Source organism: Taudactylus pleione, unplaced genomic scaffold (assembly GCF_031769625.1).
Source record: "Taudactylus pleione unplaced genomic scaffold, aTauple2 ptg000711l, whole genome shotgun sequence".
Taxonomy (NCBI): Eukaryota; Metazoa; Chordata; class Amphibia; order Anura; family Myobatrachidae; genus Taudactylus; species Taudactylus pleione.
In genome coordinates, this window is record NW_028285113.1 from 9,930,282 (window position 1) to 10,074,460 (window position 144,179).

Sequence of the window (144,179 nt, forward strand, 5' to 3'; positions counted from 1 at the left end):
CCGCTCGCAAGCGGGTCGATGGTCCCCCACTGAGCATGCGCCGCCTCTGGCATGTGCGAGACCCGTCCAGCGATGGCAGCTCCGTCACTACGGGTCTTGCTACAAGACGGGGCAGCTGTCAATGGTGAGTGACAGCTCGCCCCGGTTTGTAGGCAGGGAGGGGGGGGTGGCTGCACAAATGCAGCAGTTCCCTTAGGAACGCCTGGCGTTAGTGGGCGGCTCTACTGACGTCACTAGTGATGTCAGTAGTGGACTTCCTGCTCTATTAGAGCAGGAAGTCCACTCGGGCTTGCGGGAGCCGAGACACTACCAAAGGGTCTCGTCGCAAGCCTGATGGTCGTGACAATTGCGAGAGACTCCAGCCCGCTCACTTTGCGAGTGGGCTGGATAAAAAAAACACGCCCTGATTCAGAGCGAGCTCTCACCAGCAGCGAGCGGGTCTGAATCAGGCCCCCTGTCAATTAGGCTGTGGCTTGGGGGAACTGCAAGATATCTCACAGAGGGATACCTGCACGTGCGCAGTACAGATCCTTCGCATGCGCAGGTCTCTTACAATTGGAGAAACCCGATAGTTTGTGTACTTCTCTGAATCAGGCCCGGTGTGGGGTGCAGTCTATGGAATGTCTTAGCATTGTATTAGTGCTCATTTTTGTGAGGTTACATAATTGCCCTCTTCTCATTCAATAGTAAAGTGCACTGTTTGGTTGGAGAATAGCTGTTGCTATTTTACTTATCAACTATAGAATCAATAAGTTACATTCTTCTGCATGCCCAGAGTGCCTCATTTATGTAAGTGGTCCCTACTACTGATACACCCAGGGGCGTATCAAGAGAGGAGAAGAACCGTGTGCATACCCCGTCCGGGCTCCATCCTCTCTCCCTGGCATCCGCCAGTGCACTATAAACAATTAAAAGAAGGTAATGGCGCCAAGGAAGCCCAAAGGATGATGCAAAAGTGAATTTAAAAACAAATTTAATCACACAAATAAATACATAAAAATGAATCTTCCGTTCAAAGAGTGGAGGCCAATGGTGCCAATAAATAAATAAATAATATAGCTGCCAATGAAGTCTCTTACCCTCCTTAGGAGATTGCGGTGGGCTGGTGTAGCACTTAGGTCCCGGGTATCAAACCACGGCACCACCGCAAAAACGTTCAGGTGTTGGGTGAATAGTAGTCAAAATGGCAGTCAAATCCCAATGGCATCAAACAGTAGGGCCGTCCATGCAATGCGTTTCGGAGTTCTTTCTCCTTCCTCAGGCTTGGATGGCTTACTGCTGTGTATTACCGGTATTTATACCTCTTTTTCCCGCCTTTCTTGTGTTTGCCGCGAACCGGAAGTGAGGCGTGCCTTTCATCCGTCACTTCCGGATTGCGTTCCATTGCCTCTGAATTCATCCGCACCGGAAGTGGCGTTTTTCTCTTCATCCTGTTTACTTTCTATTCGCCAGGAAATGAGGTTGTTCCTTAAAAAAGTTACTGGTTAAGAGTGCGTTGGAGAATGAAAGAATGCCAGGTGAAAGGAATTTGGGGTTCCATAGGTGTGGTTCATGCCTTATGTGCAGAACTACGTGTAAAAAAGATGTAGAAAGAAACACCACAGAGTTTCAAGAGAAAGGAAAGAAATATAAAATCAAGAACTTTATGACTTGTCATTCAAAAATCATTATTTATTTGATTGAATGTCAGTGTAATAAGATTTACATTGGGAAAACTTCAAGGAGTCTTAAAACAAGGACCTCTGAGCACATTGATAACATCAGGAAGGGGTTAAAAACTCACCCTTTTTCAGAACATTTCTCAGAGGTACATGGGAAATAGAGACGTAGAAAAAAGATTAGCGCAAAACGAAATGAGGTGGATTTTTAATTTAGATACCCTCCATCCGAATGGACATAATTCTGATTTTGAAATCAAGTGGTTTTTAGAATAGCTTTCAATATTTGAAAAGTTTTGTAAATCCTTGTTTTTTAAAATATAATTTTTCTTTATTATCCTAGTAATATTTTCCTTTTCTTTGTCTTTCTCTCATTTTATCCATATGAGTGTATGGAGTTCCATTCCAAGGCCCGGTTTTCCAACTTCCAGGATAGGGATGGACAGTGCTTTAATACAAAGTACGGCATAGAAGGACTTATGGAAGTTTGGATAAACGTAGAAAACGTGGTCATGGCTTCATTTAGGATTACAATTGTTTTTTTCCCTTAAACAAAATGGCCGCGAGTGACTAAGGATGAGACAGCCTCATTTCAAGGCGAATAGAAAGTAAACAGGATGAAGAGAAAAACGCCACTTCCGGTGCGGACGAATTCAGAGGCAATGGAACGCAATCCGGAAGTGACGGATGAAACGCACGCCTCACTTCCGGTTCGCGGCAAACACAAGAAAGGCGGGAAAAAGAGGTATAAATACCAGTAATACACAGCAGTAAGCCATCCAAGCCTGAGGAAGGAGAAAGAACTCCGAAACGCGTTGCATGGACGGCCCTACTGTTTGATGCCATTGGGATTTGACTGCCATTTCGACTACTATTCACCCAACACCTGAACGTTTTTGCGGTGGTGCCGTGGTTTGATACTCGGGACCTAAGTGCTACACCAGCCCACCGCAATCTCCTAAGGAGTGTGAGAGACTTCATTGGCAGCTATATTATTTATTTATTTATTGGCACCATTGGCCTCCACTCATTGAACGGAAGATAAATTTTTATGTATTTGTGATTAAATTTGTTTTTAAATTCACTTTTGAATCATCTTTTGGGCTTCCTTGGCGCCATTACCTTCTTTTAATTGCTTATGCTGTATTCCTGAAGGGATGTGGTGTCCCTTATAAGAAAGGAGGGCTGCCTTGGAAACCCAAGAAAACTGCGCACCTGTTTAAGGATTGATTTGCTTTCTTATATCCGCCAGTGCACTTACAGCAGCAGTAGACTACAGTCCACTGCGCATGCACAGGTCACCGGGAAAATGGCGTGGAAGTCACTTTACAAGCAATTTCCCTACTGTGCATGCGCAAAACACTGGGAAATGGCTTTGGCTGACATTTTCCAGGTGTTTTGTATACCGCTGCTCCAGCCCACGTGAGGGAAGTATTAAAAAGTATGGGTGCAGGGTGGGCCCAACCTGTATGCAGGGGCCCGTGTGCACCGCACATCCTGCACCCATTATAGATACTCCCCTGGATACACCACTCTCATGATCACCCAGCAGGGGAAATGCATCAAGCCTTGGCTGAGATATAAAATGGAGAAATTGCCCAAAGCAACCAAAGCTGATTGGTTGCTATGGGCAACTTCTCCATTTCATCTCTCTCAAAGGTCTGACACATCTCCTCCAGTATGCCTCATTGAGCTCAGTGTCTTCTAGTGAATTGATAGGTTATGTTTACATTAAGAGTGGTCATGTCTAGAAGAAATGGCTGTCTCCGCTCTGTACGTGAGTGAGCAAAACAACAAAGATGGCATCGACAATGAAATCGTACACACGGGCTTTGCAGTCGGTCTTAGTGGAAACGGAACATGAAACAGGGATCACTGTGGCGAATGGAGAGTCCTCACATATGGATAGAAAAACACGTGATGGACCCAGAACATATCATAAGCTAGTTCTCCTTTAGTTCGTACTCTGTCATATACTCTTATATGTCAATAACGTGTATCACCTTCCATTCGCTGTATGATGAATGGAAAGCAGCTCAAACTTATTTAACACACCCAGGTGTACATAAACTTAATGTTAAAATATGATCTGAAAAGATTACAAGTGGCTTATGCTCCATGGATCCCTAAACTTATTAAACTGAATGACTTCACAGTAGAATTCAGTCAAAGGGTGCGGCATTGGTGAGACCTCCTCCCACTCCGACCTGTTGCTGTGGTAGACTTGTACTTCATCCGTAATTTCATCAGGGGCGTAGTCGCCGCCCAATATATAAATTTTATCTTCAATGCCCACTGCCCCGGCATTAAAGCCAGCACACTCAAAAGACCCCTCCCCCTTCCATACACATGTCTCCGGGCAGAAGCTGTAAACTTTGTAGGTTGAAAGGTCACAGATATACAGAGTGTTGTTGACGGGCACGGCTTTGATTAAGGTAGCATGGAAAAATTGGCCAAACTCTGCTACGAGCTCACACCATTGATCTGTCTCTGCGTTATACTTAAAAAAACAGTCAAGGGAAGGGTTAAAAGCGTCTGTGATCTCAACTTCAGATCCAAGTACGTAAATGGTGGACTTGCATGCACTGGCTTCTGGGTAGTATATTCCTCTTGGTAACCGACTAACTGACTTCCAGTCCCTGGTCAGAGGGTTATAAGCTTCGACATCTAGAAGACTCAGAATGTCTTGTGTTCCTTTGGTTTTACCACCAATCACATACAAGTGATTGAGGGCCACTACGGATGCATGCATGGTTCTAGGCTTTGTCATGGCTGGTACTACAAAAAAATTATTGCTTACAGGACAATAGCACCACATTTGATCAGTGGCCTGATGGTGGGACTCGGCAATATGAAGTCTCACTGCTCGGCAGCAGCCACCTGTACATCCTCCCGTTATAAATATCTTTTCTCCGTAGCTAGAGAAGCTAGAACCTGGGAAGTCTACAATATGGACTTGTGGAAGCTCTAACCATTTATCAGTCTTGATACTGTAGCAAAACGTGAACTGGCTTTCTCCATCCTCTGCGGTTTTGTGGACAATGATGTATTTTTCCGTTGTGGAAATTCGAGCATCTGGAAATAGCCCACTGGAGTGTTCAACGCACTTCATGGCAGAATTGATTTTTGATAAGCAGTTTGTGCTTTTCAATAATTGCTCCTCGGAGACCAGCAGATTTTGCAGTGTGGGCTGCGATAACTGGTGTAATCTAACTTGACTTATTAATTGATTAAAAAACCTCTCTCGCTCGTCCATACAGTGCTTAGTCCAGGCAAGAACGGCCATCAGCACAAATTCTTCCTCGGGGACATTTAAGTTGTCATCTTGCAGACATTTTTCGAGTACTCCAACATTCAATTCCAAGAAGTCAGTAGATTGTGTTAGCAGCGGAAAGTGCTGCAGCGCAAACTGTAAGGCACGGTCAAACAGACGGGTCGAACCATAGCTGTCCGATATTGATAACAGTTGTAAACAATTATTTGTATCGATGGTTTTTATTAAGAAATCGCTGCATGCCTTGGCAAGGAGTGGCACCTGGAGAAATGAGGACATCTGGAAAAGCATATCGACGTTCCCATCTGTGATCTCCGCTCTGCCGCTGTAGGCATAATCGAGGAACGCTTTCACGGCTTTCGCTGATAAATTGCTAATGGTGACGCTCCCACCACCTCTTTCTTTCATGTTTACTTCAAACATAGCCCTGTAAATGCAAAAATATTCTGTTTATTCGGATCACTGATCATGGCAGAGATAAGTATTAACACACGGCAGAGGGATAGAACAGAACGAAGGCGGGGGCGCTCCCATGGCGCAAGACTTTTGACTTTTTTGTTGGAATAAAATGTTTTCAAATTAAAATGTACCAGACACAGATGGACACATTTAAGATCGACATATTAACCTACGGCCTGCTTCAGAGTTGTTCGCTGTTAGCATCAGTGCTGAAGGTCACTCAGGGCGGCTGGTGTTTTCACGCAGCTGAAACCAGTAAAGCTGCGTACAATGTTTTAATAAAAAATGTGAACAAGGTTACCATGCTTTTATTTGCTAGATACACACAGATTGCAGTAACCTATTGTTAGCTCATTGAGCACGCCCAGAAATCGGGGCCGGCATGCCCCCATTTTCTGGGATGCTGCCAGACGCCATCCCCGCTACACACCCAAATGGCCACAGCCTGTCCATCAGGCTGCGACATCTGGGCACAGCGAGCTAGTTCGCAGACACTGATCGTCACATAAGCAGTACAAATTCGGCACATGCACCCATAGGTAAAGATAAAATCATACACTTCAGCTCTTATCACTTCATTACATTTATAACAAATGACATTAAGAGCCGTATTCAATTTGAGCGGACCCGCGATACTTTTCCGCCTCCCGGACTTTGCCTACTTCGCCTGTTTTGCAGGCGGAAAAGTATTGCGCGCATGCCCGTGTATCCCCGTATTCAATTTGAAGGTACGCGAAAACGGGACCCGGCGAAACTTAAACAAGTGGAAAGTCATGTCAGATTTGGGGAAATCAGCCTGACACCCCCCAAAAGATGCTCTGACATGGGGGTTAGCTATGGTTACCCCCGATTTGGCTTGCTGAAGGTATTTGGTTTTTTTAAACTAGCTCAATAGCTGCTAAATAGCGTTTTTGTGTAAGTGGTGCAGAATAGTATTCAGAAGGGTTTTTTTTGTTGAAAATAACTTATCCCAGCAAATTTGGGGTACGTGAAAATGGGGGTCAGCATATTTTAAAGTTGGTAAAGTTAAGTTTAAAAAATCTTTAAAAATCTACCTGCCGCAAGCCCCTGCAATGAAAAAAACACCTGGGGCATACATGGGGACCCCCTTAGAGTCTAGTTCGCTAGTTTTTAACTTTGTCCCCCAACATTTATTTTTTTTCGCCCCCAAAATGAAATTTATTTTTTGGGGTGTTCTTAACTATTTTAAAACATTTTTTTGATGCAGTTTACCTTTGGGGGACTGTCTGAAGGCTGCACGGGGGTTCCCGTAACGTTGCACCCCAAAACCCCAATTCTGCACTTTTTTCCGCCTGCTATTCATAGGCAAAACTATTTCGCCAATTACATTGCATTGACTTTCCACCTAGGCAGAAAGTCTTTCAAATTGAATACGGCGATACTTCGCCGCCTGGCGAAATGACGTCATTGGCGAAACTTTTTCGCCGATTCCGGCTTTTCGCTCCAAATTGAATACGGGCCTAAGTTAGAGATCTTTATAAAATAATTATAGAGGTGGACTAAATCATTTATAAAGAAGAGGGGTATAGGTCTTATGCGAGAACCTACATTTCCTCAATAAGCTCCACAACAACTAACAATAGTTATATGTAAATTAGACAAAATCCCCCAACACATGTACTGCAGATATAATCATCAAAAATGGAATTAAATATGACAAATCAATAAACCCTGACTCGTTTCTACTCATCATGGGAAGATGTATCAAGCTTTGGGGAGAGATAAAGCATAGAAGTTGCCCAGAGTAACCAATCAGCTTCTATCCTTTCATAGACTGTGCTAGATAAATGACAGTTAGAAGCCGATTGGTTACTATAGGCAACTTCTGCACTTTTATCTCTTTCCAAGGCTTGATACATCTGCCCCCATAACTCAGGTCTATGGGCCAGTCTAACTGATTATACAAAACCTTTACAAAGAAATAATCCAATGGCAAATGTGTAATGCCATGAACGAGAAAATTGAATTGTGAATAAATATTTGATGAGATACCAAGTGACATAAAACATTTGATGTGCTTATAGGCATTTTTTTTTTAAACTATTCAATAATAATAACAGTATACTTTGGACCAATATAAATACTGATAATTACTCAATTATGGGCAAAATAAACAAAGTGGTCCTTAATAAGGTTACCTAATTTATTTGAATAATCAACTACAGTGTTTCCCCGATAATAAGCCCTACCCTTACTTTTGTAACCCGGGCCAAAATAAGCCCTACCCCGAAAATAAGACCTATCAAAATCCCCATTTTGAGCTGGGAACGCTTCAGAGGCCAGCGTTCCCAGTCATGCAGCGCGCGGGTGACGTCATGACGTCACCCGTGCGCTGAGGATCCTGTGCGGCCGCGCCTGCTGGATCATGTTAGATCCAGTCAGCGCGCAAGTGAGAGGGACATCCCGGACGGTGGCGAGTCAGGTAAGTACCGTACTGTACTAGTTGGTGGGGGATCAATTACAGGGGGCCTTGCACTGCAATAAGGGAGGCTGCATAAGGGACACTGCTACAGGGGGGGGCCTGCTTAAACGGCAATGCTACCGTACAAGGGAGGCTGCATAAGGGACACTGCTACAGGGGGGGACTGCATAAGGGGTACTTCTACAAGGGGGGCCTGCATAAGGGGCACTGCTACAGGGGGGGGCTGCATAAGGGGCACTTCTACAAGGGGGCCTGCATAAGGGGCACTGCTGTCAATGTTAATTAAAATAAGACCTACCCCGAAAATAAGTCCTATGGTGTTTTTTTGAACAACAAAAAAAATAAGACAGTGTCTTATTATCGGGGAAACATGGTAGTTACCGTACCATTTCTCACATTGCATAAATCTGTAAAAAATAGAGAAGAAAAATAGACTTAAAGGACAATGATATATCTATACACATACACGCCTACTCTCCTGGGAGTCGTGGGAGGATCCCGATTCTTCGGGTAACCCCCCCCCCGCACCCCTGGAACAGTAGGCAGATCTCCCGCAACCCACCCACTTCCTAGTGAAGTAGGCAGGATGCGGAGGTTCTCAGAGAAATCTGCGGGTCCGTAGGGAGGGGGTGGGACTAAATGATGTGAATTTGCATCATTTAGCCCCGCCCCTTCCGCACAGACCCGTGATCCCCGCCCCCTGAAGCTGGGAGCACCAGGTCCTCTCTGGCTGCTCCCGGGAAAGGATTACAATAAAGTAGGTAAGTATGTCTATACATAGTATTACATTAAGTTCCTGGTAGGTGTCTGCCTGTTTATTCGGGATAATCTAGAGAACCACTGGACAGATTTTGATGCAGTTTTCACTGTTCTGTAGAGCATTTGTCACGGAAGGTTTAGGTGTATTAAATATTAATGTATGACAAAAGGAAGCCGTGTAATGACTATTTTAAGTGAAGTCAATGAAAAAATAGTCCCTTGTAGCAGTGGCATCCCTCTTCGCGGTGACACCCGATGTGGTGAGGGATGGAGCAGACAAAAAAAGGGCATGACTGGAAAGGGGGCGCGGCCACCGTTGGAAGGGAGCGTGGCCTTGTGGGAAGGGGGCATGGCCTCGCTTCCTGAATCCCACCAGCTATCACTCGAGGGGGTTGCCGGAGGTGCGGACTGCCCTGTGGCAGTGCCGGCTCCCTCACTGTGTCAGGAGCAGAGTGCTACACTTAATGTTACAGTGCAGCACCCGGCTCCCGTCACTGAGGGGGAGTCGGCACCTTGGTGTCACCCCTCGGCGGGTGACACCCGGGTGCATCCCGCACCCCGCGCATTTCCCTTGTGACGCCATTGCCTTGTAGGCGTCTGTCTGTTTGTTCAGGCTAATCTCGAGAAGTCAATGAAAAAATAGACGCCGAGCACTTTCTTGGCTTACGCTGCCTAAACCATTGAAGATGCATCACAACAATGGACTTTGGGCCTGATTCAGAGCCAGACGCTATTTGCGCTCGCTCGTTCAGAAAAAGGGGCCGGATATTTAAATAGGGCGCTCGCTCTATGCGGTCTGTTGACGCCTCTATGTCTGAGCGAGCAAACGAAACATGCGATCGCTATTTTGTAAAGACGCCCCCTGGCCGCTCGCATCATACGTCATCTCCGCTATTTATTTGAATTAATCGAGTACATCGAAAGGCGTATGAACTGCTCGCTATTCTTGTGGTAGCATTTTCCTAACGCAATCATGCGAGCAGTTCAGGCTAAAAGACAACCAAGTGACGTGGTCGATGACGCAAGCTTTGTTAATTATGCACACCCTTAAAACGCCCGTTTTGACCGTTTGGCACGCCTGCGTTCGGATCTCCACTCCCCGTTTTCAAGCACCTTCCCCTGTTACCACCCACAAACGCCTCATCATGTCACTCAAATTAGCAGGCATTCGCTATTTTGCAAGCACACGATTTCCGACCACATTGACTGGTTGGCGCATGCGCATTACAACCCATACGCATGCGCAGATGTGCGAACATCGCTCGGAGCGAACGAGCGGCCGCTTACGAGCGGCTCTGAATAAGGCCCTCAGGCCGCTGATAGAAGTAGGTTATTTTTGCGAATGAACACAAAAACAAAATAGTAGCGCTATAACCAATACAATGCAATGAGTTACTGAATAGTTAAAATATATTAATCACTTTAAAATATATAAAATAGAAAACATGAGCAAAGTGCCTCACCCCTGTAATTTTGCACAGTGTAGAAAGCCTCTTCCTATATACACTTCCTATATACACTTCCTATATACACTTCCTGTTTAAATCAAGAAATTGCAGCAATATTTCAATCTGAGTCATTAGAAAATGTGACTGTGCTTTAGGTATAATTACCAAACTTTTCACCGGTAGAGGAATAATCCTTTTGACATGTGAGTCTCATGCACAGGTCTTGGAGTCCTCAGATATTCATGGTGTATACATTATGTATTACCAATACATTAAGATTTTTTTTATAAAAAGGAGATAAAAGGATAATTAATGAAAAAATATATATATTTTATCTTGTCAGGGATAGATTTTTTTTTTCTGCCTAATGCTGCCCATCCATTTAACGATGCGGGGAACGACGGTATTATTACGACGCCGTCGTCTCCCGCGGGGTGAACTGCATACACTGAACGTTCAGACGTTCAGTGTATGCAGATCAATCATCCCCGAACATGGCAACCTAACGGCGGTCGTCAGGTTGACCGTCATGTTTGGGCGATGATTGATGGTAAAAACGACCAGCGGGCGCGCGCATCGCTTGTCATTTTTAACCTTTTACTGCCCGATTTGCGGACGATTACTAAACGATGGAGAGATAACGACCGTCGTTCTCTCTCCATCGCTAGGTATAATCGCCTAGTGGATGGGCAGCATAAGTGTAAATGTGATAAATTGGGCATACTCTACCTGAAAAAGTCGCTGCTGGCCGCTAGCGCACAGCGATGGCAGGGAATTAACTCATCTTTTACAATGATGTTGAAGTCAAAGAATATGTTTTGCTCTCTGAAATTCTGGAGGACGTTTAGGATTCGCTGCCCGTGACCTTCTGCCACCAGGGAGATAGTCTTCTTTTCAGCCGAAGGGAATCCATTGCACACCACTCTGCCAAACGAGTCCCGCGGGACGTCCATATTGAGTAAAAAAAAAAATTTAAGCAACCTGGGACAAAAAGAAAAAGAAATCACCAGTTATAAATTATTTAATTGTTAAGAAAGTCATAAAACAGGTTTTAAATGGCAAATAAACAGAAGAATGAATATAAAGCCTAAAGATAGAGCAAATTGCTGAGTTCTACTCTGATTTCTAACTTCAGCTTACAATATAATGTGTAACATCGTATTATATTAGTTCTACACCCTACAGAACAAACATCACAAGACAAATCTCACAGCTCGCAGCTAATGAATGTGGAAATCCAGGTACACCGTGGCTCTAAATTTGCTTTTGTGCTGTATAACGTTTTTTTTACGCTGTGTAAATGACATCTAGAGGCTGATTCTGAGATGGATGCCGCAGCGCCCCTGCGACGTGCAACAGCGTAAACATCAGGAACATCGAGAGACCGGGCAGCTTCTGAGTGAAGTCTGACCTGTCTCAAACACCCAGCCTGATTCAGACCCGCTCGCAAGCGATTGAGCGCTCACGAGCAGGTCGATGGTGTGCTCTGCACACGCGCAGTGGCCGCAGCAGAATGAGACAGAAATTCTCTTGCTCCGTGGCTCACTACAAAAGGGGCGACTGTCGATGTTGATCAACAGCTCACCCCGTTTTATTGGCGTGGCTTCACAAACGGAGGCGTTCCCATGCGAACGCCTGCCGTTTGTGGGCGGCCCCACTGACATCACCAGTGATGTCAGTGGGAGAGCTTCCGGCTCTATAAGAGCCGGAAGCTCTCTGGTGTTTGCGGCCATGAGGCCCTACCTCGATGGTCACGATGGTCTTGACCATCGCGACCATCATCCTGGCTGCTCGCAATAGCTGTGGGTAGTCACTCACAGCTATGCGAGCGGTCAGGAGGCCGCACGAAAAAAAAAGGCCTTATTTAGAGCGAGCGCTATTTCAGAGCGTCCGTCTCTAAATCAGGCCCAGTCTTTTGCCGGTATTGCTAGGTGCAGCTTATCCGTCAGAGTACAGCCTTCAATAGGAGCGATTGCGCCTCTGAGATTGCAACCAGTTCAGTACCACACTCCCATAACACGCCCATTTGACGCTGTTTCTCCATGTGTCAGAATAGTCACCGCCTAGGAACATCCCAATACATATCTGAGACCGCGTGTCTCAATCGGTCCTGCGAACGTGTACACTAATACCATGGGCCGAAAGCACTGTGCGGCTTTTTAGCAAATTAGAAGCTTGTGCAGATGAAAAACATCGACCACTGGCGTGAATAGCGGCACTGCATGTGACCCAGAATCAGACCAATAGAGAGTGTCATCTGGCCAGGAGAAGGGACATTCTTTTCTTCTCTCTTGATTGTGTAGAGCTAACGTCCGTAGTTTCCCACTGCACAAGCTCTAGAACAGTGATTCCCAACCTCGGTCCTCAAGGCACACTAACAGTCCTGGTTTTAGTGATATCCATGCTTAAGCACAGATGGTTTAATCAAAATAACTAAGGTACTAATTAAGTCACCTGTGCTCAACTATGGCTATCCTTAAAACCTGGACTGTTAGTGTGCCTTGAGGACCGTTGTTGGGAACCCCTACTCTAGAACCAAGCATAGCAACTACAGGTGATGCGGAGTCGTACACATTTCAGTTGCATCTCTGCTTGAGACTGAAGAGGGCAGCTGGGCTGTAACGGAGCATTCTCACATACACTAAGCTCAGGGACGGCATGTGGACAGAATTGTGACCTATGTAAAGATGGCACATATACGCCTGTTTTCAGATGTACCTTTTGCACAATTGAGAAGGCAGGTTCAAGTGCGTAATGACGATGATAATGGGCATCGAACCAACCATAAGGTGCTTATAACCCTACTTACGGAAAAATACACATTTAGCTCCATGTACGCAACACAGCAGTGATGACATCAGACTTGTGTTTCTCAGTGATTACATAGAGAGCACAGGACATTATGGCTGATCGGTACTTGTGAGGGAGAATCAGCAAGCGAGGTGCCAGGAGGTGAGAACACTGTCCCTGCCACGTCATTGAGTGCGACATCTTAAACAAGGCTACCACCTACCTCTGGAGAAGTGTCCCTGGAGATATACAGTATGACATCAAGCTTTAGATTCATACACACTGGTTATTTTCCTATGCCCATCCAATGGTAAATGCAGCACCATGGCACTGCGTGCAGAGTTACCGGTGCTCTATGTAGAAAATGGCAATAGTAAAGTGTTTAGGGACCTATTTATCACCACATATAGGCACATTACACACCCGAAAACGCCAGCATCTGCAATAATTCAGTAACCGGCCCATTCATTATCAGTGGCATGATATGGCCGTCCCGTATTCAGCAAACCCTGAAAACTGAAGGAGTTCCGGAGTCCGGAGGTAGATCCATCTGAATCTCTTTAGCCTACAGTGGCCACCACTGTGCACATACGTGATCTCAGTTTATGCATGCGCTCACTTACAGTGCCCGGCAGCGTAAACTTCCACTCTAGTGATGACTAGTGAACATGTAGGGCAGGGCAGGATTAAGGCTTTGGGGGACCCGGGGCACTTCTATACAGTTGGGGCCCTAGTATCTACACCTAAAAATATAATGTCATTATTCATGAGATAGAGTTAATAGTATGTAGAGTTGTGGAATATTTATTTTACACATATTCATACTAAGCCAATCACTATACCATATATGCCTACTCTGCCGGACGTCGCGGGAGGCTCCTGATCTCTCGGGTAACCTCCGCACCCCCGGTAGAGTAGGCAGTTATCCAGCATTCCTGCCCACTTCCTTGCTAAGTGGGCAGGATGAGGAGAATTTCCACAGTGACTGGAGGTCTCCGAGTCGGGGATTAATTACGCGATTCCATAAGAATCGCATCATTTGGCAATGCCCCTATGAGAGACTGGATACAGGTCTCTCCTGCACGGCCCTGGGCCCACATTCTGCACCTGCTTCAGAGAGAGTTCAGCATTTTTTTTTAGTCCTACATATGAGTCGCACTGCAAATACAGTTAGAATCTAGACACAGAGTAAGTGACAGTCAGTGAGCATTTAAGTGATATTTTTAACCTTTGTTTCCTAATTACAGTGATATGCAACAAAAGGGAATTCCAGACCGAATGTATTAAAAAAAAAAAAAAAACACATAAAAATCTAATGACTTAATACTTCCTAACCCCGGTTTGTAGGCTGTGGAAGGATCGGGGTTATATACTAAAAGTGGGTGTTTCTGGGGTACTTGGGGTAGGATTTGTGCGGATCAGGGGTATGGGATAATTTGGCATGTGTAAGTGCTGGAGGTAGGCTTAATGGATAATAGGAAACAGTTTATAACATTTCTTCTGCCTTCTTAGTGCAATCCATTTGCAGACAAGTCTATTGTGCCAAGATAACTCCCATACTACAGCTAACCATTTGTTAGATACACTCTTCTAGAGAGTATATCTAGCACATCACTTCCCTGCAGTGCCTCCATAGTAAGGCGGTCAGGTGTTAGCAGTCTTCTGAATAGGCTCAAAACCACTAAACCCCAACATTTCCATTGAAGGTAAAAAGCCGTGAATAAAAACGATTTGCCAGAGCTATAGTACAAACAAATATACACCAAGTAAATGTGAGCGACGTGGCTTCATGGGGTAAATTTACTAAAGTGACAGTTTTTAGAAATGGAGATGTTGAACCATAGCAACCAGATTCTTGCTATTATTTTGTTGAAGGTGCTAGTTGAATATTAAATGTTAAGGTGAATCTGATTGGTTGCTATGGGCAAACATCTCTTCTAAAAACTCTCACTTTAGTAAATATACCCGTATGTACTAAGATGCCGGCTTTTTCATGAATATTAATAACACAGCCCTTTCTTATGTAAGTGTCCAGTAGTGGATGTACTTCCCCTTATCCATTCAATTCCTTCCATCCCTATTTACTACAACAAAACTCACCAAATAGCTGCTACAACAGCTGTCAGTTGGTCTGTTTTGTCACATTGTTGCAATGAGGGAAAAGAAAAACTGATGACTTTAAAAAGTTCCTGTACAGGACACCTCCACCTGTGGGGCTGTACATATATAGGTAGCAAAGGAAAAATGCCAGTATGGACATCACTCCTTTGAGGCATAAGATATGCACTAATGGTCATGTTTTTCCAATTATACTGTTGAAATAAAAATCAGATTTACTTATTGACATCCAGAGAACTTTCGATATTTTTTTTTGTACCTTTACAATATACAGGGAATGGGATTTAAATACACGCCGGTTCAAATCCCGATTGCACAAGCCCGAAAGGAAGATATCCCGACTGGGGCTGATAAGTATTCTGATTCAGAGCCGGACGCTCTGACCATAGCGCTCGCTCTGAATCAGGGCCGGGCTAGCTTAAAATGGAGCGGCCTCCTGGCCGCTCGCATAAGCTGTGGGTGACCACCCACAGCTTATGCGAGCGGCCAAAAAGATGGTCGCGATGGTCAAGACCATCGCGACCATCGGGCTTGCGACGAGACCCTTGCGGTAGGGTCTCGTCTGCTGCAAACCCGGAGTGCTTTTGGCTCTATCAGAGCCAAAAGCACTCCCACTGACATCACTAGTGAGGTCAGTGGGGCCGGACCCAGACGGTAGGTATTCCCATGACAGCGCGCCCCCTCTGTCTGGGCAGGCACGCCCACCAAATGGAGGGCGCTGTCACTCACCATCGACAGCACGCCCCTTTTGGTGCGAGATCCCGAGCGACAGCTTCCCAGTCGCTCGCCGTGTCTCGCGCATGCGCACGACGGAGGCGCCTCCGTCGTGTGCATGCGCATTTGGGTAACATCGACCCGCTTGCGAGTGTACAGCACTCGCGAGCGGGTCTGAATGAGATCCTCTATTTCCCTCTGCTGAACCCAGTGAAGCTGCGTCGGAAAATGCAGCCACTGGCCTTTGCACCCTTGAAAACGGGGCAGACATGCCCAGGCTTTCAAGAACGCTCTGGCTCTGCCCCCTTCCCTATACAGCCACACCATGTCACAGTCAATAATCGGCACATGCACAGAACAGATCCTGCGCATGCGCCAATCATTAAACATCGGTCTGAAACAGATCAGTGGTCTTAAAAAAAAAAAAAAAAAAAAATTTATTAAATTAAGTTGTATATATTTGCACCTGGCTTGCGTAACAATTCAGATGCTCAAAGCCACTTGGGTACTTACAAACTGCACTATAAGGCCATTAAATTAAATGTGCATGCATTGTGTACTGTCATTTTTAGGAGCCCATTTATCATTGTATATTTGCGGCTAAATCCCCAAAAACACCCGTTTGAGGGTCAACAGCAAATATTATGTTTCACCTGAATGTATGACAGTGGGATCGCAGCAGATATTTCTGATACCTGCTACGATCCCTCCATTCCCGCCGGTAGCCGCATCCCCCATTGGTTTCTATGGGGGATGCAATGCTGCCATATTTACCAATTTCCAGAATGCAAAGCGTTCCAGGGATTAGACCCCGTAACTAGCCCATGGGCTACACATCGCGGATTCAGCCGGCAGAGGGTTCCTCCAGAACCCTCCCTGGAAATGGGCCCTGTACATGTGCTATCAGCAGGGCCGGGCGTGCTCAGAAGCCTCGGCAGCACTAGGAGCACATCACAGGGACAGGCTCTTTTCGGAGCCCCTGTCCCTGCGAGTGCTCTGTAGTACATCCCGGGGATGTAATCGCATTCTGCAATGTGATCATGGGCACTAATATTGCGCCAAGACTGCATTGTAAATGCGATTAATGATAAATGGGGCCCTTCCTTCGTACTCTGTAAAACCAAACCTCGAGAGCCATACACTCTTTTCAGAAGAGTCTGATGTTATGAGATCGTTTTCAGTGGCTTAAGAAGAAAAAAAAAAAAAGCCACAATGCGGACATGGTACTTCATACCAGTAGCACAGTTACTTCCATTTATGATCACATACAATTGAAAACATTTGAAAACATTCACAAATGTTAAACAACAACTTCCTATATATTGTAAAGTAAAATGACTCCTCGTTGGACGGTAATTACACTCATAAATCCACTAACAGATTTATTAAACATGCACAGCAATACAGCAATAAATTGCAGCCTTGTGTCAATATTAACATACCAAATATTTTCACACAATACCTTTTATAATTCTACAAAGTCAGAGTAGGCGGACCATGCATAGCGTAGTTCTACAACCAAAAGGGAAAAAAAAAAAAAAAAAGAATCCCTCTTTGCACATAACCTAGAAATGTTATTAAACAAGCAGAATACTGAAACGTTCAAAATAATTAATTTGCCCAGGATAACTTTCCAGCATCATTCAATTTACTACTGTATCATTTGTATCAGGCAGGAATCCTGGATCCGATAAGCACACCAAAGACGAAGAGCTTATGCAGAAGGAATGGTGCACTTCCCTGGACTGACGAGCTGATGCGGCTGTAGCAGTCGTCACAGAAGAACTCCTCAGTGAGGACGCTTGTTGCTTCCATCTAGGTCTCTGCAGTCCTTGACAGTCACTCAGTAGAATGCGCTCAGCTTGCTGCTGGTTAACCAGCAACTGTATGCTTTCAGCAACGGCACCGATGGTGTCATTCATCTGGCGCAGTATGTGGTTCCTTTGGCTAGCTGCTTTTAACATCTTCTTAGCTACAAGATGATTTTTTGTGATGCCTTCAGTGAGCTGGTTAATGTCCAAGTGCAGGACATTTAAACTGTGTATTATGCCCTTGCGAAAAAGCCATTGCGTAGCTTTCAGGCTCTTCAGCTGTTTAGAAGGCGGCTGGACAGAAAGAGTGGGAGCAGGCTTTGGCAAATGATTTGGTAAGCGTTGTCCTCTAGATCTTCTTGAATTCTCAAATCCAGACTTTGGGTCGATGGGCCCAGGGGATGAGGTCCTAGACTCAACAGTGTACCTAGGGCAGAGATCTGGCAGCATGTGCCATTGCTCTTCTAGGAGGTCTCCAAGATTTAATGGTGCTTGTACTGGTCCAGACCCGGAGTTATACTGCAGCTCAGACTCAGATGAGGGATTCCTAGTAGACAGCGACTCTTTGTTATTATGTCGTGAACACAAAGGACCTGTAAAAGGAGATGCAAGAAAATAAACCCCATGTAGCAAAGTTGTTCTAAACAAATATTCATGAGAATGTATCCTATGAATTTACTACAAACCAGTGACTCCACTGAGGCAATTTGTGCTTAAATTATGTAGTTGATCAAGAGGTGGCTCAAGAGGTGGGGCTGCAGCACAGTAAAAAATTCATATATAGGGGAGCCACACCAACTGCCACCCAAACATCAGGGTTCCGGTCTATAGATCGGCAGTAAAAAAAGTCGACAATGTCTAGATAGACACCAGATTTTAGGCAATCAATAAGTCAACAGGAACAAAAAATCAACACGCTAAAGGTCGACACTGTCAAATATGGTTGCCACAAACATGGTCGCCGCGTTTTTTCTTTTTTGTTTCTTAGGTTTTGGGTTAGACACTTCCCCCGATGGTTAGGGTCAGGCTCTTACCCGGACGGTTAGGTTTAGGCACTAGAAGGGACAGTTAGGGTCAGGCACCTACCACTATGGTTAGGGTCAGGCAACAGGAGGGAGGATTAGGAACCAAAGGGAGGATTAGGGTGAAGATTAGGGCTAGAAAAAAAAAAAAAAAAAACACGTGTCAACTATTAAGTCCATTATTTTTGTACCTTTCGACCTTTCAACTGTTTAACATCTGGTGTCTTTCTAGACATTGTCTACTTTTTACTATCTTTCAATCCACACCCCAAACATCGCCAGCCAGTTGGTGTGGTTCCCCTATTTGAATTCTGGATCGTCCTGCAGCCCTACCTCTGGAGCCTCCACCGATTGGTACAGCTACAGGGTATGAGCACCAGAAGTCTCCTCTTCACAAAGACAGTCACGATTTGAGAGTTCTGTTATCAATGACGTTAGAACTCCAGCAAATTCCATTGTGTGCTCTACTGAGCTGGTGGTGGTTGTATCAAGAAATGCAACCAGCACAGTTGCAAGGCATAATATGGGAGATGTATCAAATCTTCTAAATCTAAACAGTGGAGAAGTTGCCCAATGCCCGGCAATAATAGGCTATTAATTAGCAGGAATGAGTGAATAAAGTGGTAGGGACAAAATCACATTTACCAGAATTGTGGCCTTAGGGGTGGCCTTTGCTATTGGGGGATCTTGTTCCTTTAACCACTTGCCTTGCGTGTTTACACCAGATGCAGCCATGCATGGATGGGAGTTCCCTGACATGGTTGCATTTTATGCGACCAGCCATGCACGCCCAATAGATAATCCTCCAGCATCCGCCAATCTCAGATGGAACTCCCGACCCCTCTGCATCCATGTGTCCTCCCCCAATGTCTCCCAAGCAGCCAATCACTGCTGATAGGGCAGCCCAGTGGCAACTCCCACCCGGCACCTACTCCTCTCTGGGAACTGTAAATCACGCAGTTCTAAGCCCCCCAGTGTGTACCCGGCATTTATATAGAGAGGAACAGCTGCCGGGAAATGTAAAGTCACTTTGTTCAGATTATCGATGTTCTGATATATCAGCAGTCAGTGTTTAAAAAATTATATTAATGTTGTGTTTCAAAAAATACATATTTTTTTTGTTTATAAAAATCATGTTGGATAGATTTAAATAGCTGTTCAATCATAAAAATGTCAGGTTTTTTAACTTTCTTTTAGCCAGTTAAGGGTTAAAAACACAGCTGTAAGTAGGGAATTTAAAAACAACAACCCCCCCACCACCACTATTTTGTTTGCAGTTTTAGAAATGTCACAGCATGCATATGGGCACAACAAATATACGAGTCCACATATAGTTACTTCCTTGCGCGTTAAACAGCCTTTCTAGTGAGACCATGCTGTGGCATGACTTGGTAGCGCCAAACATCTTCTCGTGTGACTTTTTAAATTCAAATGCGTCTTACTCGCCGACACTGTAATGCAACATTTCGCATGCAGATACACCTGCAGTTGCTCACAGGACATAGGCATGCTGCATATCATTTTAATCAGCAAAAGCCGCTGGTGTGTCCTATTCGCATCACTATGTGAATAATACACATTTGAAAGTAAAACGTTGCATGAAAAGGCGCTCAGCACTATCAAGTCACACGCTCTCAGGGGTGCCGAGAGGGGGAGGGGCGGGTACTAATTACCCAGGCCTGCTACAGGGGCCCGGCAGGGGCCTAGGTTTGGTGCCGCTCCCCCCTCCCTCATATCACACAGCAGCCCAGCACACAGCAGCTGAGCAGTAGTGGCAGCAGTCTCCTATGCCTGGGGGGGGGGGGAGGTCGATCACACCCCCCACTGGCTTTGCGCCGTGCTGAGGGGCTACTATTTTTTTATGCCGCCCAAGATTAGGCTACATCCCTTCCTCCCCCGGGGCCGGTGCGACTCTTGGTGCCCCTGACGGCGCTCACACGTGTGCTTAACGCGACTTGTAGCGCATGGAGGTAAGATGCATGTGGACACATCTGTTCATGCTGGCACTTGTAAAACAAGCAAAAAACCTCTACATTTTGATAATTTCCCCTGCTGCTTCCATTCCTCTCCTCACTACAGGACACTGCCCTTGTAGTATATAGCCCTATTTATTACTAACATGATTACACAGGTATACAGATAATGGAATCGGTATGTCATACCGCCGGATGAAATACAGACGCTGGAAGGCCATCAGCAGGAGATCCCGACGGAGGTAAGTAAACTACCTAGGCCTCCCCTCCCTAACTCTCCTGTAGGGGTGCCTAACCTCCACCCCTAGTGCCTAACCCTAACCCCCCCCTCCCTGCACCTGAAACCTAACCCTCCCGGGGGGTGCCTAACCCTAAGTCCCCCTGGGAGCCCCTAAACCTAATCCATCTGAGGATGGCGTAAACCAATGGGACCATACACCCTAAAGCTTCGCTTTTCAGAGTTTAGTACTTAGGGGATCAAACCATAGTCCCCATTAATAGTAATGGGGACTGTGATCTGCAGCACTAATGGGCCTTTTGCAAGAGGTTTCTCTGAATCTCCTGCATTAGGCTATTAGTACACAGTGGGAACATTGCATCATTTTTATTAAAAATGGGCTTATAAATAGGCCCCTATATGATATCTGGCAAGTGCATGCATCACCGAAGGACATGCAACCAATGTATAGTATGAACCAATATTCATGATAATGCAGCATAAATATATATTCTCTAGGAACTGGTGATAGTGGCCAGTGTATTACTCTGGATAATTGTAGGCAAAAATAAACAGCAGGGTTTATCACAATACATACAATAACTAGCACACTATACACCACGCCACAGGGTACTGTGAATGCCACTGATCACCAAGGTAATAGAATGACAGGAGAGATCAGTGAAGGCTACATTTTCAGGAGTATTGCTCAGCCCCCCATAGCTGCATAGGGCAGGAGCACTTTGATTAAATAGATTATTACACCAAAAGCATAAAACATATTTGAAACACTTACCAGCATCTCCATCCATTAACGGATCTTGGGGCTGGTCGGAATCAAAAAATTCTATGCCATCGATGACTTCAGCCGGCAGAACTTTTTTCAACTTCTCCTCGTACTGGGTGTAGAAAACATTTACGGCAAAGAGTCCATTCCTGTTACAGACATTCCGTTTCTCCTGTTTTAGTTTATTTCTCAGCTGTCGCTTTATGTCGCTGAACCTCTTCTTGCAGTGGTGGACAAAACGCTGCCGCTTTCCCACCCGGTTTACAGCATCGCAAATTTCCTCCCACATCTGGTTCCTCCGGAATAATGGTAACCTGGGTTTCCGTTTGCCTAGCAACTGCTCATAAACTGCCACTAGCTTGGAGATAAGGACCATGTTCTCCGCATTGGAGAATCGGAAGTTTCGCAGGCGAATTTTACCGAGTGTATTTAACGCTGGGAGAGGCTTAAGCTCTGTTTCGACATCTTGTTCGGTCTTTTGGGGTCTCTGCAGTCTTCCACTTTGGCTTACCCCTTTCTCCTCCCATCCATAAACCCTGATCTGTCCATTATCTTTCCTCATTTTCCTAGCATGCCTCTTGTATCTCTGTCCTCTTCTCTCACTCTGCGAGTATGGCCGTGTTATACACTCAAAACTCGCACTGTCTGAGTTCTGAGTGTTCACAGCCATACTAGAACTCAAAGATCTTCCAGTGCCCCTTCTCCTTCTTTGTCCTCTCATCTTTTCCCAAACACCAGGACTGAAGCATCAGACACTGACAGTATTTAAAAGTTCTCCTTGTCTGAGCCCAGCTGGGCTAATGACACTGATTATATGAGTCACATGTGTGGGGATAAACTGCATGAAATCAGCTCTGTTCTCAGAATAAAGTAACTGTGCTCATCATATAGTACAAGCAGTGATATAACCATCCTCTTGTAACTTAAGTAGTAGGAAAAAAAAACAAAACATAAAAATAAATAATAATAATAATAAAACTCTAGACCTGTGGCTCTCGATCATTTCCCCTGGCAGCCCATATGCTGTGTTTGTACCCCCAACATTTGCAAAGCAAAACATTTTTAATGACTATAATTGCTATTAGATCAAATGTTCAGGTGCCGCTTTTATAAAAAAGCAATAGATGTGCTATAAATAAAAATGAATGATACAATATAATAGAATGCATTGTACATACATAATTCCCACTGTAGCCCATTAAAAGTTAAGAAAACCAAAATGACATTGATAATAAAACTATAGTCGCACATACGCTTTCTTAATACTTTTTTTGAGAGCTCTTTATGTCCTAGTAATTACAGGGAGATAGGGATACACCTTCATTTTTTAACTTTACCAATTTATGTACAATTTTATTCTTCTGAATCAAATAGAAACTGGTAAAACAGGCAATTAGGAGCAAGTTAGTTTCATGAAACTCGCATACATCGCACAAATGCGCGGACCTGAGAAATGCGAGATCCAATGAGAAATGCCAATTCGTGGCGAGTTTGGTATCGGATTGCAAATGTAATTCACAGTGTGAGTTCGCCTTGAGAACGGCTCGCAGAACCCAACTCGCTCCTAATTGGATTGACCCCATATCAACATGCAATGTAATAGGCCAGAGGTTCCCAAACGCTGTCCTCAAGGCTCCCCAACAGTTCAGGTATTAGAGAGATCCATGGTTGAGCACAGGTGGTTAAATCAAATTGACTGAGGTACTAATAAGTCACCTGTGGTCAACCATGGATATCTCTAATACCTGAACTGTTGGGGAGCCTTGAGGACCGCATTTGGGCACCTCTGTCATAGGCTGATATCAGTCACAAGGCCTGACCCGGACATTAGGGGGCGCTGTGTCAGAAATTATCTGCATTTTTCTAAATACAGATATTCTTTTTGGAGGAAGCACCAATGATCATGTCATTGTATTTTCCTGCCTGAAATCAGGGCCCTACTGCAGGGGTTCCCAACCACACTCCTCAAGGCACTCTAACAGTCCAGGATTTAAGGATAGCCATACTTGAGCACAGGTGACTTAATTAGTACCTCACTTATTTTGATTTAATCATCTGCGCTTTAGCATGGATATCACTAAAACCAGGACTGTTGTACCTCTTTTCCACCAAAAACCCAGGTCCGACCTGGGTTTTTGGACATGGTTCCAACCCTGGTCAGACCCATTTACACTGCACCTTCGATCTGGGTTACTCCCAGGTCAGCCCTGTTCACACTGAACTCAGGTCTGCCCTGCTAAACCTGTGAGGTCATAAAAAGTGGGAGGTGAATGCTCCACAACCACCAATCAGCTCATTTTAGACATGACCCAGGTCAGATAACCCGGGTTGCACCGTTTACACTGCACCATTACCTGGGTCCAACCCTGGTAGGTACCTTGGTTGGATTGCTGGGTCACTTGACCTGGGTTATTTTTCAGGGACCCTTTTACACTGAGCTGCGACCCAGGTAGACCCAGCAAAAACCCAGGTTTTTGCTCTGGTGTAAAAGGGGTATTGGTCTGCCTTGAGGACTGAGGTTGGGAATCACTTCCCTACTGTTATGCATTATCACCTGGATGTGCCCCGCCCCACCATTACAGAAAATGTCCTGCGTACTCTGAACATCACAGTGAGTACCCCCGGGGATAATAGTGCCCAGATAACTGCTGCTCTAGACAAAAGTATTTGTTTATTTTTTTTGCACATTGTTCTCTTTCTGCAGATCTAATTGAACAGACAATCTGCTAGTGAAATGGGAACAATGCTCTTGTATCCAGGCCCTTGGGCTTCTTTTACGAAAGCTGTCACTGTCTAATTGCATGTACACCTGTGACCTATTCACTGCAGGCTGGTTTGTGTGAATGTGGGAAAGTGGAAAACGTGGACAGGGATTGCACACTGATGCATTCCTTGTTGCGTACAGAACAATGACACAAACATTTTCCCTGAACACAGGAGTACAGAATCCATGTTCGGGTGCCTCATAACCTTGTACCTTGGGCTTTTCTGAGTTTTACACTAGCGAACATCAGCTGCGCCTTTATACGGCATGGCTGTGCATTAATAGGCTAATGCTGCACGAGGTGTCTTGTGTAAATAGATACCTACTGGTGGATTTCGTGATCCACTGCACTGTCCAAGGACGCAGCCATCGGATCACCTGCGTAAATATCGGCCATCTGAATGACCCTCATGTTACTCAGGACGGCTGTGAAATTCACACTGCCGGGCCGACGTCCTCGTTTTTTTGGGACGCTGGCTGTCGCAGCCCTTCCCCGCACACAAACAGCCACAGCATGTCAACCATGCTGCGGCTTAGGGGGGGCTGCGACCGTCGAGGCAGACACTGATCGGCACATGCGCAGTACAGAGCCCTCACCCACCTCCTCCGTCCGGCTCCAAAAACCGACACTACGCGCATGCAAAGTAACCGATTCTCAGGAGGAGTCTTTCACACATCATCATGAATTAAATCAACACGTAAAAGTGCTTCTCTGTATGCTCTTTAATACTATATTAAGGCAGGTGTTACCTTTTATTAAAGAAAACCATGAGGTCTAGAATTCAGACTAATCACTTTTAAGCACATTCTGGAGACTTACAAACTGGCATTTACAACAGCACAAGCATTCTGCACCGGACGGTGCTTGCACAGCGATTGAACTGTGATTCTGCTCACACAGAGGATTCACTCTCAAAGTGAGTGACATGTAATCAGCATTTGGGGGAGGTAACGGGGGGGGGGTGGCCAGACAAACGCAGGTAGCATTTACACACTGTTTTCAGGGTGTACATAAATTAGGGTTAGCTTAGGCACTAGAGGGCCGGTTAGGGTTAGGCTGCAGGGGGGGAGGTTAGGGTTCAGGTTGCGGAAAGTGGGAGGGTTTTGTTTAGACACTAGGGTTAGAGGTAGGGAGAGAGGGAGGGTTAGGATATCTTCCGTAAGGTGTCGGTATCCTAACCCTGTCGGGATGCCAGTGTCAGAATTTTGACAGCCGGGGTCCCGAGCGTTGGCATTCCGCACCCAACCCGGATTAAAGCATCGGAACGACAAATCCTCAATATAGTGTGCACTCCCGTGGCGTCATCAGCCGCTTCACCAGATTTTTTGTACATGCAGGAAGATCAGGCAATGCGGCTGATGATCCCATGCAGCGATATGCGACGGGGGCCGGCACGTCAGACGGGCGGGGACCAGATCGCCCAGTGTGTATGTACCGCCCGATATGTCAGCCCATCGCCCTGGGGTAGTGGGTCACATCACTGGGACAACAGTCTTTTAGCATGTACCCAGCTGTAGACTACACAACTTTTATGTTGCCACAGGGCAGGAGCCAGGGGAAATGTGACATGTAAAGCTGTTGTGTGATGTTCTCATAAGTTTTAATACAGTTTGCACAGAATAAAGAACTCTTCAATAACTCATTGACATACACTACACAACTGAACATCAAAAAACTCTGCTACTGCTAATAATTTATTACTCCTGTATCTCACTATTGACCATAATTATTGAGATATTGACCGACGCCAATTTTTAAGTCACAAGGGTTCTTGTGTACTTTACGGACTCATTGCAGAGTGAACCCAATGAATGTTTTAAATGGTACCTGTGTACTTTATGTACACAAGTACCGAAAGTTGTCCCCTCGCGGGTTCACTGTGCTCGCCACGCTTCGGGCTCGGTGGCTCGCTACAAGGTTGTGTACCCCCTCTATGCCCACTTGGATGGTAGGGAATGACTCTGGACACTGGCTGATGACGTCAGGGTCCTCTCCGTGAAGGGGATTTAGACAGTACCATGATTGATAATAATAATGAGTGAGGACCCTGACGTCATCAGCCAGTGTCCACCGTCATTCCCTACCATCCAAGTGGGCATAGAGGGGGAATATAACGAGCCGGAAGCGTGGCGAGCAGACAACTTTCTTCTTTAGGTGGGGACAACTTTCAGTACTTGTGTACGTAAAGTGCACAAGTACCATTTAAAACATTCATTGGGTTCTCTCTGCAATGAGTCCGTAAAATACACAAGTACCGTCACAAGTTATGGGCCCCATACATCTGCGACGGATTGCCACGATCCTGCGATGCTGAAACCCGGCATTGCAGGATCGCAATCGTCAACTCGGGGACATTTAACATGTCAAATGTCAGAGATCTGGCGACTGATCACTGAACATCGATGGTGGGCGATCAGAAATTTCCGATGGGCGATCAGAAATTTCCGATCGCATCCTTGCATCGCGACGATCTGTCGCAGATGTATGGACACCTTTAGGCAAGGGCTTGTTACTCTTTCTGCGTAAATAACTGAGGAGATTCCATACAGAAATATTCACAGGTATGTACAGTAAATACAGGTAACATGTACATGTTACACGTAAACGTCACAATTACAATGAGAAACTACACATACTGTAGCCATAGCTGGCAGCCAGTGCAACCAAAACTTCTATTTTAAAGATTGCAAGCACTTTTCCCTGAAATCACATTACATATTATATATATATATTTTTTTTTTATTTTTTTTTTGTGTATATATGAACACTGTGTTGATGTATAGATAGTGAAAGATAATATATGACCTGATGGGCACTCGCATACATTTTAGTAGAGTGCATTATGGTACTGAGGACAGAAGCTATGCGCAGCAGAGTACAGGGATTAGTGCTATATGGTGTAAGTGCAGATCTGACTCCCCAGCCTGGCTCCTCATTATCACAGAGCCGCCGCAGTAACACAGGGCTATAGTTACCTGTCTCGGTGCCGGCGGTGGATAAAGCCTCAGTATTGCTGCGCTACTTCTTCTATCACAGCACGCAGATAACTACTGCTACATTGTATCACTCGTCTCACACCCAATCAGGATGCGCGTTACAGCTGACGGCGATGAGGTGCGCAGTGTTATCCTAACTCCTATTGGTTGTACATTCCATCTCCTGCGATTGGCTGACAATTTATTGGAAACTAAAGTATTAGTGTACAGAGGGAGCACAGCAGCAGCCAATGTAACAAGCACAAGCAGCAGTATTACCATGGCAGGTCCGACTCCTAATTGACTGCAGCAAAGAGTGAAACAACTCATTGTTATTATAATGGCAATAAGGGGACATTATTGAGGAATGGAAGTAAAGCTTTGTGCTACAGCAATTATACCCTGTTCATAACAGTTTTATATAAAGCCACATACACAGAGTGTAAAATACTCCTGAAATAGGTGAATACTTAAATCCTGTTCATACTTTTTTATTATTATTATTCTTTATTTATAATAGGGTGAGCGGGTTCGGTTTTACTCGGTTCTTATCGCCACTTTACCGCAATTTCGGCTCGATTTCATTAGCTAACCAAAACACGTGTTCGGCGATAGCCAATAAAAAGATCCGAGTAAAACCGAACCCGCTCACCCCTAGCCCCGGCACGATAAAGATTCCGTATTATTTCTTAACAGTTCTTATATAGCGCAGCATATTGCGTTGCGCTTTACAGTTGGAATAATAGAACAAAACTGGGTAATAACAGACGGATATATAGGTCGGAAGGCCCTGCTCGCAAGCTTACAATCTATAGGGAAATAGGCCAGAATGCAGAGTTTGTTGGTGGGCTGCATGATCCAGTCACACAGGAATGTCCGCAAATGTCAAGAGGATGTAAAAGAAAGAATGTGTGAGGTTATATGGGGACTGTAAAAAGGGGATGTAATTAGATATGGAAGCTATGAAGGTTATGTGCATGGTTCTGGAATCTGATAAGCTTGCCTGAAGAGGTGAGTTTTCAGGGAACGCTTGAAGGATTGGAGACTAGAGGAAAGTCTTATTGTGTGAGGTAGGGCATTCCATATAGTGGGTGCAGCCCCCCCAAAAGTCCTGTAGTCATGAATGAGAGCAAGTAATGCATTGGGATGAGAGACGCAGATCTTGTGCTGAGTGGAGAGGTTGGGTTGGGAGATATTTTGAGATACTGTAAGTGAAGAGATGTATGTTGGTGTAGTTTGGTTAATGGCCTTATGTGTAAGTAAAAGTATTTTGTATAGAATATGGTAGAAAACCGGCAACCAATGGAGGGACTGACAGAGCGGAGCAGCAGACTATGAACTTACATGGTTAGTAAGGCTCAGACATTTTGGTAATAAAGGAGCCTTTTTCTCCAGATCATTCAACCAACTCACAGAAAAATAAAATAGATTTATAAATAAATAATTTGTTTAAAACAAATACCAAGCAACACGGGACAGTGAAGCTAATACCTGTATGTAGAATAGACAGATATACAGTACATGCTATAGACTTGCTCCCACTAAGGTTTTCTCAAGTGCTGATGCCAGATATTGTTAAAAAAAATAAAAATAACACCCAAACACTGCATTAATTTTTTTTCCAACACTGGAAGCTCAGAGCTAATGCAACGCCCAAAAATACATAGGAAAACATTTTAAACAAATTTGGTCAGAGGGAAATCTAGAGAAACTACAGCGAGATGTGGAGCAGCCAGGCTTCCCAGTGGCATCATAACTTCTGTGTCCACTGGCAAATTTCCATGAAGCCAATCCAATACATCCACCAGCTATTTTCTGCATGAGCAATAACTGCCAAGTGAAGCTTATAGGGCTGTCCTAGGGATGTAATGCTGCTATATAAGGACACATGAAGATGCTTTTTGCGCAATTAATCTCATACTGTAGCAAAAAAAGTTTGTAATATTGTAATAAAACATTTGTCATTATTGTTATAAGTAGAGATGTACGCAGACCGTGTTTTGGTTTTGCTACTAAATCATCGTTGTGTTTTGGTTTTATCAAAACCACCATCAATTGTTTTGGTTTTGACCAACTCACAGCTCGTAATATTGTTTTCATCAATATTGGCCAAAGGCTGCAGCGAGCTGGCTGGCTAAACTAAGCAACAGCGCAGCAGCACAAACACATGGCAGTTTAAAAGAATATAGCATATCAAACATAATGGCAGTGGTAGACAGGATGGCAGTTTAATAAACTATAATACCTTAGAGGATATTTTAATTAATCAAGAACTAATAGCCTAAAAGTAAAAGTCTGGGAGACAATATAATATATTGCCAACACATTTCTCCAAACAGCAAATCACAGGCCTCAGGTCAGTTCAGGTGATTGCTGCCGGAATACAGTGTAATAGAAAACTAGATCAGCATCATACTCCAAACAGCAAATCACAGTCCTGAGGCCAGTATAGGTGATTCAAGCTAGAGTAGCAGCCTAGTAGAAAAGATAATAAATGAAATGGATAATAACAAACTTCTCCAACCAGCAAATGACAGGCCGTACGCCAAAACAGGCGATTAAAGCCATAGCAACAGCCTAGTAGTAAACATATAATAATTTAATAACTTAAAAATAGAAGAAATTGTTAATTTAAAAAAAAAGTGTTTGGTCCCTCCCCACCCAAATCAGTAACCAGCCCTGGACCCCTGAGCCAGAGCTCGAATTGGAAAATATATGAGTGGAGGAGGGGGGGTGGCACTGATTGGCTGAGAATGGACATTGCAATAGTTACCATTCCCATGCTTTCAGCCAGTCATTACTTCCCCATTCTTTTCTATTGAGTGATCGGGAGTAACCTGTCACTCTGCGATAGGACGGATGGCAGTCCGGCATTTTTTTGTTTTTTAAAGATCCCATGGATGCCCTCATGAATCAAAGAGGACGTGATTCCTGCATTTTGTAAGTCATAAATTGGTGAAAGAGGGAGGTGTGGGGGAGTGATTTTTTTATTAAATGTATACAATATTTGGTCTGTGTTTTGTTTTTTTACAGGAGGACTACAAGGGCTAGCAGACCCTTAATGTCTAGTCATGCTAGCACTTGTTGTTACACTAGTGCCATCATGCGGGTACAGCTGGGATTTGTAGGCCGCCTGTAAAAAAACAAAATGATTAACTTTTTATTTATCTTTACCTCCACACCCACTGTCCAGGGATACGGGGAAAGAGCCCAGGGCTGGTTGTCCCTCACGAGAGGGGACCCAACTTTCTGAGGGATTCCAGACCTGGGCTGACCAGCTAACCATTTTTTTGGCTGGTTAACCTCATGGCAGGGGGGCCCCATGCTCTCTGCTTACCTGCTAAAGAGTTTCCGGTTAAGGTCGGTGCTGGTTATTGGAAAATAGGGGGAACCCAACGCTATTATTTTCCCCCTATCTTCTAATACCAAACCTGGCTCGGAGGTCCAAGGCTGGTTATTGATTTGGGGGAAACCCTACACATTTTTTTTTTGCAATTAACCATTTCTTCTATTTTTAACACTTAATGAAGCCTGCACATATTATACTGATCTGTGCAGTGCTTTCAGCCTGCCCACAGCCTGCGGAGCTGCTTCAGGGAGGAATAGGAAGTAGAAACACATGAGATGCGACATTTCCGGGATTATTATGCGCAAAATGCCGGGAAAATGCCCACGGCAGCCATTTTCTAGGCGATTTACAGAGCGATGGTACCGCCGATGCGGGACTCCGGAGAGGTAAGTATTTAATAAATGAGTGCAAGGTATGTGGTGTGGACTCCCTGCACCAAATATAGAAACGCCCTGGTTTGCCGGTACTTGATTGTCACCAGGACTTGAACTCAAAGTGACAATTTATCACTTCAGGTAAGCATCTCAAGATGGTGCTTTGTTTTTAACAAAAGATTAAAATAGCTAAATTTGTTCTCATCTTTCTAAATTGCTTAATTGGTCTGTCCCCATTGAAAACTATGGGGTTGACCAATAATTTCAAGTGAATACAAAATGTGGAGTAATCTGTGATATTTTTTGCTCTTTTACTTCTGTTGAATATTGCAAAACAAAAAATAGGGCCTATATCAGATTTGGAAATAGAGTAAGATAGAGCAATTCATCTGGACAAACCAAGTAGCAATGCAAGGGGTACCAAGGCATCCATATTTGTGATGGCTGCTGTCGCATGTAGCCCACAAAATGCCGGACAGCTTTATTATTACACTGCAATTTAGATTTCAGTTTGAATCCGCCTCTCTCAAATCTAAATCTCTGTGCACATTTTACATCTGTCCCACCTGCATTGCAGCATGGTTTTACCAAGATGCACAGTTACTTGCTCTTTCTTGCTTTGTTCTAAACTCTGAATCAGGCACATAATGCTTTCTCCAGCTAAAAGCTGGTATTTTACTTGTTGGTGGGGTCTGGGCCAGCTGGTCAGGGGATCAAATATCCCCCTTTGCAGTGCGGGGTGCCGTGCATAGTTTTTGTGTTTTGTGGGTGTTTTTTTCTGGAAGGGACGTAGCTACGCCTCCCGGATTTGGTCATGCCCCTGTACCCGGGCCCTGCTGAGCTCTCATCAGCCCTGTCCTCAGCAGGTCCCATAGCACATCAGTTTATGCGTAGGAATAAGTAGGGAGCCCCGGGGCCATGTGCCGCGATCCTCCCTCTCCCAAAGCCCCCACCCTGGAGGCAGATCTCTAGGGTTAGATCTCCAGTAAGGAACCACACCAATATACATTAAATGGGCATGACAGAGGCTAGAGTTAATGGTCCCTCCCTCCTTTGATGGTTCTTCCCTCTTACAAATAAGGGACCTGCTCTCTCTGCTGTTGCTGTGGGAGCAGCAAATAGCAAGAACGGAAAGTTCTGATTAACAGATAGTATTTGTGTGTGCTGAGTTGTTGGTAGTTAATTGGGGGAGGAGTGTTTGGTTTCTGCTGCTGCGGTGTTGGCACAGCAGTGAATGCAGGGAGGGAGAGTGTGTGGGTTCTGCTGGTGTGTGTGAAGTGAATGCAGGGGGGAGATGAGTGTGCAACTGGGTGCTGCTGGAGTATTAGTAGTGAATGCAGGAGGAGAGTGTAGACTTTGGGCACTAGTTTGTGCCCAGAGTCTATTGAGCATGCGCAGGTCACCAGGGAAATGGCTCGGCAGCCATTTTCCCAGCAATTTCCCAACTGCGCATGTTCAAAATGGTGGGAAAATGGCTGCAGCAGCCATTTTCCAGGCAATTTGTTCAGCGCTGATACCGCCGACACGGGACTCCGGAGAGGTAAGATTTAAAATTATTGGTGCACATCTGTATTTCAGATGGGAAAGTGGCCATATATACAGAAATTTGTGGGCAGTTTTATTCAAAATAAGAAGCCACTGGAATTAATGTGTGTAGGCAGCCTGAAGAAGCATAGGTAGCTATGGGATGTAGTCAATTTACCTATGATCAGGATGTTGGCAGTCGAAATCCCAACCCGCAGGCAGAACATCGGCAATGGAATCCCAACATCAGTTCAGATGCTGACACCGGAATCCTGACAGCCGGCATCCCGATCATAAAAATAGTGGGCTGGGTTAGCTGTTAGCCGCGCCGGCGGATGTAATGCCGACGCCGGAAGGCAGAACACTGAAGATCCCAACCCGGTAAGTATTTTAACTATCGAACAAAAAAAAAAAAAAATCTGGTTCCTAGGCGCTACCAAATTGTCAGCAAAAGAGAATACCTTATACAAGTCATCTAATCTTGCAACAATATAACACAAACAAATGAAGGTAAAATTTTTCTGCGCCAATCTCATCCAATGGTGTGATTGTATGTCGTTAGACGTCTTCTTTCATGTAAGGGATTTTCTCAAGGATGTAACACAAGAAAAATAAACAAAAAAGGTTGTATAAGTATGAGGACCACATTAAAACCCAAAATAACTCGGCTTCATATGTGCCACCAGTGTCTGTAAATGGGAACACCATATCCCACAACCAGTGTTCTCATGCACTATAAAAGAAATAATGCTTACATAAACATATGTGATAGTCCTCATATAAAGGTATCTTTATCTCAAAGTGAATGATGTGACGAAACTTTTGAATAGGTGACCAAACGTGAACCACAACGCTTACAGTGTCTTACATCAAAAAGTGCAGTAATCCTCACATAAAGGTATCTTTAAATTCTTAATAGATGGAGAAAATGATTCCATACATAATGGATGTAATAAATAGCAGAATGGATGCTCACACTGATCCTTACATCAATATAGCTAATGGCACTTTCATCAAGGTATCTTTGAGACCTGGGTAATTTTCCAGCTCACAGGTAAATCATGAAATTAAACATAAAAAAACCTCCTCATGGTGCAGTAAATCACAAAAGCAGTTTATTAAACAATAAAATATATAAAAAATTAAAAAGGGTTGGCCTTGTACCAGATGATATATGCAGATCAACAGAAACAAGCAGCTACAGAGCCCGGGTACTTCCGAAGCCGCAGAGGTTCTGGATCAGCTGGTCATAGGATGGAATAGGCGTCCCCTTAGCACTTCTCCAACATTTTTTCGATACAAGTGATAATCTTCATATCAGCCAGCTCAAAGGTTTTTATATATTCCCTACTCACATAGGGCATTCATAGTGCAATTATCCTTTAGGGTAGTGCTCGAATAAGGTTTCAATTATATTATCTTTCTCGCACAAAATTGTTCGCTACACCATAGGGTAGTGAGCACTTTTGTGCAAATTGGGCATTCGGCCAGCCAGGCGGCCATTTGCCCACTTCACCAACAATTGAGTAACCCCTTTTGTGTAGTGGGTCCATGATGAAGCAATCACAGCGCCTCGCACCTCCCACCTGGCTGCTCCTTCCTGGAGGGGACAGCCCGCAAGTACGGCAAGTATGGATCTAGGGCCTGATTCAGAGCCGGACGCTCTGACCAGAGCGCTCGCTCTGAATCAGGGCCCTCCTCCATTAAAATGGAGCGTCCTACTGGACGCTCGTATAGCTGTGGGTGACCACCCACAGCATATACAAGCGTCCAAAAGATGGTCGCGATGGTCTTGACCATCGCACTTGCGACGGAGACCCTGCGGTAGGGTCTCCCTGCCACAAGCCCTGGAGTGATTTTGGCTCTATCAGAGCCAAAATCACTCCCACTGACATCACTAGTGATGTCAGTGGGGCCGGCTTCAGACGGTAGGCGTTCCCATGGGAACGCCTCCGTCTGGCAGGCACGCCCACCAAAGGGGGCGTGCTGTCAGTCACCATCGACAGCACGCCCCCTTTGGTGCGAGACCCGGCGGAGCGACAGCTTGGCTGTCGCAGTCCGGGTCTCACGCATGCGCAGTGGGGAACATCGACCCACTTGCGAGCGTACTGCCGCTTGCGAGTGGGTCTGAATGACCCCCCTAGTCCCGGAAAATACAGCTTTTCAGAGCTTGGTACATTTTACAATCATTTTACATCTCCACTATCTGCTGCCTTAACCACTTTATGCATAGGGGAATCAGGGTAATTTTTGCAGGACTCATCCTGAAAACTGATGTTTTCGGGAAAGCTTTCCTGCAAAAAGCTATTAAAAAATATGCCATTTTGCTACATAATTGAAGTTAAAAAATCTGAATAAGGTCCTGTTCAATAGTGCTGTAAATGATGCAGCATTAGAAGCACCAATTCTCTTTCAGCATTAGCCAGCAGTGAGTAATCTCTGGGGCAGCAGAGATAAATGTATTAAAAGTGTGGTAAAATGAGTATGTACAGCTTTCCACACTTTTAATACATTTATCTCTGCTGCCCCAGAGATCAAAGAGATTGAAACATCATGAAACAGCAGGGTTACTCATATTTGATAATTAAACTTGTATAATTCTTTATTAATGCACTTCTCATGCTACTGCTATACTAGACAAACGTTTAAATAAAGTTGCGTGAATGAAAAAAAAATCTGAAACTGACACACCTCTGTCGTATAGTGGATTTTTTTTTTATTTTTTAGAACTGTTAGCTCCGATAAAATGGCCGCCGGCTGTATATATGTTATAAACTGAAGCCTCCGTACTAAAACAAAGCCACGACAGTTTCTTTCCCTGACTATTTACAAATGCTCCATGTGGACAGATTGGTCGGTGTTTGTCGCAATTATACCAAAGCAGACAGTGCTTTGGTATAATCGCGGCCGCCATGATTGGTGTGATTGGAGATGGAGGAATGGCGGCCGCTTTGCTGTGTCTATAAACTATAAATGCCGACTCTCTGGGGACGACGTCTGACTATGGAGAGGGTCAGGTGGGCATTTCCCTGCGGCCGCTGGTGCCCGGCCCGGGCTGAGTGGCTGCTGTGTGCCCGGTGTGTGCAGCCCGAGGAGAAGCAGCGCATTGGCCAATTCATGTTCACCCGTGATGCCAAAGCTGCCATGGTACAAACTGTTATTATATATGTACATATAACACATATATATTCCACCTGATAATATATATGCCATAATAGTAAATATTGTTTAATTTCGGATCCATCCCATTGTCCTTGTTTTGGGACCCAAAATGATCCCCTTGTCCAGGATCCTTATATGATGATTGTATGCGTTCCCCCATATCTATGCAAATAAACTTAAGGCTTAAAAGTTTTTTTGTTAGTGTTAACTGTTTTTGCATATTGACTATAAAATGGGCTTGCGGCAGGGGTGTAGCTATAATGGGTGCAGGCTGCGCGGTGCCTGGCAGGCTTGCCTACCTTCCTGACCCCCCCCCCCCCACTGCTCCCGACCCCCAGAAAGCCAGGCAAGCCTCCCAGCTGCCGCCTGCCCTCCCCCCCCAACTACAACTAGAAGCCCCCCCCTGCAGCGGGGGGCCCGATGATGCGATTCGCGCTCATTCGGGTCATCGTGACTCTGGCCCCCCACTTCACAAAGCCTTTATTTTTGGCCCCCATGCAGAGTCAGTGCCTGGCCACGCCCCCTTGCTGTGTTCAGGCATTCAGCTCCCTCCCGGAAGGAGGGAACTGAATTTCGGCAACTATGGCCTTGGGTCCAGAGGGGCCCCGCACTGCACACCCTTCACCCATATTATCTAAAACTCACCTGTCCTTGGTCCATCATTTTTCCGGTGTTCTGCACATGCGCAGTACACTCTGGGCACACTCTAGTGCCCAGTCTACTGACTGCAGTGGCCGGCCAGCCGCGTCAGTTGGCTGCCAGCCGCCGGGGAGAGAGGAGGGGGCAGGGCACGGGGAACGCACACGGCCCCCCTCTCTTTAAGACGCCCCTGGCTTGCGGATTTTACACTGGTAGTCTAGTATACTTGTAGTACTGGTGATCCATACGGGCAATACAATTACATCTTTTCAGTGCATAGATCAGAGGTTCCCAAACTTTACTGAATCACGGCGCCCTAGAGTAACAGCATTGTTTTCACGGCACCCCTAAGCCAAAAGTTTGTTATTGAGAGATTCAGAAAAAAATGCAGCAATGTAGTAAAGTGAAGTAAATTGTGCTGACCTGTCATCCTTAAGCTGCCCATCCACTAGAAGACCGGCAAAAGACTGCACGATTACGACATTATAATCGTGCAGTCGTTTGTCAGTCTGTGATGTGCCTACACTGAACGAGCAGTCAGTCAGTGTAGGAACATCAATCATCTGCTAACATGCTCAACCTGAGGTTATCGTCAGGTTGTCCAGCATGTTTGCCCGATAATACATGTCTAAACGACCAGCGGGAGCGCGCCGCTATTCGTTTTAGACATTTTAGTGAACGATTTGCAAACGATTAATGAATGATTGAACGATAGCGATATTGTTCGATTGCTCAATATAATTGCCTAGTGCAGTGTTGGCTAACCTTGACACTCCAGCTGTTGTGGAACTATATATCCCAGCATGCCCTGCCACAGTTTTAGCATGCCCTAATAGCAAAACTGTAGCAGTGCATGCTGGGTTATGTAGTTCTATAACAGCTGGAGTGTCAAGGTTAGCCAACACTGGCCTAGTGGATGGGCAGCATTAGGTTCAGTTATGTGGTTGTGGACAGGTTTCAGCTTCTGTTTGTCAACATATTTCCATTACATTGACCATAAATAATTTGATTTGGTGCTGGACAACCAACCTGAGGCACCCCTGCAAGTGTCCTGAGGCACCCAGTTTGGGAACCACTGCCATAAATGCACATTACATAAGTACTGTATGTGCTGCACATTTCCTTAGAGTAGTTTTAAGATTTTTTTTTTTAAATGAGGACATTTATCCATCAGGGATTAACCCCCTCTCATCGTAATCACTTTTCATTAGTCTCTCAAACATCATCACAAACCCACTAACATTATCATCATCATTACACACCATGAACCACCCCTCTATCTTGATAACCACCCTACTCCAGAGAGAAACGTCATACACCAATATCCGTCTCCTTCTGCGCAAGGTTGAAACTTTCATTTAAGTTGCCGGTGTTGATGATCAGAGCAGAAGTGTTTGGAGGCCAATACCAATCTTAGGGCAGTGGGTTATGTAATAGGTTCCGTATTAAAGGAATCGGCGTGTTTTCGGCGAGTTCGCTGCTAAATTTAAAATGACAGTTATAAAGCTGGTTTTACAACTTATTACATCCCCCCCCCCTAGTGCATAACGCTGTAAGCACTTCCTATCTTCTTGACCACTTTGCATAAAGGCATGGAAATGATTAAGGGTTGCCTCATTTTCTACACTTGTATCACACTCATGCATGCAATGGATAATGCAGCACAGAGGTTTCCTGACTGGTGATTACTGATGAAGAATAATATAATTGAAATAAGTCATTTACAAACCTGAAATGCTTAGAATAGAATTTCCCTTTGTTCTACAAACTAGTTATGCGAAATAGTAAAGTACATCACTACTGTCATGATTTATCAAACAGAATTTATCGTTCCCGCTAGGCTGTTCTAGCGGGGCGCGGCGCCCTGCCCTCCTTCTGGAAGGCAAAAAGCGCCCTGCCCTCCAGAAGGAGGGCAAAAAGCGCCCTGCCCTAACAGCCTGCGGGAGCCGTCTTCACCCGCGGGTCGCAGTGTCCCGCGGGTGAAGAAATGTGCGGTGACCCGGTCACCGCCGGAGAATAGACCCCGGGCGCATGCGCCCGGCATCTATTCTCCCTGTCTGCAGGGCTTGGGGCTGCCCGGCGTGTCTGTAAGTGCCGGGCACGCCCCCAAGAGTGACGAAGAGGGGACGCGTCTTCTAGACATGCCCCCTTTTCGGTGACCACGCCCCCTTCTCGGTCGCGTTCCCTCTAGCTCCGGCGGGAGGCAGGGCGCCGGAGCTAGAGAGGGCATGCCCGCGCGCGCACGCGACCGAGAAGGGGGCGGGGTCATCGGAAAAGGGGGCGTGTCTATAAGACGCGTCCCCTTTTCGTCACTCTTGGGGGCGTGCCCGGCACTTACGGACACGCCGGGCAGCTCCCAAGCCCTGCAGACAAGGAGAATAGATGGCGGGCGTATGCGCCCGGCGTCTATTCTCCGGCGGTGACAGGGTCACCGCATGTTTCTCCACCCGTGGGACACTGCGTCCCGCGGGTGAGAACGGCTTCCGCAGGCTGTGAGGGCAGGGCGCTTTTTGCCCTCCTCCTGGAGGGCAGGGTGCTTTTTGCCCTCCAGAAGGAGGGCAGGGCGCCGCACCCCGCTAAAACAGCCTAGCGGGAACGCTACATTTGTGTGCTCCATTGCATCTAAAGAATAATGTTTCAACTAGGAAAGGAATGCTACTTAAAAATTGTTTTAACATGTTTTACACACTGGCAGGAAGTTACATTCTGTTGCTAAATTTGAATGTTCTTGGAGGCCGAATTGTCCTGAAATCGCCATGTACTGAACCCAATATAGCCAGGTTTTCATAAATGGGTTTTCACATCATGGGGCATATGTATCAAAGCTTTATGTGAGATAAAATTGTGAAATATATACAGTATCACCAACCAATTAGCTCCAAACTATCATTTCTTAAACACAGCCTGCAAAATGTAAATTACAAGCTGATTGGTTGGTGATATATATCTCACAATTTTATCTCACATGAAGCTTTGATACATATTCCCCCATGTCTATAAATCTGGTCTCTGGTGATGCTATTAGGATTTATGTATGGTCATTTGCTGCACAAACTGAGACCCTCTGTTAATTCGGTCATCTGGCCTGCCCTCAGAACAACTGGATCTATGCATTTTAGTATTCCATTGAGCATATTTGGTCATTAATTCGTTGGGTTGAATGACAGATTGCGGCTTAGTTAAGGTAATAGCATAATAGGTGGGCTGCTTACCAGCACATGTGACAAAATTATATATTACAAGACTAATATACTCTAAATTACATGTCTTTCTGGTTCAAAGACAACTTTTAATTTTAACTATTTTATTTGCCTAGATTTTGTTTAACCAAAGGGGCTTTGGTGTTGATAAGATTTTTGGACTTTGGAAATTTCTTACTATCCTTTTATTTTACAGGCTGGTCGTCTTCTGATAAGAAAGTTAATATCAGAAAAGCTTAAAATACCATGGAACAAGATATTGCTGGAAAGAACAGCGAAGGGGAAACCATTCCTGGCCAATGACATTGCTGCTGCTCAGTACCCAAATTTTAATTTCAATGTCTCTCACCAAGGGGATTACGCAGTTCTTGCTGCCGAGCCGGCGCTCCAGGTCGGAGTTGACATTATGAAAACAGACCGGCCAGGTATACTGCCGTGGTATTTTGTTTTATTATATGATGCTATAATACTGCTATGATATATATTATATGGTAGATTTTGGGCTTGTATACTAAATAACATAATTAGTACTATCTCTGGCTTTCGGCTCCTTTCTATATTGTTTATCAGTGCTCCTCACAGTGACTAAGCAGTAGGCTTAGTGTGGTCATATACTTGTGATGACAGCAACGCCAAGCAGCAGCAGAAATTAATTTTTTAATCTTTCTGGACTTTGTGGGCAACGGATTTCTAGCCTGGAGGTCCCATACCTTTTATATTATATTGCAGCCAATATCTACTAATCTTAGTAACTTCATCTAATCTCAAGCACTTTATTTTACATTTCAATAATTGGATTTGGACTGGCTAAGGTTGTGTGTCCTGAAATGCAAGGGTTAGATAAGTAGTCTGTGGTCCTTTTGGGGATTCATGAAGTAGATACGGAATCTTCTCCAAAGTCTCACGTTACAACCTCACCATTTGTAAGGCTGGGTACACACCTGAATGATATCGGCCCGATTTGTCCAAATCTGAACGACAAATTGGGCATATTGTGCAATGTCTACACCCGATTTGCGTGCCCCCGCGGTCGCATGCGGTATCGTGTGATTGGCCGTGTTGCACGGCCAATCACACGATATCGCATGTGAGGCTGTATAAGGACGGAACAGTGATCGTTCCGTCATTTGTTAAATCTTTTAAGTGTATACCGGCAATCATGCATGTCCAGGGTGAAGGCAAATCGCCCTGAACATCGGCATGATTGCTGGTCGTTTAGGTGTGTACCAACCCTAACACCTCCCAGGCTTTTACGATCAGCTGAGCCAGAGATGGCGGAGATGAATCCTTGCACTAACTAGCAGTGGGTTGTTTTAGATCAGGGATGGGGAACCTCAGGCCCGGGGGGGCCGTATAAGTCCCTCAGAATAATTTGGTCTGGCCCTCTGAGCTTTTTTTCTGCTAGCCCAGTGTTCTCCCCAGAAATTTTTTCCAGCCGGATGGCATCAAAAAGTAGCCGGGTGGGGGCCTTCGCAATTATGCGCGCGCCGGGAAAAGGGGTACCTCTCTTACCAATCTAGCCCGACAGGTCTCAGGCTGCTCGCCCACTGGCTCTCAAAAATGCCCATTATGCAGTGCCCCCTGTATTTGTGCCCTTTATACAGTGCCCACTGTAGTTTAGGATTGCCTTTATGCAGTGTCCCCAGGCTGAAGTAGTGTCCTTATGTAGTGCTCCCAGACTGGTCCCTTATGTAGTGCCCCCAGACTGGCCCCTTATGCAGTATCCCCAGGCTTAAATAGTGTCCCTTATGCAGTGCCCCCAGGCTGGCCCCTTATGCAGTGCCCCCAGGTTTAAATAGTGTCCCTTATGCAGTGCCCCCAGGCTTAAATAGTGCCCCTTAGGCAGTGCCCACAGACTGGTCCTGCCCCTGGTCACGGTCCCAGCCTCAGCCCCAGCCCAGAACTTACCTTTACTTGCTCGCGCTCCCACTCCCATTGCCTCGCTCTGACTGGATCTAACTAGATCCAACAGGCGTGCGAGGAAGGCTCCTCACCTCGCAGGTGACGTCACCCGCGCAGTGCATCACTGGGAAAGCTTGCCTCTGAAGCTATCAGAGGCTTCTTTAGCCTCCGGTCACTTCAGAGGCCAGCCTTCCACAGCAGGGGTCAGCGGGGCAAAGTGCCGGCCGGTAGGCTGTTTCTGCCGGGCGGTGCGCCCGCAGAAAACAGCCTGGGGATAACACTGTAGCCTCAGCTGGCTAGCAGGGTGCCTAGAATGGCACCCTGCAGCCAGAATCTATGTAGTAGTGCCGCCTGGAGTGTCCTTAGGATGTTTTAAACGGTCACAGCGATGCCCTTACAGCTCCCCAGAGCATCCTCAGGATGCCCCGGGCATTGCTGTAATCACAGGCGATTGTGACCCCGCCCCTGTGTGATGTCACACGGAGGGTTTGTGGCCTGCACCAGGCCCGCAAATTATGTTATATACATCAAAATGGCCCTCGTCAGAAAAAAGGTTCCCCACCCCTATTTTAGATCCTGGGGAAAATTCCAATGATCCAAGGGAATTGGCTATGCCTTGAATCAGGCAGTTCAGAAGGGAAGACTTGATATTAACATATTCTATGAAAGTAGATACTTACTGTATGTAGTGTTATAAGTTGATGCAAGATTGATAGTAACTTCCATATTGCAGAAAAGTATTCAGATTGTTTTATTCATTTCTTAAATTATTCCACTAATCTCCCGTTTATGGAACTAGTTTTGAGAATTATAAATGATACTACAAAAAGGTTCCATTGAGTACCATCTGAATAAAAAGCACTGACTACTAATAAATACATTAAGCAGGGAAATGGGCCTAAAACATCCACACAATTTTGAGTGTTTCCTTTCTTTGGGGCAAACAGTTAAGATAGCCTCCTGCATAGAACGGGGATGAGCTTTAATTAAGTAGTAAAGTTGGGGATTAACATTAAAGCAGCTTTCTTATAAATTAAAGTGGTTAAAACCATCAGACCTACTGGCCTCGGGGAAGTTTTTTCGGTCTGGTTCAGCAGAACTGTTCCATGGTATAGCAGAAAATGGAGCTCTCCCCTCCTAGTCTTTAAATTTGATGGATTTAAACTAGTTTTATATTTCTGTTCTAATTTTAAATTGGGTAATTAGGTGGCCACAGTATGGTCTGAGACCTAATCTATAAAGACCCCTCAGCCTTATGTGCTTACCAAAACATAGACTGGGTAGGTTCAGGTGTGTCATTTAGTGTAATATACAAATCCGGTTCACTTTGGATTCTGGCAAGCATTGTCTGGCTGTGGAGAAGTGAAAGAGATTGAGCAGTAAGTGAGAGTGAGGTTTGCATGCCAAGACCTAGTGGGTGTGCTTATGCCTTGCCGTGCGATCGCCTGCCTTGACGTCGCTTAGCTGAATTTGCATACGCTGGGAGCGAGCGTCCGCATCTAGCGAGCGGGTCTGAATCAGGCCCTTAGTTCAAGAGTTGACACTCTAAAGAAGACTTGATTATTCCTCGATTTATCAGAAATTGTAAGCACAACCTAATTTAATGCAAATAGTTTCATAAAAATAAAACAAAAATAAAGTGATCTGCCATCTTGGAAAAAAGTGGACGTGTTAGTAGCAGACAAAATCCCCAAAACTGACATAGCACTGTTTCATTGCCCTGGTTATGTTATATTGATTCTTTGGAAAGATACATTGTTCCTAATGGAACATGTATGTACCATTGACACATTTTATTGGTTATTTCTATTTGTTAGAAATGTTTACATTGGTATTCTCAAACATAGATGCTCTATATTGACCTATAAGGATTATACAAAAGAACATTGAGTGACTCCAAATATGGTTCTTTTTACCCAAAGACATTTCCCAATAATTTATGATCTGCTTAGCACTTAACTGGATGAATAAAAAATATACGGACGGTACCCAATCTGAGACCTAAAGAGAGAAGGGGTCTTCACACTCCTGGCCTCTTCTCCAGGTGGTGGAGGGTGAAAGATGCAACAAGGAACTGTGAAACTCGTTATGACAATACATTGAGAATTATTGGTGGTGGGCAGAGCTAGTCTGTGGACAGGTGAGGTCATATTTTTATTGTTTTTTTTCTTACAATTTTTTTCCCAATTGTACTAAACTATATCATGAAACGGGAAAAAATAAATTCTATTGATCTTAAAATGTGGTAACAAAGGTTTGGGTAGTGTTTTATGTTTATTTTGAAATTGTGTGTTTATTTTCTACTCAAGGGGTTCAGGAAGAGCACTGGCAGAGTGTTGACCAATTGCATGTGGACCCCATGCTAGTGGTCACCCCATTAGATTAGTAGCAGTCTGTTTAGTACTGGTTGCAGACATCAATAAATATTTTTTTAACAGATCAAGTCCTGGAAATGTGGATGAGGTATAAAGGATAGACAGTAAAAAGGCTGACAGTGTCTAGATAGACACCAGATGTCAGACAGTCAATAGGTCGACACACTAAAGATCGACATGTAAGAAAATTGACACGGACAAAATGGTCAATACATGTTTTTTTTTTTTTTTCTAACCTTAATCTTCACGCATAACTCCCTAATCATCGGGGTAAGTGCCTAACCCTAAAAAAAAAAGTGTCAACGATTTTTGTGTCGACTATTTGTATCTGTCTACCTTCTTACATGTCGACCTTTAATGTGTCAACATTTTGCCCCAGTCGACCTATTGACTGTCTAACATCTGGTGTCTAGACATTGTCTACCTTTTTACCGTCTATCTATAGTCTAGAACCCTGGAAATGTATAGGGTGCGGGAAGAATATGTGAAACCCTGGTATAGTCAATGAAACACATACTATGAAAAATTATATTTCTTCTTCTGGAGCGATAGGGTCCACAGGAACTACCTTGGGGAATATGTGGTTTGGAGGAAACCAGGCACCAACCAGTCAACGATTTTCGGTCCTGGGATGCACTAGATCCTCCCCCATATATACCCTGCATCTGGCCACAGGTCCTTGGTTTTGTGGTTTGGTGCGGCAGGAGACGCACCATTATAACAGACGGGACTGAGGCAGTCCCAAGTTTTGTTCTAAGTTTTTTTTTTTCTCCATGAATTTAGCAGCAGGGCGTCTTATAAGATGCCTGTCCTGCAACGCCATCTACCCCCGACGGCGCAGCAACGCCAGTAACCTGTGTGGAGTGGTGATTTTGGCAGGGTCGCGGCGGAGCTTGCTAGCTGCGTGCCGCGAACAGGACTGCAATCAGAGGACACAGGGAAGTCAGGTAAGAGCGAGGCAGTCCTTGCTTCCAGCGTGGGAGATGCATTGGAAGCTGCTGCAGTGAGGGCCTGGTTCGTCCTCTCCCAAACTAGGCCATCGGGACCATATCGCCTGGTGCTGGGGACGAGCTTCAGACGCATTCTGTTGCTGGGAGGCCAGCGTTCGCGATTGGTTGTGCAGCATAGGGGAGGTAAGCTCTCACCCCGGCAGCCCCTCCGACGCCGGGCTGTGGAAGTTTTGCACGCCTGAGTTGCTCCGCCCACGAGACGCTCACTGACCACGTTTCAGTGCTCTGTGAAAGCGGTTTGGTCTCAGGAGGTGTTGGGATCTCCCTGTTTGCCTCTCCCCCAGGGGCCAGGTATATAACGCTCTATATCCTATCAATCAACTCTGTTAGGGTTTTGAGTAGTTGATTCAGAGCCCATTGCAACTAAAGGTTGTATCTGCATTGTATGTGACTTTGTGCTAGTGCTGCTGTGTTTTACTGTCAGCTGTTTCTATCACTGTTGTTTTTCCTCATCCCTCTGTACATGTGGTGGGGTTGGTTTTCTGTAAAGTGTCACTTTCACTAATATTCGTGAATTCAAAAAGGAAAAAAAAAAAAAGAAGTCGCATTTGCTTTACTTTGTACCTTTGCACCTTATATATCTAAGGCCAAAGGGAACCATGAGGCTGAGGCCCCGGTGCTAGTGTCATGTAAATCCTGTCAGGCAGGCCTGTCTTCTCAGGATTTCATACAGGATGGTTTGTGTGTTTCTTGTTATAAGATTCCATCACACCAACCCAGTGTACCAGCTCCTGCGCAAGAGCTTCCATGGGTGTCCTCTTTTCGCGGTTTCGAACGCATTTAGTAGACCATTTTGCGGCACCTATACTGCTTTTTACTATAGGATTTCCACAGCAGCTACAACCGCCGTGTGTGTAACTCCTATACATCCATCCTGGGTGGATGCTTGTGCTCATTCTTCACAGAGTATGGTTGAACAGTCTGCCGCTCTTAAACCTAGACAAGTGGATAGACTGGTAACCACTAAGATTCTGGAACGGAAGAGGTCATCCCGTCATTCTGTCCAGCCTTTAGACTCCGATGCATCATCAGATGAATCGGATGTTGCACATGGTTCCTCCTTGGAATCTGTATCTGAGGAGGAGGATTGTCATGCCTCTGTGGATGTTCCCTCTCTGGTGAGAGCGGTTAAATCCACATTAAATTTAGCGGCTGAAAAGGCACCTCCTAGGCCTAAAGCTCCGCTCTTTAGATGACAGAAGGTGGTTAACGATGAGTTCCCTCAGTCTAAACAGCTTTTGAAACTCATGGCTGAGGCATGAAGTACTCCGGATAGACTGTTCCATGCTACAAAAAAGTTATCCTTGTTATGTCCATTTCCGGTAAGTGAATGTGATAAGTGGGAGGTCTCTCCTACAGTGGATGCTCACGTGACTCATTTAATTAAGAGTTCCAAGTTGCCCATTCCGTCCGCATCCTTACTTAAGGATGCTACTGATAAAAGATTGGAAACCTGTTTGAAATCAGTTTTCTCTTTATCTGGTGCAATCACGTGGCCAGCTATGGCGACAGCCTGGGTAGCCAAGGCCATGGAAGAGTGAACGGCGGCATTAGAAGAGACTATGCCAGATGCTACGAGAGAACTATCTTATTTCTCTCTTATGCGGGAGGCAGCGTCTTCCGTAGGGGATGCGTCAATGGACGCAGGAATTATGGCGTCTGGGACATCAGCAGCCTCCATTGTGACACGTAGAGCCCTCTGGTTAAGGTCCTGGAAGGCGGATTTGGGTTCCAAGAAAGCTCTCGAATCCCTGCCTTTTTCGGGTCAAAGATTGTTTGGTCCAGAATTGGATAAGATAATGGCTACGGTGGCAACTTCAAAATCTGCTGGGTTGCCATCAACAACCACTTACAAGTTGCAGTTTTCCTTTTGGTCCTTTCAACCTCAGGGAAGGGCAAAGGGACAGTACTTTTCCAGGCAGTCAAATTCCCATAGGACTACCAAGCCACAACAAGGGAAGAAGTCATGGTCAGTCAGACATCCAGCTGCCAAGCTGGACAACAAACCTTCAGCCTGATGGGACGGGCCTTCCCCATCTTCAGTTTTGTGACACCTGGCATCAGACAACAACAGATGCCTGGGTCAGAGAAGCGGTCTCTCAGGGATATGCAATCACCTTCCGGTGACATCCTCCCCAGAAATTTTTTTGCCCAAATCCTCCTTCAAACTCTGTCAAGGCCCTGGCCCTCCAGGAAGCCATTCAGACTTTGCTGGATTCAGGGATTCCCTTGGCTCAACAGGGAAGCAGGTATTATTCAAATCTGTTCTTGGTTCAGAAACTGAATGGGTCTGATCGCCCTATTCTGAATCTAAAGCATCTCAACAAATGTATTCATGTACCCAAGTTCCGTATGGAAACCCTATGGTCAATTGTGCTGGCAATGGAACTTGGGGATTTTATGGTTTCCCTAACATACAGTACGCATACCTACATGTGCCTGTAGCACTATCCCATCAAAGGATTCTACGATTTGCTGTTCGTCAGCAACATTACCAATTTTAGGCTCTACCCTTTGGTCTGTCCACAGCTCCTCAGGTGTTTTCCAAGATAATGGCAGTCATGACTGCTCATCTCACACGATAAGGGCTCAGAATACTGCCATACTTGGATGACCTCCTAATATTGGCACAATCTCAGGATGTTTTACATCATCATCTCCAGCTGACAGTGGCCTGCCTAAAAGAGCACGGCTGGATTGTCAATTGGAAAAGTCGTCACTTTTTCCAACTCAGCAGATGATACATCTGGGAGCGCTCCTGGATTCTCAGGCGCAGAGGATCTTTTTGCCAGTAGAAAAGATTTCAGCTCTACATTTGCGGGTGTGCAAATTGCTCCACAATCAAAGAATATCAGTCCACTCAGCAATGCAGGTCCTGGAATGCATGGTTTCCACCTTCAACATGGTGGAATACGTCCAGTTCTACTCCAGGCCCTTGCAGCTATTGATTCTGTCTCGTTGGAGCGGTTAGTATCATTGGATAAAGTCTCAGATGATCCTTCTCTTCCCTGGCCTGGTGGCTTCAGACTGCTCATCTAAACAAAGGTTGCCCTCTGTGGATCCCAAGGTGGGAGTACTCCTCACCATGGGCGCCAGTCTTCAAGGATGGGGCACGGTAACAAGTTATTGCACTTTCCCTGGAAGGTGGACGTCTCAGGAAAGTCACCTGCCCATAAATATCTTGGAACTCTGGGCAGTATACAGTGCGCTGGTTCTAGCATGGGACCTCCTTCAGGGCAGGCCTGTCGAGTTCCAGTCCGACAATGCGACTGCAGTAGCCTACCTTAACCATCAGGGAGGCACGCAAAGTCGGGCAGCCATGCGGGAAGTGGCAAACATTCTGACTTCAGCAGAATGTCATCTTCTGGCAATTTTGGCAATATTCATCCCAGGAGTCCACAATTGGGAAGCAGACTTCCTCAGTCGTCAGGACATACATGCCAGAGAATGGGCTCTCCACCCGGAGGTCTTTCAGCTCCTAGTGGACAAGTGGGCACTACCAGATGTGGATCTCATGGCCTCACGGCACAATTACAAGATCCCCAGTTACGGGTCCAGGACAAGAGACGCCTCAGTCGCCTTCGTGGATGCGCTGGCAGTGGGGTGGGATTTCAGGTTGGCTTGTCTATTTCCTTCATTATCTCTTCTACCAAGAATTCTCAGAAAATTCAAACAAGGACGGCAGGGTGAGTCTAACATCTCCGGCTTGGCCCAGGCGCAGTTGGTTCACCGACCTGTTGTGTCTCTCCATAGATCCGTTCACACTTCCTCTACGGCCGGATCTGCTAGTGCAGGGTCCCTGCCTACATCCGGACCTACCTTGTCTGTCTTTGATGGCTTGACTCTTGAGTCTTCCATCTTAAGAGCCAAAGGGTTTACCAACTCTGTGATTCATACGATGCTTGCGGCAAGAAAGCCTTCCTCTGCCCGCATCTATTACAGAATTTGGCATTCCTTTTTTCTTTGGTGTTCCCATAGAAAAGTTGATACTAAGGTTTTTAGGGTCTCTCGAGTTCTGGCTTTTCTCCAGGCTAGATTAGACCTTGGTCTCCGCCTGGCCACATTGAGAGTACAGGTTTCTGTGCTGTCAGTTTGGTTTCAGCGTATAATCGCTCCCTTGCCGGATGTTAGAATGTTTTTTGCAAGGTGTTATCCATCTGAAATCACCTTTTGTTCCTCCGGTGGCACTGTGGGATTTGTCTTTGGTTATCAGGGCGGTACAGGCTCCCCCTTTGAGCCTTTGAATACAGTGACCCTCAAGTGGTTGACAGCGAAGACACTTTTTCTCCTCGCTAACTCCTGAGCTCGCAGAGTCTCTGATTTGGCAGCACTTTCGTGTCGCCCCCCCATATTTGATTTTCCACCAGGATAGAGATGTCCTTCGTATGCGGGCAGGCTACCTTCAAAAAGTGGTATTCCGTTTTCATATAAATGAAGAAATCGTACCGGCCTTTCTGCTGGTGAAACTTCATTGGATGTGGTTCGAGCCCTTCGTATCTTTGTGGATCGTACTAACTCCCATCAGGTAATCAGATGCACTTTTTGCTTTGTATGGCTTTCACAAGCATGGTTGGCCAGCTAACAAGCAGACTCTGGCTCGGAGACTGCGTATGACTATTTCTCAAGCTTATACGCAGGCTGATCTCCTTGTTTCCAGCAGGGTGACAGCACATTTAACTCTGTCGGTGGGACCTTCTTGGGCGGTTAAGCATGGCGCCTCGGCTGAACAGCTGTGCAAGGCAGCCACTTGGTCTTCCGTCCATACCTTTATCAAATCTATGCATTTGATACTTTTGCCTCCCAGGATGCTTCCTTTGGGCGGCAGATCCTCCTGTCGGCTCAGGAGCGTACCCACCCTTAGGTGAACTGCTTCAGGACATCACCAAGGTAGTTCCTGTGGACCCTATGGATCCTGAAGAAGAAAATATGGAAGTTATGGTAGACTTACATTTCATAACTCTTTTTCTTCGAGGTCCATGGGGTCCATACGCACACTTCCTGACTCACCTGACTTCAGTGGGATTTGCTCCTTCTTGTCACTTGATTCCCTTTGTATGAGTGTTTCTAGTGCAATGTGTACTTCCTTTTCCTGCCAATGGGCTTGTTTAAAACTGAGGAGCTATGGGCAGAGGCGGGGTATATATGGGGGAGGACCCAGTGCTTTCTGGGACCGGAAAGCGTTGACTGACTGGTGCCTAGTTTCCTCCAAACCACATATTCCCCAAGATAGTTCCTGTGGACCCTATGCACCTCGAAGAAAAAGAGTTATCAAAGGTAAGTCTACCATAACTCTTATTATATATAACTGACCATTACACTTTGTTAAAGTTTTGTAAAGAAATTGCAAATAGTTGTCTGGTTTATTCAGGTGAAAAAAAGTCCCAGTCTCTGGATAATTTCTGCAGATACTGTAACAGTACAGTAGGTAATAAGAAGGGACCAAGCTACTTTCATTGAAGACTGATATTCTCACACACTAAGCCTGCATGGTCTTTGCTGTCTGCATCACTAAAATGTACGGCTAAGAATAAATTGCAGCAATTCATCACAATGACATCCTTTTATTTTGGAAATCATTTTGTTATAAAGTGAAGTGCTCTTCAGTAGCACCATTGCTGAACCGACATGTTCATCTTTATAATGCTACTGGGTGATCTATTATATTATTTATTTATGCTCATAGTAATTATTAGATACCTAACCGACTATTGAAATTTCTGGTGATATTCTAGTAACATTCTGTTTGTTGAATGTGCGGGATTTCTTATAACATATGTGATTCTTAAAAGGGCTGTGTGTATAATGAGACAAACTGAAGCAGTTGTCTCAGGCAGGATAGTTTAGTTCAGGGCTCGACAATTTTTTGTAAAATCTAGGAGCCAGCTTAAAAGTTTAGTAGCCTGACCAACGTCAGTGACCAAAATAAATGAAAACTTGTATAGACCACCACACATGCCCCTCAACCTCCCCACATGCCATCAGACCAACACACATGCTTCTTCACTGGTCATCAACTTCTACCACATGCCTTTACCTGCCACACACTAGGTTCCAAATGCACTTTACGCACCACAGTAGGTTCCAAATGCACATTACGCCACACAGTAGGTCCCAAATGCACATTACGCTTCACAGTAGGTTCCAAATGCACATTACGCCACACAGTAGGTCCCAAATGCACATTATGGCACACAGTAGGTCCCAAATGCACATTATGGCACACAGTAGGTTCCAAATGTACATTACACCACACAGTAGGTCCCAAATGCACATTACGTTTCACAGTAGGTTCCAAATGCACATTACGCTTCACAGTAGGTTCCAAATGCACTTTACGCACCACAGTAGGTTCCAAATGCACATTACGCCACACAGTAGGTTCCAAATGCACATTACGTTTCACAGTAGGTTCCAAATGCACATTACGCCACACAGTAGGTTCCAAATGCACATTACGTTTCACAGTAGGTTCCAAATGCACATTACGCTTCACAGTAGGTTCCAAATGCACATTACGCCACACAGTAGGTCCCAAATGCACATTACGCCACACAGTAGGTTCCAAGTGCACATTATGCCACACATTAGGTCCCAAGTGCACATTATGCCACACAGTAGGTTCCAAGTGCACATTATGCCACACAGTAGGTCCCAAATGCACATTACGCCACACATTAGGTCCCAAGTGCACATTATGCCACACAGTAGGTTCCAAGTGCACATTATGCCACACAGTAGGTCCCAAATGCACATTATGCCACACAGTAGGTCCCAAGTGCACATTACGCCACACAGTAGGTCCCAAATGCACATTATATCACACAGTAGGTCCCAAATGCACATTATGCCACACAGTAGGTCCCAAATGAACATTATGCCACACAGTAGGTCCCAAATGCACATTACGCCACACAGTAGGTCCCAAATGCACATTACGCCACACAGTAGGTCCCAACTACATTTTATGCCACACACAAGGACACAAATTCTCATTATTCCACAGTAGGACCTAAATGCACATTAATATAATAATAAAAAAATAGAATTTGGACAAAAGTATATGACTCACTAGGAGAAAGGTGCCTCCTCACCTAGCCACGCCACTGCTCTGCACAGCTCCACTCCCCCTCCCCCCCATAACATACCATTTTTTTTTTTCATTTACATTAATGTGGTATCAGAAAGTACTACATCTGAACAAACCACCCCCGCGGCTACACCACTGCTCTGCTACCCCCAGACAAACCATCCCCACAGCCACACCACATGCTTATCTACCCCACGCTGTGGGAGCTAGGACGGGTATTGGCCACTTGCTTTAAAATTCGAAGCCCTGTTCTCCTTTGGACTGGGTCAGCATGGACTCCCTGTCAAAGTCGATGCCGCGGGTGTGAGTCTGGGGAGCCGCGGTGGCCCTGGCACCATGCTGCAGCCGGCAAACTACTCCAGTCCTGCAGTAACAGTCAGGCCAGGTGGGCTCCATGCTGCCTTGCAGGAGGGATGAGGTGCAGCTACACTGACTGAATGTGGCGGGCACACACGCCTCCTCCTGTGACAGGCACGCACACGCCTCCTACTGCTGTAACCATCTCCTAGCTTTACTTGTACTGCAAAACCTAGTCGCCAGGACTAAAATCTTGGTCGCCCTGGCGATCGGGATTTGTCGAGCCCTGGTTTAGTGGGCAGCTAAATGTAGGGAAGTAATTAAAAAAATAAAAAAAAAGTTTTCATTCTGCAAATTCCAAAATTGTTGTTTTTACTTTGTACATGGATGTAATATTTGAAACTAGCATGGGGGCAACCTACGCTATGTCACCACAACCCCCTGCATCTCATAACAACCTACGCCATGTCACCACAGCCCCCTGCATCTCATAACAACCTACGCCATGTCACCACAGCCCCCTGCATCTCATAACAACCTACGCCATGTCACCACAGTCCCCTGCATCTCATAACAACCTACGCCATGTCACCACAACCCCCTGCATCTCATAACAACCTACACCATGTCACCACAGCCCCCTGCATCTCATAACAACCTACGCCATGTCACCACAGTCCCCTGCATCTCATAACAACCTATGCCATGTCACCACAACCCCCTGCATCTCATAACAACCTACACCATGTCACCACAGCCCCTTGCATCTCATAACAACCTACACCATGTCACCTCAGCCCCCTGCATCTCATAACAACCTACGCCATGTCACCACAGCCCCCTGCATCTCATAACAACCTATGCCATGTCACCACAGCCCCCTGCATCTCATAACAACCTATGCCATGTCACCACAGCCCCCTGCATCTCATAACAACCTACGCCATGTCACCACAGCCCCCTTCATCTCACTCCTGCCCCCTGCATCTCACCAGTGTCACCACAACCCCTCTGCAGTTGGCTGGGGCCCGGCCACTGGGATGTGCTGGGAAGGGCAGGAGGATCATGGATGATAGATTTGTATTGCAGCTGCCATAAGTATTATCAGCAGCATGTTCCTGGGGCATCTGTGCATATTTACACAGCTTCCATGCGTACCCCTCCCCAGCTACCGAACATGGCGATGAGCAATGTCCTCATTGCATAATGTACCCTGTATTTCCTGGGCTTCCTGTTGAGCATCCTTGCGGTCGTGCCCCTGTCCCTGAACAGCTCTGACTTCCATGGGAGGTGCCACCTGTTCACCAAGGGCGTGTGACTGAGTGGGAACATCACGCAGGAGAGGGAGCACTTCACGGTGGAGGAGTGGTGGCCGGAGTCCGCCTGCTGGTTCAGCGTAGGGATGGACATCAGAATCTGATGGTCACTAACCATCAATGTTTGTGTTCTGATGGTAATGTTTTTACCATTTGATGGTGGCAGTCAGATGTTTGCCACCATCGCACAGAAATCAATCGATGGTAATCTGATGGTTGTCTGTTTTTTATTAAATTCCTGATAGCTATGCCTCCCCTGGCACCTTCCCGGCTACTGTGACTACATCAGTGCATCTACATGGGTTTGTTGGAGGCTCTCTCATTCTTTGGAACTGATTCAGATTTGGGAACAGAGTAAGATAGAGCAAGTAACTCTGGACCTTATTCAGAGTCGGTCGCGAGTGCTGAGCGCTCGCAACCGACTCGATGTTGGTCCACAGGGCATGCGCATGACGGAGAGTGCTCCGTCGTACGCATGCGCGAGCCCCCGCTAACGACGGATCACCCGTCGTAAGCGGGCTCGAAGCAGACGGAGCGAGCTGTCGATGTTGATTGACAGCTCGCTCCGTTTGCTGGGCGGGCAGGGGGCGTGCCCGGCCAAACGGAGGCGTACCATTCGGAACGCTTGCCGTTTTGTGGGCGTCCCCACTGACATCATCAGTGATGTCAGTGGGGAGCTTCCTGCTCAAACAGAGCAGTAAGCTCCCTGGGGCTTAAGGTTGACGAGACTCTACCCTAGGGTCTCGTCGTAAGCCCCGATGGTCATGATGGTCTTGACCATCGCGACCATCTCCCTTAGCAGTCGTTAGAGCTGTGGGTGTTAACCCACAGCCTAACGACCGACATGGAGGCGGCCGTTCAGGATGCAAGTGGCCGCCCTGTTTCTAAGCGACCGCTTGCATCCTACGACCGCCTCTGAATGAGGCCCTCTGTACCTGGACAAACCATGTTACAATGCAAACAGTGCAAATACATACTTTTTTTGCATGTAGGGTAAATACTGGCTGCTCGTGCATGTAGCCTACAAATCCTGGACAGCGTTATTTTTAAACAGGAATTAAGATGTCAGTTTGGGTACACACCTCCCAAATCGAAATTTCTTAGCACATTTTAATCTGCCCCACCTGCAGTGCAGCATGGCTTTACCAAGATGCACAGTTACTTGCTCCATCTTACTCTATTCCCAAATCTGAATCAGGCCCTCTGCCTCAGACGTGATCCTGGTCCAGTCCCTGGCTCCTTCCCCTCTCTAGGCTGCTGGTAAGCAACATTGCTAGCTTTGATTCGCTCTCACTTTGCTGTTTCAGCACTATGGGCAGCTACTGTACATCATCTTGGTGTAAGATTAGATTGTTTTCTGTGACTTGCTTCACTAAAATAGTCACTGCTTGGCTCTGTTTTGTCACAGATGAATGGCTCCTACACCTAAACCTTTCTCGACCAATGCTGCATAGAAGGGTGAAAACCCTATCAAAATCCATACAGTGGTTCAAGAGATTAGCCCGAATGAACGCACAGACCCCAAAACCGGGAACTTTATTTTATATATACAGAGAGAGAGAAAGATGACATCACTCACCATTAGTATACAGAAATGCACACTACAGAAGTCTGTGTAAGGGCTGAGACCTCTTATTCTGGAAGGAAATGTCACCCAATAGTGTAAAGGCCGGTACACACTAGACAACGTCTAGTGTGTACCGACCTCGTTAGCGACGGGACCCGGCGGGGTGCTGGCATCGGCAAGTGTGTACACAATTGCGATGGCGGGAGCGCATGGCCCTCACTAATGATGGCACAGGTCCAACGGGCGATGTCTGATGTTCCAATTTCACATGTCTGAATGTTGGGAGGTCTACTTTGGTACCAAAGTAATTGAAAGCAACTTAAATATACAGACAATATACCATCATAGTAAAAATAGATGCAGGTTCAATGAAACGCAGTAGCCACTGGAACTTGTTCTGGCAGGTATGCGCGTTAATTCACAGTAGCAGATGTCTGCTCACCTCTGTCGCCTGTGGAGATGCGAGAAGAAATCGGTTACCTTAACTGGCTGAAAAATGCGCAGCATGAGTTGCTGAAGCCGCTCACATTGCGCTTTTTCCAGACAGTCACGGTAACTGATTTCTGCTTAACTGAATCTGCAGTCGAGATAGAGGTCATGGTATAAATTTGTAGCAACAGTTAGGCCAAAGCTGGGTCTGTAGCAAAGTAGCAACTGTTTACCGTTTATGTAGGCAGACCACAGCCTTTCCTCATCATGAGTGAGATAGGTTAATGTGGTCAAGTAATTAGGTTCTGAGTACATGAACAAGGAACATGAAAGCTTACTGCAGTGCCTACTTGCTGAGGTGTACTGTGCACTTTTGTGTGCGTGTGTATATATATGTGGGTGTATATATATATATATATATATATGTGTGTGGGTGTTTACTCTAGGTGCAGGGTGCTGATCAGTGAAGAGGGCATATTTTAATTTTGAAGGTAAAAATTTTAGATGTGATGAATTGCTACATATATAGAGGCATTATTACAAATAGTATGCAAAAGTCCTCACCCAAATATTCTCCTATAGTTGTAATTACACATTCATGTCTAGTGTTATTTCTAGCGCCCTGCACCTGTCAACCCGCGCAGTTCCTCTTTCCTGCCTGGGGTGTCGCTCTCTGCTCTGGTGCTTCTAGCACACTCTTGTCCGTATCTCGGCAGTTTGTTGCATTAGCGGAGTGTGCTAGAAGCACCAGAGCAGACAGCGACTCCCCAGGCAGGAAGGAGTAACTGCACGGGCTGTGACAGATGCAAGGTGCTAGAATGATCACTAAATGTCCATACAGTTCTGATTCTGGACTGTAAGTTTTTGCAACACTCATCCTGTAAGACGTCAAAGAAAGTCACACAGGATACCGTCAGCGCTATAGTGATTATGGGCCTGATTCAGAGTTGTACATTGTGCCGATGTTCACGATGTGGAGCGACTATCGGGTAACTACCCATGCGCCACAGCTGCAGTGCGCACGCGCTACGAATGAACTGTGAATACGCTAGCCCAGTGGATTTATCAGCAAGTGATTGACAGGCAGGGGCTGTTTTGTAGGATGTAACGGGAGTGGTGAGAAAAAAAGCGGCATGCCGTGACCGTTTTTAGGGACGTGTACCAGCGTGTTCCGGCGTCTGTTACTGCGCACTCAGGAAGCCGATGTTTGCGTGATCTACGTCTGATGCTGAGCATATGTACACAGTTGCGGACAGCTGAGATGGCTCTGGTGGGCGTCTCAGTACGAGTCGCAGGCGCTGGTGCATTACCATATTTTTGCACGACCACAGCTGCGAAAATCTCCACTATGGCTGCAATAGCGATCAGCTCTGTATCAGGCCCAATGCTTCTGTGTCATTCCAGATGGTGTTTGCACAATAGTTGATGCTGGTGTTGTCCTCGGAGGTGCGTCTGTCCCTCGCCTGGTGGCTAAAGACGGCTCATCTCGAGGGGCGCCCCTTTTGGATCCCGGAGTGGGTTCTGCTCACGACAGATGCCAGTCTCCGGGGTTGGGGGGCGGTGACAGGCTCCTTGTCACTTCAGGGTCGTTGGTCGGCGGAGGAAGCGATTCTCCCCATCAACATCCTGGAACTGCGGGCAGTGTACAGAGCCCTGCAGTCGTCCGGCACCGCTCTTCACGGAAGGGCCGTTCAGGTGCAGTCGGACAACGCCACCACGGTACATCAATCACCAGGGAGGGACTCGCAGTCGAGCTGCGATGTCGGAGGTTTCCCGCGTCCTGGCTTGGGCGGAGCGCTATCTTCCAGAACTCTCGGCATTCTTCATCCTGGGAGTCCTCAATTGGGAGGCGGACTTCCTCAGCCATTACGACGTGTATCCCGGGGAATGGTCGCTTCATCCAGAGGTATTCCAACTACTCGTGGACAAGTGGGGGCTGCCGGAACTGGACCAGATGGCGTCCCGTCACAATCACAAGCTGCCCGTATACGGGTCAAGGACAGGGGACACAGGCGCAAGTCCAATAGACGCGCTGTCGGTGAAATGGTTGTTTCGCCTGGCTTACTTGTTCCCTCCGATATCTCTGCTGCCTCGGGTCCTGCGCAAGTTCAAGCAGGACGGAGGCACACTGATCCTGGTGGCCCCAGCGTAGCCCAGAAGGCCGTGGTACTCCGATCTGCGGAGCCTGTCCATCGACGCTCCGTACCTCCTACCTCAACGACGGGACCTGTTGTCTCAGGGACCCTGTCTTCACCCGGATCTTGGTCGACTATCTTTGACGGCGTGGCTCTTGAGACAGCCGTCCTGAGGTCTCGGGGCTTTTCTAGCTCCGTTATTACTACCATGCTGAGGGCGCGCAAGGCTGCTTCCGTGAGGATCTACCACAGAGTGTGGCGCACTTACTTTCAGTGGTGCGAGGCCAGAAGATATGATCCCCAGGTGTTCCGGGTTTCGCGTATTCTGGCTTTCCTTCAGTCGGGTTTGGATTTAGGATTACGTCTTTCCTCACTGAAGGTGCACGTGTCTGCTCTGTCGGTGTGGTTCCAGCGCAGGATTGCTGCTATGCCGGATGTACACACCTTTTTCCAGGGTGTTTTAAGAATCCAGCCTCCCTTTGTGCCACCTGTGGCCCCGTGGGATTTGGCGGTGGTTCTTCGGGCCTTACAGGGTCCTCCTTTTGAGCCCTTGGAGTCAGTGGAGCTCAAGTGGCTAACTTTTAAGACGGTTTTCCTCTTGGCAATTGCTTCTGCCAGGAGGGTTTCGGAATTGGGGGAGCTTTCCTGTCGTCCCCCTTTTCTGGTTTTTCATCAGGACAGAGCGGTGCTTCGCACTCGTCCTGATTTTCTGCCTAAGGTGGTTTCCAGGTTCCACATTAATCAGGAAATTGTTGTACCAGCCTGATCTTTCGGCTGGGGAGGCTTCCTTAGACGTTGTCCGTGCGCTCCAGGTTTATGTGGACCGGACTAGTTCTGTGAGGAAGTCGGATTCTTTGTTTATCCTCTTTGGTTTTCACAAGAGGGGTTGGCCTGCCAACAAACAGACTCTGGCCCGTTGGCTTCGTTCTGTTATTATTGAGGCTTATATGCAGGAGGGTTTACCTGTTCCAGCCCTCTGTTAAGGCTTGTTCCACTCGGTCTGTGGGCCCTTCTTGGGCTGCTAGCCGTGGCGCCTCTGCTGTTCAGCTGTGTAAGGCGGCCACCTGGTCTTCCATTCAGACCTTTTTGAGGTTCTATGCGTTTGACACCTTTGCCTCTCAGGATGCATCCTTTGGGCGCCAGGTTCTCCTATCAGCACAGGAGCGTCCCCGCCCTTAGTTGGACTGCTTTGGGACATCCCCAAGGTCACCCTGTGGACCCCTATGGACCCTGAAGTAGAAAACGAGATATGGTAAGAACTTACCTTTGTTATCTCTGTTTCTACGAAGTCCATAGGGTCCACAGGGCACCCGCCCTGACGCACCTGGCTTCTGGGCTCTGTGACTGGTCACCGGTTTTCCATCTCCCATTTCTGTGAGTATGGTTCTTGTGTGTTCCAGTCTTCCTTCTCTCTGTTTCGTCTCCTCCTCTGGCCTGGGCTGCTTACCAACTGAGGTGTCTGTGGCTCGGGGGCGGGGTATAGGGGAGGATGGACCCAAGTGCATCCTGGGAGCAGCTGAAAGCTTTAACTCCGTGGTGCCCGAGGATCCAGGATCCAGCTATACCCCAAGGTCACCCTGTGGACCCTATGGACCCTGAAGTAGAAACAGAGATAACAAAGGTAAGTTCTTACCATATCTCTTGTTATTCCACAGTAGGACCTAAATGCACATTAATATACTAATAAAAAAATAGAATTTGGACAAAAGTATATGACTCACTAGGAGAAAGGTGCCTCCTCACCTAGCCACGCCACTGCTCTGCACAGCTCCACTCCCCCTCCCCCCCATAACATACCATTTTTTTTTCATTTACATTAATGTGGTATCAGAAAGTACTACATCCGAACAAACCACCCCCGCGACTACACCACTGCTCTGCTACCCCCAGACAAACCATCCCCACAGCCATACCACATGCTTATCTACCCCACGCTGTGGGAGCTAGGACGGGTATTGGTCACTTGCTTTAAAATTCGAAGCCCTGTTCTCCTTTGGACTGGGTCAGCATGGACTCCCTGTCAAAGTCGATGCCGCGGGTGTGAGTCCGGGGAGCCGCGGTGGCCCTGGCACCATGCTGCAGCCGGCAAACTACTCCAGTCCTGCAGTAACAGTCAGGCCAGGTGGGCTCCATCCACTCTAGTGGGCAGTCACAGCGCGGTGTCTTGGCCCGTTAGGTGTTCTCTCCGTCCGTCCGTCTCCCTCCCCCCCCACTTACATGCTGCGGTGAGGAGGCTCTGGTGACTTCTCTCACCACACACGCTGCCTTGCAGGAGGGATGAGGTGACTGAATGTGGCGGGCACACACGCCTCCTCCTGTGACAGGCACTCACACGCCTCCTCCTGTGACAGGCACTCACACGCCTCCTCCTGTGACAGGCACTCACACGCCTCCTCCTGTGACAGGCACGCACACGCCTCCTCCTGTGACAGGCACGCACACGCCTCCTCCTGTGACAGGCACGCACACGCCTCCTGTGATAGGCACGCACACGCCTCCTACTGCTGTAACCATCTCCGGAGGAGCTATTTAAAAAAAAATTTCATTAGCTTTACTTGTACTGCAAAACCTAGGTGCCAGGACTAAAATCTTGGTCGCCCTGGCGATCGGGATTTGTCGAGCCCTGGTTTAGTGGGCAGCTAAATTTAGGGAAGTAATTAAAAAAAAAATACGTTTTCATTCTGCAAATTCCAAAATTGTTGTTTTTACTTTGTACATGGATGTAATATTTGAAACTAGCATGGGGGCAACCTACGCCATGTCACCACAGCCCCCTGCATCTCATAGCAACCTACGCCATGTCACCACAGCCCCCTGCATCTCATAACAACCTACGCCATGTCACCACAGCCCCCTGCATCTCATAACAACCTACACCATGTCACCACAGCCCCCTGCATCTCAAAACAACCTACGCCATGTCACCACAGCCCCCTGCATCTCATAACAACCTACACCATGTCACCACAGCCCCCTGCATCTCAAAACAACCTACGCCATGTCACCACAGCCCCCTGCATTTTCATAACAACCTACACCATGTCACCACAGCCCCCTGCATCTCACTCCTGCCCCCTGCATCTCACCAGTGTCACCACAACCCCTCTGCAGTTGGCTGGGGCCCGGCCACTGGGATGTGCTGGGAAGGGCAGGAGGATCATGGATGATAGATTTGTATTGCAGCTGCCATAAGTATTATCAGCAGCATGTCCTCATTGCATAATGTACCCTGTATTTCCTGGGCTTCCTGTTGAGCATCCTTGCGGTCGTGCCCCTGTCCCTGAACAGCTCTGACTTCCATGGGAGGTGCCACCTGTTCACCAAGGGCGTGTGACTGAGTGGGAACATCACGCAGGAGAGGGAGCACTTCACGGTGGAGGAGTGGTGGCCGAAGTCCGCCTGCTGGTTCAGCGTAGGGATGGACATCAGAATCTGATGGTCACTAACCATCAATGTTTGTGTTCTGATGGTAATGTTTTTACCATTTGATGGTAGCAGTCAGATGTTTGCCACCATCACACAGAAATCAATCGATGGTAATCTGATGGTTGCCTGTTTTTATTAAATTCATGATAGCTATGCCTCCCCTGGCACCTTCCCGGCTACTGTGACTACATCAGTGCATCTACATGGGTTTGTTGGAGGCTCTCTCATTCTTTGGAACTGATTCAGATTTGTGAACAGAGTAAGATAGAGCAAGTAGCTCTGGACCTTATTCAGAGTCGGTTGTGACCGACTCGATGTTGGTCCACAGGGCATGCGCACGACGGAGACTGCTCCGTCGTACGCATGCGCGAGCCCCCGCTAACGACGGATCACCCGTCGTTAGCGGGCTCGAAGCAGACGGAGCGAGCTGTCGATGTTGATTGACAGCTCGCTCCGTTTGCTGGGCGGGCAGGGACCGTGCCCGGCCAAACAGAGGCGTTCCTTTCGGAACGCTTGCCGTTTTGTGGGCGTCCCCACTGACATCATCAGTGATGTCAGTGGGGAGCTTCCTGCTCAAACAGAGCAGGAAGCTCCCTGGGGCTTAAGGTTGACGAGACCCTACCCTAGGGTCTCGTCGTAAGCCCCGATGGTCGCGATGGTCTTGACCATCGCGACCATCTCCCTTAGCAGTCGTTAGAGCTGTGGGTGTTAACCCACAGCCTAACGACCGACATGGAGGCGGCCGTTCAGGATGCAAGCGGCCGCCCTGTTTCTGAGCGACCGCTTGCATCCTACGACCGCCTCTGAATGAGGCCCTCTGTACCTGGACAAACCATGTTACAATGCAAACAGTGCAAATACATACTTTTTTTGCATGTAGGGTAAATACTGGCTGCTCGTCCATGTAGCCTACAAATCCTGGACAGCGTTATTTTTAAACAGGAATTAAGATGTCAGTTTGGGTACACACCTCCCAAATCGAAATTTCTTAGCACATTTTAATCTGCCCCACCTGCAGTGCAGCATGGTTTTACCAAGATGCATAGTTACTTGCTCCATCTTACTCTATTCCCAAATCTGAATCAGGCCCTCTGCCTCAGACGTGATCCTGGTCCAGTCCCTGGCTCCTTCCCCTCTCTAGGCTGCTGGTAAGCAACATTGCTAGCTTTGATTCGCTCTCACTTTGCTGTTTCAGCACTATGGGCAGCTACTGTACATCAACTTGGTGTAAGATTAGATTGTTTTCTGTGACTTGCTTCACTAAAATAGTCACTGCTTGGCTCCGTTTTGTCACAGATGAATGGCTCCTACACCTAAACCTTTCTCGACCAATGCTGCATAGAAGGGTGAAAACCCTATCAAAATCCATCCAGTGGTTCAAGAGATTAGCCCAAATGAACGCACAGACCCCAAAACCGGGAACTTTATTTTATATATACAGAGAGAGAGAGAAAGATGACATCACTCGCCATTAGTATACAGAAATGCACACTGTGTAAGGGCTGAGACCTCTTATTCTGAAAGGAAATGTCACCCAATAGTGTAAAGGCCGGTACACACTAGACAACGTCTAGTGTGTACCGACCTCATTAGCGACGAGACCCGGTGGGGTGCCGGCATCGGCAAGTGTGTACACAATTGCGATGGCGGGAGCGCATGGCCCTCACTAATGATGGCGCAGGTCCGACGGGCGATGTCTGATGTTCCAATTTGACATGTCTAAATGTTGGGAGGTCTACTTTGGTACCAAAGTAATTGAAAGCAACTTAAAGATACAGACAATATACCATCATAGTAAAAATAGATGCAGGTTCAATGAAACGCAGTAGCCACTGGAACTTGTTCTGGCAGGTATGCGCGTTAATTCACAGTAGGAGATGTCTGCTCACCTCTGTCACCTCTGGAGATGCGAGAAGAAATCGGTTACCTTAACTGGCTAAAAAATGCGCAGCATGAGTTTCTGAAGCCGCTCACATTGCGCTTTTTCCAGACAGTCACGGTAACTGATTTCTGCTTAACTGAATCTGCAATCGAGATAGAGGTCATGGTATAAATTTGTAGCAACAGTTAGGCCAAAGCTGGGTCTGTAGCAAAGTAGCAACTGTTTACCGTTTATGTAGGCAGACCACAGCCTTTCCTCATCATGGGTGAGATAGGTTAATGTGGTCAAGTAATTAGGTTCTGAGTACATGAACAAGGAACATGAAAGCTTACTGCAGTGCCTACTTGCTGAGGTGTACTGTGCACTTTTGTGTGCGTGTGTATATATATGTGGGTGTATATATATATATATATATATATATGTGTGTGGGTGTTTACTCTAGGTGCAGGGTGCTGATCAGTGAAGAGGGCATATTTTAATTTTGAAGGTAAAAATTTTAGATGTGATGAATTGCTACATATATAGAGGCATTATTACAAATAGTATGCAAAAGTCCTCACCCAAATATTCTCCTATAGTTGTAATTACACATTCATGTCTAGTGTTATTTCTAGCGCCCTGCACCTGTCACAACCCGCGCAGTTCCTCTTTCCTGCCTGGGGTGTCGCTCTCTGCTCTGGTGCTTCTAGCACACTCTTGTCCGTATCTCGGCAGTTTGTTGCATTAGCGGAGTGTGCTAGAAGCACCAGAGCAGACAGCGACTCCCCAGGCAGGAAGGAGTAACTGCACGGGCTATGACAGATGCAAGGTGCTAGTATGATCACTAAATGTCCATACAGTTCTGATTCTGGACTGTAAGTTTTTGCAACACTCATCCTGTAAGACGTCAAAGAAAGTCACACAGGATACCGTCAGCGCTATAGTGATTATGGGCCTGATTCAGAGTTGTACATTGTGCCGATGTTCACGATGTGGAGCGACTATCGGGTAACTACCCCTGCGCCACAGCTGCAGTGCGCACGCGCTACGAATGAACTGTGAATACGCTAGCCCAGTGGATTTATCAGCAAGTGATTGACAGGCAGGGGCTGTTTTGTAGGATGTAACGGGAGTGGTGAGAAAAAAAGCGGCATGCCGTGACCGTTTTTAGGGACGTGTACCAGCGTGTTCCGGCGTCTGTTACTGCACACTCAGGAAGCCGATGTTTGCGTGATCTGCGTCTGATGCTGAGTATATGTACACAGTTGCGGACAGCTGCGATGGCTCTGGTGGGCGCCTCAGTACGAGTCGCGGGCGCTGGTGCATTACCATATTTTTGCACGACCACAGCTGCGAAAATCTCCTCTATGGCCGCAATAGCGATCAGCTCTGTATCAGGCCCAACGCTTCTGTGTCATTCCAGATGGTGTTTGCACAATATTAGATTGATTCACTCAGGCCGTGCAGACCTCTATGCCCTAGATCTTCTGCTAAGCTCCATTCTTAGGTGTGAAATAGAAAGATGCTCATACTTGGAAATAATAATGCTGGATTGCTATTTGGGTAGAATGCTGCTTTCTCATTTGTCCCTTAGCCCCATGTACATTTTCTTTGTTTGTGTCCTTTGGAAATTACTTCACCTTAATGTGTCCACTGAAATACAAACAGCAGTATGTAGGCCTGGCAGCCAGGACATGGCACACTCTGCTATCACCAGTGCAGACAGGAAAGGGTGCTGTACAGCAGTATGTAGGCCTGGCAGGCAGGACATGACACACTCTGCTATCACCAGTGCAGACAGGAAAGGGTGTTGTACAGCAGTATGTAGGCCTGGCAGGACATGGCACACTCTGCTATCACCAGTGCAGACAGGAAAGGGTGTTGTACAGCAGTATGTAGGCCTGGCAGGCAGGACATGGCACACTCTGCTATCACCAGTGCAGACAGGAAAGGGTGCTGTACAGCAGTATGTAGGCCTGGCAGGCAGGACATGGCACACTCTGCTATCACCAGTGCAGACAGGAAAGGGTGCTGTACAGCAGTATGTAGGCCTGGCAGGCAGGACATGGCACACTCTACTATCACCAGTGCAGACAGGAAAGGGTGTTGTACAGCAATATGTAGGCCTGGCAGGACATGGCACACTCTACTATCACCAGTGCAGACAGGAAAGGGTGTTGTACAGCAGTATGTAGGCCTGGCAGGACATGGCACACTCTGCTATCACCAGTGCAGACAGGAAAGGGTGCTGTACAGCAGTATGTAGGCCTGGCAGGCAGGACATGGCACACTCTACTATCACCAGTGCAGACAGGAAAGGGTGCTGTACAGCAGTATGTAGGCCTGGCAGGACATGGCACACTCTGCTATCACCAGTGCAGACAGGAAAGGGTGTTGTACAGCAGTATGTAGGCCTGGCAGGCAGGACATGGCACACTCTGCTATCACCAGTGCAGACAGGAAAGGGTGCTGTACAGCAGTATGTAGGCCTGGCAGGCAGGACATGGCACACTCTGCTATCACCAGTGCAGACAGGAAAGGGTGCTGTACAGCAGTATGTAGGCCTGGCAGGCAGGACATGGCACACTCTACTATCACCAGTGCAGACAGGAAAGGGTGTTGTACAGCAGTATGTAGGCCTGGCAGGACATGGCACACTCTACTATCACCAGTGCAGACAGGAAAGGGTGTTGTACAGCAGTATGTAGGCCTGGCAGGACATGGCACACTCTGCTATCACCAGTGCAGACAGGAAAGGGTGCTGTACAGCAGTATGTAGGCCTGGCAGGCAGGACATGGCACACTCTACTATCACCAGTGCAGACAGGAAAGGGTGCTGTACAGCAGTATGTAGGCCTGGCAGGCAGGACATGGCACACTCTACTATCACCAGTGCAGACAGGAAAGGGTGCTGTACAGCAAAGCTCCGTTGTGCAAATGGAATGATCACGACAACAGCAGCCGGTGATGTGTTACTATTACGGGTTCTGGTCATTGGTCGTCCGTTCTATTGCTTTGCATTTATTTTAATCTGCCGTTAAAAGGATGGCACAGTCTAATGGTGCATAGTCATACATACTGACAGATATAGTGCCTGTTCCATTGATATATCCGTAATGCATCGGCAGGCGTGTACACCCAATATGTCTGTCATACAGATTGGTGCATCCTTGCACGCCACCGTCGGTCTCGCCATCATAAATTGCGCCAGCCCCATAGCAGGTTCAGTTTCTCCATCTGACCGTGGCCTCCTATGGCTGCAGTGGCGCATCTGTGAGCGCTGCCGCTTGCACTGACACCTGCAACACTCCCATAATGCGCCCACTGAATGGCCCACTATAGCGTGCACTACTAGCCTCTTCCCAGCCCTTACCCAGGCACCCCCATCACTTTTCCACCACCCGTCTGACACCGTCTGAATTAATCACAACAGCACCTTTGGGCGTACACTCTGTGTAACGCATGCGCCACAGGAGGTTTTAAAAATAATTTTGCTCCTGCGCAGTTGCAAATAGTCGCTGAATTACGCGAACATCGGCATTGTGTGCGGCTCTGAATAAGTCCCTAAGTCACTAGAGCTCACATTAACACAGGACGCACCCATGCTGCCGCCATCTTAATCTCACTTAGATAAATTCTGCTCCCTCAACATTCAACTTTCTTCTCTGCAGCTCTGTTTCTAACCCATGAACCTCCCATGGAGGGAAATATCCAGCCCTCTACAGAGACAAGTAGAGAAGTTGTTCCTTACAGCCAATCAGCTTCTAGCTGCCATTTCATAGTGTTTAGTAGATAAATGATAGCGAGAATCTGGTTGGTTGCTATAGGCATCTTCTTCAGTTGTCCGCTTTATAAGGTTTGATACATCTCCCCCAGCGTCCTCTTTTTTTTTTTTTTCTATGTGCACTTCCCAAACTCTTACAGGTCACACACTTTTCCCCTACACCCCTCCTTCATCGCTCTCGTGCTGAAGAACTAAATGTTCCCTTCCCGAACTCTTAGAGGTCAAACACCTGTCACCTACATCTCTCCTTCATCGCTCTCCTGCAGAACGCTATGTTCCCTTCCCGAACTCTTAGAGGTCACACACCTGTCCCCTACACCTCTCCTTCATCACTCTCCTGCAGAACTCTATGTTCCCTTCCTGAACTCTTAGAGGTCACACACCTGTCCTCTACACCTCTCCTTCATCGCTCTCCTGCAGAACTCTACATGCACTTCCCTAACTCTTAGAGGTCACACACCTGTCCCCTACACCTCTCCTTCATCGCTCTCCTGCAGAACACTATGTGCACTTCCCTAACTCTTAGAGGTCACACATCTGTCCCCTACACCTCTCCTTCATCGCTCTCCTGCAGAACGCTATGTTCCCTTCCTGAACTCTTAGAGGTCACACACCTATCCCCTACACCTCTCCTTCATCGCACTCGTGCAGAACGCTATGTTCCCTTCCCAAACTCTTAGAGGTCACACACCTGTCCCCTACACCTCTCCTTCATCGCTCTCCTGCAGAACTCTACATGCACTTCCCTAACTCTTAGAGGTCACACACCTGTCCCCTACACCTCTCCTTCATCGCTCTCCTGCAGAACGCTATGTTCCCTTCCTGAACTCTTAGAGGTCACACACCTGTCCCCTACACCTCTCCTTCATCACTCTCGTGCTGAAGAACTATATGTTCCCTTCCCGAACTCTTAGAGGTCAAACATCTGTCACCTACATCTCTCCTTCATCGCTCTCCTGCAGAACTCTACATGCACTTCCCTAACTCTTAGAGGTCACACACCTGTCCCCTACACCTCTCCTTCATCGCTCTCCTGCAGAACGCTATGTTCCCTTCCTGAACTCTTAGAGGTCACACACCTGTCCCCTACACCTCTCCTTCATCGTTCTCGTGCTGAAGAACTATATGTTCCCTTCCCGAACTCATAGAGGTCAAACACCTGTCACCTACATCTCTCCTTCATCGCTGTCGTGCAGAACTCTATGTTCCCTTCCTGAACTCTTAGAGGTCACACACCTGTCCCCTACATCTCTCCTTCATCGATCTCGTGCAGAACTCTATGTTCCCTTCCTGAACTCTTAGAAGTCACACACCTGTCCCCTACACCTCTCCTTCATCACTCTCCTGCAGAACTCTGTGCACTTCCTGAACTCTTAGAGGTCACATATCTGTCCCCTACACCTCTCCTTCATCGCTCTCGTGCAGTACGCTATGTGCACTTCCCAAACTCTTGGAGGTCACACACCTGTCCCCTACACCTCTCCATCGCTCTCCTGCAGAACGCTATGTGCACTTCCCAAACTCTTGGAGGTCACACGCCTGTCACCTACATCTCTCCTTCATCGCTCTCCTACGGAACTCTCAGCTTCTCCCACAGTGAGAGTCAGTATATACATTAATTTTTATATTATCTGTACAATATAGCTTGTGTAAAGGACATTAATGAAATAATACTTTAGAAGATATTACCTTTTTGGGCCAGAGATGTAACTTGGCATAATCTGCTAGAATACTGCTCAGTGTTTGTTATGGGAGACAGAGAAAATGATGACGTTTTTTTATATATATAATATATATATATATATATATATATATATTTTTTTTTTTTTTAATTTCTATTCTGCAGTCAGAACACAGAGATGTTAATGATCATTGATTCTTTTCAGCCTGCAAGCATAGCGAGTGGCGTCAGTATGTTAAAAATAGTTTTCTCCTTACTCCTAGCAGAGACATTGTAATATCTTTAATAGATGCAATTTATGTGTTGTGTACATGGGGAGATATAGTTGGTGCTGGAATTACTCTCCATTTTCCTTGTAAAAGCAGATTTTCAGAATCGGAATGCACAGGTCTTGAGCGCAATCAATTTTCTTTGCTGTCATTTCAAACTTGCATCCACATGTAAAATATTATAAGCAATTCATAGCACATCTGAAATAAGTCTGACAATCTATATACAGAAATGGCCCTAGGTGGTCTGAATAATGTATTGCATCAAATTATTCTTCTGCGTTACAGTCAAAACGATGTGTCCTTTGCATTTTATTGTTGATTATGTTTGTGACGTTTAGCCCTCAGGAAGCCACTGGGTGGCGCTGTTGCTCCTTAATTGTAACACGTTAAAGCCCTGTATGATTTATTTTTGCTGCGAAGATTAGAGTTTGTTATGTGGGCCATCGTAGCAAATGGGCAGACATGTTTTGTTTTTAATTCCGTAATCTGAAAGAGTATTATGCGACCTAATAAGATAATGTTGGTGTTCATCTGTTACAATTCCTAGTATATATTGATCTATCCATCAGTATGTACGCATGGCTAGTTAGGCACATTTTTATATATATCTATTTTTAATTTTATGTAATATTTGGTCTAGCAATACATTTTGTTAAATTTTGAATCTAAAGACAACTAGTCGTTAAATAAAAAAATAACATAGCTTTATGACAGGAAAAATAATACACTTCAGTTTGGTTATTTAAAACTTCATACCTGGGTAGATGAAAAAAAATGATCCCATCTAGTGTCACGCACCTCACTGGAGCCCTGAGCCCCGGCTGTGGGGGTGTGGCTGATCCGACCAATGCTAAGTCGCACTCTCGGTGATTGCAGCTTCTTACTGGTCCTTCCACTCACGCCCATCTCAGTGGACACCTTAAAACAATAATCTTTTTCTGGTGCTGCGTAATAGAAACTAAGGAGTCCCGGGAAAATGTATTCCACAACCACCCCCGTAATTTCTGCTGGTGCCATCTGAGTCACAGAATTCTCATTTATTTTTAGGGAAGCGTTTATTTATAGGGAAGATTTATGAAAGTTTTTCTAAACGACAAACAAAATGCGCAAATCATAATGACAAAATCACGATGTTGGCGGAAATACAGAGTTTGAATATAGGTTTATAGATGGTGTTATCTTGGGAAGCATGTGATATGTACAGTCAAAGTGAAATTAGCATAGATAGCGAGTATAGGATCAATCAGCTCTCAGTGGCAGTCTGGTGGCAATTGGGATCCTGCCCCAACCTGTTGAGATTATGACACACCAGTGGAACCCACAGCATAAGGAGATTCTACACACTGGGATCATATGTGGTCAAGTCTAGCGGTAGCATTTCTGCTGGTATAGACAGTTATTTCCTGCCCCACAGTAGCACTGACCAGGGACACCCAGTCTGCAAAGCGAGAGCCCAAGGGTGCCATTCAGGCCTTGACAATGCAGACCTTGACCCAGCATTTTGGCATTATAAAATAGAATTTCATGTATTTATCAAGAAGATCCTCTGACAATATACCAATAATACGTTGGGGTCAACAACTGTGGCAGAAATAGTTTTTTGGTGATTCCAAAATCTGTGCACCTTGGGACACGTCCATCGGAGATGTCAAAATGTTCCTCTAGCATCCAAATGCTTAGAGCAATTATAGCTGGTCCTGCCTCCTAACTTTATTTATCAGGAGTGAGGTAGATTTAATGTAGTACAAAAAATTTATTATTCTGTAATATAACTGAAGTAGTAGAGTCACAAGGGCTACACATTGCTAGCCCCCATTCCTTATCCTGTAGAAGTCCCTCTTCCATTTCCCAACTGCTTTTAAGAAGTGGCAGAACTTCCTTATGAAGGTTACTTGAGCTGGAAGGAGAAGATGAAGGGATCCTGTAATCTAAGTGGCCAATCCCTAAATTGAGTTTGCAGGGCATGTCTGAGCTGCAATTCGCAAAATAAATACTCATTTGGTAATCCTAATTTAGAATTGTCCCAACAAGACTCCCCCATTGACTGTAGGCACGTCTAAAACTGGGCACACACTGAGAAGACCGGCAATCGTTTCCCTTGAGCCCAGAACTAGCGCAATTAAGCTTACACACATTCTAGTCTTGCAAACGACCGAATGTCGATCAACATTGGCTGTCGATGTTGATCGACAGCTCGCCCCGTTTTGTAGGCGGGTTGAGGGGGGTGGCTGCAGAAACGGAGGCGTTCCCTTACGAATGCCTGCCGTTTGTGGGCAGCCCTACTGACATCACACATGATGTCAATAGTGACTGGGGCTTGCGGTGGACGAGACCCTACCACATGGGTCTCGTTGCAAGCCCGATGATAATCACGACCATCGCCAGGCCGCCCGCTAAAGCTGTGGGTGGTCACCCACAGCTTAGCGATCGGCCTGGAGACCGGTGAAAAAGAAAAAACGGCCCGCCCTGATTCAGAGCGCACACTCGCAAATAGTGAGCGCCTCTGAATCAGGGCCATTGAGTGTACACACTGAGCTATGTAGGCGATTTGGGTATGAAGTGCAGGACAGCCACGATGGTTACTGCTTGGATGAATGCTGACTGAATGGGTGCACTCATACACAGGTAGCTAGTGATTCAGTCTGAAATTCTGGGATTCTTGATATTCTCGCACCTAATTGAATATGCCCCTAAGCCTCCAGTGTTCAGGCTTAAGAAGTGCATCTGTTTCTCGGGGTCTGATGTACACTAACCCGATTGGTCTCTTATGTTTGTGGGTCTGTGCAGGCACAGGACCCATTCTGCCTATATGCAGAACGGGTCCTGCGAGTTCGCTTGCAGACCCCCTTAGCTGCACCATGATTGACAAGCTACGGTGTTTGGGGAAAATGTTCTCTAAAATGGGGAAGGGGGGGTTGTCTCCCTCGTTTAGAGGCATGCTGAGTCCAGGGATTGCTTTGTTCGTTCACAAGCACCCATCAGTGATTGCAAAATACGCGCTATAGACCGTGAAGGACTTCTCACTCCCCAACCAATCACCAGTGGGCAGCGTCTCCTTGTCCAATTGCCCCTCCCCTCCCGCCTTCTACCCCTCGGCGACCACCTCTCTCCCCGGTGAGCCGCTCTGTGATGAGATCTCAACCTATGTGACCAGAGGCTGTTTCTAAGCTGACAATCCATCTTCCACCCGACCGTTCTAGTATTTTCTCCCCATATGCTAAGTTTGTCTCCATGTCTCTGCATGAAAGAGTGTCAAAGGATTCACTGAAAGTGAAATAAGCCATATCAATTGCACCTCCTTGATGGACTGTTCTGGTAACTCTGTCACAAAAATCTGACATTCTGTTGACATAATCACCCCTCAGGGAAACTGTATTGCCTTGTTTTATGCAGATTACTGGATACAAGATAGTACAATCTTTTTCTCTCCTGCAGCGTTACCATACAAGACAGTAAAGCTGAGAACACACTGAGACAATGTCGGCGTGATATGTTGTTTCCGGCCCAATCGGAACGACATATTGGCCGAATCGCTCAGTGTGCATGGTCAATATACGTGCTCCCGCAGCCGCTTGCAACATCTTCCAGTCGGCCATGCTGCACCTCCATCCAGACGATCGCGGCACCATTACGGGTAATGAAGGACGATCCATTAACTCGTTCTGATGTGTACCCATGATCCGATATATCGGCTGGGTACACATCGGTCAGTGTGTACCCGGCTTAAGTATGTATTCTGTTTTGCTGCATGATTATACACATTGTAAATGCCGACACAGACAATGTTTGAATGATTTCAGGGTTAGGCTTAGGCTGCAATTACGGTTATGAGAATATCAAGTATTTTCCCCTCCAGAACGGACAGCTACATGCTCGACCTGCCTCCTGCCAACATTCACAACATGTTGACAAATCCTACTAGACTTCTATATGCATATCTGACGAAACTCAACTGTACATAAATATTGATGGTAACAAGGACAGCATGGAGTCACAATAGAAAAAAATAGTCACTATTTCGTCAGGCACAGGACTGAATAATGGAGAATACAGAAAATAGGGACATACAAGTTACAAAATAATAAGTGCACAACTGATAACAAAAGAAATGCTTGTGGCATGATTAATGTCAACATGGTCAACATCAACATTATCACTGAGGTCCTGTTTGCGCTGCAGCAGCCAATAAAACCATCAGCATCTCCCCAACCAATCACCTGCGGGCAGTGTCTCCTTGTCCAATCCCCGCCAGAGCCTGTCTTAACTGTTGTCTGCACTAAACACCTTCCTACCCCTAGCATTGCCTGCCCTTACCCGGTCTTCCCCAACTTCTCCCTACCTCTACCTCCAACTCCACCCCCAACTGCTGTTTGCTCTTAATCCCCTCTACCCCAAATACTACCTACCTCCAGCACTGTCCAAGCTGCCACCTGACCCCAGCACTGTCCCAATTGCTGCCTGCCCTTATCCCGTATAATGTGTGATGGGACCCAGAAACCGTGGAGTAGGACCCCATTTTTTTTTTAAAGTGAAGAGTCCTTGGGACCCACAAATTTTTTTCGCTCAGCACGATCACTGACCCATACATATCAACCTAGCAGTGGTCTATATGAGTAAGAGCTTAATCAAGGCCTCAAGCTCCCACTGCTCTCCCACATACAAAACTAGCTCCAAGGGTCCTCTTCCAAATCTGCAAAACCCCAGGGATCTGACAATTTTATAATGTGTTGTGCTGTACATGTTTTAGTATAGTCCAGATGAAATCTCATTTAACATTTGACTCGCCCCAGACACATTTATGTGCTACACTATGCAACATAACTGGTATAATAAGACTAGACAAATGACTTATGTGTTCATAAGTAGATTATCATTTTTCTTCAAGCTAAGTGTAGAAAACTTGTTTAAGTTAAAACTAAGACTTAAATTACTATTCGGAGATGATTTTCTGGAAAAGCGTTCAACAATCCAGGTGATTAGAAATCTTTATAAGCAAAATCCCTTCCATTTTAGGAGCTGTAAAAGCTTAAGTTTGAGGAAGATTAACACATCCATATGTGTATATTAAGGCATAAGCAGGATATTAAGGTCTTACGGTAATGATTAGTGGTATTGTTCCACTGCAGTAATAATGAACCTTAACGATTTCGCTTCCGGGGGTCTAAAAGTTTGATCTTCAGGTGCCTGGGGCCAGTTTGCAAGATTCTGACATATATTCATTAGTACTACAGATACATTCTAATCTATGCCTCAAGGGGCTCATTCACTGTTGGGCGCTTTTGTGCACTGAACATACATAGCAAAAATACATGCATAGGAGTTTCTTATCCAATCGCAGGATCGCGTAATCCGTCCGTAGATGTATGGGGGCCTTTACACTCCACAATATGATGTGGGCTTGAAAGTGTTAAGATTAAATGCTACAATTGCATTACCCTATTTTTTACATAATATATGTGTTATAAAGTGTTTTATACACAAGAGCGAATAGTGTTTTGTTCAATATGAAATTAATGAAATATAAACCCCCCAGTAACTCTTATTTATCCCTTTAAAAATCAGATGACAATCTTTCCTGTAGTAGTCCAAATGGAAGTGTCAATTGAGAAATACAAATGGACACCAGCATTTATATATTAAACAGCTGCCACACTAATGATTTAAGTAAGTGCCCCTTCAGTGTCCGTACAGCATCTCAAAGAAATCACAAAATGGAATCTCCGGACACTGAAGGGGCACTTGGTAGTGTGTTGAAAATCTATATCCAGGGTGAAAGAGATATGGGTTGAAAATATCCACCACCTGAGAATAATATCAAGGATTCGGGACATTTCTTTTATGTGGAAATTTACTTGCTGAATGCCTTAATTATTGATATCTTCTTCAAAAGGAGATGCATTTCAGCATTTTGTTTATATCAAGTATTCAGGACTTTTCTTCAGAGTTAATTATTGTCATATACCTTAAAAGGAGGTGCGCTCAAGTATTTTGTCTGTATATACATTCTTGGTGACCTGTGTATGTCACATTCTTGAGCTGCACTCCTGTTGCATTGAAACACGGGTGTATTTATAATTTTTTTTTAATGATTTAAGTAGTTGAAGGGGTGGAAAGGCAGTAAGCCATTTAGAAGTGACTAGATAGACTGGTGTAACAGTATGTACTAACATCCGAAAATATATGGGGATACATCCATGGCTATTTGTGTCGTGGTTACTGTACTGAGGGCATCGCAGGACTTGTAGTTCAGGCAATACTGAGATTTGTAGGTATCCACATGTATTCAGATTCCTCCAACACCCGTACGTACGTACGTACGTACATACATACATACATACATACACATACATATATAAACTGACACACTCCCCATCCATTGTTCTGACTGCCTACAGAAAGAGGTTGCACTATGTTTGGGCAGTGGACCATAGGTGGACAGTTCTTAGAATAAATTACGAAGCGCAGTTAATGGTTAGTGAGATCTTCCAGCTAGAAATCTTTGAGAACATCTGATTTGTTTGTTTTTGTTGTAGATAGTTTTCGTTTCGTGTTTTTTTTTTTTTTTCCTTGAGCGTAGAACATTCAGTTTTCCTCTAGCTTTGCGTTGTCTGTAAGTTTCTGGTGAAAGGACCTTTTATTATGGTCTCTGTCCAACTTATGATCTTGTATATTATTGTGCCTTATTGTGGTCATGGGAACTTCTGGGGTTGTTGTTGTTGTTTTGGAAGTAATGTTTCGGCTTCTATACATTTTGGAATCTTTGGAATAATTGTATTGATGGGCAGTTATTGTTACATTCTGCACTGGGGTAGAGAACATACTTCATAGGACTGATAATTGACAACCAGGTCATTGGGAAAAGCATAAATATGCTTTGGAGACCATTATGTCACGTAATGTATGGGTCAATACATTTTCTTAAAATCTAAGAAACTGGCTTAAAATTCCAGAAGCCAGACCATCATCTCCAACCAAAATATATGAAAGGAGAATATGGTGGCACTATATACTTAAACAATGTGATTGATTTGTAATCCTTCATCGTAATAATGGATGCCATATGGTGTCACCAACATGTATCAGTTTGGCAACAGTGAGCTGTACCAGCAATGTAGAATAAAATAAACGGGGGAAAAAAGGGAATATTCGGGACATAAAAAGCAAATATCCTGCAGTATTCCACCATATGGAAATATTCGGCAACTAGAAATACTCTCTTGGTTGTAACCTCAATTTATGGATTCCCTGGACACCATATGCTGGTCATTATGAATTGAGCTCATTGATATCCACAGCATCATACACTGACAGTCCCAGTTCTATAAAGATCAATAGTGCTAGGACTGTTAATCCCCGCTGGGGACAGGCTGCCTGGCTTGACGTGCACGGTCTTGTCTGGCAATCGGGAAACCTATTTCGAAGGCAGGTGGCCGTTATCTGGTTGTGAAGGTTGAACAGGAAGTAATCGTAGTTACACAATGGTTCTTAGTTTGAGTAGTGTCACAGGATGTATATTCGGATAAATTTGGACACATTTTCAGCTATAAGTATGCAAACTGTCTCCGAAATATGGTTTATTATAATGTTGACTTGTGACATCTGTAAAATGACATAGAGTAAGTAGGAATCTGAATTATTTTAATCTGACACCTTAGGCCTGGTGCTTCTCCATCAGAGCCCTGTAGATTGATAAGTATGTGTATACAAACGTGCTGCAAACCAATACATTTTCTCCCTAGGGTGCTGATTTTCAGATCTCCTGTTTTGCAGTGAAAATCCACAGCCAAGTAACCTTTTTGAGTCCGCGTTTCTTTACTGCGGAGGTTTTCCTATATCTGCTGCTTTCATAATTTGCTGTGTCCTCTCTGGGCCCCGGCATAAGGCTGTTTGTTGTGACAGACTTTATAGAAGAAAGATGGTTCGTACAAAAGTTTAGCCTTGCGCGCCTGTAGTAAACACATTGTATCCTGATGTGGCAGAAGGGATCCTTATTCATCCCGCGTATGTTCTATTTCACAGAGAGGCTGGACGGCAGCGCTGTAAAATGTTTTAATGAGGTTCCTCTCTTGGGCACAAATAATAATAAAAAGAAACCCCATAAAGCGTGCAATCTGCGGTGGCAGTTTCTGGCCGTCCCTCGATGCCAGCTGATAGTGAAATTGCAGAGTTTGAAGTGGTTTAGTCTTTCATTCTGGGTTTTGCTTAACAGCTGATGTCCGTCACCAGAAATGAAATACCCCAGGCCTCGGTATATAGCGACGCCGAAGCTCTGTGTTTCTTATGCAGGAAGGTTGGTTGCAGTCATCAACTATTCTTTAAATCAAAGGGCCACTCATGGTATACAGTATATACAAATGAATGCATCTTGTGGTAATAAGAAATACTGTACATATACTAATGGCGTCTTACCAGAAATGAAGATGACAGTGTGGAAGCGATTCAATTGTTAGCGCCAGCGGCTGTCAGTGCCGGGCACCTGACAGAAAGCTGCCGCTCCTGGGATTTCTGAGGAGGTGAGCAGAAATGTGCGATAAGTTTTGGTTATGGGCACCCAAACTGCTGTTTGGACATCCTAACCAGGACTTTAGACAGGTTTAGCGGTTTTACGTGGCTAAACCCAGTCTAATTAGGCGCAACAAGCGCGATAATTAGTGGACGCCCAAAAATAATTGAATTGGAAGTTTGGGCGCCCATTAATTAGCGCACTTTAAAATCCAATTGACTCGCCCCCTGTATGTCACTTTATCTACATCATTGACGGCTGTTTTCAGTCAGGTCCATAAATATTGGGACATTGACAGAATTTTCATATTTTGGCCTCTATTCACCACCACAATGGTTTTGAAATGAAACAAACAAGATGTGCTTTAACTGCAGACTTTCAGATTTAATTTGAGGGTAATTACATCCAAATCGGGTGAACGGTGTAGGAATTACAACAGTTTCAATATGTGCCTCCCATTTTTTAAGGGGCCAAAAGTAATGGGACTATCAACTCAAAAGCTATTTCATGGACAGGTGTGGGCTATTCCCTCGTTATTTTATTATCAATTAAGCAGGTAAAAGGTCTGGAGTTGATTCTAGGTGTGACATTTGCATTTGGAATCAGTTGCTGTCGACTCTCAATATGAGATCCAAAGAGCTGTCACAATCAGTGAAGCAAGCCATCATTAGGCTGAAAAATCAAAACAAACCCATCAGAGAGATAGCAAAAACATTAGGTGTGGCCAAATCATCTGTTTGGAACATTCTTAAAAAGAAAGAACGCATCGGAGAGCTCAGCAACACCAAAAGACCCGGAAGACCATGGAAAACAACTGTGGTGGATAACAAAAGAATTATTTCTCTGGTGAAGAAAAACCCCTTTACGACAGTTGGCCAAATCAAGAACACTCTCCAGGAGGTAGATGTATATGTGTCAAAGTCAACAATGAAGAGAAGAGTTCACAAGAGTGAATATAGAGGGTTCACCACAAGATGCAAACCATTGGTGAGCCACAAAAACAGGAAGACCAGATTAGAATTTGCCAAACAACATCTAAAAAAGCCATTACAGTTCTGAAACAACATCCTATGGACAGATGAGACAAAGATCAACTTGTACCAGAGTGATGGGAAGAGAAGAGAAGGAAAGGAACTGCTCATGATCCAAAACATACCACCTCATCAGTGAAGCATGGTGGTGGTAGTGTCATGGCGTGGGCATGTATGGCTGCCAATGGAACTGGTTCCCTTGTATTTATTGATGATGTGACTGCTGACAAAAGCAGCAGAATGAATTCTGAAGTGTTTCGGGCAATATTATATGCTCATATTCAGTCAAATGCCTCAGAACTCATTGGACGGAGCTTCACAGTGCAGATGGACAATGACCCGAAGCATACTGCAAAAGCAACCAAAGAGTTTTTTAAGGCTAAAAAGTGGAATGTTATGCAATGGCCACGTCAATCCCCTGACCTGAATCCGATTGAGCATGCATTTCACTTGATGAAGACAGAACTGAAGGGAAAATGCCCCAAGAACAAGCAGGAACTGAAGACATTTGCAGTAGAGGCCTGGCAGAGCATCACCAGGGATGAAACCCAGCGTCTGGTGATGTCTATGCGTTCCAGACTTCAGGCTGTAATTGCCTGCAAAGGATTTGCAACAAAGTATTAAAAAGTGAATGTTAGATTTAGGATTGTTTAGTTTGTCCCATTACTTTTGTCCCCTTAAAAAGTGGGAGGCACATATAGAAACCGTTGTAATTCCTACACCGTTCACCTGATTTGGATGTAATTACCCTCAAATTAAATCTGAAAGTCTGGAGTTAAATCACATCTTGTTTGTTTCATTTCAAAGCCATTATGGTGGTGAATAGAGGCCAAAATCTGAAAATTTTGTCATTGTCCCAATATTTATGGACCTGACTGTATATTGCTGCAATGCTCCATAGTTAATCAGTAGACCTACGGTTCACAACTAACATACACAGAAAAAAATCCTACAAAAACAACTTGTCCAAATATCAAATCACAAATAAATGAAAGATTCCTGAAATGTTTTCATTGTTTCTCAGAGTCTCCTCCCTCTAAGTGGGGCCCCGAGAATTGCTCTGTGTAAGAATTGCTTCTTATAGGGGCCCCTCTGTTTCTCTCACAGCCCTGTTTGAAAACGAACTGGGCTGGAGTATGCGAGGACCAATCACAAGCTGAAATCCAGAGCTTATGGCTTGTCATTGGTTCTCCTGCACAAACTGCACCCGCCCTTCTGCACGGTCATTTAAGAATGGCGGACAACATTTCTTTTGAGCCTTGGCTAAATGGGCGAATGCAGCAGTACCTAGGGCTCCCACTAGGGGGAGCAGGTACCTGCTTAGAAGAAATAATGTGGCAGTAAAGTAATTTATGACATTAAAATAAATGAAATCCTGTTTATTAGTGTTCTAAATAAAATGCTGGAACTGATGTTCTCATGCTTTTAATAGATCGGTAAACCCCACATTTAAAATTTTCAGAAAAGAATCATACAGGTGAAAGTAATTGTTCAATGTTAACCTGATATACTACTGAGGCTCTGCAGTGTTTCCATCACTAACTTTACTAGAGAACCCTAAAGCTTCTTCCACATTATTAGTAGTGTTTTATTGAGATACTAATTAGAAGAATTTTTCTACAGGCACTTGAGTTGCTGTGACATCAATCTAATGTAAATGAGTGAGAGAAATATTTCCTAGGGTGAGATTCATCAAAGCTTGGAGAGCAATAAAGTACCAACCAATCAGATCCTAACTGTCATTTTTCAAACACAGATTGTAGAATGACAGAAACTGATTGGTTAGTACTTTGTCTCCCAAGCATCTATCCCAGCAGTGTATCCGGGTCGGTCCTGGGAATAACTTTGGTAATGACCAGGGTCGGGAACCCAGGATACATAACCCATGTTTACCCTTTTACACCAAGACAAGACTTGGGTTTGCCCTGCAATATCCCGGGTCAAAAGCTCGAACACGTTTCCAACCCGGGACAGACCCCCTTTTAAACTGCGGCGTCGACCCGGGCTATGCTAGTGTAAAAGGGTTATTAGTCACTCTTTGAAGTGGGAAATGAGGGGGCAGCAGTGGAATAGCCCACAGTATTTCACATGTAGAGGCAAATATCATTGTAGACATTTAATTCCTCTAATAAAGGAGAATTAAGCGATGATGAGGAAAGTAGAACTGGATGCAAAATAATGTTTATATAACCAATTTGGTGAGTATAAATAATTACTCTCTTACATGTGGACAGTATTGTACTACACTTTAACGCAGATCATGATATAACACAATAGCCCTGCTTATTTTATGCATCATGGTTAATTAAAACAAGATAAAACAGCTATGACTATCACCAGAGAATAAATGCTAATAGGCCACATGATTTTAAAGAGGAAACTCACTTCTATCAAATGTCTGTGCCACCGAATTAATGTAAAGCCTGGGGGAGGGAGATCTCCCACCATCCCTGGGCGTCCTTAGTGTTATGCAGCGTAGGGGTGATCACACTGATCAACAGACAATAACTCTGTGGGGGCACATAGTTTGAAAAAAGGGATTACTCTTTCAAATGAGGGTGCCCCCTGCTTTCTATAAATCCAACATGTAAGTATGTTTTTGTTTTATTTCTAGCGCATCATTGTGTATAATAAATACATCTGCAAATAGTAGTTTTAAAATACACACATATAATATATATATATATATATTGTGACAACTTGGGGTAGTTAGCTTGGTAGACTGGTGTCAGAATCAGACTCCACACGTGGCATTTCAGTAAAATTAATGAACGTGGTGCTTTACTTCCAGCATAATCAGGAAACAAACAGAAAGTAATGCCTAGCCCTTTCTTAGGGCACTAGCTCACTTCTTCGCCCCTAACTAACCTTGGGCAGCTAGTCTGCAAACATAGTTCAAAGTCTCTCTCTGCCTCCTGCAGAGTAACATTGGGTTATTTAGAATGGCCTGTCTTGGCCTCTTGGCTTTTCAATTGTCCGCTGTCCTGACACAGGCTCCGGCCTGGTCTTTAGCTACCACAGCCTCACAGTCTGGCCTGCTTCCTTGCAGTTAACATAGGCTCAATAACAGAGTTTGATGGCCTTCCCTGTATCTCACAAGTCTAGGCTGAGGCCTCCTGGTGCCCCCAATGGCTTCCTGGCACAATGAGCTCTGTCTGACTGTTCTAGCTCAGTCCGCCCTGGACTGAATCCACTGGGCAGCCCTTACACAATCTCCTAGAATGCTTTTGTATTCTGTGTGGGCGGATCTCTCCTGCCACACACAGAATCTGCTGCTCACCAGCACCATCTCTGGTGATACTGCCACAAAAAAAAAAAAAAAAATATATATATATATATATATATATATATATATCTGCAAAGCTCTCCAATGTGAATGTGCATTGGGAGTTGGCCTGACCATTGGCACTCACTGCTAGGTAGACGGGATAGACCTAGCCATAGATAGATACATACATGCATACACCCATATAAATATGTGGCAAATATAATGGTATGTAAAAATTAAATGTTGCTAACAGTATGCTGGTCTTTGAGTATTTTGTGTTGATCATTTATTGGTATAACATGCTGGTCATTATAAAATGTATATGATTGGATATTAGAGGCATATCTTAATACAGCCATGTCAACCACATTCTCCGAGGCGCCATATTAATATTAGAGAGCATAAAAAGTTTAGGGGGCCGGAATCCCAGATGGGGCATGGCCAAGGGAATAACCAAAACCACAATAGTATGAAAGCCAGTTGTTTGTCAGGATTCATGTTATTTTCTTACCCCTGTAATAAAGAGCCCCCTCAGGCCCATATATGCCATTGGAGAACCCTTCCATGTCCCTTTATATGCCTCAAAGCCTCCTTTGCCTCATTATGCGCCAGAGCCTCCTCATGCACTTGTGTGTGCCCAGAGCCTCCTCATCCCCTTATGTCTCCCCAGAGCCTTCTCATCCCCTTATGTCTCCCCAGAGCCCCTCGTGCTCTTATATACCTTCAGCTGTCCAAAGGGAAATTGTCTCCACTGCCAGTGCCCGCAGCCAGTAGGAACACTCAGAGGAGGCAGGCCGTGGGGCCAGCTGGGGGAAGAGACAGCTGGCCTGGCTGGTGACACACTGCAAGTGGCATGACCATTGCCGAGTCATCGGATTTCCTGGGCCTTGCCCGTCTAGGATTAACAAGCCTAGGAATCCCGGGTACATGGTTCGACTGCTCTACAGGACGTGCCGCTAGTTTGACATGCCATGTGTCTACTGTAATCAAAGATGCATTTCTCATACCTGACACAACTACTGTTATGCTATATGTTTGTTTACTACAGCAGAAACTAAAGAACTGAAGGCAGCCGGTCATGAGTTTTATGTTTGCTGTGTTTCAGTTCATTTTCTGAAAGTTTTTAGAAAAGTACTAAAATTTATAGACCCCAAAATATGATTTTAGCGTCTGCTGTAAAATCTTAATTGCCATTTCCCAAATTAACAATTTTTTGTATTTAAGTTATAAAAGTGTGTGTTTTTTTTTTTTTAAATAAATGTAACCTACAGTATTTATTTTATGTTTGCAGTGTTCCTACTTTCACCATAGTCATCATGAACATATTGATTAGCTGCAAAATGAACTATTGATCCCACTAACAGGATAAATCTACAGCAAGAAGAATAAAATGTACATTTCTACAAGCTTCCGAACGATAAAGAGAGATGTACACATCTGGCAAACATGCCTCATACAGTCAGGTGCATAAATATTGGGACATTGACAGAATTTTCATATTTTGGCCTCTATTCACCACCACAATGGCTTTGAAATGAAACAAACAAGATGTGTTATAACTGTAGACTTTCAGATTTAATTTGAGGGTAATTACATCCAAATCAGGTGAATGGTGTAGGAATTACAACAGTTTCTATATGTGCCTCCCACTTTTTAAGGGGCCAAAAGTAATGGGACTATCAACTCAAAAGCTATTTCATGGACAGGTGTGGTCTATTCCCTCATTATTTCATTATCAATTAAGCAGGTAAAAGGTCTGGAGTTGATTCTAGGTGTTACATTTGCATTTGGAATCAGTTGCTGTCAACTCTCAATATGAGATTCAAAGAGCTGTCACTATCAGTGAAGCAAGCCATCATTAGGCTGAAAAATCAAAACAAACCCATCAGAGAGATAGCAAAAACATTAGGTGTGGCCAAATCAACTGTTTGGAACATTCTTAAAAAGAAAGAACGCACCGGAGAGCTCAGCAACACCAAAAGACCCGGAAGACCACGGAAAACAACTGTGGTGGATGACAGGAGAATTATTTCCCTGGTGAAGAAAAACCCCTTCACAACAGTTGGCCAAATCAAGAACACTCTCCAGGAGGTAGGTGTATATGTGTCAAAGTCAACAATCAAGAGAAGACTTCACAAGAGTGATTATAGAGAGTTCACCACAAGATGTAAACCATTGGTGAGCCACAAAAACAGGAAGACCTGATTAGAGTTTGCCAAACAACATCTAAAAAATCCATTACAGTTCTGGAACAGCATCCTATGGACAGATGAGACAAAGATCAACTTGTACCAGAGTGATGAGAAGAGAAGAGTATGGAGAAGGAAAGGAACTGCTCATGATCCAAAACATACCACCTCATCAGTGAAGCATGGTGGTGGTAGTGAATGGCTGCCAATGGAACTGGTTCCCTTGTATTTATTGATGATGTGACTGCTGACAAAAGCAGCAGAATGAATTCTGAAGTGTTTCGGGCAATATTATATGCTCATATTCAGTCAAATACTTCAGAACTCATTGGACGGAGCTTCACAGTGCAGATGGACAATGACCCGAAGCATACTGCAAAAGCAAACAAAGAGTTTTTTAAGGCTAAAAAGTGGAATGTTATGCAATGGCCAAGTCAATCCCCTGACCTGAATCCGATTGAGCATGCATTTCGCTTGATGAAGACAAAACTGAAGGGAAAATGCCCCAAGAACAAGCAGGAACTGAAGACATTTGCAGTAGAGGCCTGGCAGAGCATCACCAGGGATGAAACCCAGCGTCTGGTGATGTCTATGCGTTCCAGACTTCAGGCTGTAATTGCCTGCAAAGGATTTGCAACAAAGTATTAAAAAGTGAAAGTTAGATTTAGGATTGTTTAGTTTGTCCCATTACTTTTGGCCCCTTAAAATGTGGGAGGCACATATAGAAACCATTGTAATTCCTACACCGTTCACCTGATTTGGATGTAATTACCCTCAAATTAAATCTGAAAGTCTGCAGTTAAAACACATCCTGTTTGTTTCATTTCAAAGCCATTGTGGTGGTGAATAGAGGCCAAAATATGAAAATTCTGTCAATGTCCCAATATTTATGCACCTGACTGTATGTTTCTTTCAGTAAAAAGATAGTTTATACAGTATTTTGAATTGTAATATACAGCCATATATTAGGCTAGAATAGGCGGCCATCAGTCAGTATGTGGCCCAGGAGTTGATTGACAGCATGCCAGAGCGAATTGCAGAGGTCTTGAAAAAGAAGGGTCAGCACTGCAAATATTGACTCTGCATAAACTTAATGTGATTGTCAATAAAAGCCTTTGACACTTATGAAATGCTTGTAATTTTACTTCAGTATTCCATAGTAATATCTGACAAATGGTCTAAAAACACTGAAGCCGCAAACTTTGTGAAAACCAATACTTGTGTCATTCTCAAAACTTTTGGCCATGGCTGTAGTGTTCATTCTAGCACCCTGCGCCAGTCACAGCCTGTGCAGTTCCTCTTTCCTGCCTGAGGTGTCGCTCTCTGCTCTGCTATACAGACTGGTGGCAGCAGCGCCTTCACCCACCACTCATACCAATGTCACTGTGTGCCCTGTGCTCAGTCTGGTATGTAGCCTGTCCTATTCATCCACCACTCTCACCAATGTCACTGTGTGCCTTGTGCACAGACTGCTATGTAGCCTATCCTATTCACCCACCACTCACACCAATGTCACTGTGTGCCCTGTGCACAGACTGCTATGTAGCCTATCCTATTCACCCACCACTCACACCAATGTCACTGTGTGCCCTGTGCACAGACTGCTATGTAGCCTATCCTATTCACCCACCACTCCCACCAATGTCACTGTCTGCCCTGTGCACAGACTGCTATGTAACCTATCCTATTCACCCACCACTCTCACCAATGTCACTGTGTGCCCTGTGCACAGACTGCTATGTAACCTATCCTATTCACCCAAAATCACACCAATGTCACTGTGTGTCCTGTGCACAGACTGCTATATAACCTATCCTATTCACACGCAGGCACAAAGCACCTCTCCCCCCACCCCTTACTGGTCGCACTCATGGTGCCTCACCTATCGCTTGTATTGATGATGTCAATACACTTTGTTTTTGTTATTGCTCAGCTTTACCTTGACAAATCGAGATGAAGCAAAGTGCAGGTTAAACTGACAGACACAACGTTCTTATAGTATAAGTGTGTATGTGTGTGTATATATATTTCTACATCAGGGTCCATAGGGTATCCACAGGATACCTTGGGGTATAGGTGATGACGTCAGGCATCGGGCACCATAGAGTTAAAGTTTTCAGCCTCCCAGGATGCACTAGGGTCCCCCTCCTAAACCCCGCCTCCGAGCCAAGGCATCACAGTTTCCTTTGGTGCCCGACCGGAGTCGGATGCACCTGTTAGAGGGGGGCTAAGAAGAGCCCCTGAAGTTTTCTACAATGCAGCTGTGGCTGCACATCTGGGAGTACAGCAGGGACCGTCAGTACTGACAGTTCATGTTGTCTGACAGTTCAGTTCATGCTGTCTTCCCTACACCCCCGCCGGTACCAGAACTTCGGTACCGATCCGGGGATGCTGGTAAGCATCTGGGGTCACAGCTAGCGGTAACCCCAGATGTTTGGGACCATGGCCGGATCTAAGGGGGACAACAAGGTAAGCAGCGGGTCCCGCGGTGGGACCCTGCTGAACATGGTCCAGAGTCCCCAGGCAGGGGGCTCCCTGGGGACTGGCTGCAGCGTGGAGCCAGATACTAACCTGCGCTTCCACTACCCCCCTGGGACAGCGGACCGCGGCAGTGCGGTAGCGCTGCGGCGTCCCAGGGGTTAAATGCATGCCAGGGGAGCGCGCCTTCCCTGTCTCACAGCCCGCGCCTCCCCCGCTGCACACAGCCCTCTCTGCACACGCTGACTGGCCCTGTGGCAGCGCTCCTCCCCCAGGCCAGCCTCCTCTATGCTCCTCGGTGGCCATCTTTCTCAACGCATGGTGAACGCTGCTGGTAGATTGAAACGGAGGCAACGCTGTCTGGGTCCCCTGGCATACCTCTCCTCCGCTTGGTCAGGTCTGTGTATGCAGCGCTGTGTCCTACCAGGCTCCGTGTCTGTGTAGTTGAGTATCAGCGCTGATAGTGCAGGAATTGATTTTCTTTGCATTGTATGTGACTTCTGCTAGCGCTGCTGCCTGTACTTTCAATTTCTTCTGTCAGCCATTTCACTGTCCCTGATCTTTCTGCTAAAGCCCTTGCGGTGCGGTACTTGCAGGGTGGTCTCACACTATACTAACAAGTATCTGTGAGAGGGGTCAAATACTTACCATCATGTCTGAGAGTGACTTTCCTCTCCAGCTTCTGTGTACTACGTGTAAGGTACCAATAGCGGAGGGGGAGGGTAACGCGGAGGGGCTATGTCGGCAGTGTTATTTATTGGCGCAGCCAATTACTGTCACGGCACTGGTACAGGAGCCGCCCTGGACTTGTTTCGCCAAAGCGCTTACAACCCTGGTGGGCCAGTTTGCTCCGCAGCCTGCGTTCTCACAGATGGGATTGTCCCAGCAGTCAGTGGTGTCGTCACCCATGCAGGGTTTCCCAATTGATGGTACCCCACAGTCTCCCTATTTCCCCTCCCCAGGTCTCTCAGGAGCCTGTGTGGGTTAATTCGCTGACAAGTTCTGTACAGCACTTGTCGGACGTGTTACAAGGGGAGTCTGTGTTGCGGCCACATAAGCGGCCGGTGGCGTCTCTGTCTGCTCCTTATGAGGATGACGAAGTGACGTCTGATGATGGGGAGATTCTGGATCTTTCGGACTAGGAACCTCTCCATACTAAGGGCGCTGACGCTAGGTCCAAGGTATATATTCCTGGACTTATTCGGGCAGTCCGCACAGCTTTAGTGATTGAGGACGAAGATCCTCCGGTGTCCAAATCTAAATATGCCTTTTTTAAGGATATTAAGGGTGACGCCACAGTGTTTCCTCTTTCGGGTCAGTTAGTGGACCATTTAGAGGAAGCGTGGAAACAGCCTGGCAAACGGTATCAGCCGCAGAGATGTTTGGCGGTGGCTTATCCGTTTGCGGATAATTAGTTTTTTAAGTGGGAATCCGCTCCACAGGTGGATTCTCATGTGACACACCTAGTCCGTAGTGCCACGTTGCCCATGCACTCCATGTCTTCCCTGAAGGATGCTACGGACCGTAAGGTGGAGATCTGCCTAAAGTCCGTTTATTCTCTTGCGGCGGGGGGGGCAGCTAGGCTATGGCCATTTGTTGGGTAGCCAGAGCTATGGAGCGCTGGGCTGATACATTGGAGGCGTCTCTCGATTCCGACTGTTCGGCTGAGCAGACCGAGTTGATAGGCAATCATCGGGACTCGGCCACTTATATCAATGAAGCGGCCTTGGATATCAGTACCCTGGCGTCTCGGATTTCTTCGGCAGCTGTAGCTGCTCGTCGCACCTTATGGTTGCGATCTTGGAAGGCGGACGCTGATTCCAAAAAGGGATTGGAAGCTTTGCCTTTTAATGGAGAGGTTTTATTTGGACCGGACCTGGACAAAATTGTAGCCACGTTGGCGGCAGCCAAATCTGCATGTCTCCCGTCTGCTGCAGTTCCTTCCAGTTCAGGTACATCGTCCTTTCGGCCTTATAGGGCCCAGGGTAGGCCTAAAGCACAGTCCTTTCCCCGACAGGCTGGCCCTCAAAAATCGGCCAAGCCCCGGAAGCAGGCCTGGAGTACCAGACGTCCGGCCCCTAAGCCAGATGACAAGCCTGCGGCCTGACGGTCCGGGCTTCCCTTTGGGGGATCCCAAAGTGGGAGGCCGCCTGCTGCAGTTCGCCCAGTGTTGGTTGGTTACCACGACAGACACTTGGGTTCTCGAGGTGGTTTCTCACGGGTACGCCCTCTCCTTTCGGCACAGTCCTCCGTCTCGATTCTTCACCACGGGTCTTCCATCAGACCGGAACAAAGCCTTGGAACTGCGGAAAGTGTTGCACACTATGCCCCAGGCTGGAGTTATAGTGCCTGTTCCATTCTCCCAGAAGGGCCAGGGTTTCTATTCAAATCTGTTTTTGGTGCAGAAACCCAATGGGTCGTTTCGTCCGATCCTCAACCTCAAAGCACTCAACAAGTCTTTGCGGGTGCCGAGGTTTCAGATGGAGACCCTACGGTCCATCATTCTGGCGCTGGAACCTGGGGATTACATGGTGTCGTTGGACATACAGGACGCTTACCTGCATGTCCCTATTCTGTTACGCCATCAACAGTTCCTCAGGTTTGCAATCCGCAACGACCACTTTCAGTTCCGGGCGTTACCTTTTGGGCTGGCGACAGCACCACGTGTATTCACCAAGGTGATGGCGGTCATGGCGGCTTCCCTGCGGCTGCAGGGAGTCCGCATGTTACCGTACTTGGATGACCTTCTGTTGGTGGCAGGATCTCCAGAGCTCCTTCTACGCCACTTGGACCTGACCATTGCGGTACTGCAACGGCACGGCTGGTTGATAAACTGGCAGAAGTCCACCCTGATCCCGTCTCAGAGGATTCTGCACCTCGGAGCCTTATAGGACTCCGGACAGCAAAGGATCTTTGTGAAGGGGGAAAAGATCTCTGCCTTGCAGTTGAGGGTGCACAGTTGTCTGCAGAATCGCCGTGTGTCTCTGCACTCGGTGATGAGGTTACTGGGCTCCATGGTGTCGGTATTCGACATGGTGGAATATGCCCAGTTTCACTCCAGACCTCTGCAGCAATTGATCCTGTCCAAATGGAATGGACTGCCTCAGAGTCTAAAATCCCAGACGATGGTGCTCACTCCGGAGGTTCGCCTGTCCCTAGCCTGGTGGTTGCAGACGACCCTCAACAGGGGTCGTCCGTTCTGGGTGGCGAATTGGGTCCTGTTGACAACGGACGCCAGTCTGCGAGGCTGGGGAGCAGTCACGGGTCCACACTTGTTCCAGGGCAGTTGGACTGGGGCGGAAACAGAGCTTCCAATAAACATCTTGGAGCTCCGCGCGGTATTCAATGCTCTCCAGCAGGCACATCGGGTTCTCCAAGGTCACCCAGTGCAGGTCCAGTCGGACAACGCTACCTCCGTGGCCTACATAAATCGGCAAGGAGGAACCCGAAGTCGGGCGGCTCTCGTAGAGGTGGTTTGGGCGGAGCGCAATCTCCCGGCCATATCAGCAGTCTTCATCCCGGGAGTCCTAAACTGGGAGGCGGACTTTCTCAGTCGCCAGGACGTTCATCCGGGGGAATGGTCTCTGCACCAGGACGTCTTTCAACTTCTGGTGGACAGGTGAGGTCTTCCAGAGATCGACCTCATGGCGTCACGGCACAACAACAAGTTGCCGGTGTACGGGTCTCGCACAAGAGACGAAAAGGCGTCTCTGGTGGATGCTCTGTCCGTCCGGTGGACGTTCCGGTTTGCTTATCTGTTTCCTCCGTTTTCCCTTCTTCCACGGGTAATCCGGAAATTCAGCAGGAAGGAGGGACGCTCCTGTTGATAGCTCCCCTGTCCTTCTGGTTCCATCGTAGGATTGCTGCAATCCCTGATGTGCGCACTTTTATGCAAGGTGTTCTCAGAATTCAGCCACCTTTTGTTCCACCGGTGGCGCCTTGGGATTTAGTTGTGATCCTGAGGGCTCTCCAGGGACCGCCGTTTGAACCACTGGGCTCAGTGGACCTCAAATGGCTGACAGCTAAAACAATTTTCGTTATGGCCATTGCTTCGGCCAGACGTGTTTCTGACTTAGGGGCTCTCTCCTGTAGACCCCCTTTTCTGATTTTTCATAGGAACAGGGCGGTGCTGCGCACTCGTCCTGGTTTCCTTCCTAAAGTTGTTTCCAGTTTCCACATCAACGAGGAAATCGTTGTGCTGGCTTTTAACTCTCCTAATCTTTCAGTGGGTGAGGCCACTTTGGATGTTGTGCGGGCCTTAAGGATTTATGTTGACCGCACTTCTTCGTTTAGGAAGTCGGACGCCTTGTTTGTCCTCCATGGCTTCCGTAAAAAGGGTTGGCCTGCTTCAAAGCAGACTTTGGCAGGCTGGATTCGTATGGCCATTTCAGAAGCTTATCTTCATGAAGGCCTTCCGGTTCCTTCCTCTATGAGGGCTCATTCCACTAGGTCTGTGGGTCCTTCGTGGGCTGCTCGACGTGGTGCCTCTGCAGTCCAGATTTGCAAGGCTGCCACATGGTCCTCGGTCCATACCTTTGTGAGGTATTATGCGTTTGACACCTTTGCCTCTCAGGATGCTTTCTTCGGGCGGCGGATTCTCCTTTCAGCACAGGAGCGTCCCCACCCTTAAAGGATACTGCTTTGGGACATCCCCAAGGTATCCTGTGGATACCCTATGGACCCTGATGTAGAAAATAGGAGATATGGTAAGAACTTACCTTTGTTATCTCTATTTCTACGAAGTCCATAGGGTTCCACAGGACTCCCGCCCTGTCACACCTGTGCTGCAGATGGGCTTTGCTCTGGTCACCGGTTTTTCCGTCTCCCTCTGGTGAGAATGTGATTCTTGTGTGTGTCCAGATCTTTTTTCTCTCTCTTCCTTCTCCTCCTCTGGCCTATGGCTTGGTACGTAACTGAGATGCCTTGGCTCGGAGGCGTGGTATAGGAGGGGGACCCTACTGCATCCTGGGAGGCTGAAAACTTTAACTCTATGGTGCCCGATGCCTGACGTCATCACCTATACCCCAAGGTATCCTGTGGAACCCTATGGACTTCGTAGAAATAGAGATAACAAAGGTAAGTTCTTACCATATCTCCTATTATATATGTGTGTGTGTGTATAGATAGATAGATGACTGTTTGACTGATGTGGTCTTTGTAAAAATAAAAACACATCATTCTTTCATTTCAAATTTCATCGCTGAGCCTAGCAAGTATTTCCCGATGCTATTAGTCCCTGGTTACAGAATGAGGCTCCCAGTACTGTACTTTACAGAGTAATTGATATAAATTACAGCTAGCGCTGCAGTAAATCTTCAGCTAGGTTCTCCTGTTTCAGAGCTGAAGCATAATACTGCAAGATCACATTTACTTGTTGAAAGTGAAACATAATACATCTGGGCAGACTGTTAATGTATGCTTGCAATCTCACAGGTAGCGGCTCCACAGAAGAGTTCTTCCGTATCATGCATCGCCAGTTCACGGAGAGAGAGTGGCGCTCTATCAGGAGTATGGGAAGTGACTGGGCGCAGCTAGACATGTTCTACCGCCACTGGGTAAGTCAGAGTGTCAGCTCACCGGCTACAGTATGTTCCCTGATCTGCAGTGATAAGACTGAAGAGTTAGGCAGTCAATATGTAGTATACAGGCTTTTTGCAGACACTATGATTTTACAATGAAACTTATTTGTCTGCAGGCACCAGTCATCAGCAATATGCTGGCACTTTACAAATGAAGGAAAATAATAATGTTCTACTGAAAAGATTGCAGGCCATTGTCACACGCATTGAAAAAAAGCAGGACGCGGCTAGAAACCACCAACATATAGTGTCCCGTCCATGTATCATTTTTGCGTAATGTATCCTCTATAAATACAGTAGACATTACAAATAAGACAGACTGTATGCAGATTAGGCCTCATCCTTATGACCTATTAGCTGAGCACCTCCTTGGCCGCAGGGCAGGAGATCTTTGTGTGTCCCCACAGCCCCCACCATCATCTGTTTGTTGATATTTACCATTTCTCCTTGTTTTGTATTTACAGGCTGCTATTAATGATTAATAATTCTGCAGATTTTCCACAGTGTTATGTGATTACCATGGCAGCCACAGTCACATGGCACATGGTGTAGTGATCAGAGTATTGTTTGAATGCCTCTTTCAGCTCCAGCTACTCTGGGACATTCTCCTTCTCCCCCCTCTGCATTACATCACATGCAGAGAACAGTGTGAACCTGTGTTTGTGTGGTAGACTGACTGTGTCTGACAGCCATTTTTATTTACCCTCCAGATTTTGAAATGAGATAATGATTTGTAGGATAGCTAAGGGTGGGTACACACTAGGTGTTGGGTACGGGTTGCCGGCAGCTCAGGATCCCGACGCTGGCATCCCGACAGGGTCACAATCCCTAAACTTCACTCCCCGCAGCCTAATCTTAACCCTCCCCTCTAGTGCATTAACCTAACCCCCCCCATACTTACTGTTGTGATGCTGCCGGTTGGGATGCCTGCGCCGGGATTCTGACTGGTGTTGGGATTCCAGCACCGGCATTCTGAAAACTGGCATCTCGACTGCCGGGATAATAACTACATTCCCACACTAGAAAGATGGATCGACCAGCAGACCGTTCCGCCCTCCGGTAGGCCGATTGGTAAACTATATACACTTATCAATTGGCTGCTCGATGTGTCTGGGCTGACATCACAACTGGGCGGGCATTTAAGTTTGCCTGCGCAGTTGAGATATGAGTGTCGGCTGGTCCCTGCAGCCGGAGACGGACGGTGTATCGCCCGTACTGTACAATTGTCAGATATATCAGCATCGGCTGTGCTGCAGGGCCGACCGGATACGGTATATCTGTGAGCTACGACATTCACAGATATATCGGTTGTACACAACCGCCGATACACTGGCGATGTGTGCCTCGTTGATAGAATGAGCGATATACCGCCAAGTGTGTACCCTGCATAGCAAATGACCATCGGATGGAAGCTTAAAAAGAGTTCCAAATTATTTCAGATTTTCCACTATTACAAGAACTGATAACTTCAAGCACAAATGTTTACTTATTCTGGAGAAAGGTTAATATAAACCTTTCTATTTATGTGATAGGACATAGACCTTAAACCTGTATACATTAAATAAAAGGCGTCAAGAGTTTTTAATGTTTGTTAATTCTGCCTATTGTTTCAGCATCACCTAAGCCATCTGACACTGGTCCTCATTCAGAGATGGATGCTAATGCTGCCGCCGCAGCAGCTGAGCAAAAATATGCAAATGTCACAGCCGCCGGGACTTTTATTAAGACGCCCACCTGCGGGTTCGCAAATCCAAGCAACTGCGTACAAAGATGAAATCCGTCATAGATTGGTCGATTATCAGACTTCTGAGTTTCCCTATTGTCGCGCAGGATAGCTGCCGGAACGGAGACTCCAGGGGCATATTCACTGCATACGGGATCACAGTCGCAGTATGAGACACGCCCCCGAAAATAGTCGCGACACACCTGCGTTTAAGTCGCCACCTCCCTGGTCCCTGCCTGTCAATCACTTGCGAATAAATCCTCACTGGGAGCGACATCGGTAATGACACTTGAAGTATGCGCACTGCGACTCAGATGCATGTGCGGACCACCGATAACGCTTACCTGTGGCAGCTGCGGCATTGTGTCTATCTTTGATCAGGCCCACTATCCCCTCTAAACAGTGTAATGTTTTAGAAACAAGTATATGTTTCTCTCTATGGGGAAAAGACAGGTTTGTAGCAGCGCTTTTAAAAGTCTGACAAATGCTCTTCTCCTTTTTTTTTTATTTTGCTGACAAATCTTTAATGTATTATTCATGCCGCTCAGTGAAACATTTATAAGGTGGAATGAACCGATATATGAGGACAGAACTATAGTAAATAATGCATTGTATTTCATTATAACTACAGAAATGTATCTCGGCACTGAGTATGTGTTTGTGGTTCCAGGCTCTGAAGGAAAGCTTTATTAAAGCCATAGGGGTCGGCCTAGGTTTTAACCTGCAGCGAATTGAATTTGAGGTGTCGCCCATACACATGGAAGCGGGGAAGGTTTACACGCAGACCAAAATGTGGCTGGATGACGAACAAGAAAATTGGTCCTTTGAGGTAAGGCGATGATTGGTTTTAAATGTGTAGACGCTACACAGTATAGAAAAATCTGACTTTAATAATACAGCCTGGCACCAAAATACACATTAAGCTACACCTTGCTCCCACTAAATGGCACAAAATATGGGCTTCCTGCTGGAGGCTGTCCTGGCGTCAGTGCCACCATGCTGGTATGCATCAAGGTAGACAAGTAGAGCTGTGATTCCGCACAAGACACAAATAATGTAAAGAAGATCGTAGACCATCTATAACGAAAATGTATATTTAAATATAGGAGTCAAAATACAGAGTCGGTGGCACTCCCAAGAGTTTAATCAGTAATTATTCACACGGGGTTGCTAAGACGCAAATTAAACAATACATGTGTACAGTACTACATTATAGAGGGTAAAGGGGCACCCCTCCTCTTCACCCTTCTACCAATCAATACACTGTTCCATTTAACTTGAATGAATCCCCTTCTGGAGATGACAACCCTTAACCTTTGGTTCTGCCAGTATATCAGTATATGTTTATTATGTTACATGATGCAGTCGTTTTCATGCCCAGCCAGAGCGTTGTATTTATGTGTTGTTTGATGTCTCTTTCCCTTTGGCTTATCCTCTGACTTTGATGTTGTTCTGCCTGCCCTGACCTTTGGAGTGTTCCTGACTGTTCTCCTGCCTCAGCCCTTAATATAAGAAAACTTTGCATTTTGTGTTGACCATTTTCTTACCTCTGATATTTCACACTGGGTATTATCTGTATAACCGAATTTTCCACCTCTTTACAGATGTTGGTTACCTTGACCTGCACCAGTAATATTGTTCTCATTTTTATTGTTGTGTGTGTGTGTTGTGCTGCTGAAGAACCTCTTGCCAGAGGAGGTTATATTGTTTCTCAGTTGCTCCATTTGCAGCATTAAAATTGAAGTTTGTCTATGTTGATTTGTTAGACCATATTAATCTGCCATTTATCCTTTAGAATTACACTAACTATTGATAATCCGTTACTACTCAAGATGACGGTATGGCGACACCTAAGTACATGGCTTTGTGAGAAAAGCAGTTGTTATAGGTGAAATACATAGATGTGAACAAATTTGTTGGTACCATTACAGCTCATTGAAACATTGCTTCATTCCTCCTGAAAAGTGATCACAAGCTATTGTCTCATATATACCTGCATGAACCTTTGTATGTCATAAAATAAAGCAAAGACACTGTGATTAGAGCTAAATTAGTGCCTATTGTTCAGATAGATTATAAATGGCCTGGAACGATTTGTTGGTACCCCTTAGAAATTATAATAAATAATTGGAATATAGTGATATTTTAAACTAATTGCTTTCATGAATCAGCATCACATACTGTATGTGTTCAAAGTTCTAATTATCATCATATTTAAATGGAGGAAAGTATTCCCTCTGCTGTTTGGTATCATTGTTTGCACCACACCGAACATGGACTAGTGAATGCAAAGGAGAGTTGGAATCGGTATGAATTGCCGCCGGACGCAAGTTCAATTCCCGACAGCGGCTGCCCAACATGGATGAAAATCCCGATCGTCCCTAGGTAAGTATTTACTAACCTAACCTCCCCCCCTAACCCTAACCCTCCTTAAGGGTGCCTAACCCTTAAGGAGGGTTAGGGTTAAGGGTGCCTAACCTTCCCCCCAGTGCCTAACACTAATCCCCCTCTAAGTGCCTAAACCTAACCCCCCTTCCCCGCCGCCTAAACCTAAGTCCCCCGGGGGGTGCCTAACCCTAAGTCCCCCCCGGGGCTGCCTAACGCTAACCCTTCCTCCCCCTAGACTAACCCTATCCTCCCGGGGAGGTGCCTAACCCTATGTTCCCCCCAGGAGCCCTAAACCTAACCCCCCCCCCTGCGGCTATCCGCAGCGGCGCCCGGCATCACTTCGATCTAGATGTAGACGCCGGTCATTTAACCCTCGCCAGGATAAAGCAGTCGGAAAGCCAGCCATCGGGATTACGTCCGCCGGCTTCCCGACTGCATACCTTCTGAGGAGATCAGAAAGAAAAGTATAGACATATAGTATAGTATGTTACAGGTAAAGGCTAGAAGACCATCTCCAAGCAGCGTGATATTCCTGTGACTACAGTTGCAAATATTGTCAAGAAGTTTAAAGTCCATTGGACTATAGCCAACCTCCATGGACACAGCTGCTAGAGAAAGATCAACCCCAGGTTAAGAGAAAAAGAGCCAAGAAAAATGTCCAAAGAGATACAAGCTGAACTCCAAGTTCAAGGTACTTCAGTGTCTAATCTGACACTCTTTGAGCGACAGTGGGCTCCATGGAAGAAAATCCAGGAGGACTACGCAATTGAAAAAGCAAGATAAAAAAGCCAGACTGGAATTTGCTAAGATGCATATTTACAAGCCACAGTGCTTCTGGGAGATTGTTCTTTGGACAGATGAATCAAAACTGTATCTTTATGGCAAAAAGAAAACACCATACCTACGGTCAAAAATGGAAAAAGTTTAGTTATGTTTTCGGGCTGCTTTTTTGCATCTGGCAATTGTATCTGTGCAAATTCAGGGGTGTATGGGCGACCTACCCAGCGCCGGAGAGTCCACTTGTACTTCAATTTGTATCTGTGCAGGGCACAATTAATCCTTAAGACTATCAAGGCATTCTGGAGTGAAACCATACTGCCCATTGTCACAAATCTCTGCCTCAGTTGTAGGTCATGGGTCCTCCAACAGGACAATACACACAGCTAAAAGCACCCAAGAATGGATAAGAACAAAACATTGGATTATTCTGAAGGGCCTTCAATGAGCCCTGATTAGAATCCTGTAGTTCATGTAAGAGCTGAATCATGCTGTCTGGAGAAGCCACCCAGTTTGTTCAGGAAGAGTGGACCAAACTTCCTGTTGACATGTGCAGAAGTCTCATAGAGAGCTACAGAAATCGCTCGATTGCAGTAATTGCCTCCTAAAAGTTGTGCAACAAATATTAGGCTAAAGGTCCTGTGCCATTTTCATTTGTTTTCTTATTTAAAACTATCAGAAGTACCCGGCGTAGTCCAGGTTTAAATTAGTTTTATTATGTGATGTTGTCCAAATTCATCCAGTGGAAGGTCCAGAATAGGTTCCCTGGGTCAAGTTCTGCCTGGTGCACTCCACCGTGAGGTCCGACCGGGACCCCAACCACTCCATTAGGCATCCGAGACCAATTGTCACCCCTCTGTGAAGTTTTCATCCAAATCCATCCAGTGGAAGGCACAGAACAGGCTCCCCGGTTTAAACTTCTGCCGAGCATACACCAACTGGAGGTTTGACCGGGACCACAACCCCCCTAGTATCTCTTCTGGGATCCAGTGTTACCACTCTGTGAAGTTTTCCTCCAAATCCATCCAGTGAAAGGCGCAGAACATGCCCAGGTCAAAGTTCTGCCCAGCAAACATCAACGGGAGGTCCGACTGGGACCCTAACCCCCCTAAAACCTTGCCAGGATCCAACTGCACCAACTCATTAGTTTCATGCTAATCGGTGCAGGGGTGTCTGAATGCATAACCGGACAGACAGACAAACAAACCGTCCAGGGAATTTTATATATAAGCTTTGTCGCGTTGTCGCTGTGTGGTTTAATAGCTTACTTTTTTATACTAAATACTGTAACTATGTAAGATTTGGCAGCTATATAGTAGATATTCTGTTGAATCAAAAATCAAATGCGAAGTTTGATTTCTATTAAATATGGAATGAACAATGATGAATGCCAATTACTTCTGTCAGAGAAAAATATAGGTTAATATTTCGTGTAAGGGTTCCAAAAACTTTGTCCATGTCTGTATGGTTCTGGTTCTAAAGGCTTATCACTAGGTTAGTATGATCCATTTTAAACATGGCATAGAACAACGATAATGGGCCGTATCCAATTAGAAGTGAAAAGTCCGTTGCCGGACTTTTCGCCGTCATCGTTGGTTTTGGGTGCGAAAAAGCATCGCGGTCGTCCCCGCTTATCCCCGTATTCCATTCCAAATCAGCGAAAACGGGACCCGGCGAAACTGAAATCGGCGAAAGGTTCTGTCAGTTTTGGGGAACTCAGCCTGACACCCCCCAAAAGATGCACTGACATGGGGGATCACTATGGGTCCCCCCGAATAGCCCTGCTAAAGGTATATGGCCACTTTAAATGGTCTCAATAGATGCTATTTTGCGTCTTTTAAAAAGTGGTGAAGAATAGCATTTTGGAGGGGTTTTTTTGTGAAAATAACTAGTCCCATCAAATTTGGGATACATGAAAATGGGTGCTAGCATAATTTGAAGTTGCAAATGTGAAGTTTTACAAAACATGAAAAATCCACCTGCAATCGAAAAAAACACCTGGGGCATACTTGGGGACCCCCCTGGAGTCTATTTCGCTAGTTTATAAGTTTGTCCTCCAACTTTGGATTTTTCGCCCCCAAAACGAAAGTAAGTTTTTGGGGTGTCCAGAAGTGGTTTTTTTGTAGACATTTGTTGACGCAGTTATCCTTAGGGAGGCTGTCCCATAGGTGCTGGGTGTTTTATTTTTTTTTTTACTTTTACCCCCAAACCCCAGTTTTGCACTTTTTTCCGCCAGGTATTCATAGGCAAAACTTTTTCGCCTATTACAGTACATTGCATTGCGTTTTCGCACCAGCGAAAACACGCTACAATTGAATATGGGGATAAGTTGAAATTGTCTAAAAGTATCAACCTAAATGGACTTTTTCGCTTCTAATTGAATACGGCACTATGTCTTGATAACAAGAAGTTATCTAGCAAAGGCATCTCCCAATATGTTTACCTGGAACAGTCCACTGGATAAAGCAGAAGTGATTTCATGAATGGACCATTTCCCTCAATGGTTAACCAAGAATGGACAAACATAGAATTATGGGTAAAAGAGCTTCTGACAGTATTTTTTATTTATTTGTTTTTTGCTCATAAAAAGAGATAAGTGAATCTAAGACGATATTGGTGCTTCCTTTTGCCCATGTAAACAACAGACATGTGTCTTCACCTAATCAGAACACAATTTGATTATCCTCTTCTTTGGAAAGGCTAGCTGACACCTCCATGAGCAGAGCATTTCCCACTTCTGCTGGCCGGGTATTTGATGGAGGCCGGGAGCGTAGGGGAGCTTCTTACCTTTTGTATTTTTGGCAACATCTGAATCCTGCTGGCCATGCATTTGGTGGAGGCCAGGAGTGTAGCGCAGCTTTTGCCTCTTGTGGTTTCTAGCAACATTTGAACCCTGCTGGCTGTGCATTCGGTGGATGCCTGAAGTATAGGGCAGCTTCTTGGGCATAGTGAATGTCTTAGCGAAGTACGGCTTAGGCATACCCCTGCACACGCCCATTTGCAGACCAGTGCAGACACTATATTTGGGCTCACGGGACATGATTACACTGCACAACAATGAAAATGTTTCCGATGTGAAAATAGTTACTTCTAATCGATGTCAGCATGCAAAGAATGAATATGATATTTAAAACTCTGTTAGCTCTGAGTTCCAAGATATAGCCCATTTATGACGATGTTGGGGTATTCCTAGTGAAGTGGGCAGAATGGAGAGACTCTTACCAGCAATCTGCTTTCTGCGCAGAGGGGGCGGGGCCTAATGACCCAATTAAATGAATCAGTTATTTGTCCCCTCCCCTATTCAAATATATGCGATTCACGGGATTACCCACACAAGATAACTGTGGTGCACTGAGTGACAAGCATAGTGAGCGACTCCACCAAGACATTTCAGCAATGGAACAAAGATATCAGAGTAGGTGAATCACTACTGTTAGACAGTGACAAGAGATGCCCCAGAAGAGGAGGACAAGCGACAAGCAAAGAGAAAGCACCCCCATGAATAGGCCATTATATTACATAGTACTTTCTTATGCTGTATGTTTGTTTCGTATGCTGTATGTTTGTTTCGTATGCTGTATGTTTGTTTCGTATGCTGTATGTTTGTTTCGTATGCTGTATGTTTGTTTCGTTTTGTATTCTTATGTGATTGATTGAATTAAAACAACTGTTATGTATTTTCTATCAAGAAAATATCAGATTATTGTAAAATAGCTTTTCACTATGACTATATTACTAATGTTCATACAGTCTATATTACTAATGTACATACAGTCTATATTACTAATGTACATATAGTATAGTGCAAGTATTGTAGCTCAAAAAATAGAGCTAGTAAAAACATTCTGAAATCATTTTAGTTTTTCTTGACCTCAAATTAGTAATGTATGACTATTTTTACAAAGGAAACAAATTAAAAGTATTAATTTGTTGTACAGTGTTATTGAAGTGAGATGAGTTTGGGGAGAAGGTGCGTTTTCAGTGGCGATCATTTCCTCTCCATAGCTCGGAGGTGGCAGAGGTCGGATTTCACTCCTGTTCCCAATGGGTCCTTTTTGCACATGTATGTTGCATATTGGTGAGAGGTAAGGTTTAGCCTAATTTACGGCTTAAGTGAATCACGAGAGTGAGAAGTGATTGGGTGCGTGGGATTGACAGTCACTATGTCAATGTACTCAGTGATCACACAAGGTTAGCAATAATGCTGACTGGTTTCCAGCTTCCATCCCTACACTTTCATGTCCGTATCAGATCCAGATGCCTGCTTTCATAGTAATGGCAGCTGGCACAGCATGCAGCATAAGATAATACGGGGTGCATTAGAGGCACTGGGGCAAGCTGATGGCTGGCCCAGATCCAGAATTGTTTCTTCGCTGACTGGTTCCTATCAGGCCTATAATTTATACAGTTTATTATGAGATATTGCAGTGATCGGAAGCCTGTAAATGACTCAGAGATTATTTCCCGCTGTGAGCACGTTTATCGTGGTCATTAGCTGAGAACTGTGCACATGCCAATAAACACCTGCGAGCCACAGTAATGTGCCAGCACCTCCGTCTGCTGACAGGCTTTGCCAGATATGGGGATTATGTGGAAGTGTGCAGAAAGGATTTGTCTCTACTTTTGAGAATATGCACAAAGTGATACTTAGCTCTAAATGATCACTTTGCTTCTCAGTGATAACATAAGTTAACGCCTTCATGCAAAATAATGTGCCATCGCATGGGTGTGGATTAAAAGATGTACAATAAAAAGGTCAGTGTCTAGGTAGACACCAACTGGTAGACAGGCAATAGGTCGGCAGGTACAAAAGGTCAACATGGTCAAATGGTCGACACACAAAAGGTCGACATGGATGAAGATCGACAAAAGGTTGACACAAAAATGGTCGATACATGTGTTTTTTTTTTCTAACCCTAACCCTCCCTTCTGGTGCCTAACCCTAATTGTCGGGGTAAGTGCCTAACCCTAACTGTCCCTCCTAGTGCCTAACCCAGTGGTTCCCAGACTGTGTGCTGTGGCACCCAGGTTGGTGGTCCAGTACCAAATCAAATTATTTATGGTCAATGTAATGTAAATATGTGGACAAACAGAAGCGCAAACCTGTCCACCATCACATAACTGAACCTAAGAATGACAGGTAAGCACAATATACTTCACTTTATTACTTTACTTTGGCTTAGGGGTGCCATGAAAACAATGCTGTTACTCTAGGGTGCTGTGATTCAAAAAAGTTTGGGAACCACTGGCCTAACCCTAACTGTCCCTCCTAGTGCCTAACCCTAACTGTCCCTCCTAGTGTCTAACCCTAACTGTCCCTCCTGGTGCCTAACCCTAACTGTCCCTCCTGGTGCCTAACCTTAACCGTCCCTCCTAGTGCCTAACCCTAACCGTCCCTCCTAGTGCCTAACCCTAACCGTCCCTCCTAGTGCCTAACCCTAACCGTCCCTCCTAGTGCCTAACCCTAACCGTCCCTCCTAGTGCCTAACCCTAACCGTCCCTCCTAGTGCCTAACCCTAACTGTCCCTCCTAGTGCCTAACCCTAACTGTCCCTCCTAGTGCCTAACCCTAACTGTCCCTCCTAGTGCCTAACGCTAACTGTCCCTCCTAGTGCCTAACCCTAACCGTCCCTCCTAGTGCCTAACCCTAACCTTCCCTCCTAGTGTCTAACCCTAACCGTCCCTCCTAGTGCCTAACCCTAACCGTCCCTCCTAGTGCCTAATCCTAACTGTCCCTCCTAGTGCCTAACCCTAACTGTCCCTCCTAGTGCCTAACCCTAACTGTCCCTCCTAGTGCCTAACCCTAACTGTCCCTCCTAGTGCCTAACCCTAACTGTCCCTCCTAGTGCCTAACCCTAACTGTCCCTCCTAATGCCTAACCCTAACTGTCCCTCCTAATACCTAACCCTAACTGTCCCTCCTAATGCCTAACCCTAAATGTCCCTCCTAATGCCTAACCCTAACTGTCCCTCCTAATGCCTAACCCTAACCGTCCCTCCTAGTGTCTAACCCTAACCGCCGGGGTAAGTGGTTAACCCTAACAGTCCCTCCTAGTGCCTAACCCTAACCGTCCCTCCTAGTGCCTAACCCTAACCGTCCCTCCTAGTGCCTAACCCTAACCTCTGGGTAAGTGGTTAACCCTAACAGTCCCTCCTAGTGCCTAACCCTCAGGTAAGTGCCTAACCATAAAAAATAAAATGTCAACCATTTGTGTGTCGACTTTTTTTTTTTTAAACCATGTCGATCTTTTGTACCGGTTGATCTTAATCCATGTCGACCTTTTAACCATGTTGACCTATTGCCCGTCTACCAGTTGGTGTCTATCTAGATACTGACTACCTTTTTATTGTGGACCTATTGATTTTAACCCCCATTGCAGTGACTGACATTGTTTAAATGGATTAGGCACGATATCCCGTCAGTGACCATCCCGATGGTCACAATACCGGCAGCGCAATCCTGACGATCAAAATCTTGATGCATGTTGGTAAGCGTTCTAACCCACCTCTCTCGCAGCCTAACCCTAACCGTTTCCTCCAGCAGCGTAACCTTAACCATCCCCCTAGTGCATAACCCTAAAACTAACCCTAATACTTACTGTCAGGGTCCCGGTGACCGTTGAGATGGTCACCACTGTGATCCTGATTACATCCCTTTTTAAACATTATAATGAATTTGAGGATCTTGTACTCCTTCTGTATTGTACCCAGAAATCTCAGTGGTATCACCTGGTTTGTTACATCAGGCCGGTAAGCCTGGATCCTTGCTAGAGATCGTCTGTCTCATATAAAGTATTACTGTTAGACCCATGCTTATGTATTTAATAACATAACTTGTATTGTATGTACTAAGAGATTCCATTTAAAATGGATATATACAGTAAGTAATAAAAATAGGGGAGACCTATTGGATACATTTTTTTGGCCCTATAACTTAGGACAACATCCAAGTCTTTACTTGTGCCCTTGGCTCCTTTCTGCTTTATTGTTAGAGGTCTTTGTTATAGCTTGTAGGGCTTCATTCAAATGCCTGCTGATATGCTATTATGATAGCTGTCTTTTCATTGATTAACTGTATTGGTTTAACTCATTACTGACATGAAAAATAATGTGCACCCTTTTGAAGGTTAGAGAGTGGCCCAAGGTTGCTATAACTCCATAAGTTATTATTAGTAGTAGTAATGTTAGTTTTATTAGGTACTGTAGTAGTTAGTAGTATTAGGTACTGTAGTAGTAGTATGTTTTTTTTGTTTGTTATTTCTATTATATCTTTTTCATCTTGTGTTCCCTAGCTAATCACCATCATCACCTTTTATTTATAAGGCGCCACAAAACTCTGCACCTCCGGTCTGGATAACAAATGAGACATGTAAGCAGAGCTTGGACATATGATGGAGGGGCAGACTTGAGAAAGGGGCACTTGTGTGTGACTGCGTGCTGAATGTCAATAGGAGCCATATACCATAAAAGCTATCTGCTTCATCCCCTACATTTCCTGCAAAACTAAAATGTTTGAAATCTGCTTGGGTAGAAAGAAATTGAAAAGATAACTTCCACCCTGGCCAGATGCAGTGCAAAACCAGGACACTGGGCCTGGTCATAGAGGTGTAAGCTACCTTTGGTCTTGAAGGCATTAAACAGTTCAGTGTAAGTTTTTTCTTGCTATATTTTTGTTTTTATGACTGATGATCAGTTCATGTTCAATTTTCACATAAGTGTTTCCATTGGAAATCCCGACCAGTTAAAATTTCCATCAACACAAAGTTTTTAGTGGTTGATTCAATCAGACTCGTCACATCTACAGTAGGTCCAGACTCTGATTTTTATTCATAGCTCTGTAGACCTGTGTGAAACAATCAGCGAATCCAGGGCGAGATCGGGCCATAAGGGGGGCCATTGTGCGCTTTTTCACCGTGTCACAACGGCAACTCGCTCCCTAGAGGCTAATTGAATCGTCCCCTTAATGTTTTTCCTTGGTGGATATTCATTTATTTACTGTCATACAGAATAAACATGTCATCAGTTGCTCCGAGGGTACGTAACACAAACAAATATGTGAACATGTTACGGAACAAAGTGTTGCTAGGATACGTAGGAATCTCCCTCGCATTGGCCTGTCGGGATGTCACTTAATACTGGATAAAATGATTTCACGCATTGACTATTGCAGTAGTCTCCTTATTGGTCTTCCCAAAAACAGGCTCTCCACACTACAATCCATTTTGAATGCAGCTGCGAGGTTGATCTTTCTCACCAAATGTTCAGTGTCTGCTTCTCCACTCTGTCAGTCCCTCCATTGGCTGCCGGTCTTCTACCGTATTATACTCACACATAAAACTATTAACCAAACCACACCAACATACATCTCTTCACTTATCTCAAAATATCTTCCAACCCGCCATCTCCGTTCTGCACAAGATCTGCGTCTCTCATCCCTACGCATTACTTGTTCCCATGCATGGTTACAGGACTTTTTTCGGGCTGCACCCACCCTGTGGAATGCCCTCCCACGCACAATAAGACTTTCCACTAGTTTCCAAACATTCAAGCGTTCTCTGAAAACTAACCTCTTCAGACAAGCTTATCAGATTCCATGACCGCCCACATAACCTTTTTATAGCTCCCTGTCTAACTCTCTTCTTATAGAAAAGACCTATCACATCTTCTCTTTCTTCAATTTAACCTCCTCCTAACCCTAGGCCAACTTTTCAGTGTGATTGGATTATACAGCCCACCAAAAACATCTGCAATTGGGCTGGACCAATTTGCAATATGTAGCACCTATCCTTGTGTATCAACACCTATTTCCTATAGATTGTAAGCTTGCGAGCAGGACCCTCTTACCCTTATGTATGTCTTTTATGTATGTATTTTTATGTATGTATGTAAGTCTTTTACAACCCACTATAATGTTAATGTTGATTCAAATTGTAAAGTGCGACGGAATTTGCTGCGCTATATAAATAACTGTTAATAAATAAATATAATAAATAAAATACTTTCTGGACAATTGCTTTATTGAGCAATTTGTTACTTAAACATTGATTATCTGATGGGGTATCCCTTATATGGCCTTAATATGGGATGTGATCATAATCCCGACTGCGGGGATTCCAGCGCTCAGAATGCTGGCACCGGCATCCCGACACCTGTCAGAATCCTGGTGCCAGCACCCCGACCGCCGGAATACCAAAGGTAAGTAGTGGGAGTAAAAGGGGAGGATTAATGTTTGGGGTTAGGCTCTAGGGCGAGGGCTAGGGTCAGGCACTAAGGGGGGAGGGTTAGGTTTAGGGTGCTGGGAGGAGGAGGTTAGGTTTAGGCACTAGAGGGGGAGATTAGGTTCAGGCACTGGGAAGGGAGACGGGGAGGGGGCTAGGGTACCGACCGACAGGGTTAGGGATGCCGGCGTTGATATTCTGGTTGCCGGGATCCTGAGCACCGGCATCCCGTACCCAACCCCCCTAATATATGTATTTCTCATTTATTAAGTTTCTCTCTTAGGGGTCTATTTACTAAGCAGTGTTTGAGTGAAAAGTGATAAGGTGCCAGCCAATCAGGTCCCAACTGCCATCTCACAGGCTGTGTTTGAAAATGACAGTTAGGAGCTGATTGGCTGGCACCTTATCACTTTTCACTCTGTCTCCTAACACTGCTTATAGACCTCTTAGTCACCCACTCCTAGGGCCCAATGTGTAGTATAATTTGAGCTGCAGCCGCCTGTTAGTAGGCTATATGTGTGTTGGAGAAGCTAATCAGTTGCAGGGAGCATAATTACTACCACTATGAATGTCAGGCTAATGATGTAAGTTTGCAGGGCAGTGCGACTATGTGGTTCCCGAAAGTGTCTGGTCAGAAAACAGATACTGCCAGTACACAGACTGAGAGCTGATCGCAGCACCATGGGAGCGCAGCTACGTTTTTTTAATGGCAACAATTTAAAGTTCATCCCTGTGGCAGCCTTGATCGCCTGGCTTCCAAGCAGAATCAGCTTTGCTAGAATAAAGTTGCACCCCTGTACTACTATATTGAGCTAGATGTTTATTATAATACTGTTACTAAGTAGGAACAAATAAAAAAGATGCAAATCATACATTATCCAAATCACAGCAACAAAATAATATAACAAACTGGGACTGTAACTGTGTCTGTAAATGAAAGTGACTTGTGGGGATGTTATGAAGCTGGTCACCTCTGTGGTGCAACTGCAGTGATACTCATTGGGTGTGAATCAGAGCGACACGCTAAGTGGCCACATTGCGAACTTGAAAACATTCGCGGATTAACGCCTGCACTCAGTCGGCCAGTTCTCTGCGTCCTCTCATCTCTGAATAGCCGTAATTCCGTCTACACACAGACAGCACACTTATCCTACATGCGAGTGCTCCGATGCCGCCCAGTTACACAAACTTAGCTGCAAGTGGAGAGCCGACTGACTTCCGTGCAACTGTGAACAGGCCGGAGGTCTGCAGAGATGCATATCTAAGCCTCGGGTGCATATACAGCGTGGGCAATCGCAGATGAAGCGGCTTTGTCTAAAATGTCAATATTAAATAGCTTTTATTTCCCAGTTTACAAGGCTAACTGAAGACAAGAATGCCAGTTACTACATATTCATTAAGTTATGGCTGCTGTAAGTCACTGTCAGTGAGGGCTGTTACATTTCTATATTTATTTATATTTAAAGCAAATGAAAAGTTAGTATTTTTGGGAGGCAACAATGTTGGTTGGGGAGGCGCAATAATAAACCTCCCGGTTAGGACGTGTTGACCCTCCCCCGGAAAATGTCAAATCCTGCGGCTGACTGAGTTGCGTGTTCTTACAAATGTTCTTTTATTTGTATCATTTTTGTTTTACCTCTAAATATTAAGACAATTATTCATAACTACATACTTTTATGTGGAACGTACAAACCTCTTGCTGAAGGATATGTTGGATTTATACAGCCATAATGCATGAAATGGATGGATCTGGCTTGTGTTTTACAGGAAGTTCTCCTGGATGACCAGCATCATGTTGCCGTTGCAGTGGGGGCCAAAGAAACAGACAAAGCACAACGTGCAGAGGTAGATTTAGATATGTATACATACACTACTTATATATTCAATTGTAAAGCGCAACGGAATATGCTGCGCTATATAAGAAACTGTTAATAAATAAATAAATAAATAAATAAATATTCCGGGATGGGTATGAAATCCCGGCAGTCGGGATGCCTGCTGGGAATCTCGAGTATGCTAACCCTCTCCCCGTAACCCTCCCTTTTTGCTCCCTACTCCTAACCCTCCACCCCGCACCCTAACCCTCCACGTTGGTGCCTAAACCTAACCCTCCCCCCTTGGTGCCTAACACCCCCTCCCCCCGCGGCTAACAGCTAAGGGCACCCCTGCTTACCTTCGATCTGGATGCCTTCTGTTGGGTCTTCCGGCATTGGTCTGTGGGCTGGCATTGGGATATAGCTGCCTATGCTAAATCATGGGTTGGGATTCCGACGCCGGGATTTCAACAGATGGCGTCCGAGCCGTCTGTAGTTTATCTACATCCCATATCCTACAATTTGCCTGTAATAAATTCTGTAAAACCACATTCTAGAAGGACATCAGAGTCTCTTTCAAGCAGCAAGAATAGAGTCTGCTGCCCCTTGAGAACAGCTGTATGTATGCTTTCATAACTCTTGACAATATTGGCAATATAGAGACCTAGGGGTCTGTGTACTAAGCAGTGTTAGGAGACAGAGTGAAAAGTGATAAGAAAGTGATAAGGTGCCAGCCAATCAGCTCCCAACTGTCATTTTTCAAACACAGCCTGTGAGATGACAGTTGGGAGCTGATTGGCTGGCACCTTATCACTTTCTTATCACTTTTCACTCTGTCTCCTAACACTGCTTAGTAAATAGACCCCCTAAAGAGATGAAGGGAACACTGCTGGTACAGATGTGTCCACATAAATCTAGCCTTGGTGCGGCACGGCAGTGCCGAGCATCTTTTCCTGCGTCTTTTTCCCGTAAAATGTATATTAGCTTCTGCTTATTAAAATGATGGGCGTCATGCCTATATTCTGTGTACAACTTTGGCTCTATCTGTATGCGAAATGCTACGTTACAGTGTTACAGCCGCTGACACTGTAACGCAGCATTTCGCATCGCAGGTGCAGCCGCAGTCACACACAGAATATAGGCATACAGCATATTATTTTAATTAGCAGAAGCCACTTGTGCATCCTATTCGCATCACTTCGCGAATAAGATACAATGGAAGGTACAAAGACGCTCTGGCGTTACCGAGTCACACGATGCTCACACGTTAGGTGTATGTGGACACATCTATACAAAGCTGCCACCAATCAGACAATCGGGACTATTTCCGCTCAGTCTGCATGTACAAGTGTATTCGTGTTTTGAAGTGGTTTTGGTTTGATACAGTCAGTGTCTAAATGTGACCATTAAAATGTATGTTTATTTAGTGTCTGAACACTTTATTGTATTTACTCTTCTGTCCTCTACTTGTCAGTGTGCACCGCTTATCAGCCAGTTAGATTATCAGAATGTTTGCAGCATAGGCAGTCAGGTCATGGGAATGTTTGCAGCATAGGCAGTCAGGTCATCGGAAATGTTTGCAGCATAGGCAGTCAGGTCATGGGAATGTTTGCAGCATAGGCAGTCAGGTCATGGGAATGTTTGCAGCATAGGCAGTCAGGTCATGAGAATGTTTACAGCATAGGCAGTCAGGTCATGAGAATGTTTACAGCATAGGCAGTCAGGTCATGGGAATGTTTGCAGCATAGGCAGTCAGGTCATGGGAATGTTTGCAGCATAGGCAGTCAGGTCATGGGAATGTTTACAGCATAGGCAGTCAGGTCATGAGAATGTTTACAGCATAGGCAGTCAGGTCATGGGAATGTTTACAGCATAGGCAGTCAGGTCATGGGAATGTTTGCAGCATAGGCAGTCAGGTCATGGGAATGTTTGCAGCATAGGCAGTCAGGTCATGGGAATGTTTGCAGCATAGGCAGTCAGGTCATGGGAATGTTTACAGCATAGGCAGTCAGGTCATGGGAATGTTTACAGCATAGGCAGTCAGGTCATGGGAATGTTTACAGCATAGGCAGTCAGGTCATGGGAATGTTTACAGCATAGGGAGTCAGGTCATCCAAAGTATTACAACTCTAGACAGTAAATGTGCTGATCATGTGTAAGCTAGAGACCTGTCCACTCCTGTGATTGTGAGGACAGAGATACATGATAGAGAGGAGTGGGATGGAGGCAGCAGGAAGCAACATACGCATAATTTCTGTATGTGCTATTGGAGACACAGATCTTTGCATTAAGTAATGCTGTGAGGCTATGACAAACCAATGCAGGGCTTTTTGTCATGTCAGCTGCACACCAGTATTACACTAAGATATTTTCGTTACTTGTTTCCATCCAGAATGGAGAGATGTCCGGGACTTCGTTCACAGTTCTCACCTATGAAGACCTGATGACATCTGCAGTTCCAATGACCCCTGAGGATCCAGATTACTGGGATGACTTTCACTCCAAGCAAGAAATGCCGTGTCGGCAAAGTACCAAGACAGCGCCATCGACTGTGACATCCTGATCTTTAGTAGTGAGCACCCAATTCTATGGAAGCATTTAGAAGGGAGAATTGCTCAGTGGCCAACTTCACAGACGATTACAGTGGCACAGAGACTTGTCAGAGACACCTGTTAGAATCCTGGGGTCTGCTCCTTGTGTCATTGCGCAAATTCTTTTGTCTCCCTTTGTCTCAGGCAAAATCAGATTGCAAGCTGACTGGGCAAGAAGTCTACATTGGAAATGTTTTCTATGTGACTTGCTTTGTAAAGTAGAATGATTTTATTTTTTCAAACTAGGGATAAAAGTGTAATTTTTTAACACAGTGTTGGGTTAAATTTTACCGTATTAAGAACAGCTACAGTAACTTCTCTTTCTGCCACCTCCATATTTTTTGCTGAACATATCCCTAGTGGAATTAATGAGAGCAATTTGCTGATTCTCTATGCAAAAGGACATGAAGGGGGCAATTTAATCTGATGCGATGTAGAGGCGATGCGCCCTTGTGACGGCGTTTGAATGCCGGGAACAGTACTCTACATTACATTACATTACACTACATTACACATCTTACCTGGCAGCCCCATAAGGGGTTTGCAGGAAAATGCGCTATGCAAGCCTACCACATGTATGGGAAGGCTAGGCACGGTACATTGTGCAGGAACATGCAATCTTGCATTGAATTTAATTGACCCCAAATGTTTATTGTATAGAAGGTGAGGTGGTAACCCCATATAAATGAAGTACACATGTACTGTAAGAGTCATTTGCAAAAAACCTACATTGCACAAGTGCCATTTGTACCTGATTATTTTCTGAAACTGTACAGCATGGTATTCTGTCATCATCACCGTTCATAAGGTGACCCAAAACTGTGCTGCTTGGGGCAGTTTGTGTAACAATTCACACATAGAAACCAATCCGTGTTTTTTTCAGAAAAGATTATCTGGTCAGTTTGGTGCCGGCCAAGTACATGGAGGCATCTAGTTATACACACATAAAGGTGCTGACAATCAGTTATCAATGGAATACATTTGAATAAGATGCTATCTAATTTTGTTAAATGTCACAATGGACATAGTGGACTCCTATTGCAGTAAAAAGACTAAGGGCCTGATTCAGCTTCAGCCGGAATAGCTAAGCCCCCGATGCCAGGTCCGTCACCAACGATGTCATGCTGGGTACACATCGTCTAATGTGTACCCAGCTTTAGACACTAGACTGTAGTGCACTCTATCACATGATCACAAATGACAATTAGTACAAGGTCTTACGTACCTCCCAGCTGAAAATGGGATATTCCTGACCTGTGTAGTAATAGTGGAGGCCAACCCAGGATCTTGCAGCAAGTCTCGTACATTTTCAACCTCATAATTCATTATTTGCCTGTAGAATTTTTATTATTTATCTGAATTAAGTATTGCACCCTTGTACTATGAAAGCTCCACGTTTACACAGATAAAAGACATTGCACTAAGAATTGGCTTTCATTTAGCCTCTTCCTGTGATCGTTAAAAAAGTGAGATGACCATCGCCTCTGCGTTAGGTCTTTGATGCTCCGGCGTTCAATTTGGTGAGTATTCCTCCCTAATCCCTACCCCTATCTCTAGTGCCAAACATCCCCCCCCTGCAGCCATTACCCTATCCTGCCCCAGTGCCTAACCTTCCCGCCCGAAGCCTATCTCTATTGCCAACATTTTACGTCATCATTCTGAGCATGTCGAAATTTTAAAAGCATCGACGAGATTTCGAAATTGTGATTGTCGACATGGTAAATGCCAATCTGTTGGCTACTTTCCACCTGATGTGATCTGATTCAGAGGTTGAGTAGTTCTGCAAGCCGCTCTTCCCTACTGTGCTTCCAGGCCTTAGCAGTTGGCTGCTTCATATTGCACCTACCTGCAAAAGCGAGGCTTCATTTTAATGATTGGAATGAATGAAGAGAATGACCCTAGACTAGACTTGAAGTGACAATTTCAATTCATTGCATTATGAGCATTCTTATTATTATGATTATTATCGTCTTTTATTTATAAAGTGTCAACATATTTTACATTGAGGGCAACAGGATACAAACAAATTGCATATGGTGACATATAGTACTAGAGAAGTTAGATGTCATCCTATGTATTTAAGACAAGTTAAAAATTTAACAAGTATGTTCCTATAGTGCCATTCCCCCATTTTTATGTTCCTCAGTGGATAGAAGATTCAGGTGCATGAAGAACACACAGATAAATGTCAGTGAGCCCTTACATACACATTGCATGAAAAGGCACAGATAAATGTCAGTGAGCCCTTACATAGACATTGCATGAAAAGGCACAGATAAATGTCAGTGAGCCCTTACATAGACATTGCATGAAAAGGCACAGATAAATGTCAGTGAGCCCTTACATACACATTGCATGAAAAGGCACAGATAAATGTCAGTGAGCCCTTACATACACATTGCATGAAAAGGCACAGATAAATGTCAGTGAGCCCTTACATACACATTGCATGAAAAGGCACAGATAAATGTCAGTGAGCCCTTACATACACATTGCATGAAAAGGCACAGATAAATGTCAGTGAGCCCTTACATACACATTGCATGAAAAGGCACAGATAAATGTCAGTGAGCCCTTACATAGACATTGCATGAAAAGGCACAGATAAATGTCAGTGAGCCCTTACATACACATTGCATGAAAAGGCACAGATAAATGTCAGTGAGCCCTTACATACACATTGCATGAAAAGGCACAGATAAATGTCAGTGAGCCCTTACATACACATTGCATGAAAAGGCACAGATAAATGTCAGTGAGCCCTTACATACACATTGCATGAAAAGGCACAGATAAATGTCAGTGAGCCCTTACATAGACATTGCATGAAAAGGCACAGATAAATGTCAGTGAGCCCTTACATACACATTGCATGAAAAGGCACAGATAAATGTCAGAGAGCCCTTACATACACATTGCATGACAAAACGCATAGGTAATTGTCAGTGAGCCCTTACATACACATTGCATGACAAAACGCATAGGTAATTGTCAGTGAGCCCTTACATACACATCTAATGTAAAGGTAGAAGTGGTTAATCTGGTAGTTTTGGTGCTGTGCCAGCGGTTTGTGACCGTTAAAACAAAAGTGACTTACACAAACGGATTCTCGTAAACGGGTTTCATTTGTATTTTTATTTTCGCAAATACACATTTAATACAGCAAAATGTATATGTGTGTTTGCATGGCCTGTTCGGATTAGTGATGGGGAAATGGGCTTCATTCAGTGCAAAGCACTGGAATACACGTCACGTTCAGTGGCAAATGCAGGATTTCTACAGAGGGTTTTCCAACCGCTTGATGTTAAAGCGAGTGTGGCCAAGCCCTGAAGGGCATAATCAGCACTTAACCAACTGTAATATACAAATATAAACTATATATATACAAAGGTATGAAATAATTCTGATATACAGGACCAGCAATCACAGTAAGTCATTATATGCGGAAGTAGGACCAGATGTGGGCTCCATTCCAGATCATTTAAGCAAGTTCAGGAATCTGGGGGAGCAGCAGAAGAACCTAGCTGTCACGGCTGCCGACACTTGAGACTCCTGGGAGTCAGGCCTACTAGGTACAATAATGACCTTTTCATGAAATCTCAGTAGCACGGAATAAAAGTAAATAGAATTTATTCACAGGAGAAATATAATAGCAACGTCTCACATAAAGTCAATAACACAGAGGTTCACATAAGCAATAATGTGTAGGAGAACCCCCCCCCATATAGTCTTTAACACCGAAGAGCTAATATGGTAGGGAACCCTGAGTCCAGTATGAGGCTAACACCTCAGGATGGTATAGAGGAGCTTCACCTGGGTGGAACCCTGCAGTGATGGAGATCCGGAGTAGAGTGAGCCCTGTGATGTGGTGAAAGACGGAGCAGGGTTGAGCCCTGTGATGCGATGAGGTCGGAGCAGGGTTGAGCCCTGTGATGCGATGAAGTCGGAGCATGGTTGAGCCCTGTGATGCGGTGAGGTCGGAGCATGGTTGAGCCCTGTGATGCGGTGAGGTCGGAGCAGGGTTGAGCCGTGTGGTGTAACCAGAATCCGGAGCGGGGTTGAGCCCTGCGATGCGGTGAGGTTCCGGAACGGTTGAGCCCTGCGGTGTAACTAGAATCCGGAGCGGGGTTGAAACCTGCGATGCAATGAATGTTGAAGCAGGGTTGAGTCCTGTGAAGCGGTGTGGTTCCGGAACATGGTTGAGCCCTGCGGTGTGACTAGAATCCGGAACGAGGTTGAGCCCCGCGATGTGATGATAACTGTAATGGTGCAGTTGACAACTGTAATGAAGATGGGTTCGATGTCCACAGGCGTAAGAGACAGCAGACAAAGTAAATAGTGCAGCAAAAGGTGAAACCACAGCAGTGGAGCAGAAAGCAATACTTAGGCAATGGCTATGCTGAGCTCTAGTGTGGCTGGTAACTGGCATCAGAAGTTTAGCTGGAACATGAGCGGAGATATAGCAAAGTCCACAGCAACCCACAGGCACAGCAGGGATCTGGCAGGAGTCCAAGAAAGACCGGAAAGTAATGTTGCACAGACACTGAGACACAGTAACAGGCTTTATACTAGAGGTCTGTGATCCATAGGAAGTTCAGAACATGTGACCCAAATGGAATCAGGTTTGAAATAATGAGCAATCTAGGAATCCCACAACCTGACAACACCTTGGAAACATGATCACTTTAACTCTATCCCCTGTATATGAAGAACGCCAGCAAACAGATAGGATAGCTCCTCCAACGACCACAAAGGAACTTTGGAAAAAGTAATCTATCTTTATGTACTGAAATAGTCGCAGTCCTGACAGTACCCCCACTTTTTGGGTGGTCTCCAAACGCCCACCAGGTTTTAAAGGGAATTTAGCATGAAAATTACGTATCAATTTAGGAGCATGGACATCAGAGTCTTTAATCCAAGATCTCTCCTCCAGGCCGTAACCCTTCCAGGCTACCAGGTATTGTAATTGATTTTGATGCTTACGTGAATCCAGAATCTTATCGATCTCAAACTCCACACCTCGAGCAGTTATGGGAGGTACTTTAGGCAAGCTGTCATGAAATCGATTAAGAATCAATGGTCTATCCAAGGAGACATGAAAGGAGTTAGGTACACGCATAGTTGGAGGTAACTGTAACTTGCATGCCACTGAGTTGATAATTTTTATAATACGAAAAGGACCAATATACCGGGGAGCAAACTTCATAGTAGGTACTTTAAGTCGAAGATTTCTAGTAGACAACCAGACACGATCCCCAGCAGAATATTTAGGAACAGCCGAACGTTTTCTATCAGCAAAGACCTTATAATTATGAGAGGCTTTCCTAAGACACTTATGTACCTGTCTCCAAATTCCAGAAAAATGTTGGAGGGTAGCTTTGGCTGCTGGAACGTCCACTGTAGGAATTGATTGTAGCAGACGAATAATGAAAGTTATGAGCAAACTCAGCCCAAAGCAAGAAATCCATCCAATCATCTTGAGAAGAAGAAATATACATTCTCAAGAAGGTCTCCAACTCCTGGTTCACTCTTTCGGTTTGTCCATTTGACTGAGGGTAATATGCAGAAGAAAACTAATTTAATTTGCACTGATGAACATAAAGCCCTCCAAAACCGAGCAACAAACTGGACACCCCGATCAAACACTATCTCAGAAGGAAGTCCATGAAGACTAAATATCTCTTTGATAAATATTTGTGCTAATTTGGGGGCTGATGGAATTCGAGCCAAAGGACAAAAATGAGCTATCTTGGTAAAACGATCTACAACTACCCAAATAACTGTACACCCTCTAGACTCAGGAAGATCTATAATAAAATCCATGGAAAGATGGTTCCATGGTTGGGTGGGAATGGGTAGTGGATGGAAAGGACCAACTGGAGACTGCCGTGGGAATCATGTTGTACACACTTAGAGCAAGAAAGTATAAACTCTTGGACATCTTTTTTCATGCAAGACCACCAATAGGAACGTTGCAAAAATGAGTACATTTTACGAACCCCTGGATGTCCAGAGAAACGAGAATTATGAGCCCAGGAAAGAAGTTTACCTCGTAACTCTGGTGCCACAAATATCTTCCCAGGAGGAGGATCAGGAGAGATGGAAATTGAAGAAAAAGCCAGAGGGTTTATTATAGGCTACCTTTGATCCTCTTTTTGTTCTCTCTCTTCCAACATTGAGTGTGAAAGTGCATCTGCCTTTTTATTCAATGAACCTGGACGATACCTGAGGACAAAATCAAAACGAGAAAAAAAAAGAGTGCCCAATGAGCTTGTCGTAGGTTCAGACAATGTGCAGTTTTCAAATACAACAATTTCTACATCGGGGTCCATAGGGTTCCACAGGATACCTTGGGGTATAGGTGATGACGTCAGGCATCGGGCATCATAGAGTTACGTTTTCAGCCTCCCAGGATGCACTAGGGTCCCCCTCCTATACCCCGCCCCCGAGCCAAGGCATCTCAGTTTTGTTGGTTACCCGGCTCGGAGTCGGAGCACCTGTTTAGAGGGGGGCTAAGAATAGCCCCTAAAGTTTTCTTCAAGGCAGCTGTGGCTGCCCATCTGGAAGTACAGCATGGACAGTCACTACTGACGTCCATGCTGTCTTCCCTACACCCCTGCCGGTACAAGAATGCCGGTACTGATCCAGGGATGCTGGTAAGCATCTGGGGTCACAGCTAGCGGTGACCCCAGATGTTTGGGACCATGGCCGGATTCAAGGGGGCAGCAGGTAAGCAGCGCGGTCCCGCGGTGGGTCCCCGCTGAAACATGGTCTAGAGTCCCCAGGCAGGGGGCTCCCTGGGGACAGGCTGCAGTGTGGAGCCAGGTAATCAACCTGCGCTTCCACTACCTCCTTGGGACAGCGGACCGCAACTGAGCGGTAGCACTGCGGCATCCCAGGGGTTAATTGCATGCCAGGGGAGCGCGTCTTCCCTGTACACAGCCGGCGCCTCCCCCGCTGCACACAGCCCTCTCTGCATCTGCCGATTGGCCCTGTGGAAGCGCTCCTCCCCCAGGCCGGCCTCCTCTCTGCTCCTCGGTGGCCATCTTTGCAGAAGCATGGTGAACGCTGCTGGAAGCTGCTGATCGGTGGCATCGTGGTCTGGGTCCCCCGGCATACCTCTCCTCCGTTGAAACAGGTCTGTGTATGCAGCGCTGTGTCCTACCAGGCTCTGTGCGTAGTTGAGGATCAGCGCTGATAGTGCAGGGATTGCAGGGTGGTTCTCCCACTATACTAAGAGTATCAGTGAGAGGGGTCACATACTTACCATGTCTGAGAGTGATTTTCCTCTCCAGCTTCTGTGTACTAAGTGCAAGGTACCAATAGCGGGGGGGAAGGTAACGCGTAGGGGCGACAGTGTTTTTTATTGGTGCAACCAATTACTGTCACGGCTCCGGTACAGGAAAACCGCCCTGGGCTTGTTTACCAAAGAGCTTACAACCCTAGTGGGCCAGTTAGCTCCGCAACCTGCGTTCTCACAGATGGGATTGTCCCTGCAGTCAGTGGTGTCGTCACCCATGCAGGGGTTCCCGAGACAACTGATGGTACCACACAGTCTCCCTATTTCCCCTCCTCAGGTCTCAGGAGCCTGCGTGGGTTAATTCACTGACAAGTTCTGTACAGCATTTGTCGGACGTGTTACAAGGGGAGTCTGTGTTGCGGTCTCACAAGCGGCCGGTGGCGTCTCTGTCCGCTCCTTATGAGGATGACGACGTGACGTCCGATGATGGGGAGATTCTGGATCTTTCTGACCAAGAACCTCTCCGTACTAAAGAGTCTGACGCTAAGTCTAAGGTTTATATTCCTGGCCTTATTCGTGCAATCCGCACAGCTTTAGTTATTGAGGATGATGATCCTCCGGTGTCAAAGTCCAAATATGCCTTTTTCAAGGATATTAAGGGTGACGCCACAGTGTTTCCTCTTTCGGGTCAGTTAGTAGACCATTTAGAGGAGGCGTGGAAACATCCTGGTAAACGGTATCAGCCTCAAAGACTTTTAACGGTGGCTTATCCGTTTGCGGACAATTATTTTTCTAAGTGGGAATCCCCTCCTCAGGTGGATTCTCATGTGACACGCCTAGTCCGAAGTCCCACATTGCCCATGCCCTCCATGTCCTCCTTGAAGGATGTTACGGACCGTAAGGTGGAGATCTGCCTAGTCCATTTATTCCCTCGCAGGGGGGGGGCATCTAGACCGGCTATGGCCGTATGTTGGGTAGCCAGAGCTATGGAGCGCTGGGCTGATAGTTTGGAGGCGTCTTTGGGTTCCGACTGTTCGGCTGAACCGGGATTCAGCCACTTACATCTATGAAGCGGCCTTGGATATTAGTACCCTCACATCTCGGATTTCTTCGGCAGCTGTTGCTGCTCATCGCACCTTATGGTTGCGATCCTGGAAGGCGGACGCTGATTCCAAAAAGGGATTGGAAGCTTTGCCCTTTAATGGAGAAGTCCTCTTTGGTCCGGATCTGGACAAAATTGTGGCCATGCTGGCGGCAGCCAAGTCTGCATGTCTCCCGTCTGCTGCAGTCCCTTCCAGTTCGGGTACGTTGTCCTTTCGACCTTATAGGGCCCAGGGTAGGCCTAAAGCACAGTCCTTTCCCCGACAGGCTGGCCCCAAGAAATCGGCCAAGCCCAGGAAACAGGCCTGGAGTACCAGACGTCCGGCCCCTAAGGCTGATGAAAAGCCTGCGGCCTGACGGTCCGGGCCTCCCTTTGGGGGATCCCAAAGTGGGAGGCCGTCTGCTGCAGTTCGCCCAGTGTTGGTCGGCAACTACGACAGACACTTGGGTTCATGAGGTGGTTTCTCACGGGTATGCCCTCTCCTTTCGGCACAGGCCACCATCCCGATTCTTCACTATGGGTCTTCCCTTAGACCAGAACAAAGCCATGGAACTGCGGAAGGTTTTGCACACTATGCTCCAGGCTGGAGTTATAGTGCCTGTTCCATTCTTCCAGAGGGGCCAGGGTTTCTATTCCAATCTATTTTTGGTGCAGAAACCCAATAGGTCGTACCGTCCGATTCTCAACCTCAAGGCCCTCAACAAGTCCTTGCGGGTGCCGTGGTTTCGGATGGAGACCCTACGGTCCATCATTCTGGCGCTGGAACCTGGGGATTACATGGTGTCGTTGGACATACAGGACGCTTACCTGCATGTCCCTATTCTTTTGCGTCACCAACAGTTCCTCAGGTTTGCAATCCTCAATGATCACTTTCAGTTCCGGGCGTTACCTTTTGGCCTTGCGACAGCACCACGTGTGTTCACCAAGGTTATGGTGGTCATGGCGGCGTTCCTGTGGCTGCAGGGAGTCCGCATGTTGCCGTACCTAGACGACCTTTTGTTGGTAGCAGGGTCTCCAGAGCTCCTTCTACGCCACTTGGATCTGACGATTGCAGTACTATAACGGCACGGCTGGTTGATAAACTGGCAAAAGTCCACCCTGATCCCGTCTCAGAGGATTCTGCACCTCGGAGCCTTATTGGACTCCAGTCAGCAGCGGATCTTTGTGCCGAACTGGGTCCTATTGTCAACGGACGCCAGCTTTCGGGGCTGGGGAGCGGTCACAGGTCCACACTTGTTCCAGGGCAGATGGACTCAGGCGGAAAAGGAGCTTCCGATAAACTTCTTGGAACTCCGCGCCATTTTCAATGCTCTCCAGCAGGCACAGCGGGTTCTCCAAGGTCACCCCGTGCAGGTCCAGTCGGACAATGCCACCACTGTGGCCTACATAAATCGGCAAGGAGAAACCTGAAGTCGGGCGGCACTCGTAGAGGTGTCCCGCATCCTGGTCTGGGCGGAGCGCAATCTCCCAGCCATATCAGCAGTATTCATCCCGGGAGTTCTCAACTGGGAGGCGGATTTTCTCAGTCGCCAGGACGTTCATCCGGGGGAGTGGTCTCTGCACCAGGACGTCTTTCAACTTCTGGTGGACAGGTGGGGTCTTCCAGAGATCGACCTCATGGCGTCACGGCACAACAACAAGTTGCCGGTGTACAGGTCTCGCACAAGAGACGAAAAGGCGTCTCTGGTGGATGCTCTGTCCGTCCAGTGGACGTTCCGGTTTGCTTATCTCTTTCCTCCATTTTCCCTTCTTCCACAGGTAATCCGGAAATTCAAACAGGAAGGAGGGACGCTCCTGTTGATAGCTCCCGCGTGGCCCCGGAGGCACTGGTTCTCAGACCTTCAGGGTCTGTCCGTGGACAGTCCTCTGCGGTTGCCGCTACGACCGGACCTACTGTCTCAGGGTCCTTGTCTTCACCCGGACCTGACTCGGCTGTCTTTGACGGCGTGGCTGTTGAGACGGCTATGCTAAGGTCCAGGGGGTTTTCCAGCTCTGTAGCACGAACTATGCTAAGAACTCAGAAGCCTTCTTCTGCAAGAATATACCATCGTGTTTGGCAATACGTTCTTCCAGTGGTGTCGGCCGAGAGGTTATGCACCTCGGGAGTTCCGTCTGTCTAGAGTGTTGGCTTTCCTACAGGCGGGACTAGACCATGGGCTTCGCCTTCTCTGAAGGTGCAGGTGTCTGCCCTGTCCGTCTGGTTCCATCGTAGGATTGCTACAATCCCTGATGTGCGCACCTTTATGCAAGGTGTTCTTCGAATTCAGCCGCCATTTGTTCCACCGGTGGCGCCTTGGGATTTAGCTGTGGTCCTGAGGGCTCTCCAGGGACCGCCGTTTGAACCACTGGGCTCAGTGGACCTTAAATGGCTGACAGCTAAAACAATTTTCCTTCTGGCCATCGCTTCGGCCAGACGTGTTTCTGACTTAGGGGCTCTATCCTGTAGACCCCCTTTCCTGATTTTGCATGGGAACAGGGCAGTGCTGCGCACTCGTCCTGAATTTCTTCCCAAAGTTGTTTCACGTTTCCATATTAACGAGGAAATCGTTGTGCCGGCTTTTAACTCACCCGACCTTTCAGTGGGTGAGGCCACTTTGGACATTGTGCGGGCCTTAAGGATTTATGTTGACCGTACTTCCTCATTTAGGAAGTCGGACGCCTTGTTTGTCCTCTATGGCTTCCGTAAAAAGGGTTGGCCTGCTTCAAAGCAAACTTGGCAGGTCGGATTCGCATGGCAATTTCAGAAGCTTATCTTCATGAAGGCCTTCCGGTTCCATCCTCTGTGAGGGCTCATTTCACTAGGTCTGTGGGTCCTTCGTGGGCAGCTCGACATGGTGCCTCTGCAGTCCAGATCTGCAAGGCTGCCACGTGGTCCTCTGTCCACACGTTTGAAAGGTATTACGCGTTTGACACCTTTGCCTCTCAGGATGCTTCCTTCAGGCGGCCGATTCTCCTTTCAGCACAGGAGCGTCCCCACCCAGGATACTGCGTTGGGACATCCCCAAGGTATCCTGTGGATACCCTATGGACCCTGATGTAGAAAATATGAGATATGGTAAGAACTTACCTTTGTTATCTCTATTTCTACGAAGTCCATAGGGTTCCACAGGACTCCCGCCCTGTCGCATCTGTGCTGCAGATGGGCTTTACTCTGGTCACCGGTTTTTCCGTCTCCCTCTGGTGAGAATGTGTGTCCAGATCTTTTTTCTCTCTCTTCCTTCTCCTCCTCCGGCCTAAGGCTTGGTACGTAACTGAGATGCCTTGGCTCGGAGGCGGGGTATAGGAGGGGGACCCTAGTGCATCCTGGGAGGCTGAAAAATGAACTCTATGGTGCCCGATGCTTGACGTCATCACCTATACCCCAAGGTATCCTGTGGAACCCTATGGTTACCATATCTCATATTTTTTTATGATCTGTAAAAATAGTAACCGGATGCTTTGCACCTTCTAATAAATATCGCCATTCCTCCAAAGCTAACTTAATAGCTAACAACTCTTGGTCCCCGATGGAGTAATTACTCTCAGCACTAGAAAACTTTCGTGAAAAGAATCCACAAGACACTGTTCTCCTATCTGCAGCCACTTGAGACAAAATAGCCCCAACTCCATAAGTGGAGGCATCCACTTCTAGCATAAATGGCTTTTCAACATCAGGTTGAACTAGAATGGGGGCCACGGAAATTGCATCTTTGAGAGTCTGAAAGGCATCCAATGCCTCTGTGGACCACACTTTGGGATTAGCCCTTTTTTTGTCATAGTAATTGGGGCTACAATCGTTGAAAACGCTTTGATAAACTTTCTGTAATAATTGGCAAAGCCTAAAAATCTCTGAATAGACCTTAATGAAGTGGGCAAAACCCAATCTTGAATAGCCTTTAACTTTTCAGGGTCTATCTGAAGTTCGGAACCGGAAATGATATACCCCTAAAAGGGTATCACTGGGACTTCACAAACACATTTAGAGATCTTACCATAAAGCATATTAGCTCGAAAGACGACTTAATACCTTTTTTACATAGGTATGATGATCAGAAAGATTCCTGGAAAAAATCAAAATATCATCAAGATAAACAATAACAAACTGATAAAGTATATCTCAGAAAATGTAATTCACAAAATCCTGGAACACTGCAGGAGCATTACATAAACCAAAAGGCATGACGAGGTTCTCATAATGTCCATCTCGCGTGTTAAACGCAGTTTTCCACTCATCACCCTCTTTAACTCTGATCAAGTTGTAAGCTCCCTTTAGATCAAGTTTGGTAAACAGTCGAGAACCCTTAACTCTGTCAAACAATTCTGTAATGAGAGGCAAAGGATATTTATTTTTTACCGTGATCTCATTTAGACCTCTAAAGTCGATACATGGACGAAGACCATCATCTTTTTTCTTTACAAAAAAGAAGCCCGCTTCAGCGGGAGATGAAGAAGGCCTGATAAACCCCTTTCGTAGGTCATCTTGCACATATTCCGACATGGCTTGAGTCTCAGGAACAGAGAGAGGGTATACTCGACCTTTGGGTGGCATTTTACCAGGAATAAGTTCAATAGGACAATCCCAGGGACGATGCGGTGGAAGTTTGTCTGCCGTCTGCTCAGAAAAGACATCAGCAAATTCATGATAAGGCTGTGGGAGAGAAGGTGGAACATCTACTTTCACTTCAGCCAATCGTACCACAGGAATCAAACAATTTAAATTGCATTTAGGACTCCAAGAAAGAATTTGAGAACAAGTCCAATCAATTTGAGGGTCATGAAGAATTAACCATAGTAAACCAAGAACTATATCATACATAGAAATGAGTAATACAAAAAAAAAAAACTCTAAACTTTCTTCATGCAAAGCTCCTACCCTCAACTTCATAGACTTTGCTTGATGCGTAACATATCCATTAGAAATTCTAGTCCCATTAACTGCAGAAAGGGAAAAAGAACGGGTTAATTTGACAACAGGAATTTTTAATTTCTGAACCAAAGACAATGAAATAAAATTGCCAGCTGCTCCAGAATCTAGCAGAAAACTCTTGACATGAAGAACCAAAATCAGGAATGCTCAGAGAAATTAAACAATCCTTTTTGGGGGATACTTTAGAAAGTACCCCTAGTTTGACTTCCCCTCCATCAACAAGGGACGATCGTTTCCCAGCCTTATTGGACATTTAGCCAAGAAATGTTCTGAGGATGCACAATACAAGCACAAATTAGAACGCCTCCTATGTTGCTTCTCAACTTCAGACAATTTAGCTTTATTAATTTGCATAGGCTCATCAGACGTACTATGAAAAGAGCGAGCCTGGGGAAGAGAACTTTTAGAACACTCAGAGCGACTCCTCTGAACCCCTCGTTCTCGCATACGCAGATCAATTTTAATAGTCAATGAAATTAACTCATCCAAATTCTCAGGAAGATCCCGAGTCACCAATCATCTTTTAGTCTCTCAGAGAGACCATTCCAATATGCTGCTTTTAATGCCTCATTATTCCATTTAAGTTCTGTGGTTATAGTTTGAAAACGAACCACATACTGACCAACTGGAGCTGTTCATTGCTTTACTCTCAAAATATCCACAGATGCGGCCACTGATCTTCCAGGTTCGTCAAATTTCCTCTTGAAAGTAGAAACAAAAGCTTGGTAATTAGACATTAAGGCATCATTTCTCTCCCATAAAGGAGAGGCCCACTCAAGAGCAGTACCAGACAATAATGACATAGTATAAGCCACTTTAACATGAGAGGTGGTAAAACTTTGAGGTAATAATTCAAAATGAATCTCACATTGATTGAGAAATCATCTACATGTTTTTGGATTACCATCATAAGAGATAGGAGTCGGTAAACGTAAATGAGAAGCAGAAACCCCTGATGTATTAGCAACAGGAATCTTAAGTTTATCAAGACATGTGGAAAGATCCTGTAGACATTGCAAAACTTGAACTTGAGTGTTTTCCTGTACTTCCAAATGAGCGGTCAAACCCTGAAGCACCTGTACCCCAGTAGCCTGTTCCAGATCCGGATTCATTTTTAGGTCTGTGCAAACTTCCACGGCTGCCCACACTTGAGACTCCTGGGAGGAGGCAGGCCTACTAGGTACAATAAACTGGAGTGGCTTTAGGAATGACCTTTTCATGAAATCTCGGTAGCATGGAATAAAAGTAAATAGAATTTATTCACAGGAGAAAAATAATAGCAACGTCTCACATAAAGTCTCAACAACACAGAGGTTCACATAAGCAATAATGAGTATGAGGCTAACACCTCAGGATGGTATAGAGGAGCTTCACCAGGATCCAGAGCAGAGTGAGCCCTGTGATGCGGTGAAAGATGGAGCAGGGTTGAGCCCTGGGATGCGATGAGGTCGGAGCAGGATTGAGCCCTGTGATATGATGAAGTTGGAGCAGGGTTGAGCCCTTTGATGTGGTGAGGTCGGAGGAGGGTTGAGCCCTGTGGTGTAACCAGAATCTGGAGCAGGGTTGAGCCCCACGGTGAGGTTCTGGAACAGGGTTGAGCCCTATGATGCGGTGAGGTTCCTTGAACAGGGTTGAGCCCTGCGGTGTAACTAGAATCTGGAGCGGGATTGAGCCCCGCGATGCAATGAAGGTTGAAGCAGGGTTGAGCCCTGTGAAGCGGTGTGGTTCCAGAACAGGGTTGAGCCCTGCAGGATGACTAGAATCCGGAACGGGGTTAAGCCCCGCGATTGGTGATTATAACTGTAACGGTGCAGTTGACAACTGTAACGAAGATGGGTTCGATGTCCACAGGAGTAGGAGACAACAGGCAAAGTAAATAGTGCAGCAAAAGGTGAAACCACAGCAGTGGAGCAGAAAGCAATACTTAGGCAATGGTTATGCTGAGCTCTGTAGTGCGGCTGGTAACTGGCATCAGATGTTTAGATGGAACATGAGCGGAGATATAGCAAAGTCCACAGCAACCCACAGGCACAGCAGGGATCTGGCAGGAGTCCAAGAAAGACCTGAAAGTAACGTTGCACAGACACTGAGACACTGTTAGTAACAGGCTTTATACTAGAGGTCTGTAATCCATAGGAAGTTCAGAACATGTGACCCAAATGGAATCAGGTTTGAAATAATGAGCAATCTAGGAATCCCACAACCTGACAACACCTTGGAAACAGATGATCATTTTAACTCTCTATCCCCTGTATGTGAAGAACGCCAGCAAGCAGATAGGATAGCTCCTCCAACGACCACAAAGGAACTTTGGAAAAAGTAATCTATCTTTATGTACTGAAACCAGTCCTGATACTAGCACTGCCCTGGACACAGATGTACAGATTGGTCTCCTTATGTACTGGATAGTGTGTTATTATACAGTATTAATAATTGACCCTGTAGATGGTTACATCAGTGCACCCCTAGCAGTGCATTTTTTCCAGATCTCCTAGTTGGTGTATAAGTATATTCATTACTGGCTGACATGTTTTAAAAGATCAACTGGTACTGTAGTGCTAATTATTTTATTTGCGACACTGAGGGGATCTTAAAAAACATGCAACTTAATTATTACATGCTATCTCTATAGTGGGGGGGGGCTGTAACCCCCCACTTCGTTTGAATATGACGTTTACAATCTTTTTGTTTGCACTGAGGAGTTTTCCATGACAGTTACAGGGGTAGATTTACTAAAGCTTCTAAAACAGATAAGTGATGGGTGATGGTGTTGCCCATATCAACCAGCTGCTATAATTTTTCACCTCCACTTTTCATTTTGGAAGCTTTAGTCAGGACCGTAACTAGGGTAGTGCGACCAGTGCCAGGGCACAGGGCACTGCAGGGCAGGGGGCGCTGTTTGGGCCTGTCAGTGTTCCTGTTTATTATCATTCTCACTTGTAGCTTCCTCTTCTTTTATCCCCGTCATCTCCTGGCCGCCCCTATCTCTTCCCCATGAGGCCATGGCCCTTTTTCAGGTGCACTTATGTTCCTATATAAAAATTGGGGGAGGGGCACCAATGTTCTCTCTGGCACAGGGCACCAAAAAGTCTAGTAATGGCTCTGACTTTAGTAAATCTACACCACAGTTCTTGCCGCTAGACGATCACTTTTCTATAATATTTGCTTAAAGCATATCCTTTATTTTAGGCCAGTATAAATACTTTGTGTGGAAGATCCTTAATATGAGCAATTTATCATACTATCTCTAGAAGACGAAGAGAATGTAAAACCGCTGACAACACAATCATTTATGCACAGATATTAGTATACCTCTACAAATACATGATTCATTTGCCGCACTGAACAATAGGCAGTCCTATTCTCCGGGCTATTAGTTTCCTTCCAACATCCACATTTACTTCATATAAACAATTGTAATGGATGGTGTTATATGCAGTGTAAGTATTAAACATTCATTATGGACCTGCACTTATCTTCTGCAGCCAGAAAGCAGACACATAAAGACTTCCTAATGGCCTCACCTTATTGTACTATTCGTAAATAAAAGTCTTACAGCTGTCTCTTACAGTTAGGTCTCCTGCAGGTATAGAGCTTGCAGAGCAGTTTGCAGACTGACTGCATACAAAGTACCAACAATAGGATAGGGATCAGGCTCATTGATCTAGATCAGTGGTTCTCAAACTCGGTCCTCAGGACCCCACACAGTTCACTTTTGCAGGTCACCCAGCAGGTGCACAGGTGTATTCATTACTCGCTGACACATTTTAAAAGATCTACAGGTGCAGCTAACTATTTCACTAGTAATTATGTGAGGAGACCTGCAAAACATGCACTGTTTGGGGTCCTGAGGACCGAGTTTGAGAACCTGTGATCTAGATCAGGGGTTTCCAACCACGGTCCTCAAGGCACACTAACAGTCCAGGTTTTAGGGATAGCCATATTTGATCACAAGTTACTTAATTAGTACCTCAGTTATTTTGATTTGACCATCTGTGCACAATCATGGATATAACTAAAACCAGGACTGTTAGTGTGCCTTGAGGACCGAGGTTGGGAATCACTGATCTAGATGATGACACAACCCTGCTCTTCACATTTATACCCCTTTTAACCAGAGCATAACCTGGTTATTGTTGGGTCTACCCAGGTCGCAGCTCAGTGTAAAAGGGTCCCTGAAAAATAACCCGGGTCAAGTGACCCTGCAATCTGGTCCAGGTAACTGGGTAATGGTGCACTGTAAACTGTGCAATCCAGGTTATCCGGCCTGGGTCATGCCTAAAATTAGCTGATTGGTGGTTGTGGAGCAGTCACCTCCCACTTTTTATGACCTCACAGGTTTAGCAGAGCAGACCTAGATTCAGTGTGAACGGGGCTGACCTGAGAGTAACCCAGATCGATGGTGCTGTGTAAATGGTGTTAGAACAATGGAGGTCATTCAGACCCACTCGCGAGTGGCAGTCCGCTCGCAAGTGGGTCGATGGTCCCCACTGCGCATGCGCACGACGGAGGGAGCTCCGTCGTGCGCATGCGTGAGACCCGGCGAGCGAAGGACTTTCCATCGCTCGGGGTCTCGCACCAAAGGGGGCGTGCTGTCGATGTTGATTGACAGCACGCCCCCTTTGGTGGGCTTCTGGGGGCGTGCCTGCCAAACGGAGGCGTTCCTATGGGAACGCCTACCGTCTGAAGCCGGCCCCACTGACATCACTAGTGATGTCAGTGGGAGTGATTTTGGCTCTGATAGAGCCAAAATCACTCCTGGCCTTGCGGTTGAGAAACCCGACCACATGGTTTCTCTCGCAAGTCCGATGGTCGCGATGGTCAAGACCATCGCGACCATCTTGTTGGACGCTCGTATATGCTGTGGGTGGTGACCCACAGCTATACGAGCGTCCAGGAGGACGCTCCATTTTAATGGAGGTGGGCCCTGATTCAGAGCGAGCGCTCTGGTCAGAGCGTCTGGCTCTGAATCAGGGCCAATGTCTGTAAACCCAGGTCAGACCCGTGTTTTTGGTGGAAAAGAGGTATTACAGTGTTCACAGGGCACTGCATAATAGTGTATATAACAGTCTATCCAGTCTCCTTAGTCCACCTGCAGTGGAAGCCTGGGCAACGGGAAAGACTTGGGTGAGAAGTACTGGGGGGTGGGGCGAGACTGAGGTTCCGACAAACTAGTGTGTGTATAAAAACATTCAAAGTATATTATATATATATATGTATAGTATGTGTGTTTGTGTATATATATATATATATATATATATAATATATATATACACAATTTGCAGATGTGTCCTTACACATTTTTGCTGCAGTTGTGCTAAAAATCTCTTGGTGCGCCAGGTCTCGTGAGACTCCGCTAGTGCAAGGCATCTTTTCTGCATTTTTTGACAAATATGTGCTGCAACTAGGACGCACCAGCAGACTGTTCTGATTAATTTGATATGTGAATGTGACACTTGTTTATCTGTGTGTGACTGAGTCTCTGAATCTGTATACAAAGTGCTGCAGTGTCAGTTAGGGTGAGATGCTTCAAATTCATATGCTCCTTCATTATTCATGTGTTCTAGGGATTAAATAAAGTCTTGCTTTGCTTTATATCTTGATAGACAGGATTTAATAAACTATATACACACTAATATAATAAGAACGTTGTGTCTGCTTGTACCAAGTTGGCACAAACACTACTGAACCGTAGTAGTGGAAACGCCTAGAAATAACCTGCACTTTTTCATCTCCGTCCGTCAAGTTAAAGCTGAGAAATACCAAAACAAATTTTATTGGCATCATCAATGTAAGAGATAGGTGTGGCACCAAGCTCACAGCCAGTAAGGGGTAGGAAGAGAGGTGCTTTGGGCCCCCGTTCACTTGAATAGGATAGGCTACATAGTAATCTGTGCACAGAGCACACGGACATTGGTGGGAGTGGTAGGTGAATAGGGTAGGCTACATAACAGTCTGTGCACAGGGCACACAGTGACATTGGTGTGAGTGGTGGGTGAATAGGATAGGCTACATAGTAATCTGTGCACAGAGCACACGGACATTGGTGGGAGTGGTAGGTGAATAGGATAGGCTACATAACAGTCTGTGCACAGGGCACACAGTGACATTGGTGTGAGTGGTGGGTGAATAGGATAGGCTACATAGCAGTCTGTGCACAGGGCACACAGTGACACTGGTGTGAGTGGTGGGTGAATAGGAGAGGTTACATAGCAGTCTGTGCACAGAGCACACAGTGACATTGGTGTGAGTGGTGGATGAATAGGATAGGCTACATAGCAGTCTGTGCACAGGACACACAGTGACATTGGTGGGAGTGGTGGGTGAATAGGATAGGCTACATAGCAGTATGTGCACAGGGCACGCAGTGACATTGGTGTAAGTGGTGAGTGAATAGGATAGGCTACATAGCAGTCTGTGCACAGGGCACACAGTGATATTGGTGTGAGTGGTGGGTGAATAGGATAGGCTACATAGCAGTCTGTGCACAGAGCACACAGTGAAATTGGTGTGAGTGGTGGGTGAATAGGATAGCCTACATAGCAGTCTGTGCACATGGCACACAGTGACATTGGTGTGAGTGGTGGGTGAATAGGATAGGCTACATAGCAGACTGAGCACAGGGCACACAGTGACATTGGTGTGAGTGGTGGGTGAATAGGATAGGCTACATAGCAGTCTGTGCACATGGCACACAGTGACATTGGTGTGAGTGGTGAGTGAATAGGATAGGCTACATAGCAGACTGTGCACAGAGCACACAGTGACATTGGTGTGTGAGTGGTGAGCGAATAGGATAGGCTACATAGCAGTCTGTGTACAGGGCACACAGTGACATTGGTGTGAGTGGTGGGTGAATAGGATAGCCTACATAGCAGTCTGTGCACAGGGCACACAGTGACATTGGTGTGAGTGGTGGGTGAATAGGATAGGCTACATAGCAGTCTGTGCACAGGGCACACAGTGACATTGGTGTGAGTGGTGGGTGAATAGGATAGCCTACATAGCAGTCTGTGCACAGGGCACGCAGTGACAATTGGTGTAAGTGGTGAGTGAATAGGATATGCTACATAGCAGTCTGTGCACAGGGCACACAGTGACATTGGTGTGAGTGGTGGGTGAATAGGACAGGCTACATGTGCAGTCTAAGCACAGGGCACGCAGTGACATTGGTGTAAGTGGTGAGTGAATAGGATAGGCTACATAGCAGTCTGTGCACAGAGCACACAGTGACATTGGTGTGAGTGGTGGGTGAATAGGACAGGCTACATGTGCAGTCTAAGCACAGGGCACGCAGTGACATTGGTGTAAGTGGTGAGTGAATAGGATAGGCTACATAGCAGTCTGTGCACAGAGCACACAGTGACATTGGTGTGAGTGGTGGGTGAATAGGATAGGCTACATAGCAGTCTGTGCACAGACCACACAGTGACATTGGTGTGAGTGGTGGGTGAATAGGATAGGCTACATAGCAGTCTGTGCACAGGGCACACAGTGACATTGGTGTGAGTGGTGGGTGAAAGTGCTGCTGCCACCAGTTGGCAAAAGCGATTTCATCGTTGGCGAAGCTGCTGGCAACAGCTAGTATATACACTGAAGTGCCAAAAGTAATGGGATAGATGCCTGGTATCATGTAGGACCACCTCTAGCCCGGCGAAGTGCAGCAACTCGATGTGGCATCCGTTCCACAAGTGGACAGAAGACCTCTGGAGAGATGTTGACCCCATGCCGTCATTATAGCTTCTCACTTTACTTTGCCTCACACCCAAACCCTACCATTAGCCTGAAACAACTGGAACCGTGACTTATCACATCACGCTACATTTTGCCAGTCCTCCAGGGTTCAATTAGCAACATCACAAGCCCAGGTGAGGCGCTGTGTACGGTGTTGTAGTGTTGATAGGGGCACTCTGGTGGGTCTTTTACTCCCTTATCCCATTGAAGCTATAGAACGTTGCACTGACCTGTTGGATATGCGTCTGGTTCCTCCTGCATTGAATGTGGATGTGATTTGCGCCAGTGTCACTTGTCTGTTACCACAGACAATTCTGGCCTGACGCCGCTGGTCATGATCATTATGCACTGTTTTTCAGCCACTGCGCTGTTCACGGTGGGTGGTAAAGGAATCCATGAAGTATTCCCGATACACACGTGACACCATGATGAATTTTGAATGTCTGCACAACTTTGTAAATGGAATGTCTCATCTGTCACGCACCCACTATCATGCCTTGTTCGAACTCCAAAGTAATTAACCTCACCTTGCCATGACCAGTGTTCAAACTGACTCACGAGATGTCAGGTCTGGGCATTTCCATGACATCACAGTACGGTGACCTACCATTACTTTTAATTATTGCTATACCATGACTTTTGGCACTTCAGTGTGTGTGTTTATATATATATATATATATATATATATAAATATATATATATGTCCACTAGATGCAGTCAAAGATTAGATGCTCCACCCCAGCAGGCTCCATATTGCATAAACCAATAACCCCATTGTATTCTGTACTTCAAATTGCTATTAATACATAGCCATGATGAAATGTGGAAATGCCCAGACCTGACATATCATGAGTCAGTTTGAACACTGATCATCTATATTATGTAGTTTCCCTGAGGCTGAAGCGACTCTGGTCAACCCTCATGTTCAGTAGACACTTGCACCACCCAAGAATTTCCCCATCAGATAGTGGCATTCCCTGGCCTTCCCAGGTAGATTGGATTATCTCGGCTGCTTATCAGGATTTCAGATTGGAGCGGTCCTCATCTGCTCTCATTGTTATACACTAAAGGAAACTTTTTTCCAAGTCAGTTTTGTGGACTTACTAATTAAGGGCCTGATTCTTTTGGCGGTTGCCCGTCTGTGAGTTTATGCAGATGCATAAACTCTTTGAAAAAGCCTCTACGTGAAGGGGCGAAACATGTCAGAGAACCCCTGAATATTAGCACCCCCAAGTGTGTCAAGTGCACTGGAATATTTTCTGAAGTGGTGAAAAGATACAGCAAGCTGTTACTCCAATCCAACTGGGCTGTTATTTTATTCCGGATACACACACGTGGCTTTATCAGCTGTTACAGAGAGCTGATCCAGAGAGACTGCTGGTGCAGCGTACCCCGGCACAGAACGCCACTCATCTAACTCTGGATAACCTAAACGTACCCATACGTGGCAATTATACAGGATTTGGGATAAGACTTTTTATATCAGCTTGATAATTCTGTCTTAAAAGGAACTGTATGCTTCGTTTATATTCCATTCCACACGGATTTCCACTTACCTTTGGACTCATTTCTTTATGGATAAAACCAGTCTATTAGAGTCATATATGTATCTATTCCAGAAGACCCTACAAAGTACCTTATTGGGTCATCATTATTGAGATATCTGTATAACCGTGGATATTATCAGTTATATTGTTATTTTTAAATGAATATGATGTGTGGTCAAATATATCAAATGTGATTAAATTATACATTTTTGCCTATAAGAAGCCCTGACTGTTATATTTCTGCCATCTTGCAGTCTAGTAGTGTGTTTAATTAGCGCAGTCTTGTTTGGTTAGTTGCATTTTAGTTTTTACTAGGGAATCACAATCCCTGGAGTTTAGATTTGCAGCTGATTGTTATATCACCTCCACTTGCAAAGTGAGAGGACAAAGAAGCACGGTATGCAGTCGGAAAGAAGCCGGCGGACGTAATCCTGACGGCCGGCTTCCCAACTGCTTTATCCCGACGAGGGTTAAATGACAGGCGTCTAAATATAGACGCCTGTCAGTTTACCGATGCCGGGAGACCGGCGCCCAGCATCCCGATCGAAGTGATGCCAGGCGCCGCGGGGGGGGGGGGGAGGTTCAGGTTTAGGGTTCCCGGGGGGGACTTAGGGTTAGGCACCCCCCCGGGAGGTTAGGGTTAGGCTAGGGGGAGGGAGGGTCAGGGTTAGGCACCCCCGGGGGGGACTTAGGTTTAGACGTCAGGGAAGGGGAGGTTAGATTTAGGCACTTAGAGGGGGGATTAGGGTTAGGCATTGGGGGGAAGGTTAGGGTTTGGCACCCCTAAGGAGGGTTAGGGGGGGAGGTTAGGTTAGTAAATACTTACCTGGGGACGATCAGGTTTTTCACCCATGTCGGGCAGCCGCTGTCGGGTATTGCGTCCGGCGGTAATTCATACTGATTCCAGAAGCACTTAGTCGATTGTATACATTCTTTATGGTTTATTAGCGCCGAGGTCATTGGTTGGTTTTAACTGCAATTATCCAATAAAACAATTGTTAGAACACATCTAATAATTTTCACACATTCATTGTATACTAGACAAGCACATACACATATTACACAGTACACAGGTTAGAAAATGAAAATGATCTTAAAAAATATTGATTCAACCATTGGTTATCAAACTCGGTCCTCTGGACCTCACACAGGGAAATATTTCAAGGTCACCCAGCAGGTGCACAGGTGTATTCTTTACTCACTAACATATTTACAAAGATACTTAGGTGAAGATAATTGTTAAACTTGTTATTGTGAGGAAACATGGAAAGCCTGCACTGTTGAAGCTCCTGAGGAACCAATTCGAGAACATGTTTTTTAAAAAGTGTGATTTTTGTGGTTTACAATAACAGGCAAATTGATTTAAAAAGAATACTTATTCTTACCGTTTTCGTAGAAATTTTGTAGTATGACTATAGAAGTGCACAGCATAAAATTTTTTGCCAATTTCGATCCAGATCTTTCCATGATCTTTTAAAGGAACTTTGGTCCCACTATGAAATCGGACGATTGCCTCTTGTAGAAGCTCGTCATTTTCCATACTACTAAGACCTCGTACTTGTATCTTGTCATCAGCATAGACTGTTTTGTCTCCTTCCATTGTGTCAGACACATTTGGAGGTGATGTGTGTGGAGGAGGTGGAGAAGGAACATTTGATGAAGCCACAGCAACTGGATCACCATCCACATCTGCAAGTGTATTCAAAGCCAGATCATCTTCTGTCAAATCCTGTCCAAATCCTTCCAGAAATACAACAAGATCAAAATCAGCATCTTCCTCGCCCATCTCTTAGGACCGACTGACCCATGATCAACTGCTGTTCACTTGGAACCCTTCTCCCCTTCGGCCTTCACAGTTCTCGTTTGAATATTTCCTACTACCACCAAGATCTTTGGCAAAGTTCTAAATCCTTCTGAGGGTTTTTATACATATATGCGTATGCAGGGAGGCGTACACATCACATACGCAATTAACAAACACCTATAAACTCACTCTCCCTAGGCAGATGAGTCATTTGCCAAAGAGATCTGCGAAATGGCACCCATGCGAATGACTGCAGAGGCATCTGGTAAGACACCTGTAGAGTGTTGTTAGTAATGTCATGTAAACGGTGTGTACATTGGTTAAAACATAGCCAGCGATATTTTCAAAGCAGCCATTTTTATGTAGGCAGCCAATAAGAATCCACCAGAGTCTTTATAAAGTATGCGTATTGAAATAATCACCATTGCCATCATGAGAGCCGCATGTTTTAGTCACCAGGAACTATGCGTCCTCACCGAGGTAATGGACCGAAGGCTGGGGCATGCGGTGCCCTAGTCGGGGAAATGCCATGAAGATCAAGGCATACCACGAGGTGCGGCAGAGGCTACGCAGCCAGGAGTGCAGGAGCACAATCGTCCAGCTGGAACGCAAGTGGTCAGATCTGTGACGACAGCCTAACCTCCTGGCACACTCGCGGGCCCTCATTTCAAGAAGTAAGTTTGCAAACAATTGTGTATGCATGTTAGTATGCAATTCTGCCGATATTTGTGCGCACCTCGTTGAGCGTCCATTTGAATGGTATTGTTTTCAGTAGTGTACTGTTACCTCTGTCTGTTAGTTTCATGCTTCCATTTGCTTTTGTTATGTGGCCATTTTGTTTTTCATGGAAGTGGTGTACAAGTGCATTTTGTGTCAGAACACATTAATGTCAACTATATTAGGCTTATAGTAATAATAGACTAGATATTGCTTAATTATATGTAAAATTAAAAAAAACATTTGTGCATACCTATATATCTCCCCCTCCCCCTCAGCATCCCCTCCACACTCAGCCTCCCCTGACCAACCTTCATCCCCCTAACCAAAATCCCTTACCTAAACAACCGCCCACCCTTTACCAACTTCCCTTCCCTAGCAGATACGAGAGGAGGTGGCCAGCGCTCACAGTAGGATTGCTAGATGTTCTAGTAAATGAGGAGGCAGTAGGTCTTCTAAAAGGAATTCCCCTTCCTTCGAAGATAGCCATGACGTGTTTGGATACACCTCTCAGACTTCTGTTCATCCACCCTGGGAGAACCCTCAATTCTCCCCACACCGCTAATCCATCCATCTCCAAGTCTCCTCACCCTCGAGTGAGTTAGAGCGTGTAGATAGCGACCGGAACTCCCGCCACGACAGCCCGCGGTATCTCGCAATACCCCAGCACCGGAAGTGACACGTATCCTGGCGTGACTGCGGGGACCAAGCCGGTGAACACACAGACAGTGTTCATCGGAATAGGGACCGGATCAACTCACGACAAGAAGACAGAAGAGCGAAATAAGTGAGGCCTCACCAGGACTTATAACTAAAGACTTTCTTTACACTGCCACATTTGGGGGGGTCAAGGGGCGCCTACCCCCCAGGCTATTACTCTCCATCCCCCTTCATCATCATCCTCTCCATCCCCACATCCATACCTGGTTGCTCCCCTCTCTCTCCCCCCCCATTTCCTTTTTTACATTTCAACATTATTTGTTTTTACCTATTGGAACCATTTGTACTGCAATATTACTCACCGCTTTACTCCTAAGAGCACTGTGACTCTATTAAAGGAGTTAAATATATCTCTTTTATGTCAGCTTGATATTTACATATGTATGTATATAAGCTTAGTTACACATTTACACACAGGTGCAGTCTTCATTTGTTGATTTAAGACTTGGCTTATCTCACCCTTACCCAACTTCCCTTCCCTGCACAACATCCCTCCTCCCCTGTTGAAATTCCCACTGCTGACTTCCTATCCTTGGAGTCCAATTGCTGCCTCATCCACCCGAGGACCATCAGAGGGTGGCATGCCTGATTTTGCTGAAGATGTGCCTCAAGGTACATAGTAAAGCAGCCTGACTTTAGAATGTTTATTTTTTGTTTGTATTTGCTGCAGTGATTTTAAAAAATGTATGGTGACGTAAGGTCTATCTTAGGGCCAGATTCAAATAAACATGGATTTGTACTGCCACACACAAGCAGCTGGGCAAATCCATCCATCTCCGATGTAAATGCCTCATTGACAATGGAGCCATCACACCTCAATTTCCATAAATGGGTCCCAAGTAGCAGGGGCATCTTAAGAGAGGAGGGGGCCCGTGTGCACTCCCTGTGCGGGGCCCCCTCCTCTCTCCCCGGTGGCCGGCAGCCAACTGACACGGCTAGCCAGCCACCGGAACCTTAGTAGACTATTACGCATGCGCAGAACGCCGGAAAATGGCCATGGCGGCCATTTTTCTGGCATTCTGTGCATGCGCAGTAGAGTCCGGGCACACTCTAGTGCCCAGAGTCTACTGCGCATGCGCAGAACACCGGAAAAATGGCAGCAGTGGCCATTTTTGCGGTGTTCTGAGCAGCGCAGACACCCGACGTGGGACCACGGACAGGTAAGTCTAAAATAATATGGGTGCGGTGCAGAGCCCCCCTGGACCCGGGGGGCCCGTGTGCCCCGCACACACTGCACCCATTATAGATACGCCACTGCCAAGAAGGTCCCTACAAGGCAGCTTGTCAATCATGCTGCCGGTTGGCTGGTCTGCAAGGGAGAATGCAGGAAGCATTCTCTACATGTGCTTAACGTATATAACATATTATGAGATGAACATACATCTCTGAATTAGTCTTTAGTCAAGTTTGTAAGGCCCTCATTGATCATTTAGTTGCAAAAATGTATAAGAAGTTTTCATACTTGTTGCTCCTGCTTATCACCTACAAAATTTTATTTTGGCTTATGCAACATGATGCAAAAATAGTATGCAAAATCTAATGTTTTATTATCTGTATTTTTAAATTTCATATGAAGAACAACAAAGACATGTCATGGATGTGGCTCTTCAGGCAGAAGTGCTCCACTTGCAACAAAGTATTGTGGAGATGTTGGGGTCTGTTGACCGTATTCTAAATTTAATTCAAAATTATTATTTTTTTGGTAAAATTATTATTATTATTTTTTTTTTTAAAGTTGCTCTATATATACGATGTGTTGTGTTATTATTATAAGTTAGGTTTGTATATTTTATACATGAATATGCATTGACTATGGGGCAGATTCATCAAGGATGACAATTGCAAAGCTGCACGCATGCAGGTATCTTCGCAATTGCGATCCTTGCAATTATGCTAATGGAGCAGGAGGTGTATGACAACTTCACCTGCATTGGTGATGCCGGAACAGTGACGGAGGTTGCAGGCTGGGATCATCTTTGCAACCATCACAACCATCAGTGTTCGATCGTTGCAATGGTGCACGGTGCCTGGCATATGTATGTGTGTATGTGTAAGCATGACCCATTCTGCAGTCGCCTAATGGGTCCTGCACATGTGCAACTTCAAAATAATTGTGATTCTGCCTTCTGCATACTCAGAGGGGGGATGTAATTATTTTACATTATAAAATAAAGTTTACATGTTTAAACATTATGCCATTTACAGTCAAGGTTCAGGGGAGGTGCAGATAGCCACTCCAGCTCACCACACAAACCTTGCAAGTAGTGATTGGTGTTGTGGTGTAAAGTAAATAGAAATATATATATATATATATATATTAGGGGTGAGCGGGTTCGGATTTCTGAAATCCGAACCCCCCCGAGCCCCCCTGATCCGAGGCCGATCTGAGTCAGGCTCGACTTTTCCCGCCTGACTCGGATCTGAAATCGAGGCAAAACGTCATCATCCCGCCTTCCGGGTCTCGCGGGTTTTGGATCCTATATAAGGTACCCGCGTCGGCGCCATTTTCTCACTCGGCTGTGGACAGTGAAGAGGGAGGGTGGGAGTTAGGGCTGGCTGGGCTGTGTAGTGTAGTGTTGTAGTGTAGTGTAGTGTAGTGTAGTGTAGTGCAGTGTAGTGTTGTGTTGTGCTGCGCTACTGTTGTCCATAGGGGCTGTGTCCACTCCTCCAAAGTCCATAGGGGCTGGCTGGACTGTGTTGTGCAGTCAGTTGTCCATAGGGGCTGTGTCCACTCCAAAGTCCTGTGCAGTGTCCCAGTCCTAAAGGGGTGCTGTAGTGTTGTCCAGGGGGTGCTCTGTCCATCAGGGGTGCTCCCCCCAAGTGCAAAAAATAATAATATTTTTTCTGTGTTTGTGAATTGTGTGCGCAGTAGCCGCACGTGCATCAACCAAGTAGTGCCAAGCATACGCCTGTGTCCCATAAGTAAAAGGCCTGCTGGCTTGTCCGTTAAAGGGTGCTGTAACCCCCAAAGGGCACTCCAAACAAAATAAAAAAATATATTTTATTGTGTTTGTGAATTGTGTGCGCAGTAGCCGCACGTGCATCAACAAAGTAGTGCCAAGTGTGCGCCTGTGTCCCATAAATAAAGGGCAGGCTGGATTGACCGCTAAAGGGTGCTGTAACCCCCAAAGGGCACTCCAAACAAAATGAAAATTTTTTTAGTGAATTGTGTGCACTGTGGCTGCACGTGCATCAACAAAGAAGCAGCGCCAAGTGTGCGCCTGTGTCCCATAAGTAAAAGGCCAGCTGGCTTGTCCGTTAAAGGGTGCTGTAACCCCCAAAGGGCACTCCAAACAAAATAAAAAAATATTTTTTTTTGTGTTTGTGAATTGTGTGCACTGTGGCTGCACGTGCATCAACAAAGTAGTGCCAAGCGTGCGCCTGTGTCCCATAAGTAAAAGGCTGGCTGGCTTGTCTGTTAAAGGGTGCTGTAACCCCCAAAGGGCACTCCAAACAAAAGAAAAAAATAGATTTTTTTGTGTTTGTGAATTGTGTGGGCTGTAGCTGCACGTGCATCAACAAAGGAGCAGCGCCAAGCGTGCGCCTGTGTCCCATAAGTAAAGGGCCAGCTGGCTCATTTCCTAAAGGGTGGTGTAACCCATAAAGTGCACTAGTCTCCAACAAAAATAAAAAATTATTTTCTGTGTTTGTGTGCGCCTTAGCTGCACGTATATATCAATATAACATAAATGGAGGACCAAACTTTCTCCAATAAAAATAAAATAGGGAAAGATCAAGAACCACTTCCTCCTAGTGCTGAAGCTGCTGCCACTAGTCATGACATAGACGATAACATGCCATCAACGTCGTCTGCCAAGGCCGATGCCCAATGTCATAGAAGAGGGCACATACAATCCCAAATGACAAAGTTCAGGAAAATGACCTTGAAAAAAACATTTAAATCATCTGAGGAGAAATGTAAACTTGCCAATATGCCATTTACGACACGGAGTGGCAAGGAACGGTTAAGGTCTTTCCCTATGTTCATGACTAGTGGTTCACCTTCACATGACGATGGAAGCCCTCCTCCCGCTAAAAAAATCAAACAAGTTAAGCTGGCAAAAGCACAGCGAAGAACTGTGCATTCTAAGAAGATATCACAAATCCCCAAGGAGAGTCCAAGTGTGGTGGTGGTTGCGATGCCTGACCTTCCCAGCACTGGACGGGAAGAGGTGGCTCTTTCCACCATTTGCACGCCCCCTGCAAGTGCTGAAAGGAGCACCCACAGTCCACTTGCTGATATGCAAATTGAAGATGTCACTGTTGAAGTACAACAGGATGAGGATACTGGTGTAGCTGGCGCTGAGGAGGAAGTTGGCGAGGAGGATTCTGATGGTGATGTGGTTTGTTTAAATCAGGCTCCGGGGGAGACAGTTGTTGTCCGTGGGATGAAAAAGCCCATCACGGTCATGCCTGGGCAGAAGACCAAACTTTCCACCTCTTTGGTCTGGCAATATTTCTATCCAAATCCGGACAACAACTGTCTTGCCATATGTACCATATGTAAAGGTGAAATAAGTAGGGGTAGGGACATTAACCACCTAGGAACATCCTTACACGGCACCTGCAGCGCGTTCATAAAAAGTTACTGTCAAGTTCAGAAACTTTGGCTAAGACCGTAAGCAGTCCAGGGACACCTAAATCCCGTAGTCCTGTTGTATCCAAGCACCTGCAAACCACACCGTCAACTCCCTCCTCGTCAATTTCCTCCTTAGTCAGGATCAGAAGTAGTCCTGCAGGCCATGTCACTGGCATGACTGACTCTCCTATCCGGGATTCCTCCGGAGGATCCTGCATTGCTACGCCTCCTGCTGCCGCTGCTGCTGTTGCTGCTGCTGGGATTCATTCATCATCCCAGAGAAGAAGTAGGAACACCACTACTTTTACTAAACAATTGACCCTCCAACAGTCCTTAGCGAGGAGGATGAAGTACGACAGCAGTCATCCTGAAGCAAAACGTATAACTGAGGCCTTGACTGCTATGTTGGTGTTAGACGTGCGTCCGGTATCCGCCATTAGTGCAGTGGGATTTAGACAATTGATGGAGGTAGTGTGTCCCTGGTTCCAAATCCCATCTATATTCCACTTCACTAGGCAGGCGATACCGAGACTGTACAGAAACGTCAGAAAAAGTGTCCTCAGTGTCCTGAAAAATGCCGTTGTAACCAATGTCCACTTAACCACGGACATGTGGACAAGTGGAACAGGGCAGACTAAGGACTATATGACTGTGACAGCCTACTGGGTAGATGTATCACCTTACGCAGCAACAGCAGCAGCGTCACCAGTAGCAGCATCTCAGAAACGCCAGCTCGTTCCAAGGCAGGCTACGCTGTGTATCACCGGTTTCAGTAAGAGGCATAGCGCCGACAACCTCTTAGAGAAACTGAGGGAAATCATCGCCCAGTGGCTTACCCCACTTAGACTCTCCTGGGGATTTGTGATATCTGACAACGCCACCAATATTGTGCGGGCATTACATCTGGGCAAATTTCAGCATGTCCCATGTTTTGCTCACACAATAAACTTGGTGGTGCAGAATTTTCTGAAAAGTGTCAGAGGCATGCAGGAGACGCTTTGGGTGGCCCGAAAAATTTCTGGCCACTTTCGCCATTCAGCGACTGCGTGCCAAAGACTGGAGCACCAGCAAACACTCTTGAACCTGCCCCGCCATCACCTGAAGCAAGAAGTTGTGACGCGGTGGAACTCAACCCTCTATATGCTTCAGAGGATGGAGGAGCAGCAAAAGGCCATTCAAGCCTATACATCCACCTATGACATAGGCAAAGGAGGGGGTATGCACCTGACTCAAGCGCAGTGGAGAATGATTTCCGTGTTGTACAAGGTTCTCCAGCCCTTCGAACTTTCCACACGTGAAGTCAGTTCAGACAATGCCAGCTTGAGTCAGGTCATTCCCCTCATCAGGCTTTTGCAGAAGCAGCTGGAGAAAGTGAAGGAGGAGCGAAGACGGAGCGATTCCACTTGGCATGTGGGACTTGTGGGATGAAGCCCTTCATTCACTTTGCCAGGATTCCAGGGTGGTCAATCTGTTGAAGTCAGACCACTACATTTTGGCCACCGTGCTCGATCCTAGGTTTAAAGCCTATGTGGTGTCTCTCTTTCCGGCCGACACAAGCCTGCAGAGGTGCAAAGACCTGCTGGTGAAAACACTGTCAGCTGAAGCGGAACGTGACACGTCAACAGCTCCTTCTTCATTTTCTCCCGCAACTGGGGCTGCCAGGAAAAAACTTAGGTATCCTATGCAACCCGCTGGCGGTGATGCAGGGCAGGCAGGACCAAGTTTGGACATCTGGTCCGGACTGAAGGACCTGGCAACAATTTCTGACATGTCTACTGTCACTGCATATGATACTGTCACCATTGACAGAATGATGGAGGATTACATCGGTGACAGCATCCAAGTAGGCATGTCAGACAGTCCGTACCTGTACTGGCAGGAAAAAGAGGCAATTTGGAGGCCCCTGTACAAACTGGCTCTATTTTACCTGAGTTGCCCCCCCTCCAGTGTGTACTCCGAAAGAGTGTTTAGTGCAGCCGGGAACCTTGTCAGCGAAAGGCGTAGGAGGTTGCTTCCACAAAATGTGGAGAAGATGATGTTCATAAAAATGAATTATCAACTCTTCCATGGAGACCAGCCTCCAGTACGTACAGAGAGACCTGTGGTGGTGGATTCCAGCGAGGACGAGTTAATAATCTGTGAGGATGAGGATGTACACAACACTGAAGAGGGTGAGGAATCGGTGGATGAGGAGGATGAGGACGACATCTTGCCTCCGTAGAGCCAGTTTGTGCAGGGACAGATTAATTGCCAGCTTATTTTGTGGGGGCCCAAACGAACCAATCATTTCAACCACAGTCGTGTGGCATACCCTGTCGCTGAAATGATTGGTTTGTTAAAGTGTGCATGTCCTGTTTATACAACATAAGGGTGGGTGGGAGGGCCCAAGGACAATTCCATCTTGCACCTCTTTTTTTTCTTTGCATTTGCATTATGTACAGTTTGGGGCCTAGTTTTTCAAACTGCCATCCTGTCTGCCACTGCAGTGCCACTCCTAGATGGGCCACGTGTTTGTGCCGCCCACTCGTATCGCTTAGCATAGTCATCCAGCGACCTCGGTGCAACCTTTTGGACATAAAAACACTATTGTGAGGTGTAAGGTGTTCAGAATAGACTGGAAATTTGTGGAAATTAAGGTTATTGAGGTTAATAATAGCATAGGAGCAGAAAAACCCACAAATTCTGTGATTTTAGCTGTTTTTATGCTTTTTTAAAAAAAAAATACAGATCCAAAACACAAAACCCAGAACCCAAAACACGGAAGGGTGGTTTTGGCAAAACCAATCCAGATCCAAAACATGAAGAAAGATCCAGATCCAAAACCAAAACACAAAACACGAAAAGTGGGCGGTGCACACCCCTAATATATATAATTTTATATATATATATATATATATATATATATATATATATATAAATATTGATCTAACATGATTGGTCTTAATCTAAATTTAATTCCAAAAGGTGTGTGCGTGTGAATTGTCAAGTTGAAAGTTGCAATTAGCATTAATTGCGTGCGCATAACAAGCAATCAGGATTCCCTCCGTCGTGCGCATGCGTATTAGGGCACCATCGACCCGCTTGCAAGCGTCCTGCGCTCGCGAGCGGGTCAGAATTAGGCCCTAAGTGCGCATATAAGGGGAGGTGGGCGGATTCATTCAATGATGGGCGGTTTTCTATTTTACAGCGCTTGATTTGTGCACGCTATTATTTGCATATACACGCACGCACTAAGTGGCATATTCAATTGGGTGCGAGAATAGCAAAAAACCCGCATCTGCAAGGTTTTTCCTGCAGGTGCGGGTTTTTTGCTATTCAATTAGGTTAAAAAAAAATGTATTGCGCGTCTGGAGGTTTTCATTCTCGCACTTCCATAGCAAAAATTATTTTTCCAAAAAACGTTAATTTTAGGAAAATTCACTGGGACTTGCTCTGGCACCTCGGCAGCACCACCCCTTAGGACTAATTAAGCAATTGGAAGTTTCCAATTAGCTTAATTAGTCCTTAATTACTTACCTCCTGCAGCGCTGTCTTCTGCATCCAGCGTCGGGAGCCGTCTCTTCTGCAGCAAGGTGAGTATGTCAGTGTGTGTGGTGTTTGTAAGTGTGTATGAGTGAGTGCGAGTATGAGTATGTGTGTGTGACCCCCAGTGTCCGTGTGGCCCCCAGTA

General features: G+C 45.8%; 3 protein-coding genes across 5 annotated transcripts; 1 reads left to right on the plus strand and 2 right to left on the minus strand.

The window, feature by feature from the left end:
* Nucleotides 1-3,337: 3,337 nt before the first annotated feature.
* Nucleotides 3,338-27,254, minus strand: KBTBD3 (kelch repeat and BTB domain containing 3). Its single transcript, XM_088456741.1, has 3 exons — nucleotides 27,214-27,254; nucleotides 10,771-11,022; nucleotides 3,338-5,359 (listed from the first exon to the last, which is right to left on the minus strand). The coding sequence occupies exons 2-3, from the start codon at nucleotides 10,992-10,994 to the stop codon at nucleotides 3,757-3,759; spliced, it is 1,827 nt and encodes a 608-aa protein (XP_088312867.1). The 5' UTR covers nucleotides 10,995-11,022; nucleotides 27,214-27,254; the 3' UTR covers nucleotides 3,338-3,756.
* On the minus strand, nucleotides 17,020-22,261 carry LOC148477482 (uncharacterized). Its single transcript, XM_088456742.1, has 2 exons — nucleotides 21,483-22,261; nucleotides 17,020-18,067 (listed from the first exon to the last, which is right to left on the minus strand). The coding sequence occupies exons 1-2, from the start codon at nucleotides 22,192-22,194 to the stop codon at nucleotides 17,307-17,309; spliced, it is 1,473 nt and encodes a 490-aa protein (XP_088312868.1). The 5' UTR covers nucleotides 22,195-22,261; the 3' UTR covers nucleotides 17,020-17,306.
* AASDHPPT (aminoadipate-semialdehyde dehydrogenase-phosphopantetheinyl transferase) lies at nucleotides 20,446-110,428 on the plus strand. Of its 3 annotated transcripts, none has more exons than XM_088456747.1 (6): nucleotides 20,446-20,466; nucleotides 39,658-39,886; nucleotides 91,506-91,627; nucleotides 94,045-94,203; nucleotides 107,523-107,600; nucleotides 109,962-110,428. In XM_088456747.1, exons 1-6 carry the CDS (start codon nucleotides 20,461-20,463, stop codon nucleotides 110,130-110,132), a joined length of 765 nt encoding a protein of 254 aa, XP_088312873.1. In that variant the 5' UTR covers nucleotides 20,446-20,460; the 3' UTR covers nucleotides 110,133-110,428. The 3 variants fall into 3 exon arrangements, with proteins under 3 accessions (XP_088312873.1, XP_088312872.1, XP_088312871.1); XM_088456746.1 differs by lacking the exon at nucleotides 20,446-20,466 and adding an exon at nucleotides 24,003-24,084; XM_088456745.1 differs by lacking the exon at nucleotides 20,446-20,466 and adding an exon at nucleotides 35,253-35,607.
* Nucleotides 110,429-144,179: the final 33,751 nt, after the last annotated feature.

Excerpts from the sequence above, each read along its gene's own strand:
- AASDHPPT (XM_088456745.1), top strand. The coding sequence starts at position 35,434 with ATGCCGACTCTCTGGGGACGACGTCTGACTATGGAGAGGGTCAGGTGG. Across the intron at positions 91,628-94,044 it reads ACATGTTCTACCGCCACTGG|GCTCTGAAGGAAAGCTTTAT; the intron begins GTAAGTCAGAGT and ends TTGTGGTTCCAG. Across the intron at positions 94,204-107,522 it reads AAGAAAATTGGTCCTTTGAG|GAAGTTCTCCTGGATGACCA; the intron begins GTAAGGCGATGA and ends TGTGTTTTACAG.
- LOC148477482 (XM_088456742.1), bottom strand. The coding sequence starts at position 22,194 with ATGAGAGGACAAAGAAGGAGAAGGGGCACTGGAAGATCTTTGAGTTCT. Across the intron at positions 18,068-21,482 it reads GTTAATGGATGGAGATGCTG|GTCCTTTGTGTTCACGACAT; the intron begins GTAAGTGTTTCA and ends CTCCTTTTACAG.
- KBTBD3 (XM_088456741.1), bottom strand. The coding sequence starts at position 10,994 with ATGGACGTCCCGCGGGACTCGTTTGGCAGAGTGGTGTGCAATGGATTC. Across the intron at positions 5,360-10,770 it reads GCCAGCAGCGACTTTTTCAG|GGCTATGTTTGAAGTAAACA; the intron begins GTAGAGTATGCC and ends TTGCATTTACAG.